General features: G+C 39.5%; 2 protein-coding genes across 2 annotated transcripts; both read right to left on the reverse strand.

Annotated features, from left to right (window-relative positions):
- Positions 1–1,159: 1,159 nt before the first annotated feature.
- stpg4 (sperm-tail PG-rich repeat containing 4) lies at positions 1,160–86,150 on the reverse strand. Its single transcript, XM_028820313.2, has 7 exons — positions 85,986–86,150; positions 57,154–57,210; positions 50,291–50,545; positions 48,994–49,058; positions 48,842–48,896; positions 13,913–14,020; positions 1,160–1,767 (listed from the first exon to the last, which is right to left on the reverse strand). Exons 1-7 carry the CDS (start codon positions 86,031–86,033, stop codon positions 1,651–1,653), a joined length of 705 nt encoding a protein of 234 aa, XP_028676146.1. The 5' UTR covers positions 86,034–86,150; the 3' UTR covers positions 1,160–1,650.
- A 16,220-nt stretch (positions 86,151–102,370) lies between these two features.
- On the reverse strand, positions 102,371–110,048 carry calm2a (calmodulin 2a (phosphorylase kinase, delta)). The gene is made up of 6 exons (XM_028820314.2): positions 109,883–110,048; positions 107,610–107,640; positions 104,172–104,315; positions 103,973–104,079; positions 103,692–103,827; positions 102,371–103,013 (listed from the first exon to the last, which is right to left on the reverse strand). The coding sequence occupies exons 1-6, from the start codon at positions 109,883–109,885 to the stop codon at positions 102,985–102,987; spliced, it is 450 nt and encodes a 149-aa protein (XP_028676147.1). The 5' UTR covers positions 109,886–110,048; the 3' UTR covers positions 102,371–102,984.
- Between the last annotated feature and the right edge of the window lie 34,131 nt (positions 110,049–144,179).

Consider the following 144,179-nt stretch of genomic DNA (forward strand, 5'->3'; position numbering starts at 1 on the left):
TTCAGGGTAGGTGTCAAATTATGTCGACACATAGGGTTGTGGGAGATGTCGACATTATTTAAAATCTGGGGATGGAGGGAGGTAATCAACTGTAGACGTCCACAAAACCCCAATGTTAAGTTGTAGTTTGGCTCTTTTTGCTAGCAGTATGCTACTTGCAGAATGTGTTAGAGTGGTGCCGCTGTTTCAGGCGTCTGTTGCTGTGTACTGTGACCACTGTCACCAGTGGGTGCTCAGCTGCTGCAGGCTGTGCGAAGACAGCTAATCAAAGATGGCTGCCACCGGCTACCCTCACCCCATCTGCCAGCTGCCACAGTGGTCACAGCATGCAGCAATAGATGTCTGAAACAGTGGCACCCGTGTAACAAATATTGCAAGCGGCGTAATGTGGCAATGCACGCCATTGGCTGCTTCTAATGTTACCATACCTTGCAGTACTATGCTGTGTAATAAGGTATGTGAATTCACATAGTGTAGGGGCTCATAAAACATTTGTCATAAATAAATATTTTATGTTAATTTATCTGTGAAACCATTGCTTTGTGTGCTTTTCAGAAAATTGAGTTTCTTGGAAAAAATATTCAGCTTTGGACCAAAATGGAAAAAAATAATTAGCTCTGAAAGAGTTAATATACTTATGCAATGTTTTTTTTACTATTATTAGGAACTTCATAATACTATATTTAGAAATAAATGCATATTGGCAATTGTGTATGTGCATACTGTTGCCAGATCTGTACTTTGAATGTTATTTTCTTCTTTAATGGAATTATGAGCTGTGAGATTGTCAATGGAAAATATACTATATCAAATTAATTTAATTAAACAGCATAATGAAACAAGTACAACATTTAAGTTTATTGTTTTGTTCACAGACTACAGTGAAATTTTGACTTGCATGTTGTAGCCCTCCATTTGCAGGCAGTGTAGACCTGTGGCAAAGGCATAAAAATATAAACAAGGCTACCAATTCAATCCCCAGTACTGACTCAATGTGTGCGACCTCACCTAGCAGTCCTCCCTTTACATAAATACATATACAATTGTGAAATGTGTTTGTGATTTGCTAGGTGTTTTGATTCAAATGATTTGGCCATTTATCATTTGAATTCATTACATCACTGACACAGGAACACATCTTTCAAATACATAGTCTGAGTTAAGAGTCATTTGAATTTTTTTTTTAATAAAACAAATGTTCTTGCTCCATCAACAGCTGACCACAGCAATTCAGAGAGAAACTGAAGGGCAGAAACACTGAGAAATGAAATCTACCTAAAATACTGTAATAGTATTTTGTGCTTGATGTACAATGTTTATATACTGTATGGCTTCTCACTTGCCTTAAGTGATTTTGCAGTTTCTTTGAATAAAGAACATTATTTTACCAAATTGGGTTGTACCATGACAGAAAATATTTCTACCACACACACACACACACACACACACACACACAATCAGACTTCTTTGTCTTCAGTTTGCATAGCCATATTGGCAGAATATGATACGAACTGGTGTAAGGAGAGTAAAGGCTAAGAGCACATATCCCAAAAATCTGTCTGACTACACAATGACTTGGGACAGCATAGCAGGCAGTCAGTAGAATCCTGAGCATGAAAACAATGAGATTGCCTAATTTCTCCTTAAAATTTAAAACTCAAAGGAGTTGCGGAAGAATAATCCATGCAAACGTCCCATAGCAGTTACGGTGATGGGCTGCACTGGCATTTGCTTCATTGGCTCATAGGTCCCAGGACCAGGGGTTTTCTGAAAAACAAAAGACAAAGAAACAAGAAGTTAATCAACTCAGATGACCATACCATCCATACTGTAATCCAATCTAATTTTCCCTCTGTACCTTTTAAGTGTACAAAGGTAAAATAACAAAGATCTTCCAACTGCAAAGAAGTAAACAAAAATATTCATAAATAATCTCTTTATTTTCATTAATAGATGCTAAAAAAACAAAAAAATTGTATGTCTAACACATTAACTAACAAATAGAATAGGATTACTATATAGTATAGCAGGAATTATTTCCAGGGATTTAAGACCTGTTCTTAACTTAACACACATACAGAAATTTTCACATAAAAAACAACAGAAGCAGTTGATCAGTTAGTAAACATGCAATTGGTTCTCTAAATCTATGCACTTTATTCAATCAAATCGGAAATCAAATTGTAAAATTACAGTGGAACCAGTTGTTACGTTTGCATCCTTCTTATTTTCATTAGATTTTCGAACAGCTTTCAGCTACCTTACATCATGTATGGGGTGTTCAGCTGAATGTTCTATGAAAATTGAAGCAAATCTGTGCCTTGGAATGGCAGTTTCCATCTATAGTCTTCAAAGAGAATTACCTGTTACTCTTAACATCTAAACAAAAATAGTAGTTTTGTTGAATTCATCTTTTTGCTAAGTGAATAACGAAAAGTAAAGAATTACTGCTTGTTCGCTGAAGATTCCTTGTGTACATCTTTTAAATTTTAACCTGAAAGATATTTAGACCTGGCTAACCTCAGCAGGCAATGACCACAGAGCGTGATCAAAATTCTGAAAAGTTGTTTAGCTGATTACAAAATACAAAACAAAACCTGTACAATGACAAAACTGTATGTTGTACAAAGCCTTTTTATATTGAACACAATGCTAATACACTTTGGAACATTAGAACATTAGGACAATCTAGACGAGAACAGGCCATTGAGCCCAACAAAGCTCGCCAGTCCTATCCACTTAATTCTTCCAAAAAAACCATCAAGTCGAGTTTTGAAAGTCCCTAAAGTCTTACTGTCTACCACACTACTTGGTAGCTTATTCCAAGTGTCTATCGTTCTTTGTGTAAAGAAAAACTTCCTAATGTTTGTGCAAAATTTACCCTTAACAAGTTTCCAACTGTGTCCCCATGCTCTTGATGAACTCATTTTAAAATAACAGTCTCAATCTACCAGACTAATTCCCTTCATAATTTGAAACACTTCAATCAGGTCTCCTCACAATCTTCTTTTGCTTAAACTGAAAAGATTCAGCTCTTTTAATCTTTCCTCATAATTCAACCCGTGTAGCCCTGGAATGAGCCCATTCGCTTTTCTCCAGACCTTGGTATAGGTAGGTGTTTTGCTCTTTCTGCAATGGAAGCACCGTAAGGTTAAACATCTTGGTCAGTGACAAATAGTGCTTCAGTGGTAAAGCCTTAACTGACATCTTCTTTGGTTAAACAACAACAAAACAAGATGACAAACATGTCATTGTAAATGATCAGAGCTGAAAATAAACAAAAGACCATGCTTCATAAATCAAGCATCCATACAAAACCCAATTGTTTGCAGAATAACACCCAAACATCACCTGAGAAATATGTAACAATACACCATGTTTTCTTGAACAGGATTTACCAAGCAGTGTTCTTTCTGGTATTTACTTGATAATGGACATTTCGTTTTTTTGTGTGCCTGCTGGGTCTCTTTGGCTTGTTTCACTAATCCCTTGTATTAGTGCTGATGCTGCTCTGTTTACACAGAACAAGACATTTATTGTGTCCATGGAGGTCAATGCATACTGAATAAAGAGTCTTGTGATTACATTCTCTATTAAAGAATCTTCAGAGTATGCATGCCAATCAGGCAAGCAAACCAAGAGCACAGTGGGTTCTAAGGGGAAGTGAATAAGAAAATCAAGTAGAGTAAATTACTGGAAAATAATTGTAATGTCTTGAGAGGGAAGTTCAAAAAATATTTTTATTGCACCTCAACAGTCACCCAAGGACTGTGTTTTGAATGGGCATTGCTTTCCAGACACCTTGGTCTGCCACAGACTTATACTCCATTGTTAATAAATTCTATATACTGACTCTCAAATGAAAATGCCATTAACAGACATATGGATATGAACCCAGCAAATACAAGCTTAAAAAGAAGGACACTTAAATAATAAAAAGAGACTTTAAGACCAGCATCCTCTGAACCCCACCTTATCGATCCACCCCCCCTCCTTGCCCCCCCCCCCCCCCCCATTTGCTATATATTGCCTTTGATTCCTGTATGTCTAATCATTTTCCTCTGATGATGACACCTGGTAGGTTGTCAAAAGCTTAGGTATAAAACGATTTTAAGATACGTGACTCCTTTTCTCCCTTTGTGAATTAATAGCTACAAATATGCAAACCGTATCACAGACCTTCACTTCTGCTAATGTCAGTCAGTCATTATCCAACCTGCTATACCCTTACACAGGGTCATGGGGGTCTGCTGGAGCCAATCCCAGGGCACAAGGCAGGAACAAACCCTGGGCAGGGCACCAGCCCACCACAGGGCACACGCACAAGGGACAATTTAGGATTACCAATGCACCTAACCTGCATGTCTTTGGATTGTGGGAGGAAACCCATGAGACAGGGGGAGAACATGCAAACTCCACGCAGGGAGGACCCGGGAAGCGAACCCAGATCTCCTAACTGTGAGGCAGCAGTGCTACCACTGCGCCACCATGCCGACCCTCTGCTAATGTTAGAGTGCATAAGATCTAGGTAAGCAATCCCTGGTATGTTATGTGAAGAGAGGTCAGCTAACTCTGCTCTGGATTATGCAGGCTTAGAAAATGGTATGGTATGGCATAGACACCTGTTTTGCATTAATGTCTCTCCTATTTGTATGCTCCAATACTTAAAATATAGAATGAAAGAATTCAGTGTCACTAGAAGTACAAACAAGTAAGGAACTTTTGTTTAAGAAAACAAAAGGCGTTCAACAGCCGAGAGAGAAACACATTCAAATAAAACGATTAGCAGAAAGTGGCACAACTGGTCCTGCACACACAGGTGGTTGAAGCCCTAGCTAGAATGGAGCAGCTTACCTGTATCCCTGTGTTCACAGCTCTTGTACTCATCTCCCCCTTGTCTCTTTCTTCTTTGCTTACTCTTTGCTCAAAGAGCAGTGTCAGGAGGCAGCCCTCAGGTTTATTTTCAAAGTATTCCTGAAGTCACTACAGGTTCTGTCCTATACTGTCCCAGAGTTCTCTGGCATGCCTAATTTCCCTACAACTCTGCTAGTTTTCTAATTAAAAGCAAAGCACCTACTGTAGAACTGTTGTTAGGCAGCCTATCGTTGTGTTGTCATCGCTGTTTCACTATTGAGAATCATCATTTCCAGTACCTTGCCTTCTGCAACACAGCAAACCACTAATCTTTATTTGGTAAACCACTCTGGCCAGATATTGAAGACCACTCTTCCTTAACTTGACATGCACCATACTAGAGTCTACACCTAAGGAACACTCCTTTTCCTAACACCAATTCTGTTTATTGGCCAGATATTCATTTTTTCTTTGGTGGGCCCTTTACATTTGTTACATCGAAATCACTGTGTGTAAATACTGTATATTACTGACTATCGGATTTAGGTAAGGAATCCTTGCTATCTGATGTAGAGCGATAAGCCAATAAGATATGCGCAAAATGCTCCAAAGTGAGCGCAAACTGTACTAAAGAAGTTTAAAGTATGAAATGAATTGGATGACAGGCCTGGCATTTATAAAAGACACTGTAGTAAAAGATTTGATTATTTGTACTGAGACCACTACACAATACAGAAAACCAGACATGGATCACTCAGGATTATGACTTTAGAATTGTGGTTGATGATGAGACTTCAAGAAGTCTGCGGTGGTATAAAGTACTTAAAGTAAATTATAGGCTTCAGATGTAGCAGAGTAAAAACTGTTAAAATCTTCTTCTTCTTTTGGCTGTTCCCATTATGGGTGGCCACAGCAGATCATACATTTCCATATCTTCCTGCATGTCCTCTCTCACCACATCCATAAACCTTCTCTTAGGTCTTCCGGTTTTCCTCTTACCTGGCAGTTCTATCCCTAGCACCCTTCTCCCAATATACTTAGCATCTCTCCTCTGTCCAAACCAACACAATCTCGCCTGTCTGGCTTTGTCTCCCAACCGTCCAACTTGAGCTAACCCTCTAATGTTCTCAGTTCCTAATCCTGTCCATCCTCGTCACACCCAATGCAAATCTTAGCATCTTTAACTCTGCTACCTCCAGCTCTGTCTCCTGCTTTCTGGTCAGTGCCACCATTTCCAACCCATATAACATAGCTGGTCTCAATACCATCCTGTAGACATTTCCTTTCACTCTTGCTGATACCCGTCTGTCACAAATTACTCCTGTCACTCTTCTCCACCCATTCCACCCTGCCTGCACTCACGTCTCTTCCACAATCCCTGTTACCCTGTACTGTTGATCCCAAGTATTTAAGCTCATCCACCTTCGCCAACTCTACTCCCTGCATCCTCACCATTCCAGTGACCTCCCTCTCATTTACACACATGTATTCTGTCTTGTTCCTACTGACCTTCATTCCTCTCCTCTCTAGAGCATATCTCCACCTCTCCAGGGTCTCCTCAACCTGCTCCCTACTCTCGCTACAGATCACAATGTCATCAGCAAACATCATAGTCCATGGGGACTCCTGTCTAATCTCGTCTGTCAACCTGTTCATCACCAAATAAGGAAATGCTCAGAGCTGATCCCTGATGTAATCCTACCTCAGCCTTAAATGCATCCATCACTCCTACCGCAGACCTCACCACTGTCTCACTTCCCTTGTATATATCCTGTACCCCTTTTACATACTTGTTTGTCTCTGCTGACTTCCTCATACAATACTATAACTCCTCTCCAGGCACCCTGTCATATGAGTTCTCCAAGCCCACAAAGACACAATGCAACTCCTTGTGGCCTTATCTATACTTATGCATCAACACCCTCAGAGATAACATCACATCTGTGGTGTTCTTTCCTGGTAGGCAGTCATACAGCGTCTCGCTAATCATCACCTCACTTTTTAACCTAGCCTTCACTTCTCTTTCCCATAACTTCATGCTATGGCTCATCAATTTTATCCCTCTGTAGTTACTACAGTTCTGCACATCCCCCTTATTCTTAAAAATCTGTACCAGTACATTTCTTCTCCACTCCTCAGGCATCCTCTCACTTTGCAAAAGTGCATTAAACAATCTGGTTAAAAACTCCACTGACATCTCTCAATGAAAATATGCTGCATTTTTTAATCTTGGAGAATACTGTATGTAGTGTGAAGCAATGCCACTAGAAGGCAGTACTCTGAAACAGCAAGTCAAGTTAAGTTGGGGAGCATGCACTGGTACAGTGCGTTGCCGCACCCACTACACAATGAAACAATTCAGGATCCCGATTTGCACCAAAACAGCCTAAACAGCTACAGACGTTTAGCCTGTTTAAACTCTACATTTATGATAAAGAAGCCTTTTTGTCTGGAATAGTGTGGAATGTCTCTGCTTGAATGTCACTAAAGTGAACCAAAAACAACTGAAGGTAATGTATGTGAGATCTGATCCATCCATCGATGATCAAACTGGCTACGTCCAGTTAAGAGATGTGTGTGCTGGAGAATATCCCAGCGGAATTAGATGCAAGGCAAAAATTAACTCTGAATGGGGTTTGTTTAATTGCATCAATTTGTTGAAAAAAGGTACATATTAGAGTATATGGGGATTCTAAACTGGCTCTGAATTGAGGAGAATGTGTGTGCACGAGCCCAGTAAAGAATTCAGATCATGTTCAAGTTTGGCTCCTGTGTTTCTTCTTAATACTAATGAGAGAGTGGGTTCAGAGAGTTTTGAGGAATAGATGTATAATAAAAACACACAGCAGTATTATTTAACAGAATTTACAAGAATAAGGGTAAGTGTTTGACCTTAAGACTATAATGAGAATAGGCAAGTGAAGATAACTACTGCTTTTGCAAACTGTAGGACACTGCCTATACCATGTTAATAAACACTTTGACTATATAGATTTTTAAAAATATTTTTCTAAGGGGTAAACTTCATTTTGATTTATGCTGCTGGTCTGTCAGGGGTCAAGTGCTTGGACATGAATATGTGTTTTCAATAAGAAAAAATAAAGTGGTGGGTTCACGACAGGCAAGGCTTTTGATTCTGTGATATACTACAATAAAATGAAATGGTAATGCACAATAATGCTTTAAATAAATTAAATGTCAGAGTAACATAATCGGTTCAGATGAAGTGCAATTTAATTCATGAGATGCAGGATTCTCCCAGAACGGTATTATTCACCAGGTAGCACTACTCTCTGCTTTCTAGAGATTTCTTTCGCCTAGGAGGTGCTCCAGCATTTTCCCCAGTTTATCCATAGGTTTGTTTAGCAGCGCCTGCACATGAGGCATCAACTTTGCAAAAACTTGTGAGCTCATTATCTTGTGAAACCCTTACAGAAAATAATTTAATGCAATCAATAAATAAGTAATTTGATGTATCAGAAAAATGCTGAAGATACATACTGTAAGTGTTTTCTTCGGCTTTCCATTTTTGTAGTTTATACATCACTACAATAAATGTAGTTTAGGTATTATACTGGCACTTTACTATCATCTACTATTTTTTAGAAATTATTACTATAAAAGCTTTATACAGAACAAGCGTTAATTGACTGATTCAACCTTCACCCAACGAAGTAGAACTGTGAAGTCATGTATGAAGCAGATTTTTACACACTATGGTCAGACTAGTGGAGGAGAAACCTAAGCCTTCATTTTCTCGTAATTGGATAGATCTTCAAGTCAGCCTCTTAGCTGTTCACTCCCAAACCAGAATGACTTGTTCACCAAGTGAAAAACCAAATAGATAACCAGAGTGACCTTTTCTTCAGGTTGAGGGGTCATGTGCTCTACTGAGTAGTTACATTGGAGAATATGTCTTTCATCTTTCATCAGCTAGTTGCCACATACTGCCTTCTGCTGGCCTAAAGGTCTACACACCACTTGTCACACATCTCTGACCTGACCTGTTGGTCACAATGTTTTGCAACCACTTGCTAGACCTTTCTGGTGTTCCTCATTGTTTTCCTGGACCAAAGTTCCTGACTGTTACCCTTTAGGCAACAAATATAGATTCAACCCTTATAACCCACATCCCCTATCTCTCATCCTCAAACCTACCCTACCTCTGAACCACTGTGACACTGCAAGCAAGAAGACCTTTCCTGCCTCCCTTGTAGTTCTCCTCCTCTATCTCTCTATCTACTCTGGAGGTCTCTTGTGGAACTGTCCTACTGCATCCTTGTGGTGCCCCTATCCCTGGCACCTTTTTTTTCAGATTGTCATTTTTATGGGCTTAGCCAACACATTACATCTCCTCTTTACCAAAAAATACTGGGTTTAAAATTGAAGGACTGATTTTCATTTGTTGTGTTAGCTCTATCCTGTACACTAAATATCAGAAACACAAGTATCACATTGTAACAGACTACAATGTGCAGTAGCGGTGCCACTGGGGAATGAAACTTCAACTCCCAGCAGTCCATGCAGTGACTCTGATTGGTCATCTGCTGAGGGTCCAGGGGCTGCTGGGCACAAGGAGGCAGGCGCAACATTTAAAAGGAGCCCAATTCTACAGAGGGGGAGAAGTCTTTTGTGTTTCGTGCCTGGAGTTGCCTGTTTGTTTGCCTTCCCGTTTTGCTACCTGTGGATTCTTGTTTTTGTCCTGGATTGTCTCCTGTTTTGGGTGTATGGACTGTCTGGTGTCTTCTTGCTGCATGAGGACTGTCTGAAGATTTGTTGTCGTCCAGTGAAGAAAGGCGCGCTTCTGATCCCATTCACATGCCATCATCTCATCAGGAAACACCGGTAGGACTATCTTTACATTCATATACAGCGTGCTGATCTCTGGACTATCTACATCCATTATTTCATTTCATCATTTGCCGTTTTCATGGACTTCATTGTGTGTGGTTTGTTATTGTTGAACTTGTGTTCAATTTATATCGCCGTAAGGGGAACTGGGGTGGGATCATTGTACTTTGCATATATTTCATTTATTATTGTTTAATACATTCCTTAATTTCTGTTTTATTACCGGTTGCTTTTTTGTCTCTGTGAGGTAGTGTGTGTGAGTTGGGCCAAGGCTGGGTGCATTGATGGGATCCCCACCGAAAAAATAAATAAATCACCGTCATATCGACTGTGTGAATCTTAGCTGGGTTTTTTCAGCAAAATTTCAGCAAAGAAATCTCTAAAACGTCTGTTTTGTTCTTTTCAGAAATACAGAACCTGTTTCCTTTTTGGCAAAGGGGACTGACAGACTTAAGGGCAAACTGCACATCCAGAATCATTCTGTGATGTAGCTGCTTTGTTATATGGCATGCTGATCATACATCTTGTTAAAACAAGTGTGAAAGAAACCTTCATTAAAACAATTTTCTCTTCCTTGAGAGCACTGGCATGACATCATTTTGAAGTACAAGAAGAGGGGGATATGAATCCACTATTTTTAACGGGATGAACAATTTAACTAAATTTGATCCATTTCAAATCATTAATGATTACTTACTACATAACATTTTTATTTTTTTGTGTATCAGTGCAGAATACAACTAGGATGACAAAGAGTTCAGTATTCCTTAACACACATGGTACAGTCAGTATCTCTGTCATGTTCAATAATTTTTAATACTTTGTTAGAAATTGTGACATACATCACGTAAATTACAATGAAAATAATTTAGAACACTCTAGTCATGAGTCCTTATGAGGATAAAAAAAGTTTATTCCAACACTGAACAGAAAAGCCAAAATGTTGCGTCTCATACCTTCTTTTCTTAAATAATACATTTTATTTATTTAGTGCCTATTTTTCACTATGACAATAACCTTGACCTTTTTTTTTCCTTTGCAGATACTGATGTAGCCCTTCACTGTTCCTATGATGCTTATTGCTTCATTCAGATAAATCGCAAATCATGTATTTGAGGACAAGGGTGAAAATTAAAGGTAACTGCATTTAAGACTGAATCCAGTAAGCACAACTTCACATTAAGGATTATGTGAGTCTGTGATAAACTAGTGGGTCATGAACTTGAAACAAAAACCTTTAAAATATATCTGGAAGTAATACTGGGATAACTTAGCTAACGGTAAACTAAATGAGATGGATTGACTGGATGGTCTTCTTTATCAAACATCTTAAATTCTTGCATATGTTCTTAAAGGAAAAGTTAGGTATTTTTAAAGTCAAAGTTATTTCCTCAAAATCATGGTGCATATTAATTTGACGCATGCAATTGTGTTCTGAAGCACAGTGTTCTTTTTATAAATTTTAAAAATACCTTGCCTGTTTATGTAGCTTACAATAGGAATGGATACACAGGTCCACAGGTGAATGAAAAAGCCTTAAAACTTACCAAATATATCAATTTTCAAGCCAAAAATATTATCAAGTATTAATCCACATCTTGAGATGGTACACATATTGCAAAACAGTGCATCTATGTTGTTTTAAGAAGGGAAAAAAAGCAAAAAGCAAAACTCTGCTGTGAGATTCGGCCATTTTAAAAGCAGACTGTGCGGTTTGCTCAGCCGCTTGTACTCTTGCACAGCACCTTTCAGGGCTGAGGCCATGGATTCATCTAGAGCAGTGCTTCCCAAACTCGGTCCTGGGGACCCACTGTGGTTGCAGTTTTTTGTTCCAACCAGCTTTTGTTTTTTAATTGGACTCCTAGGCTAATTAAGTGAACTGTTACTTCCTGAGTTCTGTGTTTTGGGAACAATATAGAAATTAGAACAAATATATATACAGTATGTCATGATTGTGAAGAAAATACCCACCTTATCATTTAAATTTGGGCTTTGCTTTTTATATATATTTGTCATGCATGAATATCAGAAGCAAAACTATAATCTCATTAAAATACTCATCCTGTACAGTGGCTGAGTTAGAGGTTCCCAGCTTGTAGTTTTGTACCATACCAGGGTTTATCATGGTCAAAAAAAGCATGGTGTGAGAGACGGCAAGCGAGGGGAGCTGGAATTGGTCTTTAGGAGATCAGTTACTACAGGAAATTATTATTACTTAAAATGAGCCTGATAATTCTTAATGACTGCAAAGGCTTCATTCTACAGCAATGGGCTCCCCATAAGCAAAATATTAGGGTTTGTACTATGTAAAGGGACTAATAATTTGTGGACTGCAATTTGAAAATAATAGCTATTAAATTTAAGAAAGTACATGGCCTTACACAATGCAACTGACAATCTCAGCATTAGCAAAGATACACAGAATATCGTTAAAACATCTGTTCTACATTTAACAAAGGCTTGCCAGCTTTGTGCTTTCATTACTTTTTTTTTTGCCCCTTTGCACCATTACAACAGATGAAATCTGAACTAAAGACCCTTCTTTCTTAGAAAGGTACAAAAAGCTGCATATCGTGTACCTCCATAGCTCACAACTGACACAAAGAACCTAACCACAGTTTAGTCACTGCCTCTGTCACTCAAATTCAAGTCACTCTCAGCCATTCTCCTAGGCTAATGCAATCTTTCACGCTATGTACCACTGTAATTATCTGTTTCCTGGGATCATGTTTTCCTTTAGAAGAATCTGAGGAGCCGGTTCTACCAATACTCTGGACAGGACAAGAAGCAATCTTGAATGAAACAGACGTTCATCGCAGGGCACAACCTGACCTTCAGTCAATTTACAGTTGGCATTCAAAATCTCTGGAATGTGGGTGGAATAAGAAATACCCGAAGAAAAAGAAGGAAACCCACATAGACACATGCAGATTGTGAAAAACATGAGCTGACAGTGGATGGGCAGTAGTAAGTCTTTAGAACAGGAATTCAGCATCAGTCTCCACTATGCTACCTACGCCTTTACACACACATCAACTTTAATGACACCCCATTCTTCATACATAGACTTTAATAAGGAGTTGGCCCACTCTTTGCAGCTATAACAGCTTCAACTCTTCTGCAATGGCTTTCCACAAGGTGTAGGAGTGTGTTTATGGGAATTTTGGACCAGGAGAGCATTTGTGAGGTCAGGCACTGATGTTGGATGAGAAGGCCTGGCTCGCTCGCAGTCTCCACTCTAATTCATCCCAAAGGTGTTCTATCGGGTTGAGGTTAGGCCTCTGTGCAGGCCAGTCAAGTTCCAAACTCACTCATCCATTTCTTTATAGACCTTGCTTTGGGCACTAGTGCACAGTCATGTTGCCATCCCCAAACTGTTTCCACAAAGTTGTCCAAAATGGCTTCATATGCTGAAGCATTAAGAGTTCCTTTCACTGGAACTAAGGGGCCAAGTCCAACCCCTGAAAAACAACCCCACACCGTAATCCCCCCTCCACCAAACTTTACATTTGGTACAATGCAGTCAGGTAAGAACCGTTCTCCTGGCAACCGCCAAACCCAGACTTGTTCATCAGATTGCTAGATTTGTCACTCCAGAGGACACGTCTCCACTGCTCTCAAGTCCAGTGGTGGTGGGCTTTACACCACTGCATCCGACGCTTTGCATTGCACTTGGTGATGTAAGGCTTGGATGGAGCTGCTCGGCCATGGAGACCCATTCTATGAAACGTTCTACTCACTGTTCTTGAGCTTTTGGTGGTCTGTAGCTATTGAGTCTGCAGAAAGTTGGCAACTTCTGCACACTGTGTGCCACAGCATGTGCTGTCGACGCTCTGTGATTTTACGTGACCCACCACTTTGTGGCTGAGTTGCTGTTGTTCCCAATTACTTCCACTTTGTTATAATACCAAATATTTAGTAGAGAGGAAATTTCATGAATGGACTTATTGCACAGGTGGCGTCCTATCACGGTGCCATGCTTGAATTTACTGAGCTCCTAAGAGCGGCCCATTCTTTCACACATGTTTGAAGAAGCTGTGTGCATGCCTAGGTGCTTGAGTTTATACACCTGTGGTCATAGAAGTGATTGGAACACCTGAATTCAATGATTTGGAGAGGGGGGGGGGGGGTCCCAGTACTTTTGGCAATATAGTGTACATCATTCATATGTATGTACAAATCCCTAAGAAATGCACAGAATACTTACTGAGCGGGTACTTGGTAGACGGGGCACAGCTGACCGGAAGCAGGAAGTGATGTTGGGATGTGTCTGTTCAACTCTGACTTCATACTGGCCGGGTGCGGGACCTTCTTTCTGTTAGTGTGAAAAAGAAATAAATATTAGCAGAGTAAAATGTCAACATGTGTTGAAAAGCAACCCACCGGCACAGAGGTAAAAGTGATGTGTTAAAAAAATATGCATTTTCAGGTAAATGGTAAAATTCAAAGATATTAAAAAAGCAAGCCAAGAAGCATGCCTTTTTGAACAAGTTTCAATAATGTTCTTGAAACAGATGCTCTATTGTCATTTAGGAAACATTTGGGAGAGATGCTGGGACAACAATGCAATTAGTTACTGAAACAAGACAGATGGACTGAACAGTTGGCTCACATCTGTACACTTACTTATAATTAAATTACCTACAAAGGCAATGAAAAAATAAGCCACTCCTTATTCTGTCATAGAATGTATATATTCACTTTGAAAGAGTAACGTTTCAAAAACCATTTCTTTGTCCTGTGTGTTTATTTGGTAGATTTATTCTGAAACTCCTGCCCCTGTTCTCTCTCTCTGTCTACTACATGCAGGTAACTGGAAGGTCTTAATAGGTTTGTGATTCCATTCTACATATGTGTGCATGTATGTGCCTTTCTATTTGTCAATATAATAGTTTCAAATAAATTCATGGTTGTACAGTATATTTTTGTGTGTTGTAAAGGATGGCCAGCATCCTTACTCAGCTGGGAGACCCTCAGGATGGAAGGATAGGGGGAGACAGCTTATACAGGGCTTTATCTCCTCCAAGACGCTATAGGGCAGTGTGCCCAGGCTCAGATTTCCACATGGGTGACAGGTATTGTCACCTTGGGGGACAACCCTGTTGGGTCCCGTGGGGGCTGCCAGGAGGAGCTGCAGGAATGGGGAGTCCCTACATTATGGGGTTTCCACCTCACCTGGAAGTGCTGAAAGACCACATGTGTGGAAGATCAGGAGCACTTCTAGGGCGGCTAAAATAAAAAGAGCTGCCTGTCTCACATCACAGAGCCTGAGTCGGGAGGAGGAGGAAGATGAAGCTTGCGAGGGGAGTGGAGGAGGCAGTGAGATACAGAGAGAGGAAAAGGCAAAAAGTGTGCTGTATTGTGTCTTGCAGTACTTGTGGTTTAGGTGGTGGGAAACTCTTATAAAAGAAGAATTTTCCCAAAATAAAAGACTCTGTGCCTTTTATCCTGTGTCCGTGCATGTGTGTGTTGGGTTTGGGGAGCTGAAGCGCCCCCTACTGTCCACAGTGTCCTCATGTCCTCTGTCTAGCACCACTTGTTAGCCAGGATACGTTTCCTTGCATCACATGAATGATCATAGTACTATATTGCTAAAAATTGGCAGATTCATATTAGCATCCATCCATCCATTTTCCAACCCGCTGAATCCGAACACAGGGTCACGGGGGTCTGCTGGAGCCAATCCCAGCCAACACAAGGCACAAGGCAGGAACCAATTCCGGGAAGGGTGCCAACCCACCGCAGATGTTAGCATTAATGTTCAAAATGTTAATACTAATGGGGTCAAAAACCGAAAGAAAAAATAGAAATATGGACAGCTTAGGAATTCAAGCAAAGGCAGAAAAACAAGTATCAGTGAAATTGTTTTCAGGTAACCTGCAGGGAATTGCCTCAAGCATTACCTGAATGGTATGTGGCAGTGGGAGGCAGCAGTTCTCAGATCAGGAAAGTGAAGTTAGCAGCTAATGTTTATATTAGACTGTTTTCCATGCAAATGATTTGTACGTATTGCACGGCATTGGCCGTGTACACTCTTAGCCCTGCAAACAGCTCTTAATCAGAACAGAGCACTACAAAACAATAGCAAAGTTCATGGAAAAAACACTGTCTCCATCAACTCTTTCTTCTCAGATGAGAAAAAAATGAAATTAAAAGAAATGGGGTTAAATTGATAAACAAAAGTCAAAGCCTAAGAGGAAAAATGATTTGTACTATAAATACAAATTGAGGGCGTCACAGTGGCTGGGCAGTACATGGCATACAGAATGAGGTTTTTGGTCCCCAACTCCAGTCCTGGATGGCCCCAGTGGCTGCAGGTGTTCATTCTAACCCCTTTCTAAATTAGTGCACTAATCAACTTCTTTTGAATTCATTTTAATTGACTTGTTTTTAAAGATATGTTCCTCTGAATTGCTTCATTTCTTTTTTTAAATGGCATCCAAACAAAAATGAAAGGTGAAGTGAGTGAGCCAACAGAAGATCAAATAAGTCAGGGCCTCAAACTCCAGCCAGTCGCTTAATGAGGCTCTGATTCTTGTCGTTAATTAATCCCTTTTTTAATTTCCATGGCTTGTTGCTCCTCTCACTGTGCAATAGCCGACATTTCTGAAATTGTTGATTTTCTCTTTTCTAAGAGCAGCACTGTTCAAATGTTTTGGGGCCCTGAGCAGATCAACATTCCTGAGACCTTCACCTTTCTTTATTTTCAGATGTTGTGTGAATGACGCAGTGTGCTGGTCCTGTTTTGTCTCATTTTGTATCTCATTATTCTTTGGCTGCTGAGTCTTCAAGAGCAAATCAGTTCAAATGAATTCAAAAGTAAGTTAATTAGCAGCAAAATCAGGTCACTTATTAAGAAAAGGGTTAGAATGAAAACCTGCAACCACTGGGGCCCTCCAGGACTGGAGTTGGGGACCCCTGGTTTAGAGAAAGTAGCTATGTTAAGAAAGAGTTAACAATTGAGCCACTGCCATTGTCAGCTGTATTTTAGGACTGAAAAGTGTGTGCTGTAGTGATTTGCCAGCTGCTGCCATAAACAATGGTACACAGGTTAGTTTGTTAAACAAAGTGATTCTTCATTTTAAAGATGATTATATGACAGCACATACAGCATGAGCTATGAAGATCATTTGTCCTCTATGCAAGCAGACATGGATCATTTGTTCAAATATATCACCAAGCTGTTTTTTTAACTTTGTGAGCAGTGTAAAATTATGTTTGTTTCCCACTCCTTTTAGCCTTCATTTGGGCTCTATTTGGCATTTCCCCCTTGTTGTACAGGTGAATAAAATTTTGCTGAGGTTTCCCGGAATGTCACTCGCAATCAGTGAGACTAAGAGAAGTTGTTCTGCTATGAAGTACTTTCTAATGGAAGTGTCATTTCCATGACCTAATGATGAAGCTTCCTATTAGGTCTCCAAAGAATCAGTGCCAGGGGGAAGTTCCTCCCTCCCCAGTACATTCAGTCATATGTTGCCCTGGAGAAGAAAGAAAGAAAGAAAGAAAGAAAGAAAGAAAGAAAGAAAGAAAGAAAGAAAGAAAGAAAGAAAGAAAGAAAGAAAGAAAGAAAGAAAGAAAGAAAGAAAGAAAGAAAGAAAGACTCCTCTTGAGATGGCTATGAAATTCACAAGTTATAGGCATTGTCTCCTTTGACAGAGTAATGTAACTGCCGTGTCAACAGAAGGCAAAGTTCACTTTCATTTCAGGTAGTGTGATTTATTACCTAAGTTGTTAAACTATAAAGCAGATGGTTGCCAGCTTAATTTTTACTAGTTTCCTTCACACGTAGAACATGTGTGTAACAGCAAATGAGTCTCTAAAATTACTAACACTTAACATAAAAGTATATGGAGGGGTTACCATCCTACAGTAAAGCTTAAAATCAACTCCACGTTGATGATCTGCAGCTTCAGAATGCCTAGTCACCACTTTAACATTTTAATTTGAAAGGACAAATTCATGTTGATTTTTATATTGCAAGTTAACCTTTTCACCGATTAGCTAATCTGAATGATAAGAGCCTCTTAGGCAACACATTAACACTTTCCTAAAACGCACAGTCTGAACTTCTCAGCCTTTCGCATGCACAGTCCAGTTCCTCAGCCTCATTTCTTCTAAGCTGCTTAACAGGAAACTGTTGAGTTTACTTCTAAAGAAATAGGCGATTGACTTTTGATTTAAATAGTAATTAGGGCAACTTAAGAATCTATGATGATTACTGTTTAGCTCAGTTGCATTAAGACTGAACAGGAGAGCTGCAGAAACCACAAAGTACATGTAGTTCTGCCCTACGTGGTGTTAACCTGCATCCAGCCCTGCAAGGAGGTCCTCCAACTTGCAGGGAAAACTTGGGGGTTGCTGGCACTCCAGCCACTGTAAAAAACTTCACACTGTTCTAGTGTGGTACTGAGGTGTCACCCATTGCACGGCTATAGAACCTGACCTACCGGCGTGCTTGTCAGCCTAGAGGCACTCTAGAAACAAGTTTTTACATTTTTCCCAAGTAATGAGGTTTAAGTAATCTGTAGGCCAAAATAGTACTTAAGCCAAGAACTATAAGTCCAGTCAGATAAGAGCTGTACAGAAAAGGTAATCTGACCACTGTTTGGTGTTGGATTACATCCTTAAAATCACTTTTTGTCTAGAAGTATTTTATAACACTCTCTTCATTGATAAAAATAGACAAATAAAAGTATACAAATACTAACAAAACATGCTTACTTGTCTTATCACTTGCAGTCTCTCTATATATAAAATCCAACATCTGTCAGTCTGACTGTATGTCTGTCCGCTTTACACGAGAGAACTACTTAACGGATTTAGATTGGGTTTTTTTTCTAGAATTTGCTTGAACATTCTGGTGATTTTGCGACTTCTCTCATCATGCTAAGTATCACAGTTTGCTTGCGGTACCGATTTATTTGTGCAAATCCGAGAGAGACTGTGAGCTGAGGGGATGGGAGTGATCCCTCTTCTCTCACCCACCAGCCTCGGGGCGTACCTTACTTCTGCTTAGCTAGCAAATGAGAGAACTACTTATGGATTTAGATCAGGTTTTTTCTATAATTTGCTTGAACATTCCGGTTGATTTTGCAACCTCTCTCAGCACACTAAGTATCATAGTTTGCTTGCAAGAGCGATTTATTTGTGCTAATCCAAAAAAGAGGCTGCAGGCCGAGGGGAGCGTAAAGTGTGACATCACGAGTAGGGATCCAGGCAGGGCCCTCCTCACTGTCCTGTTTCACTATGACGTGCACGAAGCAGCGGGGGATTGCTAGTTTAGAAACAAAACCAATTTACCTTAAAGATCGATTAAACAATATTTTGTCTTCCTAAATTCATAAAGTATATCTTTTTAGCACTCACTAGCACTATTATTAAGAATCATTAGTACCATAATGATGCAGTGTTTAATGCTACCACAGTACATCAAGGCTTTAGGTTCAATTCATCCTCTAATCACCAACTAGACCCACTTTCTTCAAATGTAAACATACAGCACCACTGGGCAGATGTGACCACAACTTGATCTATTTCACTACCACATCAAATCCTGTAATTCAAGCCTGTTACCACCAGGATACTGAGAAGGTGGACTCTGGTGATGCCGTTGGAGGACTAAGTCACTGCAATTCAGACTACATTAACTTCTGTGTTGACACTCCTTTACCCTCAAAAGCACTGCATAACTTCCTAAAGAATAAGCCCAGGATTACTAAAAACTTAAAGTTTACTAAAGGAAGATACATTACGTATTTGCTTTAACAATGCTAACTCACACCTGGATAAAGCTGGGAGCGCTGTGAGGATTATGTTTTACCATCTCTCTAGTGACCTCAACACTATTCAGCCCTACTTATAAGCTCAAGGGATATGCAGATGGACGTGTCTATAGTGTCCTGGTTAATAATCAACAGACGCAGTTTGTGAGGCTCAAGGACTGTGTCTCTTATTTGGCTGTGAACAATACTGGAGAAACACAAGAAACGGTCTTTTCCTCTTTTCTGTTCACTCTGTACGCTACAGATATAACACTAAGTCGTGCCACCTTTATATATTTTCAGATGATTTTCCATTAATGGGGTGTCAAGGGAGAAGAGACACAGTATAGAAGTTAGTTTGAAAAGTTTGTTTCTTAGTGCAAGGAGAATTATCTGCAACTCATCCTTAGCAAAACTAAGGAAGCTATTGTTGACTTTTGCCGCTATAGGGAACATCTACATTTGAATTGAAGGCAAGGATGTGGAGGTAGTGCAGTGGAGGAATGATACAGCCCAGAGATGCAAAAATCTAGGATGCCAACCGGGTCGTCCCATTTAATTCTTGTACAATGAGAACAGAAACTGTGCGTGATGGCTCAATCTTAACAGCACATGTTAAATGATAAGAAAACAGCTGCAGCAGCCAAATGTTAGACGTCCTTTGGCATATGTCTAGTTTTGTAGGATGGTCCGTCCTCCAGTCAGCTCAGCCCAACAATAAACCCCTTCATTCTGGGGAGCCTGGTGTCCCACACATGCGAATAGGAGACAGCTAAAGGGCTTGAGTAATTGTAATGCCACATCAGACCAGGGTGCGACAGGGTGTACTGACTGTCTTTCTCAGTTCCTTGCAGACCATTCCCAGGAAATCCCACCAGGTTCCGGCACCTTGGATGACATCACTTCTGGTTCTGGTGCCTTGGATGATGTCACTTCTGGTTTTGGTGGCTTGGATGGTGTCACGTCCGGTTCCGGCCACAAAGACGTCACTTCCTCTCTAGTCCTTTAAAACTGCCATCTTACCTCCAGTCTGGCAGTCCTGTTTTGGACTCTGTCTTGTGAACACCTCTGTTCAATTATTTTCAAACTTTTGCAGCCAGGATATAATATACGGGGGGCTGCCCCAAATCTTTATAATGTCTGGAGAGTATTTCTTGTCACACCGGGTTTTATAACACTATGACCAGTCGATTGTCCTCAAAGGGCATCTTCTCGAAGCTGTTGACAGAAAATGAAATGACCTAGGTATGACATACTTCTGATGAGCCGTGAAATTGCTCCTCTGACGTGCATGTATGACAACTGTTACAGGTACTTAGGGACCCACATCAGTGATATGTTGGACTGTTCCACTAACATGGAGGCATTATTAAAAGAAAGGGCAGAGCAGACATTTTCTTAGGAGACTGTATTCCTTTAATGTGTATAGCAACATCCTTTACATGTTCTTTAACTGTGTGATAGCCAGTGCAGTTTTCTATGCTGTAGTGTACTGGGTGGGTAATATCACCTTAAAAGAAGCCCACTGAATCCACAAGTTGATAAAGAGGGCAAGCTTACTTACGGGGTGCGCTTTGGATCTGCACTTAGGTAGCAGCAGAGGAGACAACGAAGAAAAAAGCTAACGACTAAATAGAAATACTGCTTTTCATCCTTTCTGAGGTCCTTTCTGAGGAACGGTATAAAGGGGTCCTTTCAGTTATCAGATTATACAGCATTAGTGCGTCAGAAAGTACTACTGGGGCTCCTGCATTCCTAAGGTAATACACTTTTATAATGTCTCACTGAAAAAGCTTTCCTTTTCTTGAGCCAGGCCAGAAGTAAAATCAGGGGTGAGAGATTGGAGTTATAATATATTTCTGTAATGCCTAAATAAATTTCCCCTTGGTGAACAATAAAGTATAACCTGCCCTATTGTATGCTGAGTTTGTAGTTCTTCAGCATTTTCTTCAACTGCTCAGGTTTCTTCCCACGTCACCAAAGATGAGAATGCTAGCGTATCCCTGTGATTTCACATTAGTCAGGGATGACTGAATGAATGAGTGTATACAAGTGTGTCAGGCAGCGAAAAGGCATCCAATCCAACACTGGTTTCTGCCTTGAGCCTGATGCTTTAGTGAAAGACTCCATCTCCATGGCAAAGAGAATGGATGAAATATTAAGGGTCCTAAAAAAATGATCTCTTTGATTTTTTAAATATAATTTCTTTATAGGTAACATAGTAACGTCATCCTAAAATTATATTCATGTACATATTTATGAAACGATACTGGAAGGAAGATCTTACCTTTACATTTACAAATAGTCCATGGAAAACCACTCTCTTTGAAGAATGTACCCACTCTCTGCCTGTGCAAGAAAATAATGCAGTATACTCATTGACTATGGACCTACCTGTAGGATTAGGCCTAACTTGTGATGTTAAGACCTCCCTTATCCACATACAGTATTTTGAATCTGCACCTGTCTCAGATTCAGTGGGTCATCTCTTTTAGTTTTGTTCCTAGTGGACCTCATTGTGTCCTGAGACACTTTCTCAATTATTGCCATTTTTGGATTTATTTAGGATGGAATTGTCTCCTTACAGTCACAGCTGCAGTGTGTCTATATAACAGATGGTGCAAATCACATTTTTTACATATTCTTATCTGAAACAAAAAGATGGTGAAGATTAGGACCACACTCAATTCCTCAAAACCTTATGGAACCTATCATTTGAGTTCAGTGAGGTGGCTAAAGTAAGGCTTTGGCTTTGCTTTGTCTTTTGTCTTATGTACAATTAGTTTATTCTGGATTTGGTATTCATGATTTTCTATCTCAGTATAGCAAATTTAGCAGATTCAAAATCATACATAGCCCTGATTCAATGGCACAGTTTAGAGGTGATAATGTTGATGAATAATCCTAACTTTTTAAAAACAGTGTTAGAAAATGATACTTGAGTATTTAAAAAATCGAGGGAAGTGGCTATTAGTAATTAAAAATATTACAAGTGGCTTCTCCTTTTTTGTCATTAATTAGGAAGAGAAGTAGAGACATTGAATTTTCCTGGAAGTCAAGTGGCAGTATCTAAATTAATTGAAAAGAAATGAAATAGAGGACTCCTTCTCAGCTATAAACAAAATGAACAGAAGCTATATTGGAATCTGCAAGAACAGTAAAGTGGAAACAAATAGCAGATGACTACACAATAGCAGATCTTCTACACAAATGAGGAAAAACTGTGGCTACCAGCTCTCATTCCAGATGGTATCTTAATCTGAAGTCAACTGTTGTATTTGTTTTTTTGAAACATTCTTATGTAGACTATAAAACACTCCATTGACGGAGAATCTTTCAGTATATGATTTATTAAAACAATTATTCTGTTTACGAAGAGTAGAAATGACAAAAGTTTTTGGACTGCTCTACATTAGGGAGAGAGGTTGGGAGCATGCACTGGTACCCACCACATGACAAACCACCTCAGGATCCCAATTTAGGATCCAAGTGCAGTTGTGCAACAGCACCACACTAGTAAGAACAAAATGGAACAGAGTGAACAGCACCACCAACCCCTGACGTTTCCCTGCAAGTTGGAGGACCTGCTTGCAAGTTGACATCATACCCAGGACTGAGCAATTGCAGGTTAAGGGCCATGCTCAAGGGCCAAACAGGGTGGAATCACTTCTGGTATTTATGGGATTTGAACCGGCAACCTTCTGATTGTCAGCGCAGAACCCCAGCCTCAGAGCCACCACTAGGCCTACCCGCTCTACACTGACTGATAATAAAAAGACACTAATCTCCTGGGTAGCTAGCTGCGAAGTAGTGTACATTAAAACAGAAGACTTTAGTGTTGGCTTTGAATGAATCTTCAAAAAAGGCAAGTTTAGTTTCTCATATCCACTGGTCTACTATGCTTTACCAGCATGCTATAAGCAATTCGTCCGTTATTCTCTTCTGTTGGTCGGTGGTGCAGGAATCTGCCCTGCACAAAGCTGCACTCATGTCAAACATGCTTTTGAGCACACAGTGGTGTCTTTCTTATGCAGGTAACTCAGACTGCAATTAGGTAAAGCCAGGTAGTTGCCTAATTAGTAGAACCTCACAAAACAGAAGAGAGGAGCATTGTGTAGGAGCGGTAGTCAGATGCTGGGTGTAGAGTAATGTGGACAATGCAGAGCGGATTTGTTGCCTTGTTTTTCCCATTTCCCATTATCTGATTTACTCAATGGCAGCACATACTGTGTTGATTTTGACATGGTAACATACACCGTTTAAAAGCTGTGTGGTATTAAAGCATTTAAATATATCCTCGTATAGTATAAACACACTCACCAGCCACTTTATTAGGTACACCTTGTTAGTACCGGGTTGGACCCCCCTTTGCCTTCAGACCCACCGTAATTTCTTTTTTTGTTGTTGTTGTTTATTAATTTTTATTGTAATCATTCCATACAAATAGATCAATTTATAACCAAACAAAATTGAAGACAAATCAAACCCCACCCCTGAGAAGGAGAGCTTAGCCAAATGAGAATTGCTTAGGGCTTTTTAATAAGGCAACAATAAATAAAATAAAGGGAGAAATAAATATATAGGTAAATAAGAGATGGAGAAGGGAATTAAATGCGGTAATAGTTATTTCTCTTATTCTAAAATAATATTGATTAGATCCTGCCAGGTTTTGAAAAAATTTTGTACAAATCCTCTAACTGAGAATTTGATTTTTTCCAATTTCAAATAATATAAAACATTGGTTTCCCACTGACTTATCAGAGGAGAATTAGGATTCTTCCAATTTAACAAAATAAGTCTGCGTGCCAAAAGTGTAGTGAATGCAATCACCGTTTGCTTGTCCTTCTCCAATTCAAGTCTGTCTGGAAGAACACCGAACACAGCTATTAGTGGGTTAGGAGGGATTGTGACCCCAAGGCTGTCTGAAAGGCACTTAAAAAAGTTTGGTCCAAAATGAAGTTAATTTGGTGCAGACCCAGAACATGTGACCCAGTGAGGCAGGAGCTTGGTTGCAGCGTTCGCAGGTTGGATTTGCCCTGGAAACATTTTGGACAGTTTTAAGACCTACCGTAATTCTTAATGGCATAGATTCAACAAGGTGCTGCAAACATTCCTCAGGGATTGTTGGTCCACATTGACATGATTGCATCACACAGTTGCAGCAGATCATTCGGGTGCACATCCATGATGCGAATCTCCCATTCACCACACCCTGACAGTGCTATATTGCATTGAGATCTGATGATGGATTGAGACAGATTAAGATCTGTACTCTGATGAGTACAGTGAACTCATTGTCATGCTCAAGTAAACAGTCTGAGATGATTTGAGCTTTGAGATATGGCATGTTATCCTGCTGGAAGTAGCCATCAGAAGATATGTACACTGTGGTCATAAATGGATGGACAAGGTTAGCAACAATACTCAGGTAGGCTGTGGTATTGAAACGATTGTCTCTGGTACTAAGCAGCCCAAAGTGTGCCAAGTAAATATCCCCCACACCCTTACACCACCACCACCTCCAGCCTAAATGGTTGATACAAGACAGGATAGATCTACAGTATGCTTTAATGTTGTTGACACCAAATTCTGAGCCTACCATCTGAATGTCAAAGCAGAAATTGAGACTCATCAGACCAGGCAACATTTTTCCAGTCTTCTATTGTCCAATTTTGCTGAGCCTGTGCGAAATGCAGCCTCTGTTTCTTGTTCTTAGCTGACAGGATTGGCACCCGGTGTGGTCTCCTGCTGCTGTAGTCCATCTTCTTTAAGCTTCGATGTGTTCTGCATTCAGAGATGCTCTTCAATGGTTATTTGAGTTACTGTTGGCCTTTCTATGAGCTCCATCCACTCTGGCCTTTCTCCTCTGATCTCTGGCATCAAGAAGGCATTTTCGCCCAGGGAACTGCCACTCACTGGATATTTTCCCTTTTTTGGACCATTCTCTATAAACTCGAAAGATGATTGTGTGTGAAAATCCCAGTGGATGAGCAGTTTCTGAAAAACTCTGACCAGCCCGTCTGGCACCAACAACCAAATGACTTATAAAGTCATATAAAACACCTTCCTTCTCCATCCTGATGCTCATTTTGAACTTCAGCAGGTCATCTTGACAATGTCTACATTCTTAAATGAAATGAGGTGCTGCCAAGGGACTGGCTGATTAGATATTTGCGTTAACGAGCAATTGTACCTAATAAAGTGGCTTGTGAGTGAATGGGTGAGTATAACCCATTTACTATCAATTCTTTTGTTGAAGATTGTTGTCTAATTCTTTTCCACCTTAAACTTAATGCTGCTGGAACAGACTCCACCTCCATGCACTCTAATAATAGAAAAGGCAAGCATAAGAAATGGATGGATGTAAAATTGGAATACTTTGGCAATATTGCGCATTATGCCAATCAACAACCTTTTAATTTCAAAATAAACAGTGCTGCCATATCTCTCTCTTCAGCCCATTTCAATGACTGTTTTACTCAATGTCAGAAAGAAAGGACTGGGTTGAAAACCTGATAATTTCTCTTCTAGAAGTGGTGCCCTCAGCACATATTATGAGAACAGAAAATGAGAAGGAATAGCCAGCATCTGCTTGTCCTTATTCTATATCAGCTTCTTTATCAGGAAAATAGTTACTGCTTTTGCATGTTCTCCTAGTCTGATCCAGTGCTATACTTCTATGTGTTTTAACTTGAAAGAAATTTAGCAAAATGCCTGTCCTCTCATCTTTCCCTCCGAATATAATCTTAAAGCTGTTGTTTGATGATAAGCAGGCCCACAAATGTGCCAGTGACATCAGAAGAGCTGCTGCTTTGGAGAACGGGGAGCATCTCCCTGCCTCTGAAGGTACAGCATTGCCAACACTCCAAGCCAAGCTACTGTACAGTCCCCGCTCTATTGTTTTCCCCATCTCGCTTTTCCATTATGGGACTGCAAGGAGTGAAGTCATTGAGCATAGACAGTTTAACAAACTTAATTTTCTCTTTTTCTTCTTGTATGTATCTCTCCGCTATCCTGTAATTTTGATTTTGCCATCTGTGTATAGAGTGCAATTTATGTTTGGCTCTTCTTGTAAAATAAAATAATATACTTTGTGACAGTACTCACTGTGAACGTGTTGGGATCTTATACATCAAAACTAAGTAGAATTAAAATCAATAGATCTAAGTGTGGAAGGGTTTTTGGCAGGAATTAAAAAAGTGTTATCCAACAATCCAGTCAAAAAACAGTAAAGGAAACATCTAAACATCGATGTCTAAACACAGGTCAGAAGTACGTGAACAGTTCATTCAGAAAATGTACTTTTTTTACAAAGTAGTGAAAGAAGAACCTTAAGTTAAAGTAATAAACGTCAGACAAGGATTTCATGCAGTACTTGTGCTAAAGTAATGGAGCTGCTATAACACATCAATGTGTGTATACACATGCACATACTGAAGGCAACACGCATGTGTTCATAGTAACCCTTGTGGGACCACCCAGGCTGGCACTGCCAGCTTAACCCAACACAGACAAGCGTGGGACACAAGTTCAAGGCACACGCTGATTTTTATTTTCTTTTACCTTGTGGGCAATGCCTTCCCCGTTCCCACAAGCTCAACACAGTCCCAGCACAAGCACAGCACAAACACAATATTCTCTTCCTTCACTCTTTTCCTTTTCCTCCACTCCTCTGATCAAGCTTTGTCCTCCTCCTCCCGACTCTGACTTCCTGAATGGCTCCTTTTATAAGGCCCCCAGAAGTGCTCCAGATGCTTGATGATTCATTTCCGGCAGTACTTCCGGGTGTGGTGGAAGAACTTCCCATAAGGGCTCAGCAGCTCCTGCTGCAGCACCCCCTGGCAGTGCCTGCGGATCCCAACAGGGCTGCACCAAACTCCAACTCCCATGAAGCCCTGTGGGAGTCCGAGGCACCACTGCAACCCAAGGGGGTTGCCATCTAGCGTCCCAGGGAAGGTAACGCTCTGGCCACGCTTGCTCCCCCAGTCCTTCCAGTGTGGAGGCGTCCCAGCTGAATGCTACACCCTGTAGCCCCCAGGTCACATATACCAGACAAATCCAGAATTTTCTTGGTCCTTAGCTTTGACACACAAACCTCGCATCCCTGATAAGAAGTAAAAAGGTGCACTGAAGGTCTGCAACAACTGATGACAGCTTCTTGTTTTTGTCTAAATGAAAGTGCACTGGAAAGAAGCCATGGTTGAATGCTCACTTTGCCAATTTATTTATTTATTTAGGATTTTCTGTACTTAAATCACAAAGGTGACTCCAAGCCATAAACAAAATGTGTAATTGGAAACTGAAAACCTGCATATCAAACACACAAGAATAATGATACCAAGACAAAGGTTACTCCACTTTTACTGTCCCCTGAAAGCTGCACAAAGCTTAGTTTCCATGAAACGAACGCCAAGCTCTACAAACTCAACTACCCCATGATTAAACATTGCTTCACAGACACTTTAGTGTGCAGCTTGCTTTACTTATTTAAACTCATAGCTCCATGCGGACCATAGGTCAACAACGACACCTCTTCAAGACACCTTTGCAAGTTCAGGTTTTGGCTTTCTCTTTCTATCTCTTTCCAGCTTCTGCCATACTCTTTTAGTTCTGCTTCTGTGTCTTGCTTCCAGTTATTTCTTGGCCTGCGTCAATTCCTTTTTCCCTGAGGATTCATGTCAGAGCCTGCTGGGTGTTGTTGAAAACAGGTTTTCTAAGGGTATGTTCAATCCAGGTCTACTTTCTCCTCAGGATTTCCTTGACAACTGGCTCTTGTCCTGCTCTCTGCCACAGGCATTAATTTGGTATTTTGTCAGGCCACCATATGTTGAAGGTCCTTTGCAGACCTTGTTGATGAAAACCTGGATCCTCTGCTTTGCTGTTTGAATTGAAGACTGTCAACTTTGATGCTGTTTGCATTTCTCTAGACAACAAAATATTTTTTGCGATGCAAAAGCCACCCTTGCCTTCCTAAGCCCATGGGTGACATCCCTGTACCTCTTTGTTTAACATCTATGTTTCCCAATTAGTAAAGGAGTTCCCGTCCTCAATGATGTCAGCTTCTACTCTCAATGTGGTTGACAGTTTCAGTGCTGATTCTCATGACTATGGTCTTCCTGTGATGTTCAGTCCTACTGTCTTAGCTGATGTGGCTGCCAGATGTTCTGTCTTGTCCTGTATTTGGCTGTGATTATGTGAGAGAAGGGCTCTGTCATTAGCAAAGATCAGGTAGTCTAGCTGTGTCTGTAGGGTCCACCGTAGCTTGCTGTGCTGGTGGTAAATAGTACCTGTAAGGGAGGTGCATGGCTGTATCTTCTGTAAGTGGGTTTAACATTTTTTTCCATTGACAGAATGGAAAGGAAGTTCACCTATTTTAAAATCTATACAATTTCCAGGTATTTTTCTGAAAGCTAACTGGCGAAAAAAAAATTCAGATATGCAATCAAGGCAGCACGGTGGCGCAGTGGGTAGCACTGCTGCCTCGCAGTTGGGAGACCTGGGGACCTGGGTTCGCTTCCCGGGTCCTCCCTGCGTGGAGTTTGCATGTTCTCCCCGTGTCTGCATGGGTTTCCTCCGGGCACTCCGGTTTCCTCCCACAGTCCAAAGACATGCAGGTTAGGTGGATTGGCGATTCTAAATTGGCCCTAGTGTGTGCTTGGTGTGTGGGTGTGTTTGTGTGTGTCCTGCGGTGGGTTGGCACCCCTGCCCGGGATTGGTTCCTGCCTTGTGCCCTGTGTTGGTTGGGATTTGGCTCCAGCAGACCCCGTGACCCTGTATTTGGATTCAGCGGGTTGGAAAATGGATGGATGGATGGATATGCAATCAAGCAAGACTTTTATTCATCATTACCTATTTCTCTGATTGGTACACTCACATAAATATCACTGTACCATAAATAAGGACACTCTGAATGCTTTATCTCAATTATGGCAACCAGGAAATTTATAAGAATTATACTTTATCTCAACTTGGTATATGGCAGAATCAGCTTTCCTGAGATTCTTCACCCAGTTTTGTTCAGGCATGCTAGGAGTTTTCCTGTAATATTTCTAGGATAAATTGGCTTATGCAAATTGAATTAGTGTGTATATGTTTATTTAAATACAATACTTTGCTTCTCTTTCTAAAATGATTTCTACAGCAGGCTGATGTGGGCATACAGTACACACCTGAGACATTACATTAATGAGGTAACAGTACTGCAACTTCCAAAACAAAGAAATCAGCCTCTTTGTTTAAAAGAAAGAGTAGCTGCAGGAAATTAACATTTTTGGTAAGGACGATAAGCTGTACAAGTTCTTTGCTGACAGATAGATAGATAGATAGATAGATAGATAGATAGATAGATAGATAGATAGATAGATAGATAGATAGATAGATAGATAGATAGATAGATAGATAGATAGATAGATAGATAGATAGATAGATAGATAGATAGATAGATAGATAGATAGATAGATAGATACTTGTCCCAAGAGGGACATTTAGTTTTTTCAAAGCTATGAAAGATCTGTTACTCAATTATCGGAAATGTCTTTTCCAGTCACATATCAGTATGAGGAGCAACAGTCTTAACCATAAGCATTGGGTAAAGCCAAAATCAGACCTATACAGGCCACCAGTCTATCACATGGCAGATACGCACATTCATTCTTAGACAATTTAAGAGTTGCAAATCAGCCTAATTTGCATGTCATTGTGATATGCAAATAAGCCAAAGTAATACTAGAGAAAGACCATGCAGGCATAAGGAGGATGTGCAAACATTACAATAAATGTGACTAGGCCAGGTGCTCAAAGGCTTAAAGCTGTGCTGTAACATAACTTGTTACTGCACCATTGTTATTTTATCATATAAAATTAGGATTAGCTATTGAATGGCTATATGGTTATTTACATTTTTATCAACATATTGATAACTGACGGTACAATAAATAATTTTGACTTACTACTGTAGTCCTTGCAGCCAGAGATGGACTATAAAATACTATACTACAGTTTGAAGAACTAATAATGTGACACACCTACAGTACCTAATTAAAATACCTTTAAGCACAGCACCTGCATTATTCAAGTCTACAAAGCCATTCAAATGGAAAGTCTTACTGCTTAACTTTAGGAGAAAAATGTCTCCATTTCTAGTACTTGCCCTTTCACACAGATAGTACATTTAGGGTTTTCAGGATCTGTCCCATTTTGTGCTAATTTAACAAAAGTAATCTTGGCAGCCGATGACTTAGAAATAAACAAGGCCTGCAGGAGTGTTTCATCTGTCCAGCTGATCAAATAATTTGGCTGATTAAGCAATTGAGAGCTCAGGTGGAACAAGCGCCAGAAGACACTGTGGCCCTCTGGGAGCAGAGGGTGAGCTCCAAATTGCAGCAATTGTGCTAAAGAGATTCTTACTTGTCATCTTAATGTTTTAATGGTAATAATCTATGCCACACCTTCAATAAGAAAAGGCATGCATTTCTGGGAGAAACTACTGTTCTTAAAAAATAAATATTTCAGCAGAAGACAGCCAGTGTCCTACAGGGAAACGTTGGAGTAGTAGAACACGTACTGCAAAAGGGAAGGAAGAATATGCTGTGTGTCAAACCATCTAAAGGTGTGTGTAAAGAGTGCTGGGTAGAGTGTTACCTTGTCTGAGACTTTGCATCGTGGAGTATTGACCTATGTTTAGAGTCTATAGAGTGGACTCCATTCAGAATGCTATATGTACCTTTCATCTCATCACTATTTATAGTCAATATTAAATTGACAATGATACAATAGAAGAAAAAATAAAATAATTAGTTACAGCAAATTAAATTAATGCATTCAAGTAGATCATCTATCCAGACATATGTATAAAGAGCCAAAGAACTTAAAAGATTATCGTCTTCATTACTAATGTTACTCTTTAATGGCTATCTGACAATATTCATTGAGGAAAATAAGTAAAAATGAATGAAAAAGAATTTAAAAAGTGATAGCTGCCCCTTTCTAAGTGATAAAGCAAATTGAGGAGTACATACCTGTATTTGTCTTGAACCCAGGCCATTGTATTATATGTAGTGTAATGTGACTGGATTTATAAAGCTCTTTGTGAAACTGATCACTATAAACCTAATAAATAAGCAAGAAAGTTTGCCTGTCCTGAAGTACATCACAACGCAATCACCAAGTGAGAGATCGAGTAAATATCCAAAAGCTACAGATTTGGTGATTAGTTTTCTTCTTCTCCTGTTAGGGGTCGCCACAGCGGATCATCCTGTTCCATATCTTCCTGCCCTCGTCATCTTGCTCTGTCACACCCATCACCTGCATGTCCTCTCTCATCACATCCAAAAACCTTCTCTTAGGCCTTCCTTTTTTCCTCTTCCCTGGCAACGCTATCCTTAGCATCCTTCTCCCAATATACCCAGCATCTCTCCTCTGCACATGTCCAAACCAACGTAATCGATTAATAAAAAAATTTAAATGCATGAACATGATTCAAAAAAATTAAGGAAAACCCTAAAACAGTAAATTCTAATTTAATTTGGAAAAAAGTATATATCAAAGTTGTGAGAAATGTGGAAACACTGTCACGTCATCCACATGTAATTGAGGCTACTGTTCTAACTGGAACTGGATAGGGAGATGATATTTTTATTCCACGTATACCTATGATTTCCAATAAACTCCCTTTCGAATTCAAGCGACTTCAATTTCCAGTACGTCTTGCAGTTGTGATGTCCAAAAATAAAGTACAAGGACCAGAGGCGGCCTTAGGGGTGTGCGAGGCCTAGGGCTGACCAACCCCACACGGGGCTGGTTACATCAAATGCTGTTACCGGTATGTGTGAACTGTATAAACTTGCGAGCAAATTTAATAAAAATAATATTAACATACACCGGATTTTCTCATTACAGTATTCAGCTAAATTTTTGCAAGATAACACTCAGACTTTATCAAAATATAATTATATAATCTATTAAAAAAGTGCAATTCATAATTCATGACAATACCACAACAGAGCAAAATTCAATGCAGCGTCATGCAGAAATTAGCAGGGCCTCTTCTAGAAAAGTACCCAAGTTGCGAGTATATTCTGAGTCTCGCTATGCAGGATGTCATAGTCATAACTCACATTGATGTCATGTCAGCCGGTTATCATTAGCGATACATGTTTTTGTGCATTAATATTCAGACTATGGGATGTTTTCAAAGACGTACATGTATGGAATTTGACCTTGAAGAGGGATTTTAAAAGGGTTCCTCTTAGAAGCATTTCAAATATATATATACTGGAGAATAAAATTTAACAAATGCGCTCAAACAGGACATGCGGACCTCAAAAGTGGGGGTTGGGGTGGAAGCCCCACTTGCTACCCCCAAACACCACTCTTGGCTAGGACAATCACTTAAAGTCACTAGAGCTTACCTCAAAGAACTGTGGGCTGTTCACATGGCCAATTATACGTTGCCTGTTCCAGAGTAGGATCAGGAAAGAATTTATGTGTTCTTGCTTCTAATGGTGAAATAAAAAATGTTATTTGTCGTAAGGTAGTCTAAATGATTTGTAGCATCTATAATCCGTTAATGGCAGTTTGACTTTTGAAAAATATTTGAAAAATAAATTAATTGCCAAATAATGACTGGAAACTGTTTCTCTTTTTTTCAATCCGAGCGACAGTGGGTCATCCCCGCTAGTACGTCTATACTAATAAAAGGCAAAGCCCTCACTCACTGACTCACTCATCACTAATTATCCAACTTCCCGTGTAGGTAGAAGGCTGAAATTTGGCAGGCTCATTCCTTACAGCTTACTTACAAAAGTTAAGCAGGTTTCATTTCGAAATTCTACACATAACGGTCATAACTGAATCCTACTTACGTACATATAGCCTGCAGCTCGGTCGCCGTGTGAGACGGGGTTGCGTCCTGCGTCCTGCATCCCCCGGCCTCCCACATAGTTGGCTGCCTGCCTATTTTCCACGTTTGGAGAACCGCCAATGCCTCTTAAACATCTTAGATTCACAGGTGACAATTTAAGTAGTGGACACTTTGATGTTTATGAATGTTTCAACTCTCAAAAGCTGGATGCAAAGTTATCGATGAAACCGGTTGTATTCTTACAACGCTTGAGAGATGCTGAATGTCACTTCAACATAACAAGTCCTGCAAATACTAACGTAATTGAAACAAACCATGAAACTCAAACCGATTATGACAGCAGCAATCCAAGCTGTGAGAAAACAGTAAAAAGGAGGCGTTTCAGACGTCGTGGTACATTTTCTGATGCAGCTAGACGGAAACAACTTTGTGACGCTGCAGCCAAAAACTCGCAGAAAAATCCACAAGTTAATAGACACGCTGTCGCTAAATACTCGCAGGCAAATACACACGTTCATAGAGCTTCTGTTTCTAGGTACGATCCCAATAATAAAAAGCGGCTCATACGAAAACAACAGGTCTGGCTCAGAAAAGCCGATTGTGGATTTGCGTACAGCCACTAAAACTTTGTAACGGCATGAGACTTCAGGGGCCCCATGCATAACGCCGTGCGTAGAATTCGCACTATAACATGACGTAAGCACATAAGCCGAAATGTGCTTACGCACAGAAAAATCCAGATGCAGGGATCTGTGCGTTCACCAACTTCTGTGTTCTTCCGCTACATAAATCCCGCTCAGCATGGAAATAAACGCATGTGCACGCGCCTGCTGTCCTGCTCCAACTCCTCCCAGAATTACACCTCTTTGAATATGCAAATCAATATAAATAGCCCTTAAGCCTAGCGTTCTGTGAAAAGGCAATGGCAAAAGTACGAGGAAAAATAGAAGAATTTCAGCGAATACCAAATGGAGGCAAAGAAAAACGTACTATTTGTTGGTTTAAACAGATGTATAAGCAACAAAAGGAAGTTGATCGAGTGACATAGAATGTCGGAGAAACTCGAAAGCTCAAGTTCACAAAGTCGCACAGTGCCCGAAATAAAAAAGAAGTTGTCACATACCAAAGTTGGCGTGAAAAGGTGACTCGTAGCCCACCGTCTGAGTGTCATATGAAAGCTTATTAGGGTACAGTGAAATAAAAGGCACAAAATGTCAACTTCAATCTTGAAATTTCCACTTTAATCACGTAGTTTATTTTGTCATTAAAGTAGAACATCATAAACGTCATCTTAAAATCGTTTAATTTACTAGTTTCTCAAATCCCATCGTAACTAAGTTAGCACGTTAAATGCTTTGTTGTGTACTGTATTTGATCTTATATGTGCTCTATGTGCCTGAATCACTACGTGCTCTTCCTCTGACAGGACACAGAATCCATTACATTCGTAATATTACAGCTCTCTGAATAATTAAAATACTGAGAAGTATACGTGATATCATTTTCATGATGACATGAGTTAAAGTATGTTATTAAACATGGGAACACGGTGGCGCAGTGATTGTTCATGTCTTACAGCAAGATGCTTGCTGCGCCATGTGCGACCTTCAATGAAATACTTTATTGCAGCAGTACTGTCTTTTTCAAACGTACTAACCCCCAATTCCTGTCCTTACTTTTCTTTCTCCAAATACCCAATCGCCACACAATCAGCTCTGTAATAGACGTTAAGCCATCTGTAAGCTTAGAACGCAGATTCTTCAAAACTTTTAAGAAACATCGAAATATCTTCGTAATGTTTAATTATTCTATCCATCTATCCTTCCACTGTCACGCCAGCCACAGTATGAATACAGTGCGAGGCATGAACAAACCGTGAACGAAGCTCAAGCTCGCTAGCGCTGTGGCACCGTGTACTTAAAGTTTTATCTGTATAATATAATAAACATATTTTGCTGCATTTCATCTTAAAAATGATATCGTCATCATATGTAAATACGTGCTTTATAAAGTGGCTCAGGTTGTGCAATATTATAACTGTATCATAAGTACAATTACCTCACGGTAACTTGAAAGTACAAACAGTTCTACAAGGAGCACTTGATGGACTGATTGAGTGCGTTTAGAGTTCTTGGGATGAAACTGTTTGTGAACCGCGAGGTCCGAACAGGAAAGGCTGTAAAGCGTTGGTCAGATGAGAGCAGTTCAAATAGCAAATGGCTGAGGCTGCATACCGATAATTCTCTTTCCGATCGCTGTAGATCTGTGATTCACACTCAGATACAGTGATATAAATACACTGAGTGGTGCAGTGAGAGTAATATGGAAAAAGATGATCCGCTGTGGCAACCCCTAACGGAAGCAGCTGACAGAAGAAGAAAAAGGTGCAGTGAGAGTAACAACGCTAAAGCAGTTATGGTATTTAGAATAGTTTGACCATTCTGTGGACCATTATATTGTTACAGGGTAATTACAATCAGATGCATTAAATTTATGAACGATATGCGGTTAATTTCAGTGTATTTGATAAAGCCACCGTCGTGGATGTGGATCTAAGAAAGGGTAACCACACAGGAACAGTAGCACTGCTTTGAAAACTAAGCGGGGAACTTGCGTACGACAGGGTATGAGGTACCATGGAAAAGTGCGTGGCTTTACGCCAAGTGTAGGTTTTATACATCGTGATTTGAACGTGGAAACGTTCTTACGCAGCATTTCTGTGCGTACGCACCGTTTATACATGAGGCCCCAGGTCACGTGTCTGCAAAAGAACCTAATTGAGGCAACTATTTTTACTGGCAGTGGCTCAGGGGAGAGAGTTTTTATTCCTCGCATCCCTGTTATACCCTCTGATCTCCCATTTCAATTCAAACGCCTCCAATTTCCAGTAAGGCTCTGCTTCGCAATGACAATTAATAAGTCTCAGGGACAAACACTACAAAAGGTTGGCATTGATTTGAGGCAAGATTGCTTTTCACATGGCCAACTATACGTTGCATGCTCAAGAGTAAGCTCAGCGCACAGCTTGGTCATATTACAACTGGAGGGCCGAACTGACAACGTGGTATACAAAGAGATCCTTAACAAATAATTATTTGTATATTTTCCACCAGTTTAAAAATGTTTACTTTTCTTCTTAATAACAATTTTAAGGCAGTATTTCACTGCTGCGAAGCGCGGGTATTTTGTTAGTTACTGTATACAATAAAGCTTGACTGGCTTTGAAGGTCACAGAATCCCAGACACCAAACTTAACACACGTGGATTGTACTTTCTCCCCCCAGTGCTATTCGCACCTTTCCTATTTATGTAACCCATTCTGAGTCTGGGCCAGTCTGACGCTAGAAGGCAGATGATGTATCCCAAAAGAGCCATACAGCACTGGAATAAACCAGAAAACTGGAGTTTTCACTTTGTTTGCTATGAAAACACACCTTCTCTGGTGAGGGGGCTGGCTACAAGACTGTGGGGTAATTGGCGGGCATGTATACTAAAGCCTTAGGCTGCACACACTGCTGCCATCTGCATCTATATTTTCGCATGGCATTGTCAGAGGTTAAAGTGAGTAATAGAGCCAAGTTAGATACAGATGGAGGATGCTAAGTTACATTAGTTTGCTCTAACCTGCACGGCCACACAACTAAGTCTGAAACCAGCTGTGGTGGGGAGAAGCTAAAGTGGGTCAATTACCCCACTGCTTTACTGGTCATTCCAAGCACTGACAGGCAGGTCTTTTGAGTGTTCAATTTCTTAGAATGGCTTTTTTTTCCTAAGCTACAAAAAGAGCTCTTTTGTTTTTAGTGCAACTAAAGCCAGCTGTGCATTTAAAGGCCAAGCCTGTTTAATCTGCTCTGTAGTCGTTTGTTTTTCTCAAACACTCTTTCCGTGTCTCTTAATGTGTTTTAGCTGCTTCTCACTCAAGCAGCTTTACTGAAATAAAAATTCAAATGAAATCATTTATCAACACAATATGACATACAAAACCAAATTATCAGTCATTATAATAAGGCAGGGCCATTTGAAAACTGCTTCGTAAATTCACTGTACTCTGTATAAATAATAATAGTCCTACTACTATTACTACAACTGCTTTTGTGCAGATATTTATAAATTAACTATAATTAAACTATTATAGTTAGGTCCATAAATATTTGGACAGAGACAACTTTTTTCTAATTTTGGTTCTGTACATTACCACAATGAATTTTAAATGAAACAACTCAGATGCAGTTGAAGTGCAGACTTTCAGCTTTAATTCAGTGGGGTGAACAAAACGACTGCATAAAATGTGAGGCAACTAAAGCATTTTTTTAACATAATCCCTTCATTTCAGGGACTCAAAAGTAATTGGACAAATTAAATAACTGGAAATAAAATGTTCATTTCTAATACTTGGTTGAAAACCCTTTGCTGGCAATGACAGTCTGAAGTCTTGAACTCATGGACATCACCGGATGCTGGGTTTCCTCCTTTTTAATGCTCTGTCAGGCCTTTACTGCAGCGGCTTTCAGTTGCTGTTTGTTTGTGGGCCTTTCTGTCTTAAGTTTAGTCTTCAACAAGTGAAATGCATGCTTAATTGGGTTAAGATCAGGTGACTGACTTGGCCATTCAAGAATTTTCCACTTCTTTGCTTTAATAAACTCCTGGGTTGCTTTGGCTGTATGTTTTGGGTCATTGTCCATCTGTATCATGAAACGCCGCCCAATCAATTTGACTGCATTTAGTTGGATTTGAGCAGACAGTATGTCTCTGAACACCTCAGAATTCATTCGGCTGCTTCTGTCCTGTGTCACATCATCAATAAACACTAGTGTCCCAGTGCCACTGGCAGCCATGCATGCCCATGCCATCACACTGTATCAAACCTAACCCTAACCCTAATTTTACAGATGATGTGGTATGCTTTGGATAATGAGCTGTTCCACGCCTTCTCCATACTTTTTTCTTGCCATCATTCTGGTAGAGGATGATTTGGGTATCATCTGTCCAAAGAATGTTTTTCCAGAACTGTGCTGGCTTTTTTAGATGTTCTTTAGCAAAGTTCAATCTATTATGAGTGGCTTGCACCTTGCAGTGCACCCTCTGTATTTACTTTCATGCAGTCTTCTCTTTATGGTAGACTTGGATATCGATACGCCTACCCCTGGAGAGTATTGTTCACTTGGTTGGCTGTTGTGAAGGGGTTTCTCTTCACCGTGGAAATGATTCTGCGATCATCCACCACTGTTGTCTTCCATGGACGTCCAGGTCTTTTTGCGTTGCTGAGTTCACCAGTGCTTGCTTTCTTTCTCAGGATGTACCAAACTGTAAATTTTGCCACTCGTAATATTGTAGAAATTTCTCAGATGGGTTTTTTCTGTTTTTGCAGCTTAAGGATGGCTTCTTTCACCTGCATGGAGAGCTCCTTTGATAGCATGTTGTCTGTTCACAGCAAAATCTTCCACATGCAAGCACCACACCTCAAATCAACTCCAGGCCTTTTATCTGCTTAATTGATAATGACATAACGACGGCCTTGCCCACACCTGCCCATGAAATAGCCTTTGAGTCAATTGTCCAATTACTTTTGAGCCCCTGAAATGAAGGGATTGTGTTCAAAAAATGCTTTAGTTGCCTCACATTTTTATGCAATCGTTTTGTTCACCCCAACGAATTAAAGCTGAAAGTCTGCACTTCAACTGCATCTGAGTTGTTTCATTTAAAATTCATTGTGGTAATGTGCAGAACCAAAATTAGAAAAAAAGTTGTCTCTGTCCAAATATTTATGGACCAAATTGTATTTCATGGTACATATTCAATATTGACAATTCAAAAACTTACACTCTGTGCACGATGGTGGCACAGTGATCAGGTTCATTTCCTCCCAACTAAAGGTACCTTATTCTGGATCCTCATCCAGTGACTCTCTGACTATGCGCTTGGTGCATTTTTCCCAGGTTTGCTGGATTTTACCTGGGAACTCTGATAACTCAGTACTGTAATTGGGTGAGTGAAGATACAGTATGCCATCCTTTTCAGGACAAACACTTGAAGACTATTTAATGGAAACACATCACCAAAAAATACACAGCTGCACTTTCTTATACTCTACATACTAGTGGTAACACTTTAAGACAGCCATCTATACATCTCTCTCCGCAAACTGACCTGGTCAGTTACTTCTCACGTCAGCCATTAAGTCATGGACAGCCATTGGGCAGAGATGCTGAGCATGAGAGATAAGGCATGTAACATGTATATGACTGTGCAATCAATAATATTCAAAAAACAATGACAGCACAACTAGCTTTACTCAGGTATAGTAAAGATAAAAACATTAAAAGTGCAGTTTTTACATTGCTACATGTCATAGCTTTACCAATATGGTGAACACTAAAATTCTTAAATTTCCTTCAGAATCAATAAAGTATCTATCTATCTATCTATCTATCTATCTATCTATCTATCTATCTATCTATCTATCTATCTATCTATCTATCTATCTATCTATCTATCTATCTATCTATCTATCTATCTATCTAACACTATAATCTTAGATTTCTTTGTCAATGCCACTAGTTCCTCATTAATAAACAAACTGAACAACAGCTCAGAAGAATTTCAAATTAATAATAGAAGCTATAAAATAAATAATAAATAAAGACAGTGACATTTTGTTAAGAAATTTGAATTTGCCACTTGCCCCATGATGCTCTCTGGCACTCAGTGTGAAAAGTACTAAGAATACATATTTCAGAAGCCTCAAGGTTAATGTGGTGATGAATTGATTGATTTGATACAAAATGGATCACAAAAATGAAAGCTCCAAAGGGCATTCAGAGAATTTAAACAAGTTAACTTTGCTTGCAGACAGGCCACATATATTTAGTATGAATGAAATGTAACATTTAAGATTTAAAGCTGTTTTCGATTCTCCTTACTGCATAGCATTGATATTATATGTCTGTTTTTTGCAGACTTTTAACTCAAAATGGACATAATTACACATTATGAAAAAGAATACCCTAAATAGCTACTGTACAGCAACAAGATGATGTTTGATTTGTTTACTGATATAAAGTACTGTAAAGCTCTTCTTAACAAGATGCATTATGGGACTGATAAAGGTCTCATTATAAGCACACGTCTGTCAGGAAATTTCCAAAAAACACTGAAACAAAAAAACAACTTTTAGGAGCAAAGTCCGAGACAAATATCTATTGTCAAGTTAGCCAACTGTACATTCCCACTGTCGAACCAAATAACAATAGTATTAGTCTGTTCAAAGTGTGGTGGCTCTGTGGCTGAAGGATCTGGGCTGGTAACTTGAAGGCTGCCAGTTCAAATCCCGGCGATGCCACAAGGAGTGCTACTCCATTGGACCCTTGAGCAAGGCCCTTAAGCTACAATTGCTCCTGTGGCCAGTGCTGTACAAATAGCCAACCCTGTGATCTGCCCCTAAAACTCTGGGTAAGTTGGGCTATGCAAAAAAAAAACAGAGAATTTCCCTTTGGAGAGTAATACAGTATACTAAAGAACACTGAGTTTAGGTTAAATTTTGAATGAAAACTCCCAAATTTCATTAAACCACTTCTAGAAGTATATATTTACTATGTGATATTGAAAGTCTGTGACAGGATGGGGGGATTGGAAGGATAGGTAAAAGGGCACTTTTGTTGAAAATCACAGAGAATAAATTAGCCAACTATCTGCCCAGTCATGGATTGACATCTTTTTTCACAGGCCCTGCAACAGTCTCTCATGACATGTACTGGATTAACTGAAAGGAGATAATGGTGGATTATTCTTTCCTTTTAAGTCTCTTACTGTGTTTTTCAGTGTATTTTCTCTTGTTAAGCAAACAACAAGTCATTGCTTTTATCTGCAGTTTCTAGGCATGTGTTCTGTTGCTCTTCTAAACTTGTTCTTAATATATTGCCTTTCTGGCTGAATGGCCTTCCCCATTAAGATTTTTTTTCCAACTGGATTATTCCAGGTGGAGGCAAATGGAGAGAAAAAATCTATTTTTGTGCTTCAGTGATCTATTCAGGGATGCCCCAGGAAGGCAAAAAACAAAACTATGAATGTCACTCTTTCTTCTTCACAATAAATATCATTGCACTTGTAGTCACAACTGACTAAGGGATCTAAAAGTAATTTATTAGGAATAAGTCACTTCATCCATCCATCCATCCATTATCCAACCCACTATATCCTAACTACAGGGTCACAGGGGTCTGCTGGATCAATCCCACGGCACAAGGCAGGAAACAAACCCCGGGCAGGGCGCCAGCCCACCGCAGGGCACACACACACACCAAGCACACACTAGGGACAATTTAGGATCGGCATTGCACCTAACCTGCATGTCTTTGGACTGTGGGAGGAAACCGGAGCGCCTGGAGGAAACCCACGCAGACACGGGGAGAACATGCAAACTCTACGCAGGGAGGACCCGGAAAGCAAACCCAGGTCTCCTAACTGCAAGGCAGCAGCGCTACCACTGCGCCACTGTGCCGCTCAATAAGTCACTTTAAATTGTTTATTTATTGGTACTATAAAAAATGAATAAATAATGTTGTTTCCCACGAAAAAATAAAAAAAAGTGTGTGCTGAACTTGTGTCCTGCGTCTGGTGGTGTTGAGTTTGGGGAGCTGGTGTGCCTCCTGCAGGTCACAATATCTGCGTTTTGCACTATACTTGATGATGATTTGTAGACTTGATCTTCTGATACTGGCATACATCTTTCCACACTTGCAAAATTCACAATCATGAAATCAACTGAAGTGAGTAAGATAGGGAACAAATGACTGCAATCTAGATAGAAAATATTCCCAAAGATCCCCAAACTCTTGAATCACTTTTGCACACATATCACTGAAATTCTGAGAAGCTACTGTGGTAGGCCCCTACATTTGTACTCTATTCAAAAGGCAGTAGGGAGTTTGCACGTCTGGTCCTACATTAAGAGTCAAACTGCTCAGCAGAACCTCAAATGAATAATGTAATCTACGTAACATCAGATAACAATGGCACTTGCAAAGCAACTAAACTTGACTCATACAGTGCTCTGGCAGTCATTTCGAAATTTACAGAGCTCATGCATCTGAGGAAGCTCATGAGGAAGTTCTAATGCTTCAGCACAGCTAACTTTCTTTACCACCCATTATTTATAATGTTACTCATAATACACTCAACAGCAAATGAATGCTGGAAAAGGAGCATGAAAATCAGTTTCTGCAGCCCTGTGCAAATATAGGAAGGGTTGCTTGATTTTTGGAACAATATGTAAAAATCAAAAATAAATTATGACAAAAAAAGGTGTTGCTTTCACTACAGCCTTTTTCACCCCACTGTGGTTAACGTAATCATTCAAACACAAGACTGTGCTCTGGGATGGAAAAATTAGACATATATAACAACTAACTACGAAGGGCCACAAGTCACTCTATCTTTATTACCTATGGTGCCCTGTCCTAAGAGTACTATTACAAATCATATTACAAATCAAGCAAGTAAATACTGTAATTCTTCATTCAACACAGTCCCTTCATCTGTCATGACTGGATTTTCTTCTCAGAAGACGACACACTAATTAGTGAATATTTACATATTATTTGCAGCACCTTTTCCCATATGAATGACTTTATTAAGTATACCTGCTCTTCTCATGTAACTGACTACTTAATTATTCACAGCATTCTCATACAGACTATAAAGTTAAAAGTGGGTAGCGAGCTGCTAACAGATTGCTTGTGTGAGAGAATTCACAACACAGATTGTCAAGGATAAAGAATTAAGTAGGTGATGAAACACATGTATCAGAATGCAGAACCTAATGTACCTTGTCATCAGTGGGGCTGATGACCAATCACGTTTCACTACTATCAGGAAAAAACAAGAAGGAGTGTTTGCAGTAGGAAAAGAAACATAAATAATAATGGATGCCAAAGGGCAGGAAAAAACATCATCTTGTTTAATGTACTTCTGCTGATCTACATACACTTGTGAGAGGAAGCATGTTTTAAAACACTCTACTTCCCAAAACTCCGTTAGGCCACTTGTCAAACTTGCCAGGTACCATAATATTTAGAATGGTAGTGACATTTGGAGTAATACTTGAATACCATAGGATGAGGAAAAATACCGTTGACGATTAGAGGTATTCATTCTAGGTGACAGTGTACCCCCTTACAAATGGGCTTGCAAACTCCTTGCCACAAAACTATAAAAGTCCAGGAAAATGACAACAAACTCAGCTCACTGCAGAAAATCTTGAATGACAAATCCATAAGACAACATGGAACAAGCCATGGAAAAACTAGGAACTAACTGGAGTGTGAACATCTTCTTCAGATAGCATTCAAGTTCTACTGAGGGAAAAAATTCAGATGTGAGTGTCAGTAGGCTTTGCGCCCTTGGAACCAAGATATTATATAACATTTTAAGTAATTATTTACCGCTCTGATGATGATCTTTCTCATCATAAAATAGGTCATTACAATAGCAATTGACGAGAAAAATTCATAATTAATTGCAGAATTACGGTATTTGAGGGTTTCTTTAGAGTGCATCTTTCTCTTGTATGATTTGGCTCAAAAACTAATCAGCACATCGTCATCTCATAACAGACTTACGTTTCGAGTTTGGTATTTTTATGTCCAGCAGTTTTAGCTCTATACCGTCCTCAAGAAGCTGTGACACACAGATACACGCACACACACACGCACACACATGCACACACACACACACACGCAGACAGACACACACCTATCATTGAGATATCAAGGTTTTCAGTATCAGGGAACCCTAAAACGTCGAGATCCGTTGAAAAAAGCGGATCGAAATTTTTGACTAATCAAAAGCTTTTGCTCCTCCCCCATAGACGATAGGTTATGTTGGGGGAGGGTGCAATGCAAAAATAGGGCAAACTAGCTAAAAGGTATATGTGCCTAATAAAGTAACTAGGTGGTGTAAAAACCTGAACTATCAGCATTGTCAAAATTACAATTATTCATCAAAAATTTATGTTACACAGTGCCATCTGCTATACACAACATCACAAAATAGAGAGGCAAAAACACTTTGAAGACACATCTTTTAATAAATCTAATAATGTATTCTTAAACATATATTAATTTACAAATATCTGGAAATGCTTCAAAATATTTCTAAATGTTGTTTTAAAGTGCCTTGTTATCTGTATTGTCTGGGCTGCTTTAAATGAAGAGAAATTTCTGCCCTTTGTAATGAGGTTTGGTTTTTAATTCTACAATTTAAAAAAAAATGTTGAAAGAATAAAAAGTTCAGTATAATATGAAATAAACACTAATTGATGCTTAAAAGAATTTTGTCTACCATCAAAGGAAGGCAAATGTATAACCTGCTGGTAGCATAAGACTGTGCATATACTCTCATATTTTTTCAAATATAGGCACCCTTTACAAATATATTCTGAATGGTGAAAAACAGGTCTCCAAAATGGTGAACAATCTTCATCAGTATCCAGAAAAATAAAAAATCCATGTGCTGCATTAAATATAAAACTGCATTTATTGAATTTAGAAACCGCAAGTAAAGCTGTGATTACTGCTTTAGAAACAGATCAATACAACTGTATACTGAAGTCACCCAGTTACATGATACATAAGAAATATTTAAAAAGGAGTGCTGTTCAGAAGAATTTGTTTAACACTCTTTTAGGTCAAAATATTCAGTTTAATCAAAAAGGCATATACAAATACACACCACTTGCAAAGTACATGCACAAATACAGACAACACCCGTAGGTACAAATAAGCACCCACTAACCTCAACACACCACACTGTCAGAATCATGAGCATGGGCAGCAATTCATGGGTTTTGGTATAAAAGATTATAGAGGAAGGATAAGAAGGTGACACTGTCAGTAACAGTTGTTCCATTTATCCTTTAAAGGAGGAGGAGGAGGTTGGGCGCATGAGGAGAAATCCCTGGAGGACCAGTGACATCACTTCCACCAAGTCATCACAAGCCCCACCCCTTCTAGAATGAGAACTACCACCTGAAGGCATTCACTCCTGGACCAACTTCACAAGATGTTGATGCTCCATACCTCCAAGACCTTTCCATTTGATCATGGCTGGACACCACTACTTTGTTTTGCATGCTTGTGCTTGTTCTTTTGTGTTTCAGACACCCACATTCAATGGAGCATCCTCCAAAATCCCAGCCCTGATTTTGTTCTCTGCTTTATACTTTTCCAAAACACATACAAAGAGTATGCATACAGTACATACCAGGGGTGGCCAACACCGATCCTGGAAAGCCACACTGGCTACAGGCTTTCATTTGAACTATTTTTTAAAAATTAGTGACAAGTTTTTGCTACTAATTAACTTCTTTTAATTTATTTGCTATTTAAGACTCAAACTTTTTAATAAGCAATGTTGGTCCTGGAGGGCCACAGTGGCTTCAGGTTTTTGTTCCAACACAATCATTCATTGCTGATGAAGTACTTATTGCTCAAGTGACATTTTGCTGCTTCATTTTAGTTGTCCCACTTGTCAAGATTTTGAACCCTTAATTGCTTATTATAGTCTTAAATAGCTGTATTCATTATTTAACTGCTCCTTATTAACAACAAGATGCAAATGACAAAGGAACCAGCAGTTTTACATCTAGCTTCTCTCCATTTCCACCCTTGTGTATTCATCATTCATTATTTGGTTTAATTAAGTACTCAGAAGGAAACTGAAGAGAAAGTGAACTGAAAATTATTCATCTGTTTTGGGCTTCAAATCACTTGAGTCATACATGTATCATTAAAAAGGGTAAAAAAAATCTATGATTTAAGAATGAACTGACATGGTAGAGTTAAAACAATAACAAGCCATGAAATTCAAATAAGGTCTGTTATTGGTGTGGATTGGCTTCTAATTAACCAACTGGGTTGGAACAAAAGCCTGCAGCCACTGCAGGTCTCCAGGGATGGAGTTGGCCAGCTCTGTTATATACATTGACATGAATGAGTGCTTGGGTGCCACATTCAAGACTCTAAAAAGGTAAGCAGTAGTACCCCCAGACCAGAAGGGGGTGAAATCATTTTCTTCATCCCATAGTCCAGAAGCTTCTGGACTGGAAGACCAATGATGTCACTTCCTCTTCTGTCTTCTCCAGAATCCAACGTTTCTCACCTTCCATCATTAAAAGAGCCAAGCCACTGGAAGCCCCCATTCACTTTGGACCTGGAGACCATCCTGAACAAATCCAAATCGTATTATGTGATATCATCTAGTGTTGAATTCTGCTCTGTACTTGTAATATTTTTATTGCACTACTATAATGTATTGATGAACAGTTGTGTTCTGTTCTATGTATTGTATTGTATTTACCCCCTTTTTTGACACCCATTGCACGCCCAGCCTACCTGGAATGGGGTCTCTCTTTGAACTCCCTTTCCCAAGGTTTCTTCCATTTTTTTTCCCTACTAGGGTTTTTTTTTGAGAGTTTTTTCTGGTCTTCTTAGAGAGTCAAGGCTGGGGGGCTGTCAAAAGGCAGGGCCTGTTAAAGCCCATTGCGGCACTTCTTGTGTGATTTTGGGCTATACAAAAATAAACTGTATTGTATAACATTAGGACCTTCCCTCTTTACTTTTGTGTTTATATAAAAGTACACATAGACACACACACATACCAACACACCACACTACATCTTTATGTGATACTTTTTTTCTTAAAATTTTATAAAGTATCCTTCATCATAGTTATTATCACAAAGTGCTTTACAAGTTAAACATCTGGTAATTATGGTATACAGCACCAGCAACATCAGACATTGTCACTAATTACTTTTCACATCAATGAATTAATCAATTCCATTCGAGTAGCACCTCTTATTTCACATGTACTCCTAAGTATTTTATTCATTAACTAGCTGTGTAAACCTGTGCTGTAAAAAGCCTGGGGTGCTAGAAAATATCGAAATTGTCAGAAAAAAAACTGAAATGTAGAGATGTCAAGTAATTGAAAGGGACTACTCTGGGCATCTCTCTCCTAGGAGGTTTCATTTTGCCGACGTGCTCGCCTCGCTTGTGTATTAGTGGCGGGAGGAAAAGTAAAATGGATACCATTTTGCTTATGTGCTCGCCTCTGTTCTGTATTAGCCGCTAAGCGAGTGACTCTTTCTTTGGAGGTTTTGTTTCGCCGATGTGCTCGCCTCGCTTGTATATTAGCAGCGGGAGGAAAAGTAAAAGGGATACCGTTTTGCCGATGTTATTGGCTAAGCGACTTTGTCTTTCTTCCGAGGTTTCGATTTGCTGACGTACTGGCCTCGCTTGTGTTGTTAGCGGATTAGCAAGTTTTCTGTTTCCTCGGAGGTGGAGCCCTTACCCTGATTCCACCTCTCACTTCCGGGACAGACAGACACACACACTTCAATGCGTAGATGTTTATATATAAAGTAAATATATTTGTATATCACAAAAGAACATTCAAACGATGAGTGCTCACAACATGTTCACATATTCACAACCAACATATAAAAAAGCGATTGTCTGTTTGTCTGACGTGTCATTAATGCCCTGAACTTAAGGAATTTAAAAGGAAGGTCCTTTGATAGTTTCACTACCTAGTCAAGTCACATCTCAGACTATAGAACAAAAAATTCTTTTATACAGTAATCACTTTCCTCAAGATCAAACAGAAGCTTTCACACCTCTCTCACTCTTTTCTTGATATGGGGTCTCTACTTCTTGCTAGGTAAAGAAATTAAGTCAAAGTAATGTAGATCCGAAGGGGAACTCTGACAAAACAGAATGAGCTGCAAGAAGGCAGGCAATGTAAAGTATAACAGCACAGAGTCAAGCAGGGCTTAAGTGATTTGCCTAAGCCTCCTTCTGTTAGAAACTTATTTACAACACAATCACATAACAATTACAACCGTTTTGAATCACTGTTTAAAAATCTGACAATATTACTTATTTACTTCATTAATGTTTAACTCTCACCTTTCCATTACTGACACTTCAATGAACATCTTATGCGATCATCTGTGAAGCTATAATAAAACAATTGTTAACAGCTAGCTGAGCTATGCCTCTCATATCTCGAAAAAATTAAAATGTAATTGTATCATCTGCTTAATGGCTCCAGAATATGACCCAACATTGCCATCTCAGACCCCCGAATACTAAACTGATGGCACACTTTATTTGGATTTGTATTAACAGATACCAACTGCCTCAAAACGTTGCTGCCAGAGTCCTAACATCACAAACATTGTGACTTGGTATTTCATTCCTGTCAATATCAGGAAGTCACTTTGCTCCAGAAACACACAAAAAAATCACACAATTATAAAGGAGAGACAAAGAAATTAGGGATTAGAGGAGTCTAAAGAAAGAATCTCATCCCTGTCATCCAGACAGGCACAATTTATAGGTAAGAGTGGCATAATGCAGGGCATACAAGATTCAGGTTGTAAGTGGAACTTGAAGGATGAGTTGAACGATTCAAAGCTATGCATTCAGCAAATAAGAATGATGTTAATACTCACTGGCACAAAGTAAATAGTTGGAAAACGTTGTACTGCAGAGCGAAACATCACATGCCTGAGAAAATCAAATGAATTATGGTTAACATGATGCCACTAGTTTAGCATAATAAGAAATCTTTCAGGGTAAAAATAGTCTTTCCAAGTTTACATACTTGCAAGAAGTCTTGATTACTGGCTTTTCCATTAGATTATACTGGCAAGGGGAAATATTGACGTCCTGCAATAAAACAAAAGGGATTCAGTGACCTGAAAAATGGGGGCTACACTTTCAGTTCCTTTAGTCTACAAGCCTTTTTCATCTAAGACCATATAGGCACGTAATAATAATAAAGTTGGTATGAACAAGCATAAAGTAAACATAATAAAATGACTGCCAAGGCACAAACAGTGGTATAAAAGACCACTTGTAACTGACCAGTGTGCACCTTAATAGTGTCAGGTTCACATTGAGTGATTTGGCCTTAAATGGTAAATTTCTTCTTGTTTTGGGCCTCATTTCAATCACTTTAGCAACACAAGATAATAACTTCTCTGCTTTTAAACATTAAATTGGCATATTTGGTTTTAGATCTCTTTGTTTAATACTCCTGAGTTGATAGAATATTTGTGTGGTATGCACTACTACCTCTTGGACCCCGTGACAGTAAAAATTAACATCTTCAAGATAAAGTGCGACTGATTATGACGTTAGGTGTATCAGATTTAAAGTAGCAAAATAAAATCCACCTGCTCAGTGGACATCTCCATACAGTATCATTTTCCATACAGTGGTCTTTAACCCTTTGTGTTACAGACAAGTTTAAAAGGGAGCCAGGGCACATCCTAGAAGCACAGAGCATAATGAAGGAATGAAGGAACTCATCGCCGTTCATAGCAGAACTCGTACAAACACATGAAAGATAAACTACACGACTCAAAGTGAGAAAACAAGGGCAATAACCTCAAAGTAAAAATATGTTTGGTCTTTCTTTTATCAAAAAAATAAATAAATAAAATGAAAAAATATTCAAATAATTGAAAATACCCCTAACCTGCTGTGTATTTAGCAGGTATCACAGGTTATCCTAACTAGTTAAGTGTCGTACAAATATGAATGGTCTTGCAGTATGGCTTTCTGTAAGCTGAGCAGGTGGTTAAGTCATAACAGGGGTCTCTTTTCAAAATATGTATTGATTCTTTTTGAAAGTTTTATGTTTTTGACAAATCCTACCATAATGCAACTTCCAAGGTAGCTTGGACACAGCTGTGTTTATTTTTCAGTAAATAATAGCAAGTAAAAATGTATACACCAATCTGCAAGAGATTCTCACAAATTTAGACAAAAAGTAACAAAAGCATGAATATGAGAACTCTGTTCATTAATTTGAAAACCATAGCTGTTTTTTTTTTATAAACTTCTTTTGAATACTTTCAAACCCCTCATTTCTTCTTCAGCTGCTATTCTCTTACCTTATCTGTGACGCCTACTATTGGGCACTTTGACCTGGTGCAGCTCCGGAAAGAGTAAGTGACACGCTGTTTTTCAGCATGTTGTAGAAAATCAGCATAAGCATAGGCGCCAGGAAGTAAAAGATCTCCTTTTCGAAGGACGCCAGCATATTTCTTCCTGCCTTCCCCTTTGAAGCCATAGGTTTTCCTCACAGGATTCATAGCTGCATCTTCAATAAAGCTTCGGATATGATAGGTGCCAGGAACAGGAGATTCCTCACAAATAAAAAACAGATCATGAAAGCTGGTATAGGTATCTGGTTATGGGTCTTTGAGGCAAAGTAAAGAGTCTGTCAGTGACTTGCTCTATATTCTAGGGGCAGAAGGTTATATGAAGCAGTCCCCTGGAACACTTTATGACTTCAGGAAGGCACTAATAGCCCCAAAGTTAAAGAACATCACCTAAGATATCCATCTGGTGGCCTGCTTACACTTGACAGACCTACTTCTGGAGAAGTGAATATTTCATGGCAGAATTTTATAGTTCACGACTCTTCTAGTAGGATGTCAACAGTAGTTAGTGTGAACCTAAAAAGTCATGGCTAAATGTTAGTATGCACTTATAAAGTTGAATTTGGTAACACATTTGTTGAGACTGAAGTGAAGAGCGGATTCCTACACAGGCAGGAGGTAGGACAGAGAACCACAAAGGAAGGGATGAGAGTAAATAAAACACACTTTTGGGAAGACCCTCAGTAAACACGGTCTCATAAACACTCCCCATGCTGCCTCTGCGTGCATGTGTGTGTTTGTGTGCATGTGTTTAAATCTCTGTGTCTATGCTATATTTAAGGTGAAAGCAAACAGTCCCAGTCATGTGGGGGTCTCTATTGCATATTACTATTCAGCTTTTACCCATCTGTAGAAATGTTTATCATGGCTGAGTTCAGCTTATTCTTTTCTATTGTGGTTCATTGAAAGATGACTCAGTCACTCTCCACTCTTGATGGAGGGACAGGCCTACACAGAAAGAAAGACATTTTATTTGTGGGAATAAATAAGTAAGAATATAAAACCGTGTCAAACTACCAAATGATTGCTTGAAGTTTTATCTACATATAACAGTGCAAGTGAATGAGTGTTTATTGGTTGAAGAAAGTACTTCAAGTGCTAAAGAAAGTGAAGCTATAGTCTAAGACACAAAAAGACAAAACTGTGAGACTAAACTGATGAGAGAATGAGATGTTGTACAATAAACATAGACATGAAAATAAATTGATTTGTACAAAAAAAAATTTGGGAGTGGTCTCCTCTAGACTTTCTCATACACTCAGATACGGGGATGGATAGTTGAGGAGTAAACCGCAAGACAATGATTATATTTTTATATTATGTACATTAAAGAACCATCAACAACAAATCAAATCAAATTAATAATATGGTGAAGATTATTCTAAAAGTAAAGTTGAATAAATCGACTCTGCAGTTGCATGACTAAAAAAATACCACGTCCTGTTAACAGAAATAGCTCAAAGGTTGATAGAAATCTACGTTTTGTACCTAATACATCTATGCAAAATATGGTTGACCTAAGTGAAAGCGTACTCAAGTTATCGTGTTTTTTCACACACCCACACAGACAGACACACAGACATAATTCCAAAAATGGTCTTTTCGGACTCAGGGAGGTCTAAAACTTTAAGATTCATCAAAATCTCAAAATGGAATTTTTGGAGGATTCCAATACTTTCCCTTTACTTTGTATACGCGAAAGTCAAGGAGGTCTAAAACGTCGAGATTCACCAAAATCTCGACATCGAATCTTTGGATGATTACAATACTTTCCCTGTACTTCGTATATGAAAAAGTAAAAAGCGACAGACAATTTCATACACACACTTTATAAAGCTTAACACAAAACTGGACTATCTGACAACTCACAATGTGACAAATCATACTTGGTCATAGGTGATGCGTATGTGTTTTATTTTAGGAATGATATGAAAAAATCAGTCTTACTAAAGACAGCAAATAAAACCAGGGTACACAATAAAACTGCAATGTTTGAATGTTTACATGAAAATAACAAAAAGTTCATTAGCTTAAAATTTTCAGTATGAATGTTATTTATTTGGCATCAGGAACCATCACTCTCAGAATAAATTAAAAGAGGCTCAAAAACAATCAGGCTTAAAAAATTAGTTGGTCTTAAATATTCATCCATTCATCCATCCATCATTGAAGCCATTTAGTTCAGTTCTAAGCTGGAGCCTTGGAAACAAAACTGGAGCAAATCCAGGACTCTAAAACTGTCCCAGTCGATTACTTCAAACACGTATACTGGGAAAGTGTACAGTCATTGATTATACTAACACACACACCCGAAGAACGTGGAAGAAAATCCAAAGGAAAAAAAAAAATTATGTGTAAGTGTTGGCAGAAAATAAAAAGTCCACACAGACAATGAGCAGTCCAGAATTCAAAACCCGGGACTCTGTGAGGTTGCTCTCTGTAAGAGCAATTCCTGTATAAATTTGTAATTGTTGTTAATCACGCTAACGTATAGACATTAAAACATTCTTAACTGGCTATCATTTTAAAGTCACACATTAAAGGCTCTGTTAATTACTTCATTGAAGAATATTCTGAGGATACTTTTTCCCTTAAAATGTGCAGGAATTAAAAGTCAGTTCTGGTGTAGTGCTAGATCCAACCTGGGATGGGATGCATTAAAAGGCAAATTTACAGTTGCTAAATAACTTAATACAAAAGCCTTTGGCATATGGAGTACACACAGAGAACCCATACAGATCACAAACAGACAGTGGCTGGGTTGGAATTTGAATGAAGGATTTTAGAGCTGTGAAGCGCAGCCATGTGCCACTTTGTCATAACCAGACGAATCAGGATGATAAGCAGATGCACCAAGTAAACTGCATGTCAGACAGATAAGCTAGAAAGTGGCATTTGGATAAACAGACAAGGTTGTCTTGAACACATATATTCAACGGTGATGCATCCTCATGCAGTAGGAATTTGACAATATCATATCAGTATGTCTATTCCTATACACTAATCCTACAAACAACTATCACATAATTAACTGTTGTGATCATAATACATAATTTAGAAAATAAAAATAAAAAAGAATTTTGAGTGTATAATCTAATCACTATATCAGTGCTCCGCAACCTTTTCTCACCTACGACACACCAAAGTTCTTCCTAGAATTCCGCGGCACATCAAAAGCTATAATATATAGCAGTGGCGTCGCTATAGCGGGGGGGAGGGGGGGGGGGGGGGGGGGATTCGGCTCCGCTCCGAGCGCCAGCTATTTAGGGGCGTCCAAACTACCGTACTTTCTTTTTTTTTTTGTTCCTTGAGGAGGCGCAAAAAAAAAAAATTTCTTTCAGCTTTGGGGCGTCAAATTTTTCACCGCCCCGGGCAACATGATCTCCAGCTACGCCACTGATATATAGATATGAATTTAATACACAAATATTACAATAAATTTTCATTTTTTATTATAAGTATACATTTATTATAAGTATACATACATAAAAACTATACTATATTAACTTTTATGCAATCTTAATAATTATTATAACATAATGACTGATTAATGTGATACCTGCGCTTGTTTCAATGAACACAAAAGTTTTATATTCGGCTCAATATTTGACAGCGCAACCCGAAGTTCTTGGTCAAGATCTTTTAAGCATGACCGCTTATCATTTTTAATTAACACAAGAGTTGTTTGTCTTTTTTGGCGTAACTGGGATGGTTTGAATTTAGCTGGCGATTTAGTTTACTGGGTGCCATTGCCTCGTTTGATAGCTGATCGCCGCAAATGATGCATTGTGGCTTTGGAGCCGTTTCGTCACCACACCACGAGAATCCATATCGAATGTAGTCTTCGTTGTACTTCCTTTTCACAATCTTCTTTGGGTTTTTTTTGCAACACTTGTGCTGGGTTCTTCATCATCTGTACGTGAAGACGAATCTTTTCCACGTAAAAATTTATCCATATTTAAAGGGGTATAAAACTAAATATGAATCACACGAAGAACGTTAACCATACACAATTCAGCAACACAACTAATAGTAATGAATGATAACTACTGTCGCAAGACGAGTGAATGCGACGTAGCACGACTAATACGTCAGCTTGAATTGAATCTAGGTGAGGGCACGGAGCGCTCTGCCTATCAAAGTATACTACGGAGTTGTCTGGCGACTACGTAGGGCCTACGTCGTAGGCGACAGGCGATGGGATTTATTATTTCAGAGAAATGACACATAAAATTATGAAACCTTTAAAAGGCTATTTACGCGAATATTTCATTGCACGTATTCTCGTTATTGTGTTTCTAAGGAGGACCGTTGAAATATTATTTAGTTAGAAAATTGTCTTATTTGACCGCGTCACACCTGTATCGGCTCAAGGCACACCAGTGTGCCGCGGCACACCGGTTGCGGAGGACTGCACTATATATACTGAAATAGAGAGACCATAGCATGGGTTTCTGAAAAGGAGGAAGAACAATGCCCATGTCAAGAGGGAATGGTGTCATGCCAGGGAATTGTTTATTCTCATTACTGGACCTTAATGGATTTTGTCCAAGGAACAGTATTTCCATTATGCTCAAGACGTGCCCTGGTGCTGTGGGAACAGTGAGTGCTTAATAATAGAAGGTTCACTGTAGGGTCTTGAAGAAAGTTGACATAACTTCTGCAACTGGCAAATGGGAAAAAGAAATCCTTGACGTTCTGCAGCAAGCAGTGAAGGAGCACCACCTAGACGTGTGGACCTTTAATGCACGTCCTTGCAATACGGGTACTAGGGATCTATAGTGTGCGCCCTTGACCCTCAAAATGATTCCTTTGATGCATTAGAAATGAGCTCCAATGCAAGCTATGAAAAGCTGTTACCTCCAAAGTTACCTTATGCCACTTCTGACCCTTGCAACCTCCTACCATCCATGCCTTTCATGTTCTGTATATCAAGTAAAGTCAAGTTGGGGAGCATGCCCTGGTATAGTGCATTGCTGCACCCACCACACAACGAAACAGCTTGGGATCCCAGTTGGCAAACTCCCAGGCAGACATGAGGTCCAGTTCCACAATCCGGAAAAGACCCTCTATCTGCCGCAGCCAGGTGTTACGTTGGCAACCCCTTGGCCTGGTCCAGGCACTCGGGTCCCCAACAATGAGGATCCTACGAGCTGGATCACCTTCGAGGAAATGTGCCACATGGCCGTAGTGTCGTAACTGACATTCCCTCACAATGCAGGTAATGTGCTTCATTCAGAACTCCATGAGCAACCGCTCATTCCACACAAAGTCAAACCAATGGTACCCAAGGATTTTCCGGAAAGACACAGTACCAAAGGAGTCCAGTCTTTGTCTCAGATCACTGGATAGCGTCCACGTCTTGCAACCATGGAGCAAGACAGGAAGCACCAAGACTCTAAAGACTTGGACCTTCGTCCTTTTGCATATATATCGGGAGCGCCACACACCCCTTTCCAGTGACCTCATGACCCCCACATGCTCTCCCAATCTGTCTTCTGACTTCATAAGAAGAGTCACCAGAGACATGAATGTCACTGCCAAGGTAAGTAAACCTCTCAACAAGGTCAACACTCTCTCCACAAACAGACACACTGCTGATGGCTGTGCCCAAGAGGTCATTAAAGGCCTAGATCTTGGTTTTTGTCCAGGACACTCACAAGCCCAGACACTCAGACTCCTCACTCAGTTTCTCGAGAGCCCTGATCAGAGCCTCCTTTGACTCTGCGAAGATCACAGCAAAGTCAAGATCAGTGAATCTTTGTTCTCCAACAGTTGCCCCACAGCCTTTGTACCCCACAACCTTGCCCAACATCCAGTCCATGCAAGCATTGAACAGAGTAGGAGCAAGAACACACCCCTCACGAACCCCAGAATCAACTGGGAAAAACACAGAGGTCCTGCCTCCACTCTGCACAGCACTCACAGTACCAGTGTACAGGCCGGCCATGAAATCCAGCAACCTCGAAGGGATCCCGCGAATCCTCAGTAGATAAAATATACAGAGCGCAACAGAGCTACCAGTTTGCACTGTGCACAACCATGAACAAATTTGGGCCTAACCACCCAAGTTAACAAATAAAGGAAGGTTAACAAAGGAAGAAGATCCTTATGAAAACAAATAGCTTCTTAGGTCCAATTAGACAGGTGCTAGAACCTCTATGCAACAATGCTTATCCATTTGAACTCAAAACCATTCCATATTCCTCTCCTCTTCCGTTTTCTTCTTCCTCTGTGCTACCTTCCCTACAATGGAGAGCTCTTGCTTTGGTCACTCACATAGCGCCAGTACAGAGCATACTGGTCCCTAATAGCCACTGTATTTCCACACTAGCAATCGTGGACCACTCACCTTCTACCATTCTGCTTTTTCCTCTTGTCTGGTAACTGCATTTCCTTGTGCTATCCCAGTGATGCTCTTGCCCCAGCAAACTTATACAAGCTCATCACTACTACAGTTTTAGTCATATTAGAAAAGGAAAGAGCCTGACCAAGTATAGGTTTCTTTGACCTTAAAGCTGAGCAGTTGAAGGAGACATGGCTTGTAAGAAAAAGGGGTACCTACATCTCTTTAAGAAAAGAAAAGTAGAGGCTGAGAGATGCATATCATTTTAATCTTGATAAAAACATAAAAGAATGAGGAAGCAATACTTTTCATCTTGTACAGAACAGGTGTTTAGACTAAAAAAAGTGACTTTGGCAGTTACATTCTAGTGTTACTCTGGAATGTGGACACACCTCATTCCAAAGAATTTCTCTTGGTATGATAATAAGGTACAAATTGTGAAATAGTAAATAAGAACGATTCTTACTGTTAGTGAGCTTCTCCACCACGTCTCTCGCTCAGAGACTTTTTCTTTGGAATTATTCTGTTAAAACATAAAAGCATGCAGTCAATACCTTGAATGTGCAAAGAGCACCCTGCCAAGCATTCCTAAATACACATTCAGAAAGCCTCAGTGTTGTACATCACGCCTCCTCAACAACAGCAGTGTGGGCTGCTATCAATCTGTAGGTTTAAATGCTTAGCCAGTCAATAAAAAAGCATAACCTTCACAGCTTGACAGAACATAATGCTAAATAAAAACATCAGGGAAACAACATGTTTTCTTCCACCTTTTCTATTTTATTTTATTTTTGGACACTACTGAGCTATGAGTACAGTACCTTAGCCATCATGCAGGCTAACATATTTCCTTCCTTCCACTTACTCAAAAAAACATTTTGGTCAGGTGTGTGGGAAGCTAGAGTCCGTCCTGACGGAAGGGTACTTGACAGAATTTGGCTATAAATGAACGTCGTCTGCTGAGCCGTCTTGTTAAGTGCACATTAGAAGCCTATTAAGATCTCAAGATGCCAGCCTGCTTATGATTCCAAGGATTATTAAGATAGCAGTGGGAGGTTCAGTTTTTAGTTACTGGGCGCAGAAGCAGTGCAATGGTCTGCCTGCTAATAGAAGAGATGTCCCTTCAGTCTCAGCATCTTAAAATCCTGGTTGAAGACTCACTACTTCAGTCTACCATATCCTGCCTGGCACTGATGATTAGCTGTGTACACTACACAGCTCTTTTTCCATTTTCTGTGTATTTTGACAAATCTGTATCTTTATGTGTGCTAGTTTGGTATTTAGTTGTTGTTTTTTTTATCTTTTCTTGCATTTTGCCTTGAGAATTATTGGCTAGGAGTGCATGTCAAGAACAGATTATATTGTACTCTTGTATTTCTGAGGTGGAAATGACAGATAGGCCATCTGAGAAGAGGACCACTTGTATTCGGGTTTCTGCGTTGTTTATATCCTATTTTTTGACACCCATTGCACACCTAACCTACCAAGAAAGGGGGTCACCCTTTGAGCTGCCCTTCCCAAAATTTCTTCCATTTTTTCCTGCAAGGTTTTTATTTCTTATCAAACCTGGGGAGCTGATAATTAAACAGGGCCTGTTAAAGCCCTTCGAGGCATTCATTGTGTGATTTGAGTATCCAAAAATAAACTGTTATTGTTGCTGTTAATTGTAGAATATTTGAAATGAGGGCCAGTAATTGATATAAATTCCTTGTCTGGAAATGAGACACAACAAGGAGCAAAAAGACATCACAGAGAATAGAGCCTGGACGGAGTACTCTAGCATAGTTAATAAAAATAAAAGAATTAGGGATTTATGAGGGGTGTTCAATTATAAACAGGAATTTTCATGCTCTGTTCTTATAAAGAGTACAAGGTAGACATGACTCCTTGGACAAACGCATGCATCTTTGAACTTGTCGTTAGTAGTGCTAGCTGCTCTTTCCCCCCTTCCTGTCAGTTGTAATCAACATGTCGAAGCAGGAGGTACACAGTAGTGTTCCACAGCGAATTATTATTTATTTTTTTGACAAATGAAGGAGTCATTCCATCTCAGATTTATTTGAGACTTAAGAAACAGATTGGAGATGAGTGTCTCTCTCACTCTACAATGTATGATGGGTACAAGTCATTCAGAGAAGGGACTATCATGTCTTCGGTCCACTTAAGGAACTTTTAGGAAGGATTGAAATTCAAGCCGAATGAGGAGGTTACTGATGCTGTGCAAGAATGGGTCAACATGCAGTCAAAAGACTTCTTCTCTTGTGGGATTATGAAGCTTCCTGCATGCTGGAATAAGTGGATTGCAGTGGCAGGAGACTATATGGAAATACAGTGTGTATGTCATTGCATTGTATTCAATAAATAAAGCATAGCTCATAAATTCCTGTTTGTATTTGAACACCCCTCATACTTTTAAAGAATGAATTTAGACAGCAATCCAAAGTGTTGCAAGTTTATATAAAATTTTAACACAGATAAATATTCATGCATTGGCGGTAAGTGCCGGAATGATTAGTACTGCTGCCTCACATCTCCAGAATCCTAGGTTCAGATACCAGGCCTGGCCACTGCCTATGTGGAATATAAAAGTTTTCTAAATGCCCTCATGTTCCTTTGATTTTCCTCAAACATCCTAAAAATATTTACATTACTTGCTCGAAGTGAGAACTATAAATTAGTTGAGTGAGTATCTATGATTTAAAGGTGTCCCATTCAGGGCTGGTTCTTGCCTTGAGCTCCAAATTGCTAGGACTGGCACCAGCCACCCCCTTCAAACCTAAACCTGGGTGGATGGAGGTAAGATGTACAGAAAATAACACATGTGTGTCTTTCCAGCTCCTCTGACGTGTAGGTGTTTCAAGCTTTCAGTTAATCACTTTTAATCTTAGGAGCCAGCCACTTCTCAACCTTCCGAAAACTCTGTTTTCTTAACTTCACTTGTCTAAAAAACAATAAAACATTCATAGCAAAAAAACAAAAACACAAACACAGGTCTTACTATCTTATCATTTCCACCTTTCAAGTAAAATGTGGAAGAGATACCATACCATAAGCAGAACCCACAATCAGTTATGACAGTGTGATAGAAAGGGTGGAATTTTGTTGCTTAAATAATTATGAAAGTATGGAGGATCACCAAACCGGTTCTCTGACATAAAAGTCATTTATCTTCATTATTTTTAAAGGTATGTAGGACATTCCCAGCTCAAATGTAGTGCATAGGTAGGTGGAGCTCTTTATTACATGTGTGAATGTGCAAGTTACTATTATAAATATTGTGAGAAAGGCTGACCTGAAGTTTCAACACTAGAATCACAGTATGACCAATTCAAAGTATTCATCTTTCTGCAAAGCAAGAACCATAACTAGATGATTCACCAGTCCTTCGCAGGACACACTCATACATACATGTGCATCATCTCACTCTTCTCTGATGAGTACAGAATTACCAGTCACCATGACCTCCAAATTATTGGGATATTGAAGGAAAATGAAGAGTAGATAAAACCCAGAGACACTTGGAGAGTGTTCAGTCTCCATACAGACAACTGCTGCTCTTTCAATTGCACGTCTTAATCATCTGGGAAAACATAAAAGCTTGGCGATCATGGTGAACTGTACGGACCCTCTTCTGTTCAGCTTCTCTTCTCAGTACTCTCCTGTGTTCCTCTACTCCTTTGTCAAATGGGCATATCTCAGTTATACTATTAGTGAACTATTAATCGCTAGGATCAATTTGCCTTTAATGTGTTTAACATAAATTTTGTACTTGTGTATGCAAAAGTTTAATTGTTTAATAATGTCATTTTAGTGCATTTTTGCTGCAAATAAGTTTAAGCCTGTACGTCATGAAAAGTCCTATAGGAAAATGAATGGAAGTACTCAGCCACAATTCTGATCTAGGCTATTAGAGCTGTGTGGCAATATTGCTAGTCATTGCACCATCATACCACCCTTTAATTAGAATAATCTTCAAGCATTTTTTAATGCTTAGGAAAGGTGCTATATAAATAAAATGTATTATTATTATTATTATTATTATTATTATTATTATTATTATTATTATTATCCATCCATCCATCCATCCATCCATCCACTTTCCAACCCGCTGAATCCGAACACAGGGTCACGGGGGTCTGCTGGAGCCAATCCCAGCCAACACAGGGCACAAGGCAGGAACCAATCCCGGGCAGGGTGCCAACCCACCGCAGGACACACACAAACACACCCACACACCAAGCACACACTAGGGCCAAATTAGAATCGGCAATCCACCTAACCTGCATGTCTTTGGACTGTGGGAGGAAACCGGAGCGCCCGGAGGAAACCCACGCAGACACGGGGAGAACATTTATTATTATTATTATTATTATTATTATTATTATTATTATTATTCAGTGTTTGTTTCCTCTCGCATGATGTCTTTGCTGTATTACCTGGTAAATCCAGGCTACAACAAGAAGCCAAAGTGATTTACCCTAATACCTTTCTAAGGATGTGTGCAGTGCCCATAAGTGTGATTGTTTGCACTTCACTAGCTGATGGATGGCCTGGGAGCATCTTAAAGTTTTCATCATGATCTTTCTTTAATGTACCTAATGCTCCAACTATTACTAGTTTTACAGTTCCACATCCTGCTAATCTCGATTTCCAAATCCTTGTATTTACTGATCTTCTCAGTTTCTTTTAACATGATGTTCAAGTCGTCTGGGATGGCTATATCGATCAACAGGCAGGTTCCATCTTTCTTATTATGCAGCACAATATCAGAATGATTCACTGGGATTGTTCTATTTGTTGTTATTGGAACATCCCACATGATGGTGATATCGTTGATGTTCATGACCTTTTCTGGCTGGTGTTTGTAATACTTGTCTGGCACTTGTACCCCTACATTCTTGTACATAGTCCAGTGTACATAACTGGCTACTTTATTATGTCTTTATGTATATTTAGTAGGTGCAAGTGTTATACAGCCTGCAACAATATGACTAATATGCTCTTCTGCCTTGTTGCACAGTCAACATTTTCTGTCTACTGGCTGTTTTAAGATGTTCTTCTGGTGGTATTTAGTGTTAAGTGCCTGGTCCTGTGCTGCCATAATTAAGCTTTCTGTCTCTCCTTTTAGACGGGAACTGTGAAGCCATTGCATAGACACCTGCATATTGACAAATGATCTTCCCAAGTCTCGAAAGAATTTTCCATGTAGTGGTTTGCTCTTCAGCAGTTCTATTTTATCTTTACAGATGTTGTTTTTTAGCTGAAGTTCCATATTCTGAGCTTCGGTCTTTTGCCTCAAGTATTTCTCTTTGATTTTTTCAACTTCTTTTTGGAGAGAATATTTACCTTTGCCAGCATCATGATTTTTAACTAGCCTATTAAACTTGTCTTTACCTAGTTTAATGTCACTTAGGCCGACGATGGATGGTTCATAGGCAGATTTTACTTCAATAAGTCCTCCACCACCATCTCATCTCTTCATGTAAAGCCTTTCAAAGTTAGTCTTCAGGTGATGGATACCTCTGATATTATTATTATTATTATTATTATAGATATACATCATTCCTGGTGTTCTTTAAAACATATTTGCTCATAATTGTTCATGTGAAACACTTGCAAAACAGAATACTTGCTTTTTTTGCACTTCTTAAAAATAAAAACACTCTTAGGAGGTCTTTTATAAGTGATTGTTTTCCCCTTCATTATTCTTTTTTTGAGGCTAAAAAAGCAAAGCTTTAAAATATTACCAGTGATGTTGAACTCTAGAGAATTCAGGTCTACATGCAAATTAATTCCATGATAATGAGATACTCTACGGTCATTATTATTAATCGGAAGTGTTTCTTCATGTTAATATTTCACAACATTTTTACAAATTTCTTTGGAACTCTGGGGCATCCTATGTATCTTTGTTATTGTTCCAGCAAAAACACATGATACCAGATTCCTAAAGAATTAGCTGTGCTACTTATCTAAGACAAGTTGAAATTTAAGTAATCGATGTCGACCTCAGCTTTAACCTTTTCAGTGTACCATCTATTGGAATGTATTTTGCAATGCAGGTGGTAATAATTTGTTATTCTAACAGATGGCACATCACAAACATTTGAAGTAATAAAATGTATCCCTCCATATGTTTGTGAGGCACCACCTGATGGAATGACAAATGCAATGTATATGCCTCTGTTATACGCTATTTGGTATGGAATTTTTAAAAGCAGAATTAATTTTTGCAATGCGTCATTTGTTAAAATGACAAATGCAATGTATTTTATTACTACAAATACTTGTGATGCACCATCTTTTGGAATGACAGAGACATAACAACAGGATAGACACACAGATACACAGACACACATACATTTATCCTTTTATTAACATGGATAATAAATATTTTTAAGCTCATTTCTTAAAACAAAAGAAGATATTTTTTATTGTAACTTAACTTTAAGTAAGACATCAGACTGTTGTAGGGCATATTCAGACAACTACATTAAAAGACTAACAGTGGGTTTTTTGAGATTCATCCGTTACTTTATATTTCTGTTTGGCTCTCTGAAGTGAAAGTGATGGAAACTGAAGTACTAGAGAAAGCCAACATGTACATGTAGAGAATGTGCAAACTTTACATTGACAATGGCCAGGCCAGAAACTGAATAAAAGCTATGAAGAAGCAGCAGTAATCACTGTGCCTCTTTGGTACAGTATAATTTTCATAATACAGCTTAAAGGATATTGCTGTGTGAATCTTAATTGACTTAATTGAGTTAAAAAATGATATTTTAAAAATAATTACAAAAAATATTTCTTTTAGGTGGTTATTTTATGTCTTCTGGATTTGTGTGTCAATAGAGTGTATTTTACAGTTCCAAAGATTCCTTTTACAAGAAGATATGTGAAGGTCCTTAAAGAAAGAAATTAGCATAGTAATAGAGCACTATGCAGTATACATACATATAGTCCAGTGCTAGATTAAGCAAATAAAGCAAACAGATGCCAATAATCAATAACATAAAGTATAGGTTGAAACAAAGTGATTAAGTGAAACTTAAAAAGCTGTGTAGAGGGAATAAATTTGGCCACGAGACAACCATATTAAAAAGGTGAGTTTGTGATAGATATAGAGGGTTTGCCAGCAAATTGTACATTATGGCAAAAGTGAGCATAGCAGCAAAGCACAAAGTGGTCACCCTGCATTATTATCAAAGTCTCTCCCAAGCAGACAGTTCACTGCAGTCAGGCGTTTCCAGATATGATGGCCAAAAATCTGCAGAAGTCAAACAAGTGGACGAGGCTGAGGCCTGGAAACACAGGGGTGTGCATTGGCCACTTTAAACGGAGTGCAGAAAACAAGACACACATTAGATTGACTTCCCTTCAAAATTGCAAGTTGTCTGGCAGAGACCACAGCGACTGGGCATATCTGTTTACAGTCCAGAAAAGTCTTAGCGGAAGAATTACAGCTGTAAAGCCATTCCTCTGAGGTTAAAAGTCAAGTAAAATGACACCTTTTATTGGCTAACTAAAAAAGATTACAATATGCAAGCTTTCGTGGCAACTCAGGTCCCTTCTTCAAGTAAGACCTACATAAGGTAACTGGAATTCCCTGTGTTTATATGGACACCAGGACAGCATTGGAACACCTTTAAGTGAGACATCTTAGATGTAAAAGATGAATAGACCTCTTCAGGCTAAGATTCATTAAGTAAGAGAGGAGAACAATGTATGGTCAAGATCTTTGGATAAGATAACTGTCCAACAAACTCTTTCTGATGAGCTTTTCATTACAATGTGGGTCTGTAGACAGGTTGTCCGGGTCAGTCAGAGAGATACAAACAATCCTCTGGCCATAAAACTCTTGTCTCTACTCAAACCATGTTGTAATGTGTTAAATGTTAGCATGAGTTTCACTTCCCATTCTTTTCTCTCTTGCTGTGTTCTGAAGTTGCCCATAAGCACTGTGACTTTAAAGTCCCTCTCACTGAGTCCATGGCTGTTGAAGTGGGCTGCTACAGGAACATCTGTGTTGCCATGCTTGATGTGGAACCTGTGTAAATTCATTCTCTGACGGAGTGTTTGTCCAGTTTCTCCCACATAGAGTGCAGTGTCAGGACATTTCATACAGAGAATGAGGTAGACCAAATTAGATGATCTGCAGGAAAACGATTCCTTTATGCGATGTTCTAGTCGGCAGTGTGGTATAACTACACGATCTGTATTATAAATGTGAGCACACATTTTACATCTTTTCTGTAGGCAGGGAGTTGTGCCATTTTCTGTTGGTTCACTTAGGGAGCTTCGGACAATTAGTTGCTGCAGGTTTGGCGGTTGTCTGTATGCCAGGATGGGAGGTTCTGGAAATACATTGTTCAGCGTTTCGTCATTGTGTAGCATTGGCATCTTATACCTTGAACTGATGAGTTAAAATTTGGCCTTTTTGGCTCTAACAGAAAGCAGTTTGTCCACCAAAGGGCTGGAGAATGCTACATGGAAGAATGTCTGTTGGCAAGAGTGAAGCATGGTTTGGGGCTACATTTCCTCAAACGAAGTTGGTGATTTGTTCAAAATTAATGGCCACCTCACCGCTGGGAAGTACATGCAGATTCTTATCCATCATTCAATACCTTCATGAACATGTCTGATTGGTTCCAACTTCATTCTGCAGCATGAAAAAGACCCCAAACACATGGCCAAAATCATAAAACACTATTGGCAACGAAAAGCAGAACAGGGAATCCTACGACAGATGGAATGGCCTCCACAATGCCCTGACTGCAACACCATTGAGCTAGTCTGGGATTCTTTGCAGAGGCAGAAAGAAGCAAGATGGCCAAAGTCTGAAACAGAACTGTGACAAGTTCTCTAAAAGGCTTGGAGCAAACTACCATGCACATTCACACAGAATCTGCATGCATGAGTACCTAATAGAATTGCTGCTGTTTTTCAGGCAAAAAAGGTGGGCACAAAAAATATTGATTTCTTTTACATTTTGTTTTTTTTTTCTGTTTACTGTATTTTCTAGATTAATAAAAAACTACTGTATTCATGGCACCATTTTGAAAGCATTCCTGCTTTACAACATTTTTTCACAAGTGTCTAAGATAAATATACAGTACATACGAGTATATGTTTCTTTCTTGTGTTGCAGGTTTTTCAAATTAATTATACTTTAATTTGCGTAGCTTTTTTGATGTGGAACCCGACTCGAAAACAATTTACACAAACAATGTGCCTAAATCAGTACAACAGGAAAATCAAGTGTCTTACATGTGGTAGACCGCACTGCCTGTCACAACTTGTTTCTGAAGAATGCTACTAGAGTCCTTTTTGTTAGATTTCCTGTTAAAGCTAACTGTGCACAGAAAACAGGGGTATGACCAGCAGTACACTTTCCATGACAGAAGTATTCAGATCTTGACGTGGGCACCAAAACCCACACCCCATGCACCTGTTCTACGCTCTTCTTTGTTGTTTGCTTCTGGCATTGATTCAGCTGGATCCAACCCCACCGTGGGCCACGGGCCAAGGGGGGCCTTTATTACCTTGTTAGTGTGCACATGGGACTACAGCTAGAGAGAACAAGGGTGCTGCCCAAATTAAGACTATACCACTGGGCATATTACTCCTGGGTTGTGGTGAAATGAGGTCTGACACCAATCCAATTTCTAACTAACTGAGGTCAATGAAAAATTATAACACAGTGGTGCTTTAAAATAAAAGATTGAATCTGTCTCTCTTCAATCACCCAAGTCATTCTCATGAATACAGAATTTGCTGATTATGACTGTTATACAATGGCTACATCCACATCTTAGACTCCCATTAATATTTTTATTATACTGTTATTACTGGCTGGACCAGGCCAAGGGGTCACCCACATAACACCTGGCAGTGGCAGATAGAGGGTCATTTTCGGAGGGAGGGACTGGGGTGTTGCCAACCCGAGTTGTTTCGTCGTGTAGTGGTTGCGGCAACGCACTGTACCAGTGCATGCTCCCCAAATTGACTTGACTTGTTATTACCTGATAATAACCCAATAGCACTATAACTAATCTATTATACCTTACAATTTCTATCCATAATGTTTCTTCGTGAACAATTCTGGCATTTTCATTGGTGTGTTCACTGTATTGTATCACTTTTGGGGAACAGCCCGGACACAGACAGGTAGATGTCATAATTTCACCCAACACACGTTTATTGCACATTAATATTTACAATGGTGAGCACAAACCCAGTGCAGCAGCACCAATCACCCCTCAAGTCCTTGGCCACACTCACAATGCCTTCTCACAGTCTCTGGTCCGCCTCCACTCCTCTCCACCAAGTTTCGTCCACTTCTACCCGACTCTTGTCCCTGACTGGAGGGAGGCGGCCCCTTTTATCCACCCCGGATGGACTCCAGGTGCATCCCAAGGAGCTTCTGTAGCCACACCCCTGTGTGGCAGAAGCTCTGGTAGTGTATCCGAAAGTCCTCCGAGTGTCCCCAATCCTCTTCCCCCCAGCACTTCCGGGTGTGGCGGAAGTGCTGAGGTCCAGGGCTCCCAAGGCATTGGGGCACCCCCTGGCGGTGACCACGGGCTCCTGCAGGGTAGAGCTTCCAAGCTCTGTACCCGTGGCCCCCACAGCAACCAGGGAGGACGTCCCCTCATGTTCTGGAGGAGGCACAAGCCCTCCTCCGGTCCTCCTGGGCATCCCGGCCGGGCATGAACCCCAGCCGGGTACCACACACTGTATTGCAATACTTAAAAATAAATGCATGGGAATACTGTTACCTGTCTGAAAATGTACAATGAGAGCTTTAAAACAGATTGACGCTTCACTAAACCACCCAATGACGTGGTTCAGTAAGACTCATTTCCCTACAAAGTTAACAAGTCTTTAAAAATGTTGACTGAATGGACTTGTCGAATAAAGAAAACAATAAAAATGCATCCTATGGGACATGTCTTAGTATCATCATTCCCAGCTGGAAAGACTTCACATTACAGAAGAACAGGAAACGGCTGCATAATTTGTAAAGAACTTCAAATATATTCTGAGATACCCACTGTATGAAAATTAAAAATGACAACAGTTAAGGGCTACCTGGCTGGCACAGCGTTGCCAGTGGCTGAAGTGCCAGCATGGTGGCACATGAAAAGAAAATAGTCTCTCAGGGGATGGAGAAAAAAATATAAAAAGTCACATTATCAATTAGAGAGAACCTCTACATGACACAGTAGTTAGATAGGACTTGCCAGTGGGCAGAATGTCCTGTCACTGCAGCCACTGCCCGAGAAAGATATGCTACGAAAACATCAGAGAGAGCAAATAAACTAACTGCCTCTTCTTTATATATAGCACTTTTCTACATTGAACCCCACACAAATGTACTGTACATTTTAAATATGTGGTGTAGTGGTTAAGGCTTTGGACTTCAAACCCTGAGGTTGTGGGTTCAAGTCCTTCTAGTAACACTGAGACTCTGAGCAAGTCACTTGACCTGCCTGTGCTCCAACTGGAAAAACAAAAGAAATGGAACCAACTGTATGTCAAATGGTGTAAGTCGTCTTGGATAAAGAAAGGCATCAGCCAAATAAGTATTATTTTTTATATTAATAGTTAATTAATAAATATAAAGCTTCATTAATAATGCTTTACAACTGGATCACATGGAAGTGAATGAGTTTCTTTGGGTCAGAGTTGGATACTGACATGGCAATCTTGAGGATTAAAGCTCATGTCATGAAGTACTGGTGGTCAGCCTGCAGATAACAGAAGATGACTCCTAAATGTGTCTAGAGTAACCCTGTTTTCTAACACTAAGGGTTGGTGGGACAAAATCCAACATGGATCCCAGCCTCAATGAGCAGAAGAGGAGTCAGTGGTGTGGTTCCTTGAGAAGCAACTCTAATTAGTAGGTGTGGAGTTTTATAGGAAGCCCCTAACCCTATAGGAGATTTAAACCTTCCGCTCCACCTACCGATGCCGAGTCCACTTTCATTAGCAGTGAGGAAAAGAGTTCAAAGAAAGATAAACAGAATGTGACTATGGGAGTTTTCGTTGCAGTAGAAATGAGTGAAACTCACTTAGTATTACAGTTAAGCAGCATGGGCTCATTGCTACATCCTAGAATCAGTCAATTAATGAAATACTCCTGAAACATTTACAAGTACTCTATGTTCTGGCCTGGTAACCTACACTCATTAAAATAATCTAGCAACAGCTACTTATTGATATAGTCAAACGATCCTCACTTGAGGGAGTAGGAGTTTTTTATTTTCCTTATCTCCGTGTCTGCTGGTCAAACACTTACATTCAGGAATCTACTTACAACAAATGGGGACTGCAATGGGATGTCGGTTTGCACCTCACTATGCAAATCTTTTTATGGCAAAATTGGAGGAAGATTTCATGTCAATGTGCATCGTAAAACCAATGTTGTATCTCCGTTACATAGATGACATCTTCATAATCTGGACTGCCAGTGAAAAGGACCTCCTCCATTTTCATAATGAATATAATTGTTTTCACCCCAACATAAAGCTGAAGCTGAATTACTCAAAAACAGAAGTCAGCTTCCTTGACACCACCGTTCAACTGAAAGACAACACCCTTGTAACTTCTATTTTTCACAAACCGACAGACAGACAGACCTACCTGAAAAATGATAGCTTCCACCCCAAGCATATAAGGCGCTCCATTATTTTCAGCCAAGCAATACGGTACAATCGTATTTGCTCAGACCCAACAGACCGGGATCAGCAACTGCAGGAGCTCAGACAAGATTTCATCAAACAAGGTTACACCCCGAAAACAACAGACGCTCAAATAAGAAGAGCTACTGCCATACCCAGAGACAACCTTCTGGAATATAAAAACAAAGACAACAAGGATCGCATCCCCCTTGTTGTCACCTACAACCCACATCTTGAAACACTTCGAAAAATTATAAAAGAACTTCAGCCAATACTAAACAATGACCAAACACTGAAAAATGTATTTCCTGAACCTCCCCTCCTGGCATACAGACAACCACCAAACCTTCAACAATTAATTGTCCGAGGCTCCCTAAGTGAACCAACAGAAAATGGCACATCTCCATGCCTACAGAAAAGATGCAAAACATGTGCCCACATCTATGATACAGACCGTATAGTTATACCACACTGCCGACTTGAACATCACATCAAGGGATCATTTTCCTGCAGATCATCTAATGTAGTCTACCTAATTTTCTGCATGAAATGTCCTGACACTGCACTCTATGTGGGAGAAACTGGACAAACACTCCGCCAGAGAATGAATTTACACAGGTTCCACATTAAACATGGCAACACAGATGTTCCTGTGGCGGCCCACTTTAACAGCCATGGACACTGTGAGAAGGACTTTAAGGTCACAGTGCTCATGGGCAACTTCAAAACACAGCAAGAGAGAAAAGAATGGGAAGTTAAACTCATGCTAAAATTTAATACTTTACAACATGGATTGAATAAAGACAAGAGTTTTATGGCCAGATATGAGGAGTGTTTACATCTCTCAGAATGACAGACAACCTGTCTACAGACCCACATTGTTTTGAAAAAACTCATTACAAACTTCAAAAGACTTTGTTGGACAGTTATCTTATCCAGAGATCTTGACAATACATTGTTCTTTTCTCTCTTGTTAAATTAACCCTAGCCTGAATGAATCTATTAATTTTTTACATTCAAAATCTCTCATTTCAATATTTACCAATGTTGTTTCTTGTCCTAGAGTGTGTATATAAACATAGGAAACTTCAGTTTCTTGCCTGAAGAAGGGGCCTGAGTTGCCTCGAAAGCTTGCATTTTGTAATCTTTCTAGTTAGCCAATAAAAGGTGTCATTTTGCTTGGCTTTTCTCTACATTCAGGAATCAAGAACTTCATCTACATTAAAAATCAATGGAAACCGCAAGGGATTGTTTTATTTGTTTTTGCATCTTTTCATTAACATTAATAACATCAAACTGTTTGTACTCAATAGGTTGCCATGTACATACGCCTAGTGTGGTACGGATGGGGGTGGTACCCAGCCGGGACGCCCGAGAAGACCAGAAGAGGGCTTGTGCCTCCTCCAGACCTCGAGGGGGCGACCGCCCTGGGAGCCGTGGATACAGAGCTAGGAAGCTCGACCCTGTAGGGGCCCGTGGTCACCACCAGGGGGACCCCAATACCTGGAGGACCCTGGACCTCAGTACTTCTGCCACACCAGGAAGTGTTGGGGGGAAGAGGAACAGGGACACCCGGAGTGCTTCCGGGGAAACAGCCGGCACTTCCGCCACACTGGGGCATGTCGGTGGACGATTGCCGGGGACACACCTGGAGCACATCCAGGTGCTTATTTAAAGGGGCCGCCTCCCTTCAGAGATGAACTAGTGTCGGGTGGAAGAAGGACAAGGTCTCTGGAGGAGAGAAGGAGGAGGTCTGAAGAAGAGAGAGAGCAGGCATTGTGATAAGGCCTGGACTGTGGGGTATTGGGGTCTGTGAGTGCATTATTGTATAATGGAAAACGTAAATAAACGTGTGTGGGGTAATACGAATGTGTCTGCCTGTCTGTGTCCGGGTCAGGTTCCACAATAGATATATATAAAAAAATAAAAAAATCCAACGTCTGTCTGTCAGTCTGTATGTCTCTCCACTTTCACAAGAGAACTACTTAACGGATTTAGATGGGGTTTTTTTCTATAATTTGCTTGAACATTCCGGTTGATTTTGCAACCTCTCTCATCATGTTAAGTATCATAGCTCGCTTGCAGTACCGATTTATTTGTGTGAATCCAAGAGAGACACAGAGGGCCGAGGGGAGGGGGGCAGGGCCCTCTTCACTCACACGCCAGCCTCTGGACATATCTTACATCTGCTTAGCTAGTGAATGAGGGAACTACTTAATGGATTTAGGTCAGGTTTTTTGTAGAATTTGCTTGAACATTCCAGTTGATTTTGTGACTTCTCTCATCGTGCTAAGAACCATAGTTTGCTTGCAGGATCAATATATTCGGGCTAATCCGAGACAGAGGCTGTGGACTGAGGTGGGGGGGGGGGGGATGCGTGATGTCAGGAGTAGGGAACCGGGTAGGGTCCTCCTCACTATCCTGTTGGACTACAATTAGGGCGGAGCTACAGGGGACGATTAGTATATATATATATATATATATATATAAATCTCATGGCAGGTGGAGTTTACATCCCTTCAAGGATTTTTCCACTAATGTGCACATACTAAGTGTAGATGAATGTTTACATCATACACGTTTCCAGTCAGTTTACTGAGGATGGAGATACAGCCAGAGATGATGTGAAAATGCTAGTGTGGACAGAGATCATTTCCAGAGCAGTGTGAAGTGAATTTAACCTTCGTTTCTACTTTTGCCTGGTTCTGATTATTCTTCTAGTTGTCATCTGCTGCATTCGACCACCATTGTTGACTTTTGATGTTCAAGGAACACCTATTCACTCATTAACACAATTCAGTGATACAGTTTGTGATACTGACTTATTGACACAGATTAGGAAAAACTGTTTATTCATATACAGTAACAAAGTGATACTCACTAAATTCTGCAGACAAATGATATCTGCTGTTTGACCCAATCGAGCAGCACTCCCTGATTAACAAAGTGCATTGCAACAATTGTTAAGTGACGTAGCATTTTAGGTGTCACTCACTGACACAATCCAGTGGAAATATATCATTTGAGTGGTGACAGGAGAGGAGGCCTGTGGAAGCCAAATCAAACAGCCAAGTTTTTCCAAAAATTATGTAATTTGTTTTGGAGAGCTGTATGACTGAGTAAACAGCTGACTGTAAAGAAAACGAAGCAACCAAGTGCAAGAAACAAGTGATCAGTGGCTGCTGCCCAAGAGAGCAGCATTTTCAATGCAGCATTTGCTAAATCTTCCTGCTAGCAGTTTCCATGTATCAAAGAGCAACTACAGACCCTATCATTTCAGGATTGTATTAGCCTGAGTCACAGTGTTTAACAGATAAAGCATTCACCCAAACCACATTACACAGCCCACAAAGTGAAAGCACTACAGACCTGCTGACCTGAAATCAATAGACATCTTACACACTGGCTTCAGAGCATGTGATGGATTTAGCCTTAAATTTAAATTCCACTCTCCATGACTTCCATAAAAAAGTAATTTTCCCTAACTTGAAGGGGTCCATTAGTGTGGTGTGTGTCCTGTAGAACAAAAAAGGTTTGCTTTTCCTGTTCACAATATAGATAGCTTTACTCATCCTAAATATTTGGGTAATTTTAATATGGTGGGAAACATACTAGGTGTGGTCATTTTAAACAAATTTTTATATGTATAAAGGGTTGCAAGTTCCCTGGCCAGTGGAAGGAGGTGAACACAGTTCTAAAAGCACCACAATCCAGTACAAAGCTACACAAGGCTGATTTTCTTTTGCACAGCTACTACACTAATACATAGAGGACTTTATTCAATCATTCACTTACTGTATATACTCACGTATAAGTCAGGTCTTGAAACCCGAAAAATCGATCATAAAATCAGACCCCGACCTATACGCTCGTTCATAATGGATAACTCGGTACAACATCCTAGTACTTCAGACACATTGAATTTTGTTGCAGCAGCACAATTACTGGTTTCTTTCGCTACTTCAATGACTTTTATTTTTAAAACCAGCTTCATATTTTCTTCTGATCAAACGCTCCATCACAGATAAGAGATGCTCTTATGATAAAGGTGTATGAACGTGTGAGATACAAAAAACACAAATCAGTGCAAACGTTGCTTCGGAATAGTTTGGGTATTACCGTGTGGTCACGTAGGCACAATAGAGACAGCGGTTAGGAGCACATGCTGATACAGCGCATTGCCGTACCCACATAGAAAAAAAAGGCAGTGCGCTACGTGGTTACTCTCTCAGGTGGGTGTTAGCATATCATACTCCCTTGTACCAATAGCGTGTGTTTTTCACATTCGACTTATTCGACTGACATTATAAAATACCGGAAATAATATGGTAAAATCAAGTCCCGACTTATCCGTGAGTATATATGGTAATTATTTGCTTAAAGTTTTTTAGGCATACTACAGTTTTATTAAGATAGGGCCAAGATCTTCTTCCTAACAAACGCTGGTTCTAGCTAGAAGGTAACAGAATCTTGGATACCACTGGTTGTCTGCAGGATTCCTTCAGCCAATATCAAGATTTGAATACAGGCAGTCTTCCAGATACCAGAGCAGATCCTTAGCCTCAGAGCCACTACTCCACCCTTAAAGCATGTAATCATTAATGACCATATCCTCAATGTAATAAAAAAATATTATACATATGATTTTCCCAATACTTTGTTGGTATTTGAGAATCATTATGCATCCATTGCTTTAATTATTGTTTGAACTCTGAGTCTTAGCAATGTATCAAAATTTCATCCCTATTTATGGAATGTTCCTTAAATTTTCTCTAGTTCAAATTCTTTCGCTCACGATTCTGCTTGGAAGATTGGGTGTGGTGATACTTCGTTTAAACAGTCAACATTCTGCATGTGCAATGACCTGGCACAAGAATGGATTCTGTTGACACATAACTAATACTTCATACAGCGCTACTCTGTCATCAGTGTTGAAGGCCAGCCAGAACTTGGATCGTTTTTGAGAAACGACCTGTCATGATGAAATTTTGAACCCAGTCCATGACTGTGGCATATGAAAAGGACTGGTCGTGGTAGACATTGACTTGGTGAAAATGAACATGTAACGTGCACACTTTGTTAGTGTTTGGCTCAGTATCAGGGAGTGTGGGTGTATGTTTAAGTGTGTCCTGGGTCTGGCTAACACTGCATCCACAGTTTATCTTGTGCTTAGTGTTCTCATGATAGTCTCCAGACCCAAACGACTCAGAAATTAATAATCAGAGTTTTTCCCCATCTATAGTTATCAATGTGTTGGAGCATGATAAATGCTGCACAATAAAAAAAATTTAAAAAAACTGTCCAAAATATACAGCACATAATTTGACATAAATTTACTTACTCTACCAGGTATCCTGCATTATAAACTTGTAGCACACAAAAAATATAAGCGTTAAACTATAGCCAGTACATCTTAGCATTTTAAAATGTTGTTTGCAAAACATCTTTGAAACAAAGTAGTCTGCTTAATGGAAAAGTCTGAACTCTGTTTAATTTCTAAATGTTGGGTTTGGGACACTGACAATATCCCCTTAGACAAAAGCCCACCTGGTGAATGTCATCTTCTTCTTCTTCTATAAATCATGGCATGATTTTTAATGATAATCTGCTAATCATTTTAAAAATGCAGGAGATTCTGCATCACTTGAGGAGTTCATATTGGGTATTAAAATAGAGCCAAGCACAACTGTGTCATTACATTACAGATCTCTTAGTAAATGAGAGAACTATCTAAGAACTATGATAAAGTAGACTTGGTAATTAGAATATTTCCAATGATGCAGAAAGGAGCAACGTTAACAAATACTGTGCCTCCCTGCTTACCTAATTAGGGTTTAGTAAAATCATAAATATCCAACACAATCTCACTATCAAATGTGAAATCTAATAATTACTTATGATTATAATAGTCAAATAATACAATTTTGTAATGAAGTAATTTCACACTACTACTAAATAACATTCAACCTTCACCTGCCCTTGCCAGAAGGTAAATACACACATCCATAAACCTGCTTGATTTAATGTTGCTGGTTCCAGAGTCTTTCGCAGCAGCACATGGCAGGAGACAATCCTGGGTGGGCAGCATGTCTATAAACAGGCATATGCAGGTGCAAATCCACACTCACGCTTTTTGGGGTCAATTTAGAGTCGTCAGGTTAACAAACTGAAAGTCTTTGTGGATATGGGAGGATACCCAGAGTTCCCAAAGCAAATGCACAGGATAAAAAGCAAAAATGCTACAAACCTAGATGACAGAATGAAATCATTTAAACAATGATAAGCCCTGACTTTATTTTGAAACTAGTAAAGACCAACTGATAGATGGCAACTTGAATCTGAAACAGGTTTTAAATAGAGTAACTTGAGTTAAAAATACATGTATCCAAATAATAATAAATAATAATAATACATTTTATTTATATAGCGCCTTTCCCATGCTCAAGGCACTTACAGAATATAAGAAGAACAGCAGGGTATGCAGTATATAGCATTGTACAAACCAGATAAATAAATAAAGAAGATTACAACAGTGAATTCAGAGAAAAAGCCTAACAGACAACATAATTGATGGTCTCGCACACACACATACAGGTTACATGAGCATTATGACAGAGAAGTAAACTGAGAGAAGGGTGATAAAGTCAAGTAGAGCTAAAAGCCTTCCTGACCAGATGAGTTTTGAGTTGTTTTTTAAAGGAATTCATGGAGTCAGCTGACCTGATTAATAACATAAATAAATAAATAACATAAATAAATAAATAAACTCATTATGTTTTAATGGTTTCATGCACTCTTAAGGAAACTGGTGAAAATTAGAGACAAAATAAGACACAGGTTCAACAAACATCAATGAATGAAATTATTAAAAACAAGTTTTTCATCTGGACTACCTTAAATGCTATTCCAAATAAACACAAATTAAAAAAAAAACCTATACAGTAACATACTGAACAGTGGCTAATTTAATATTCTATTCCCTTGTACCCTTAAACTCATTTTTAATATTGTTAAGAAACCCTTACTAGCATGGAATGTCTCTGAAGCCTTGATATCGGGGCACTGTTAACAGCATATTGAAAAAAAAAAAAATCAGTTTTAACTTAAATATCTCTCTCTATATATAAAATCCAGCATCTGTCTGTCTTTCTGTGCGCTTTTCAGGAGAGAACTACTTAACAGATTTAGATCGGGGTTTTTTTTATAATTTGCTTAGCATTCTGGTTGATTTTGCGACTTCTCTCATTGTGGTAAGGATCATAGTTTGGTTCCGGTAGCAATTTATTCGCATGAATCCGAGACAGAGGCTGTGGGCCGAAGGGAGGGGGAGGCGTGACGTCAGGAAAGGGGAGCCGGGCAGGGCCCTCCTCACTCAAGCGTCAGGCTCTGTTTGAGTCACTCTACCTCCTACCACGTTTTGGAGGGTACCTTGCCTCTGCTTAGCTAGTGATACCTGTTTGTTTATTGTTTTATAAAGTCTGTACTGTTTCACTACTACGTGGGTGGAGCCGCAGGGGACAGCAAGCATTTAATAACCATAAACCAATTTCAACCATATTTTACAAAGCCCTTGAAAAACGGTACCCTCAAAAATATACTCCTTCCTTAAAAACCACAACCTATTTGAATAGGTTCAGGTTTGATATACCACAGTTACTGCACAAAAGCAATCTTAACTTTTCTTTTTAATGCATGATTCAGGAAAAGGTACATTCTCCATGCTATTATACTTAGGCATACTGTCTGACTTTATTAACCACCCCATTCTACTGTATCATACAGGCTTGAGAATTATGCCGGGCACTGTTTCCTATGTAGCCTAATTCATACTTGTTCAATTGCCTCCAATTTGTACATAAATAAGATGTTAGTTCTCTGTAATTCTTGTCTGAAGTTGTATATATGGTCCCTTAGGGTTCTGCACCAGGACCATTACTGCTTTCTACCAAAATGCTATCATTGCTAGAAAAAAAAATCATTTACTTTCACTTGTATGTAGACAACTCTCACTTATATCTACAGTATTTAATGGTGTGTCAAGAGTGTCGATAATTGTTTTGTTCAGTTTGAAAACAAAATCATTGATACAGTCATATGAAAAAGTCTGGGAACCCCTCTCAGCCTGCATAATAATTTACTCTACTTTCAACAAAAAAGATAACAGTGGTATGTCTTTCATTTCCTAGGAACATCTGAGTACTGTGATGTTTTCAGAACAAATATTTTTAGTGAAGCAGTATTTAGTTGTATGAAATTAAATCAAATGTGAAAAACTGGCTGTGCACAAATGTGGGTCCCCTTGTAATTATGCTGATTTGAATGCATGTAACTGCTCAATACTGATTACTTGCAACACCACATTGGTTGAATTAGCTCGTGAAACCTTGAACTTCATAGACAGTTGTGTCCAATCATGAGAAAAGGTATTTAAGGTGGTCAATTGCAAGTTGTGCTTCCCTTTGACTCTCCTCTGAAGTGTGATAGCATGGGATGCTCAAAGCAACTCTCAAAAGATCTGAAAACAAAGATTGTTCAGTATATGGTTTAGGGGAAGGCGACAAAAAGCTATCTCAGAGATTTAAACTCTAGAGTTTCAACTGTAAGGAATGGAATCAGGAAATGGAAGGCCACAGGCACAGTTGCTGTTAAACCCAGGGAAGGCAGGCCAAGAAAAATACAGGAGCGGCATATGCACAGGATTGTGAGAATGGTTACAGACAACCCACAGATCACCTCCAAAGACCTGCAAGAACATCTTGCTGCAGATGGTGTATTTGTACATCATTCTACAATTCAGCACAATTTGCACAAAGAACATCTGTATGGCAGGGTGATGAGAAAGAAGCCCTTTCTGCACTCACACCATAGACAGAGTCGCTTGTTGTATGCAAATGCTCATTTAGACAAGTTAGATTCATTTTGGAACAAAGTGCTTTGGACTGATGAGACAAAAATTGAGTTATTTGGTCATAACAAAAAGCACTATGCATGGCGGAAGAAGAACACCGCATTCCAAGAAAAACACCTGCTACCTACTGTCAAATTTGGTGGAGGTTCCATCATGCTGTGGGGCTGTGTGGCTAGTTCAGGGACTGGGGCCCTTGTTAAAGTCGAGGGTCGGATGAATTCAACCCAGTATCAAGAAATTCTTCAGGATAATGTTCAAGCATCAGTCACAAAGTTGAAGTTACCCAGAAGTTGGATATTCCAACAAGACAATAACCCAAAACACAGTTTGAAATCTACAAAGGCATTCATGCAGAGGGAGAAGTACAATGTTCTGGAATGGCCGTCACAGTCCTGACTTGAATATCATCGAAAATCTATGGGATGATTTGAAGCAGGCTGTCCATGCTCGGCAGCCATCAAATTTAACTGAACTGGAGAGATTTTGTATGGAAGAATGGTCAAAAATACCTCCATCCAGAATCCAGACACTCATCAAAGGCTATAGGAGGCGTCTAGAGGCTGTTATATTAGCAAAAGGAGGCTCAACTAAGTATTGATGTAATATCTGTGTTGGGGTGTCCAAATTTATGCATTTGTCTAATTTTGTTATGATGCATATTGCATATTTTCTCTTAATCCAATAAACTTAATGTCACTGCTGAAATACTACTGTTTCCATAAGGCATGTCATATATTAAAAGGAAGTTACTACTTTGAAAGCTCAGCCAATGATAAACAAAAATCCAAAGAATTAAGAGGGGTTCCCACACTTTTTCATATGACTGTAACTACTATCTTTAAAACATAGAAACAGTAAAGAATCTGCTATTAAGTGGACAACCAACAGACACACACAAAATACTATCAACCTTGAACTCTCGAGGGATTGAAAATTTGTTTTGCAAACATTATTGCATTATCAAAAGTCAAAGATAATATAGTAAAATTCTTCAGTGGTTTTCAACCTGTTTCCAGACAGCAGTTAGTTTGAAGTACAGACATAAGATTCATTATTTGAACTTTAGTGGGAAGCACAAAAGCATTAAACACCTGATCTCAAGAGTCTCTGCAATGGCTTCCAGTAACAATTAGGGCTGATTTTGAATTCTTCCTTTCAACATATAATTTTTAAATTAATATATTCTCTCACACTTAACAGAACATATTAATGCATTGCGAAGGGGTGCACACCTGTTAAAATTCAGGGTTAAGTCCAACATAAGGCCTCCAGAAAGGGCAGAATGAGAGATCTGGCACATGCCAAAGTGGAAGGACAGGAGCTGGTGGAAGGAACAGAATGCTCTGGAAGGGTGTCATGGAAGTCAGCATTAGAATGGGAGAGCGACGTTGATAGCAGGCCCTCTTCTTAAAGACAGTAGGGTGGTGAGAGAAAGGCGGCATTAGCAATAATAAAGGACATGTGGTTCCAGAATTGATTATGTGGGACTACCATGTTCCTCCAGTAGAGTAGGTAGTAGGCAGGGAACAAAGCTGCTAATTAAGATGTTCCTACTGCTATGGCAGGATCTAATCAATAATATTTTAGAATAAGCATCTATATCGGGGAAAAGGTAACTCTTTCTTCTTTGCTGCTTTTAAAGATTCGCTCTGGTTGTTGGCTCTTCTCTCTGTCTCTTGGGTCAGGGTTGAATTTTGGTTCATTAACTTTGACTTGATTGTATGGAATGTTATTTGCTTCAAATAAGAGCAATAAAATAAATATATAAAAATAAGATGTTCCTACAGCAAAACCATTCACTTATTTTCTTTAAATACAGCATTTTAATAGCATTATAATCTGTTATTAATACTGTCCCATTCTCTGTCTCTCCCTGGAAAGCTGCTGAAAGAATTGACCAAGCTGCTTCTCTTGGTCATCGAACAAGACATTGGTGATAGATAATCCTTGGAATCAATTTGGGCAAAACATTATCAGACAATCATATTTTCCAGCATGTTTCAAATAATAGTGTAGATATCTGAAAGGGCAGCCAGGTGGGCTACGTCAGTCACACGTTTGCTGCATTGGCATGCTATTTGAGAGATGCAAAGTTCAAGTTTCCCACCTGAACATTTCATATTAACACCCTTCAAGGTGGTAGTTAACACTTGTAGGAATTTGGAAATAACTTTCAAACCCAACGTTACTAAACTATAAAGTTTTTATCTGAACTCTCAACGTATATGTATACGTACACTATTTACAAAAACAAACCTGAACTTGAAATGGATTTTGCAGCCATAGTGCACTTGAAGTGATGTGATATCCACCTAAGGAGAAACTAACCAAGTCTTGAATTGCTTTTTGCAAGTGCAAGCTTTGACATTGCTTATTTCGAAGAAAACTGGACCTGGAGGTTCGTTTTCTCCAGGAACATTGCTAGCTTTTTTTAATAAGCATCTGTACTTGTACTGCCATAAATTCGATTACATTTACTAGAAGTTTGTTTAAATTCTTGTTCTGTAAGCAATTGAGCCATAGAGAATAGATTTCTTTGTCACTGCCTGTTTAAATATATGCACAGTACAGTAGGTGCCTATAGAAGTGTTCCATTGCTAAGTTCTTTTCTGTTTTCTACAGCATACAGTATGTGACGCAGCGTCTGCTCTCTGTGTCTGTCTTTTACAAAGGGCAATACTTAAGAATAAATTGGATTCAATTAAACTGAATTTACAAAGTCCAACAATGCTCCGTTAGTGGCACAGATCAGCACTATCTATTTTAATGATAAATCTCTATAACAGATATTGACATTGTCTAGTGATAATTGCTTAATAATATAGCCATGCAATGCTTGCCCAGCTGCACACCACTGAAACAGTCATTTTATGATACATCTGTCACACACTCACATTCAACAAAGGAGTCTAAACCTATTCAGACACATTAAATTACTCATCCAAGAGATATTGAATACTTAATTCTTAACCTATACTAATGAGCGAGAGAGAAACAGGGAGCGGTTGAGAGCATGCACTGATATAGCGCACTGCCGCACCCACCACTTACTATTTAATTATTCAGTAACAGAACTGTGGATTTATAAAATGATATTTTTTAAATTATAAGTTTAATTTTTGTTCCTGTTTAATTCAATGATTTATTATAGATATTAAGCTGAAGTGTTTCGAAGCTCTGAACCTATTCAGAATTATTTTAATTGAATTAGAAAGTGCATGCATCCCTTTCTATGTCTGACCAATGTGGCAGATGCATAAATACAACATTTTTCGCCCTCTGAAATACTGATTAGCCTCAATTTTGAGTCAAACATCAACAGACAAATTTTACTTGATGTGGAATCAAACATAATCTCTAATGCTTTACAAATACAGTATGCATTTTTGCACTTTTTCAGATACCACAGTTTATATTTTGTCAAGGATAAAACTGTGCTAGCTAAGAAAACATGAGGATGTAACTTTGTGTTAAATTGCACAGCTTCTAAGAAGGTTAAATTATCAGTCGATCAAAAACCATCCAGTCTTGGCCGTCCCGACAAAGAAAGAAAGAAAGAAAGAAAGAAAGAAAGAAAGAAAGAAAGAAAGAAAGAAAGTTTTATGAGTTTTGAATTGAACTTTATTAATCAATAATCAACAAATCATTTACATTATCGTAAGTAAAATGTACAAAAAAAAACCCAACTCACCCAAAAAAGAAAGCAATATCTAATTCATATCTTGGGAGGGAGACTAGGGAGACGAGACGTGATCTTCTCAGAAGACAATTTGATGTCCCGCGAGACAAGGCAGTGAGACAACATTTAAAACAAGTTCACGGGCATCTAACCAAGCAGTTGTTGGAATGCTTTTGGCAGGCGGACATCATGTGCTCCCAGCTCTTAAAACAACGACAAGCGACAAGCAGAACACGCAGCTCGCCAGCAGCAGCAGCAAGCCAGCAGATGATCCAACCGCTTCTCCTTAGCGTGCGTTCAGCCGCCCCCCCTTCACAATGCAAGCAGGGCTACACGTCCTGCAAGAAAGAGAGTTAACCACACCCAGGGCCGGAAATAAAGGACAAGTATTGTTTCTACAAAAGTTTCAAGGTAAAAGTGAAACTAATGCATACGTAACACTTCCCATGAAACTAACAATCTCTTTAAATTGTACGTATATCTGGTAAACCAAACCTGGGGGTTGGCGAGCGAAGCGAGCAGGGGGCAGAGCCCCCTAGTTTCAAATAAGAAAAATCAACTCATTATCCTCATCTCTACAAATTGCCTTATGAACATGCCATCTGTCCTCAGAAGAATTTACATTTGGCGTCATTTTGTGGAATTTGTATTCGAAGTACCCTCTGGCTTTCACAAGTCCCTGAAATATTCTTATCATGTCACATTGCCTATTTGAATTCACTTTCTTTCTCTTGACTTATAAACAGCCAGGCTTGGTCTGTCCAATGAAGAAATTCTCAATTTGACATTCCTCCTGATTATTCTTATAACCATAAATAAATAGACAATCCTTAAAAGGCAAATTAAAAATACTAAAAATAGAATTAACAACTTTTAAAAGAGGTCTAAATCTACATCAGGAATGTCTTCATTGGACAGTGAGGAAGTCTCCAATAAGAGGTATTACTTCAGCTGGTAGGTTGGTATGGATCTTCTGCAGTAGTTAATTAGCCTGCCTCAGTGAGTGTAATCTCAACACCTCCGCTATCTTCTCAGTTCTGTACCAGCATCACTTTTCCACATCTATTCGATGGTGGACCTGAATTATTCAAGAACTGATTAGTAATGATTGGACTCTTACAGACTGTGTGACTTTGAGGTCCAGGACTAGGTATTCTAGAGCACGAAGGACACTGGCAGAGCTCCAGTCAACATGAGGCTCAAACTGTGGCAGAAAGAGAACCAGAAAGAGGCCTGAAATATCTTGGAGATGAGGTTTTGGAGGAAAAGAACTGGGAAGGAGTGCTGGACAAAGTGAAGAGTCACTTGAAGGGTTGGCAACGGCTTTTATCTCATACAGTTAAAGGGTCTTGATTATTAATAACTTAGTAGCCTCAGCCATGTGGCATAACTTGATGTGTGTTGAAAGAAAGAAAGAAAGAAAGAAAGAAAGAAAGAAAGAAAGAAAGAAAGAAAGAAAGAAAGAAAGAAAGAAAGAAAGAAAGAAAGAAAGAAAGAAAGAAAGAAAGAAAGAAAGAAAGAAAGACTTGGGAGTTGTTTGGTTTGTACTAGGAAAAATGACCAGATGCTTGTTTGGATTGATATCTGGGGTATCTGGAGGCCAAGCCAACAGTGTGAACTGCTTTGCCATGTTCCTGAAACCATCTATCCATCCATTTTCCAACATGCTGAATCCGAACACAGGGTCACGGGAGTATGCTGGAGCCAATCCCAGCCAACACAGGGCACAAGGCAGGAACCAATCCCGGGCAGGGTGCCAACCCACCGCAGGACACACACAAACTAGGGCCAATTTAGAATCATCAATCCACCTAACCTGCATGTCTTTGGGAGGAAACCAGAGTTCCCAGAGGAAACCGGGGAGAACATGCAAACTCCACATAGGGAGGACCAGGGAAGCGAACCCGGGTCTCCTAACTGCGAGGCAGCAGAGCTACCACCGTGCCGTCCTGTTCCTGAAACCATTCTGAACAATTTGTGCAATGTGACAGGGCACATTATACTGCTGAAAGTGGCCACTGCCATTAGGGAATACCGTTGCCATGAAGAGGGGATACATGGTTAGCAACAATCTTTAGGTAGGTGGTACGTGTCAAAGTAAAATCCACATTAATGCCAGGATGCAAGGCTTCCCAGCAGAACATTGCCCAGAGCATCACACTGCCTCAGCTGGCTTGCCTTCTTCCCATAGTGCATCCTGCTTCCATCTCATCCCCGCCTAGACAACACATGTGCACCATCTCACTGTCCACATGATCTAAAAGAAAATGTGATTCGTCAGGCCAGGTAACCTTCTTTCATTGCTCCATGGTGCAGTTTTGATGCTCACAAGCATATCGCAGGCTCTTTCAGCAGTGGACAAGGGTCAGCATGGGCACTATGCCTGGTCAGCAAGCTGTGATGCACTGTGGGCTCTGACCCCTTTCATGGCCAGCATTACATTTTCAGAAGATTGTGCTATGGTAGCTCTTGTGTGGTGATAAGCCTTCTCTTACCATATGCACCAATGAGCCTTGGGCACCCAGAAACCTGTTGACAGTTCACCTGTTGTCCTTCCTTGACCACTTTTAGTAGGCAATAACCACTGTATAGACTGGAGCACCCCACACGACCTGTCATTTTGGAGACCCAGTCATCTAACCATCACAATCTGGCTCTTGTCAAAGTTGTTCAGACCCCAACGCTTGCCTATTTTTCCTGCTTCCAACACACTGACTGTTCACTTGCTTCCCAATATATCCCACCCCTTGACAGGTGCCATTGTAACAAGATAATCAATGTTATTCGCTTCACCTGTTAGGGCTTTTATTGGTGTGACTGATCCAGCAATCAGAAAGGTTGCTGGTTTGAATCCAGTAAACACCAGAAGTGACTCGACTCTGTTTGGCCCTTAACCTGCAATTGCTCTGTCCTGGGTATGACGTTAACCTGCATACAGCCGTGCAAGCAGATCCTCCAACTTGCAGGGAAAACTTGGGGGTTGGTGGCAGGATTAGCACTCCAGCCACTGTAAACAACTTCACACTGTTCCAGTTTGGTGCGGCTGCACTCGGGTCCAAATCCAGGTGGTTCGTTATGTGGTGGGTGCACCAATGCGCATGTTCCCAAACCTCTGATCAGTGTGAAGTGAATGATTAAAACAATAATCCAATAAAAAGTACAGCATACAACTGAAAATGAGAACTTTGGGGAGTTCATTTTTGATTCTTCTTAAAGCAATGTAAAGATGGATTTGTAAGGACCAAACCTTGGCTTCATAACCCCACCCTGAGAGTTAATTAGCTCAAATACCTCTGCAAATTTGAATATTAAAAATTCTGTTAGGTTGTTAATATAAGAAGCACATAGATTCATTTCTGATATAGCAGTTTCACATGTGCAGTTTTCTCATTTTTAAGTGACCTAATCCCAATCAGCTGTTGTAAAATAAGCATAATGGCTGCAGTAGTAAGTGGGTATGTACAGCGTGCCCTATGATGGACTGGCAAGAATGACTGAAAGTTTGAATTTTAACATATCTGTGTAGACTTTTACAGTACCGAGGTGCTTTAGAAAGCAGTCATTAAATATGCTGCAAGACAAAAGTATTATCTCAGAACGTGGAGTTAGAATTTAAGCACTACAAAATACGCATTCCAAGTCGCACAGCGAGCAGCACCAAGCAGAATAACATAACATTTTCAAGCCCTACTAATCCTGTTCAGTCAGGAGCTGCAGCCTATCATGGCAACATCAAACGCGAGGCAGGATTCAGCTCCAGACCAGGTATATATGAGTGCTGGCGATACACATCTTACATAGTCACTACATGATTACATATCTATTGGTAAATGTAAATGTATTTGCTCATCGGCGCATCACTGTGACAGGTGGCGAATGAATGTCTTTACATTAAGGTGGCGTTTACAACATGAAGTAACGCACCCCCTCCTCACGGACAGGCGCGTTGTCGGGCCGGCTCTATTCGCACACAGGCGGCACTCTACGCGTTTATTGCGTTTGTTTGCTTTGAGACGCCAGTTGTTCCTTACCTTCCTCTCAGCCCCATCCGTGGCCTTCGATCTGGGTGCGCCGGCCATGTCTTCTTAGCGCTTCTAACCGCAAGAAGTTGCTAGGCAATTTGAAACATTATAAAAGCGCGGGGCGCACAGTGGCGCGACTTGTGTCACCATAGAAACTGCGCGCCAGAAATGGACTTTATGATTGGACGCGAATATAACGGGAAGAGCGTAACCGATTGTGCCCAGACATTCCTGTCCTCCAATACGATTGTAGGGTTTCCAAGTGAGGAGGAATTCCCCCTCCTAAATTCGTGGGGAAATCAGAACCATTTCAGGGGGATGAGTTTAATGGGGAGAATTATAGGGGGACAAAAATAAAACATGAAAGGATTTTTCAGAATAAGGGGATTTTTTTCAGTTAAATTCCCTTCCTATGGGAATAGGATTTCATACCTTCCACTTTTCCCCCACCACCCAAATGATCGATGAAAGCAAAGTCAGCAATCAGCAGCATACTGAACTTTGCAACCGCATATTTGTCATTGCTCCGCCCACTCATCTCGAGGCTCGTGTATAATTGGCTAGGGTTCAGAGTGGAATGGGATTGATGGCTGTCGGACACTAGCATTCTTGTCCCGCCCCCGTCTGTTCGTCTCTTGTTAATTTTTCTAACTTTATAAAGAATGTTTAGATAGATAGATAGATAGATAGATAGATAGATAGATAGATAGATAGATAGATAGATAGATAGATAGATAGATAGATAGATAGATAGATAGATAGATTTATTATTTATTAATCCCAAATTGAAATAAAGATTTAAATTTAGATTTCCAGCTAAGCACTAAAGCAAATCTAGGACTGGTGTTAGCTTGGAGAGTGCTGTGTAGTTGTCGTCTTAGACTCACAAGATTAGAATCAAATCTTTTTCAGTATATTTCAGTGTAACATTCGCATTGCCAACCCCGAAAGCATCGAGGTACAGGCAGAGACTCAGCATTAAATGGTGTACAGGACAAAAGATTTGTTTAGGCAGAGTAAGTTATTTAAATAATTACATTTAATTTCTAAATTTTTTCGTGATTGCATATTATATTTTGGGGTAAACACTAACTTGAGTTATTCAGTTTTAAAATGAAGCTCTCTGTTCCTATCAGGGCACAGGACACTGCCTTTAGATATTTAGAGTGCTTTCTCCAATTATCTATCCATCATCCTAAACAGCTTATGCAGGGCAGGGTTGCAGGGAAGCTGGAGCCTATCTGAGCAAGCTTTGGTCACAAGGCAGGACCAGTTACTGGACAGGCTGCCAGTCCACTTCAAGGTAAACACACACACACACACACACGCACACACACACACACACTAGGACCAATTTAGCAACACCAATGCACCTAACCCGTATGTCTTTGGACTGCATCCTATGAGTTTCTATGCAGTGAGTTAATTAAATTTAACATCATTAAAGAGTACATGCCTTTATTTTTGCATTAGCATGGATGCTCATCAAGTGAGGTGTTTTAACCTGTTTTGGATCATAAAAGGTGCTCGTTGTTTGTAAAATATTCTCCATGTAGTGTAGAAACATGCCCTTCTTTTGCAGATGGCATAAAATAATGCACATCAAAGTTGGAAATGATTTTAAAGTTTTGTTATTTTAGAACATTTGGGGTGGAGTGGTGGCTCTGAGGCTAAGGATCTGCACTGGTATCCCAAAGGTTGCCGGTTCAAATCCCCGTCACTGCCAAAAGAGATCCTACTCTGCTGGGCCCTTGAGCAAGGCCCTTAACCTGTAATTGCTCCAGGGGCGCTGTACAATGGCTGACCCCAAGGGGTATGCGAAAACTAACAAATTCCTAATACAAGAAATTGTATAAGGTGAAATAAAGAACAAAAAAAAAACATTTGTATCCTGAGCTGGTTAGTTACATAGGTAGGCAACATAACTGAGAAAACCATGCTTTATAATAGATCAGTGTTTTTTTTTAACAACCTGTATTAAGTGTAAATTACTAAACAAGAGGTTTAATTTTCAGAGTAATAATATTGCATTTTATTTTTATAGTGCCTCTCCCATGCTCAAGGAGCTTAATGAGGAGAAAATTTTCAGAATGGGGGAAACTAGTTTGCTGTTGGGGAGTTTTTGACTGAAATACCAGGCAACCCTGAATACGAGTAACAGAGTTTTGTTTTAAGTTTAAAGCTTTTCTTGTTAGTTAATAAACCTGTGAAATTAGCAGACAACACTAATATTGGAGGGTTGGCAGACACCGAGGAGGCAGCAAAAGAATTCAAAGTGACCTGGACAAGCTTCAGAACTGGGTGAAAATGAAGTTTAATGCAGAAAAGTGCAAAGTGCTACGAGTGGGCAAAAGGAACCTCAATTATAAATACAAGATGGGAGACACTGAGCTATAGGAAGCAACCTCTGAAAAGGATTTAGGGTTATACGAGGGCAATCCCAAAAGTAAGGCCTCCAAAGCGGTGGGGACGTAGAGAAACTGCTCGTATGGTTGTTGGCCACACTGTTGTGATTGGTGCTTCCTCCACTCCCAAACAAGCATGTGCGGCTTCGCTGGGATGCTCAGTCTTGGCTTGGCAGCCCTTGAAAATGGAGCTCCCATTGAACGCTACCGCCAAGTGCGAAGACCGTCAATTTCTGACGAGACAGTCGCGAAGGTTGAGGAAAGCATGTGTAAAGATCGGCGGTTGGAACTTCATCACCCACCCACCCTATAGTCTGGACTTGGCACCCAGTGACTACCACCTGTTCCCTAAGTTGAAAGAACATTTGTCCGGAAGGTGATTCTGCTCCGATGAAGAGGTGAAAGATGAGGTTCAACGCTTCCTGAAGGACATGGCGGCGAGCTGGTATGACATGGGCATTCTAAAACTACCACAGCGTCTACAAAAATGCATCAACCGAAATGGCAATTATGTAGAAAAATAAATAAGTCTTTAACCTTTAAAATGATGTAAACATTATAGAAAATAAACAGTTGTTTGTATTTCTAAAAAAATAGGAGACCTTACTTTTGGGATTGCCCTCGTATGTTAACACAGCATTCTCAATCTACTAAGCAGTTCACAGAAGCTGTTAAAAAAGGCCAATAAAATGTTAGGTTATATCATAAAAAATTGTTGAATTTAAGTCAAGGGACGGGATGCTCAAACTATATAATGCACTAAAGAGATTGCGTCTGGGGGTATTGTGTGCTGTTTTGGTTAACATGGTACAAGGCAGACATAGCAGCACTTGAAGCTATGCAGAGGAGAGCAACCAAATGCATCCCAGGACTTAAGGGCATCCCTACTATGACAGACTCAGATAATTAAACCTGTTCAGTCTCAAGCAGAGGAGACTGTGGGGACCTAATGCAGGTTTTTAAAATCCTCAAAGACATTGATATCAGAGAAAACTGCGTGGGGACCTAATGCAGGTATTTCAAATCCCGAGAGACATTGATAAAGTAGATCCAGAAAAATTCTTTCAAATTCATGGTGAATCACATACTCGAGGACAAGGGAAATAAAGAGGAAGTGCATTTAAAACTGAAGTCAGGGAGCACATCTCTACGCAAAGAGTTGTGGGACTCAGGAACAAACTACCGAGACATGAAGTTGAAGCAGAAACCCCGATAACCTTTAAGAAGTATCTAGATGAGATATCGGGCCATCTGAACTATTAGCTAAACAAGCGAGTCTGATAGACTGAATGATCTTCTCTCATTTGTCAAATTTCTTATATTTCTTATTAATGGCCTTTACATCTCTTAAGAGTTGGGAATGTATACGGTTAGTGCTTTGTCCTGAAGAAGATGCCCCCTGGGAGAGGCTCCAGCACTCCCTGACCAGGACTAGGCTGGTTTATAAGGTGGAAGGATGGGTGGCTGACTGGATGGATAATTAATTGCTTACATCGCTAACATTTAAAGTGCTTGCACTGCCCAATGGCCTCATGATTGTCAGAAAGTGACAATGACAAATCCAACATATTGTTTGCTTTAGTTATTCTATTAATTTCAAAAAATCTATACGCATGATTATTCGGTTTCCAAACTCAACCCCAGCTCAACAAGAAAATAATTACAATTGCAGATATTTTAATTTTTTAAAAGTTTGTAAATAAGAAACATCTATTTAGAGATAAATGTGTGTGTCATAGACGTTTAATAATAACTTGGGATTTTAGATAATAATTGATGGCATAGTGATGTTACCAGAATGTGGCATTTATCTTTGGACTGAGTGGTGGAAATTAAAATGTTTAAAATGTTATGTAAATGAACCTAAATAGTTGCTCTAATCGGTCTTTCTGTTCACGGCTCCACTTGGCAGGAGTAACAAATGGACACCCTTCTTGGTTTAATCTGTAACAATGGCGTAAGACTATTCTCTGTTTACAGAATATTTTCTCTGACAGTTCCCAGTTTGAAGTACATTCACATAATTCACATACTACACTGCCTTTAAAATCTATAAACACAAAACTAATTAAAGCACAGAATATGAGATCTGTACTTGCTGGTCAATGTCACGTAGTAAGCTTTCATCCTCAAAGACACAGGACTGGTAAGAAGATGGAGAGTTGACAAGTTTCTGGTTCCCCTTCAGTTGGGGGTTAAGTTCCTTATTTTTAAAGCTTGTCAGGGTTGTATCTGAGGCAGTAGATGGCCATGACTATAACATTTACAAATTGTTGTGGTTTTAAACCACTTTGTGAGGATTTGAGAATCTTCCATTTCCATTCAGTCATTTTAAGAATTAGGAAAGATTCGAAATTATCACATACATATTTTATAACATTTAACAATTATTATACAGAGAATCATTCCAAGGTGATAGAGCACAAAAAACAGCTGTCTCATTCACTGGCTTTTTTTCCCATTTCCCAGTTGATGGGCTGCCTCATCAACATCTATATATAAAATTCACTAAGCCGACAGGGCAAGCAACAACAACCATGGGATACGCAAGCAAGACAACCATGGGATACGCACGACATAGCCACGTCCGCAAAATCACAGAGACCCGCCGACCAACTCTAAAACCATGGGATACGACGACAACTTACAGAGCCACGCCCACCAACTCTAAGAGCATGGGACGAGAACGCCTATAGCCTGACTGTTACCAGCATTCACCGCAATGTACTGGAGTGTAAAACCATCGCAGCTTTTAACTCACCAAACACCGCCACCCTGTCTCTCAAGGTATTCACACTGCCGGAAGACAACCATGGGATACACAAGAAATAACCACGTCCGTCAACTTACAAAGCCTCGCCCACCAACTCTAACACAGCATCAGACGCTTTCTATATCTAAGAAGATATATAGATACTCATTATTCCCCGGCACACGTCCACCCACTCTCTCAAGGCATTCAAAGTGCCTGCTCATGTGCCCGGACGCAACAACTCACCACACACAAATTTCGCTTAATTTGACTCAACACGGGAAACCTCACCTGGCCCGGACACGGAGAGGATTGACAGATTGATAGCTCTTTCTCGATTCTGTGGGTGGTGTTGCATGGCCGTTCTTAGTTGGTGGAGCAATTTGTCTGGTTAATTCTGAAAACGAACGAGACTCCCTACTGCTAAATAGTTAGTCCAACTTCTTAGAGGGACAAGTGGCTTTCAGCCACGTGAGATTGAGCATTAACAGGTCTGTGATGCCCGTGGATGTCCGGTACTGCACACGTGCTACACTGAATGGATCAATGTGTGTCTACCCGGCGCCGACAGGCGTGGGTAAGCCGTTGAACCCCACTCGTGATGGAATTGTTCCACACAAACGAGAAATTCCCAGTAAGTGCGGGTCATACGCTCGCACTGATTACGTCCCTGCCCTTTGTACACCCGACCCCCCCCCACTACTACTATGGTCGGGTGACTTGGTGGATTATATATAGAAAAGCAGCCGGAACCACAAAGAACAATGAATGGTGGGGGGGGGCCGGGACGGAGGGGGCGGAATGGGCGTTCTTCCCCTCTCCCCCTGTTCCGCCCTCCGCGCCCGAACGCCGTCCAGCCCCGTCCCTCGCTCTGGGAGGTGGAGGCGTGACGGCGGTCCTCCAGGTTTCAGTCACGGACAATTGTATGTTGGTTCGTAGAGTGCATTGTTGCAATGTTACTTTTCTTGGTGGTTTATTAAATTACGGATTTTTCGAATGTTCATTTTTTTCCCTGTGCTTAAAACTCATTAAAAGAGCGGCGTGATTATGCGGCATATGCTACGCCGCGGGTTGGCTAGTGTTTTATAATATGTTAAAGGTTTATCACACACGCATGTAAACAAAGTGCAATCTGTTGAAACATCACTGCGTTAATAAAGTCATTCTGAATTAGCATTACGTGACCAACACTCCTTTGTTTAACCATGTATCCATTTTTTTAAACCATCGTTTTCTTTTCACATTAACCTTTATTATTATTTCATTTGTTTACTTTCTGAATCCCCTTCAGGGTTCGACTCAGTTGATCGAGCAGCCCTGTGGAACATCCTGAGACTTTGTGGGATCCCCCTCAAGTTGCTTGATGCCATAGCTGGCCTGTACACTGGTACTGTGAGTAATATGAGAAAACTCTGCGTTTTTTCCCAGTTGATTCTGGGGTTCGTCAGGGGTGTGTTCTGTTCCTACTCTCTTCAATGCTTGCATGGACTGGGTGTTGGGCAGGGATTTGGGGTCCAGTGGTTGTGGGGCATCTGTTGGTGAAGAAAGAGTCACAGATCTTGACTTTGCTGAGGATGCTGTGTTCTTCGCGGAGTCAATGGGGGCTCTGATCAGGGCTCTTGAGAGACTGTGAAGAGTCTTGAGTGTCTGGGCTTGTGAGTGTCCTGAATAAAAACCAAGATCCAGGCCTTTAATGACCGCTTGGGCACAGCCATCAGCAGTGTGTCTGTCTGTAGAGAGAGTGTCGACCTTGTTGAGAGGTTTACTTACCTCGGCAGTGACATTCATATCTCTGGTGACTCTTCCTATGAAGTCAGTAGACGGATTGGGAGGGCATGGGGGGTCATGAGGTCGCTGGAAAGGGTTGTGTGGTGCTCCTGATATCTATGCAAAAGGACAAAGGTCCAAGTCTTTAGAGTCCTGGTGCTTCCTGTTTGCTATATGGCTGCGAGACATGGGTGCTATTCAGTGACCTGAGGCGAAGACTGGACTCCTTTGGTACTGTGTCTCTCCGGAAAATCCTTGGGTATTGTTGGTTTGACTTTGTGTCGAATGAGATGTGGCTAATAGAGTCCTGAATGAGGCACGTGAGAGAGCGTCAGTTACGGGACTACGGACATGTGGCGTGATTCCACAAAGGTGATGTGGATCGCAAGATCCTTATTACTGAGGACCCTGAGCAGCTGGACCAGGCCAAGGGGACGCCCACATAACACTTGGCTGCAGCAGATAGATGTTCATTTCCAGAGGGTGGGACTGGACCGCGTGTCTGCTTGGAAGGTTCCCTGGGTGCTGCAATGCGCTTTACCAGTACATGCTCCCCAACCTGACCTGACCCCTTCATGTAGAAAAGGGTCGTGGGGATCTGGGGCTTAATTTCACCATCAAGGAAGGAACCAACCCCGGACATGTCGGGAGTACATCTGGTTTCCACAGTTAAGTATGTAGGTACCCAACTCAGCAGCTCAGTTTAACCATCAATGGATCTCCAAATGAAACCCATGTCAATATTATTATTACTGTCACTTGTTTTTAGAGCATTTTATGGACAGAGAACTTTGCTTATACAGAGCATGTTTCTCCAGACAACATATTGCCCTCACACTTCCCATGAAAAGCCCATGGAACACCAAAGCCTATTTTACATACCTGACTTCTTTGCTCCTTCCCATGGCTGCAGCGGGCATCACAATTATTTCAGTAATTCCTATTTCTGTTATGTTTACAGCTGTTTATATTCTGAAATACCCAACTTGGGCTTATTACCTGTGGAACAAACCACTTCTGTTAGACAGACAGCATGCTAGCTATTTCTTGCCTCCTGTCATGAAGACCAAAAATAAAAGACCCTGCTTTGTACCACCTTCTAAGAAGCCCATGAAAGAAGAGAGAGACATTTAAGAACAATTTTTGGAAATGTAATGTCATCATTTAATTCATTGTTTAAAGCAAGATAAGTCAAAGAGATGTATGCTACATTATGGATGTCACTTCAAAAATGTTTGCTGTGGAAGAAAAATGCAAAAGTTTCAGAATCCCCCAAGCACTGATAATGGGGTATCACCACAGGCCCAAACTGGGGCAATAATGGGCCCAGGCAGTGAAATTCTCCTTTGCTGCTTTCGATTCTAAAACCTAACGTTTAACCGCCTTTGGGTCTCTCCTGAGAAATCGAATTTCACATCAGTTTTTAATTAATGACATTTTTATACTTTCCATCTCCTTGGAGTTTGGTTGTCAAACAGGGAAACAGAAACAGAAAACAGGATGGTGGGCAGTAGGAAGGAAAACTGCCCACTATCCTGTTTCTGCTTCATGACAATGCCATTGTTCACACTGCATGGCTTTAAGAGGACATTCTGTAAAACTGGGGATTCAGAGAGATGCACATCACAGCCTATTCTATGGACCTATCCATATAACTGCCACTTGTTCTCCAGTCTGAAGGGCTAATTCTTTGGGATGTACCTTTCCAAAGTGAAAAATGACAACAAGTCACGGTTTTTAAGAAGAGTTCTCTACCAGCTTCATTCACCAACTCTGATAGTTAAAGCAGGAGAGGAAGTTGAATTTCCCAGTAAGTCTCTTCCTGTGTAATTTGGCCTACACTTTCAATGGCTTTTTCAACACCAAAAAATAGATAGATAGATAGATAGATAGATAGATAGATAGATAGATAGATAGATAGATAGATAGATAGATAGATAGATACTTTATTAATCCCAAGGGGAAATTTACATACTTCAGCAGCAGACTGATAAAGACAATATTAAATTAAAGAGTGATAACAATGCAGGTATACAGACAGTCAATAACTTTGAATAATGTTAACGTTTACCCCCCCAGGTGGAATTGAAGATTTGCATAGTGTGGGGGAGGAACGATCTCCTCAGTCTGTCAGTGGAGCAGGACGGTGACAGCAGTCTGTTGCTGAAGCTGCTCCTCTGTCTGGAGATGATACTGTTTAGTGGATACAGTGGATTCTCCATGATTGACAGGAGCCTGCTGAGCGCCCGTTGCTCTGCCACAGATGTCAAACTGTCCAGCTCCATGCCTACAATAGAGCCTGCCTTCCTCACCAGTTTGTCCAGGCATGAGGCGTCTCTCTTCTTTTTGCTGCCTCCCCAGCACACCACCGCGTAGAAGAGGGTGCTCGCCACAACCATCTGATAGAACATCTGCAGTGTCTTATTGCAGATGTTGAAGGATGCCAGCCTTCTAAGGAAGTATAACCGGCTCTGTCCTTTCTTACACAGAGCATCAGTATTGGCAGTCCAGTCTAATTTATCATCCAGCTGCACTCCCAGGAATTTATAGATCTGCACCCTCTGTGCACAGTCACCTCTGATGATCACGGGGTCCATGAGGGGCCTGGGCCTCCTAAAAGCCACCACCAGCTCCTTGGTTTATATATAGGATTATAGGATATAGAATTATACAGTATTTGTACACTTGCATGCTCAACTGTATACATTATTATAAATGCAGTCAATTAGCACAGAACTTTCACCAAACTGATGTTTTTAGAATCCAAAACTGTACCACATAAATCAAACACGTGAAGTCACTGTTATTGAAAATAATACATCTATTTTTTATTATGTCTTACAATTTAAGATCTGTTCATGATAATAAATTATGTTTCATACACTGCATACTCTTTGTTCGAAGTCGTCTGCAACATCCTGTTCTCCTGCTACTTACATTTTGGATAGAAAGCCCCAGGCCTTTTCAGTTCTGCTATTCAAACTTGCCCGTTATGCTATGCCAAGTGCGTGCCATGAATTTTGTAGAAACAATGTTGTTCATTGATTTGCCTGGGGAATCACATGATAGGATTGCCATCTACTATTCAGACAGCTAATGTCCTTCAATGTCATTTAAGCTTACCAGCTATGGTATTACGTAAATATTGTTCGAAGAAAATTTCACAATGATGCACTGCAGTAACCCCTCAAGAAAAAATGACACAAGTTCTTGGTTTCAAGAATTAGGCGGCCTCTAAAACACCAGCATCACTAGTGGTAAAGACTCCGTATGAATTGAGCCACGATTGGCGCACTTTTTAGGGCAACGATATTCAGGGGCTAAGCACTGAATACCAGGTGGAATGCAAGTGGCAGGGCTGACCCTGCCAGTTAAATTGAATGGAACTACGGAAGGTGCAAGGCCATGGGGTGGAATCAATCTGCTGCATTATGTACACTAAGCCCACCCCAAGTCATCACAACCGATGGTCCGCCATTTCAGAGCAAATGGGCAGTAGCTGTGCACAGTTATACGGGGCTAAGGTACTGGCAGCGCTGCTTAAAGATGGAAATAAACTGCAGACAAGATGTGGGGACATACTGTAATTTGAGGGTGTAACTAATACTGCACCTCAGCAAATAATAGAAATTATTACTAAACCTAAAACATTTTTAACATGAACTAAATTTTGACTTTGTAAACAGCTGTGCTTTGTTAAAACAATTTTGTTTGGTTGCATTCCATAAAAATGCTCAACTCTTATTCATTAATTGTTGATAGATAGAACTTTATTTGTCCCCAGGGAAAAATTTGGCTTTTTACAGAAGCACTTTCAAGAAATAAATGCATAAACATATTCATACACACACACACCAGCATAACTAAAAGGCAAGAAAATTAAACAAAAAGAAAACTTCTAATTTGAATGTCACATTCACAGTGAGGCATCATACAGTAACACTGCCTTTGGTATAAAGAGCCCCCGCAATGTTTCTTGACACACTCCTGCTTTATAATGTGTTGGCTGAAACTCCTCAGTGTTAGTGTGTGTGTCAGAGAGAGGATGTGCAGCTTTGTTCATAATGGCACTCAGTATTGTTTTCATTCTCTCCTTTGCTATGACCTCCAGGGGGGCCAGAGTGTGTCCCAGAACCAAGCTTGCCTTTTGCTTAGCTTGTTGATTTAGTGGGCCTCTCTCCTAGCCTAGAGCGTCACAGAATAATAACGATGTGAAGGATGGCATTACATCAAAGGAATGCAGTCTCCGAAGTAAAAAAAAACTAGCCTGCTCTGCCGTTTCTTATATAGTTCTTTTGCGTTTGGCGACCAGTCCAACCCGTCATTAGTACTTGGAGTGGACCACCTCTACATGAGCTCCTTTAGGAGGGATCGGACACATCAGCTCTTTGTTGTGGTGAAAGTCAGCTTCCAGTTCCATAGTTTTGCTAATGTTAAGTTGCAGACAATACTTTTGCACCAAGAAACAAATTTCTCCATCTGGCACCTACACAGTCTCATCCCCCTTATGAAAACACCCCACAAGTGCAGTGTCATCTGAGACAGTGACGTGACATGCTATAGTTCTAGCATGAAATGTATACAGAGTGAAGACAGGACTGTTCCTTGTGGTGCTCCAGGGCTGCTCACAAACAAATAAAAAAAAACAGTCCTCGCGTCTGCCAAACTGTGGTCTGCACAACAGACAACCCAGAACATCATAGGCTCATCTACCTACCCATCTCCGTGTTTACTCCTTAGCAGGGATGGCTGGATGGTATCAAGCAGAGTCTTGGATTGATTGGACTGTGTTACCAAGAATGTCACCCCTTTCTGTCACGGGAGCATGCCGTCACTGCCTTCGACTCAGATTAGTTAAATGAAGTCTACGCTTTAGAATTACTGAAAAAGTCATGTAATGCGATAGGAACACCAACTCACCCCAATAAAACCAAGCAAGTTTGTTTTTTGTCTTAAGTCATAATAGGCAGACTGTGTATGTGCGCAACAGCTGAAAACCAATGAGTACAGTGTGTACAATAAAGCTACCAATTATTACAGAATGTGTACTTTAAAATAAGTAACATCCTTGCTTTAAAACAAAAGGTGCCAACTTAATGAAATTAAGTCAACTTTAAAAAGGTCACTTCGTCTTTTTTTTTTGGTGAGGAAATAAAACAAACATGCTCGGCTACACTGACCAGGCCACCACTATTTTTCCAGTAACTTTTTCCATCTCCTCTGGGAATTCCCAAATAGGCTCAGGGTAGCTGTGAGATAAGCCCTGCAGCGTGTGCTAGGCCTTTACCGGGCACTGTCAACAGAAGAACTCCCTTGTCAGAGCACACAAACTACACTAGCACACCACCTCAAATGGCTTCTCTTGAACAAAAATACTCTTGAGGTCTTGCTGTTTTGAAGGGATTCTTATCCTTCCAAGACAAAGTATTATTGTCATCTCTAAATTGCTAATCGACTTAAAGTTATCTAACACTTTCTGCCCACGTGTAAAGGTAACTGTCCCATTAGTTTCTCACCCTAATAGTTGAAAAACATTAATCATATCATTAGCCTAGGTTGACTAACACAGCCAGACCTGTTTTGAATCTAGAATTCATCATATCATTGGCCCATCATCTACAAATGAGGAACATCTGGAACTGTGAAGAACCTTCCCAACCTGCTAAAAAATGACCAAGGAGCCAGCAACAACTTACTCAAGAAATGTGAAGGATCCCCGTAGAACAACCAATGAACAACAGGATCCTCTGCCATCACCTACCCTCAGCACTAATTACTCAATGAAAAGTATAAATAGAATTCATGGGAGATTAGCAAGGCCAAAACCTCCGCTATCCAAAATTAACACCAATGTAAAAGCCTGAATGATCCCCAAGCCTTCTGGAAGAATGTTTTATACAATAGATAAATGTGTAACTCTTTGGAGGACATCCATGTCTGGTGCAAAGCTAACATTAAAGGCATTATACTTGCAATAAAACGTGGGTGGAACTGTGATGGTGTGAAGATCTTGGATGCCTTCTAACCTGGAAAAGGTGCCATTATTGAAACAACCATGAATTCCACACTTAACCAGAACATTAAGAATATCTAGTTGCATGACTTGCACTTCAGGTTACAGACATCATAACAATGACCTAAAAAGCAAGTCTATAATGAACGTTAAGTTTGAGTCACCTAAACAAAGTGCCTGCTTGAACTCAGGCAGTTCATATTTGAAACCAACCAATGATCTGAATTAAAGCAGGAATGCAAAGAGTGGGCTAAAGTCACTTGATCGTGATGTGAAAGACCTATCAAATTACAGGATGACAATGCTGCGAAAAACTACTGAAACAGGGGTGTTGGAGCACTGTTCCTTAAATAACTAAGGATTTAAAAGTTGACAGTCTCACATAAGGGCCACTGAGGTGTCAACTGAAATGGCACATCTTTAGGGATGTAGAAGAAAACTGGAATACCCATAGCAGAGGACAATATTAAATCAATTCAGACACAGGATAGGAATCAAGGATGCTGGATCCGAGTTAGCGGTGTTGCGACACCCTTCAGGTCATAAAATGTTACAGTGACACAATTCTATCACTGGAGAAAACACCAAGTGCAGTAACAATGCAATATGTGTTAGGACACCGACTGACATATTTCAGACTGTCATTTCAGCATATGCTCAAAGTAGTTTTGAGACTGAAAGACCAAACAGAACACAGAACTGAAGCATTCAGAAACCGCACCCATATGGTGCTTAGGCCATTTCCACCTCAACTCTGCCAAAGTGGTTTTTTGTTCATAAAAACACCCTACTACACTCTTAGCCAAAATATGAAAAGAACGACCTCTAGGACTGTCAAGGTGTCTTGCAGAAAGTAATGGCTGGGCTGAAGCAGAAATCATGATGGGTTCTAATTTTAGTCTACAAACAAAGGTCAAGGAAATGCACATGTGGCAGCTTTGCACTACTTGCCGGTCGTCCTCTAGCATTAGATCATCACAGTAAACATCCCCTATCTGAAGGATGAAGGGCAGTAATCATCAGTTAACATCTTCGATGAACTCAAAATTCAACATACAAAATTAGGATGCCCACTCTTCCATCACTTCAGGTAGACACATGCTTTAGAATCCCTACTCTGGTCTAAACAGATTGCCAAAACAACCTACTATAGAAACTAAGCGGGTTTGAGCTACCTGATTATCACCTGCAATTGCACTTTATTTAAAACCAGTATTTCATAAGAGTCAAGTCGTGTCTGCATAAGCCACCATCTTTCATCATGCCATACTTCTCCTTGACCAACTATATGAATAATGGTCATGAAATGACAAAGTATAGTTACAGAAAGCCTCTATTTGGAGGATACTGCAAAAGCACAAATAGTTAAATGTACTTAAATTAGAGACAGGATATTAAAGTAAAAATTCCTTGTGCAGAATATACAAATACTTCTGGGAGGAGAAAAAAAAAAAAACCCAATGTCAGTTTAATGCAAATGTCAAAACCCCACTTTGAACCTTGCTTTAAAAAAAAAAAAAGTTTGGCTTCATAAATTGAGTTGGAGAATTCTAACGGAATCAGTCAACAGTTAACTCAAAAGATCTGCAGTCCTACCCATCCTGCGATTGCTCAATGAATATGGCCTGTACTCAAAAGGTAACCGGCTACCCACCACATGCTTTTACCAACTAAACACACAACATGCATTCCCAAGGACTTGCACGAGACTTGATAAGGCCTTCTCAAAAGCCAAAGGAAAAGTAAAGTAAATGAAGACTGGGGTTGGGAGGAGTTACAGGCAGATGCTAGTTAAAAAAGACTAGCAAGAATGCCAAGAAGTGTTATACATTCATCTGGAAAATAAGCACAAACACTGAATGGAAGACTATGCAATCCTAGGCAGTGCTGAATGACCTAATCAATGGCTAGGCTAAACTCTAGAAGAAAAACTGAGAGGAACACTTAAAAAGCTGCACTTCTGCTGGGTAGTTATTTAACAATGCATGACCTTTACTGGAAGAGTATCGTTCTCTACTAAGTACACAGTTATGCAGTGTAAAGATTTACAGAAGACATTAACTTTGAACATTAACAATTGCTGAACTGTTCAATTTGTATCTAAGTCGTTTTGCATAGGTCAGTAAATCCTTATCTTCTAAACTGTATTCAATGGTAGCAAATTAACATTTGTTTTCAAACAAATCCCAAACCAGTTGAGGGACAGTAAAAAACTAGCAAGCCTCCAAAAACAAAACTTAGAAAGTTAATCCATTTGTAATTTGAGTAACTACAAAGCTATAGCAGCCACTGGACTTTAACCTCTTCCCCCAGATGTAGACAAGTTGCTGTAACAGCCATGTGGTTACCGAATGCGACACTGTCAAAAGGGTGCAGTTAGCAATGCATGAACTCCAATTATAAGATGCAGATAGATTACCACCTCTGCTGCTTCCTGCAGTCCTGACTTGTACAAAAACTGGTGCAATGAACAAGACAAATGGTTTAAAAGTGGAGTAAAAAGTAAAGGTTTGTTACACCACCGAGCACAAATTCCCTCATGATTTGCGACATGACATGGTACACAACCTATTCTATTTAAATGATAGCAGGCAAGTGATGTCGACAATAGTTACTCCAAAAAGTGTACTCAATTATATGCAACAATACAAAAAAAATGAATGCTCTAGGATTTACTACCAACACTAGTGCACAAAGGAAAATTCTCTTTGGTGGAAACATCAATTTATGGGTTGTATGTATACTGGGCATTCTTGGACAAAGACAATGCCAGAAAACTTATGTCAGAAGCCACAAAAATTTACTGTAGCTATACATTTAAAAGTAAAAAGCTGGACACAAACTGCAACTTTTATAGGAAGTTCAGGAATCATCTTATGCAATTATAAAATTTTGAACATGCACACAAGTAGCTTTTATAATGCAAAAGATTCCAAACAGATTAAAAACGGTCCTACCACCAACCTTAATTTGAAGTTCTACTTTAAAAATGTGTAGAACTCCAAACTACTTGCTCATCTGGAAAGCTTTAAGAATCCATCTTCAGAAAGGAGACCCCATTTTGAACAGAAATGTTAATGCCTTGAATTTATCACCCATCTGCCCAACTCAAATGTGGGCTACCACTCAATACCACCCAACAATTAAATTTACAATAAACTGCTAAATTACTCAATTTTGTGCTTAACATGTTAGTTTATTAAAAGTTTTGGATACCTGGAAATTTTATCCATTAAGCACATTTACCACTGCATGTCAGATCACATTTAAAAGCACTGGTCCAGCCCAATCCTGATAAAGCTGGTCAACTCTTGCTGATGGAATGTACTGGGTTATTTGTACATTAAAAAAATATGGGAAGTTACATCTCTTTACAAGACAAGGTCAATGACTGAATTTGTGCACAGCAAAAACTTGTCACAGACCCAGTTTAAACTAAATGCAACAAAAAGCAGGGCAAGTTTTCAGTTTTATTGGAAAACAAAAATATACAACTTGGAATGGATTATTTGAGGCATGTTTATGCCACAACAGTTTAAGAAGGAAAACAAGTGGCTAAACAAGTTTTAAAAGCAGAGTCAAAACTGAACAAGGAGTTATCAAACAGGACAGCAAATACAAAAAGTAAGTGTACGAGTACCTGGATGATACACCCGTTTTTGCAATAGTGCAATGCGGAGAAATTTTATATATACTTTGTCCATTGTCCATGCAGAGTTATTACTCCACATTAGGTGTTTACATGCCAACATTGTTGCCAAGTGACATCCAGCTATGACAGATATGGGGAGATGTTTCACTTGAAGTTTGTGGCAAGGTTGCTGGGCAGAGCGATTAGTCAGTTGCACTTCTAGACCAAGCCACATACAACTGCTGACTTGATCTGAACAAGCCTGGACTTGATACGCTGGCAGCAGGGCGGGGTGGGGCAAGAGATGAGGACTTCAACCCTAGAAATACTGTACATGCATTCCTTTGGACAGCAGGGGAATAAACATTTTACAGATAAATTACAAACAAAGAAAAAGGCAAATAAACAAATTTATACAAGTTTATATACACACAATGCCTTCACTTCGCCGTCATCATCTGTACAAATTCTATGGAGAGAGAGGAGAAAGAAAGAAGTCCGTCAATCTTAATGTCTTAATTATTGGTTAAATGAAAGCATCTGTTCAATTAAGAAAGTGTAATGTCAATGTATTACTTTGAACATACATACATTCTGAACTTTAATACCATATAGGCACAACCACAACAGAACTTAATTGACCCACAATTGGTATTGTGCAAGATCACACACACATTTCCTACTTTGAAATTCCCTCCCCATTTTACACTATTTAATTTCAAGATCACAGGCAATCCCTCCTGCCAGCTGCACAGAGGTTATTGGGTTTTTTGGAGAGAAGAGACCCCAAACCATCTTGAACAAAACCCAGTAAGTCAGAGGCAGGTCACATCTATTTGTACAATGTAAACTTTTACTTCCCATTTTATATACACGTGGATATAGGAACAAACATCTGCAGATACAAAGAAAATGCTTACACTGTCATAGCCACACAACTATGTCAGAACCCAAGTATAACCAATCAGATTTGCCTAGAAATATTGCATGCAGGAAAATAGTAACTTAATCTAATGCCTTGTATACAATTAGATCATGTTATAGGATTATACATTCTTAAACATGAAATTGCCAAGTCAACATTTAATGCAGAATTGCAGGCAACTAGAACCAGTAAAGCACAATACCGAAACCAGTTTCTTTATACCTTCATAGTTGACTTGTCCATCACCGTCAATGTCTGCTTCCCTGATCATTTCATCCACTTCTTCATCCGTTAACTTTTCACCCAGATTTGTCATTACATGGCGAAGCTCAGCAGCACTGATGTAGCCATTACCATCCTTCCAAAAAAAGGAGGGTGTTAAAAGAACTAAGATTAGTAACCAACATTGAATTATACAAGACATGGTCTAAAACGTGACAATTACCTTTTTATCCATTATAACCACAAGAAACTGTTTTGACAGATACTAATAAATCACTCACCTTGTCAAATACACGGAATGCTTCTCTTATTTCCTCTTCACTGTCTGTATCCTTCATTTTTCGTGCCATCATTGTCAAAAACTCTGGGAAGTCAATCGTACCATTTCCTTGACACAAAAAAAAGAAAAAAAAAAAAAAAAACCCTGAGTAAATATATCCTTAAAACAGTGGATTCCTACTCAAAATATAAAAACCTCACCATCAGCATCAACTTCATTGATCATGTCCTGCAGTTCTGCTTCTGTAGGGTTTTGTCCCAGCGACCTCATTACTGTTCCCAACTCCTTGGTAGTGATGGTTCCATCACCATCCTTGTCAAATAGTGAGAAGGCCTCTTTAAATTCTGAAAGAAAACAGCCCAAGGTTACACCCTAAATACACAATATCAGCTACATGCAAATATTCTAGGTGCTGACAACAACTTCTGTCACTAATGTTAAAATGTGTTTCGACAAAGCTTTCAGTGCTTATCTGCAAAGGATTTGCATTTTGCTTTAGAAGCAAAAGAAACTAGAACTTTAAAACTGGCTTGGAAGGAGCAAAAGCCTTTCTGATTGTAAACTGCAAAAGAAAGATGATACTTGATTTACAAAGTTATAGGTTATGAGCTTTGATTTGATCAACCAGTTGATCAAACAGAACAGTCTTTGCTCAACTTACTCAGGAGAATCTAAAGTTATATTTCACTGACTACCTTTGCTTGCCCTAAAGGTAAACCTACAAGTTTAATAGAAGCAACACTTGAACTTGTCATATTAGTTGTAATAAGCAAAAACTACAAAATCTTTTAACAGGATGCAACCACACTAATCACATCTAAAAAAGTAATCCAAGACATATGCAGGTCCTCATACTAGAGCTGGCCAATTGTTAAATCTGATGTTACATGAATGGTTCACATTTATATCAGACACTTTAAAACTTGCAAACTTAAGGAGTGGGGCAAAGCAACAACCCTCCACAACTAACCTAGTAACATTAAATTAAAAGTTAACTGCATTAAATCCAGTCTGCCCACTCCTAAATGCTACTTGAATTTCATTCACAACACACTTATTGACATTGCTGTCATGTCTAAAAGCACAAGGCAAGAACAAGCACTTCTACAAATCTTCCTCCCTCCTTTGTTTATTTCCTGCTTTTCAGGGCCTCCTTGTCACTTGCTAACTTGCTCAACCACTATGATACAAATCAGTAATCAGCTACTACATTAAGTTAAACTAAAAGGAATACCCCTACACAAGGCCTTACTAGGGCCGGAACTTCCTAGTCTGAAGTTTAAAATGTTCATCCTTGTATGTATTAAATCTTTGAGCTTCGGTAAAAAGCCCAAAATGTTTTAATGAGGAAAAAGCACCACATCTAAAAATGTAAAACCGACTTATGAAATGAGTCTATGTACAAGCAATTTACCATTGTATCTTTGGGTAAACTGGTTTTGAATGGTACTTAGAATTTGGTGCTTTGCAAGTGATTTCCCCAATTGCTTTCTGAAACTACAGGAAGCCCACATTTTCTGTCAGGCAGCACACACCAATCTACCATTAAGTTTAAAACTCAAGTATAGCATCCACAAATGTACCTTTCAAAGCAGCAGCAACTTTAGTGGAAACCATGTGCAAATATGAATCTCAAAAGAAAAAAAATAGTCTCTAGTAAACTATTGCAATGAAGTAATCAAATACTTGAAATACACAAGTACTTTGGTACAAATGCTAAATGAAGGTAAGCTATACAGCTCAAGACTCTAAAATGTACCAAGTTCAATAAACCTGGCAAAAGGAAGAGGGGAAAAAAAAAAAAAAAAAAACTTACAAAAAAACACACAACATGGCTCAAAAACATTACCCTTATCAAAATTTTGCTAACCCCTCAAAGGACATTGTGCTGCAAGATTCAGAAAATGTTCTATGGATTACTAGAGACTCGAGTACAACAGCACTTCTTTGATGGTAAAAGCACATGGTTAAACCTGCATGGGGATGATATATAATTGACCAGTAAAATGTGAAAAGTTGAACGTTTAGCCTTTGATTGGGGGAAAAATGCAAACATATTACATGGTCATTTACCATTTTTCTGCCTCAAATCGATTACAATATAAACTTTATTTTTAAGGCAATGACTACAAAGTACGAAAACCTTGTTGTGTGTGGATGGGAGTACATTCCTGTATGCCTGTACAGAATGTCGAAAAAAAATTTATATTTCTAATGTTAGGATTTTGTGCTAAACACTGTTTTCTTCTATTACTTCACTGTGGGTTTGTCAGAAAAAACACCCTGAAAAGTTCACTCAGGTCAACAGGTCATCTACTGTATATCCATGTACGTCAGGACATTCACTTCAATTAAAAAGTGTGCAAATCCCATTTCCAATATGGTTTTTGAACAGAATATTGTTTTGCTATTCATCTCCAATGTTTTAATTCGACAAAACATGAAAGAAGGAGAACCAAAAATGGCCAACTATTGCTGGCAAAAGGAAACTATTTTACCAAAATTAATCCAGAGGGAGAAACAGTACAAAAGGAAATGCAAAAGCCACATGCCAGGCATGTTGTCCAAAAACAAGATTCCCGTTGGGATGCCTTCAGTATGGTGTACAGATATTCAGCATTTACACCATTTCTTCCAAGTTGCCTTCAGTCTAAACAGGTGCAGGATTAGCAACTGGAGAATGTTCCTTTGTAAGCCAACTTCTGACTCATGACCACTGAATCAAGGGTTCCTCTTTACCCTTTGATTAAGGTCTAGTTTAAAAAGTTCTGCACACAGCAGCTACAGTCTAAACCTAACACTTCTAAAAACAGGATTTTTATTTTTTTTTAACAGCAGCATCATACCATGTTAGAACTAGAACAGATAGCTCAGCATGGAAATGAGCCAACCCACCCACAGACCAGCAGCAAAAAAATCATCTAAACTCAAAACCCACACACAAAATTATATACGCCGACAAGGGCACTCTTTTTGCCCCATTTGCCTACATCTTAAGATTGTGTAAAATAGTTGATCAGAACAGGCATCTTAACACCATCCATTACTGCAAGTTTAAATTTCAGAGAGATTACTCAATTCATTCCTTCCATACACATTTGAGGCAAAATGCTTAATGGCCTTGTGATTGGACTAAAGCAGCAATAAAACATATGCACTCCTAAAAAAAAAAAAGGTACAAAATTTTCAATTTAGTTTGGAAAGTGAATGACTGACTAACACAGAAGAGAATAATCTCTAGAAGGCGGTGGGGTGGCTAAGGCACTGACTGCTTTAACCCCAGCACATCGTGCTCAACCCTCAACCTGACTTGAGTGACCCTGAATAATTCAATTAAACAGCTTCTGCAACTAGCCAAGAATACAAAGTAGTGGCAACTCTTGGCAATTGTTTTGCATTATACTACAGAAAGGTAGTATTAAACTAAATCCCTCCTCAATTTGCCATCTGTCAACTGGCATTGTACAATTAACTGCATAGACTTGCGCATAAACCATCTGTGTATTTTTAAGTAGGCTAACAGAATCTAAAGTGAACGGTCACTAGATGTTCATACTTCAGTAATTCAATTTTAACTATTTAAAAATTCCTGTATGGAACACACAAAAGGGCAAATATACATTTAAAATGCTACTCACCAGCAATCTGTTCCTCTGTTAGTTGATCAGCCTGCCAAAACAAAATAAAACGCGTTACTGGCAATACACGAAGCGCAACATTCAGTACTGCCGTTCCCAAATATTTAAGACACAAAACCAAAGTAGTATTTTAGAAAGTCACATTTGTAAGCCAAATAGTTCCAAAAAACACCCTAAAGAAGCTCTCTCCAAGTACATTCAGCAGTCAAAGTCTACAGAGAAATCTAGGTGAAAGGTAAACAAAGAATATTAAGTCACAACACTATCAAGAGAAAGACTTCCTTTATTTAAAGCAACGCTCCTCCTTTGCTGGTCGTCTCAAAAGCACCACGCCTTATTGCAGCAACTTGTGCATACAAAGATTCCTTTAATATCTAGGATGCCCACGGATTTACAGAACATTTACATTGCTGTAGGCAAGATAAGCCATCTAGTAAGATATACGTGAAACTCTAGCGTTATTTAATAATGGGGTGAAGAGAATTTCAACTGCAAACCAGGAATAATACGGCCTGAACAAAGTGTTGGGAACATCTTTTCAAAATGCGCTATAGTAGGCTGGGCCAAAGCACCTGGAAACACATGGAACGAATAACTTTCGGGGGCAAAGAAATGATGCGCCGAAAGTGTAAGCTGAAGCATACGCAGAACGAAAACCTATCAATTTAGCCATTACAGATAAAACCGCCTTACTTCCTGTTCACACCTTCAGAAACAAACGTCTGCTTTAGTCCAACGTATTAAAAATGCCGCAGCTAAATAAGAAAATGACATACAAGATTAACCCAAACATGTTTGAAGTAAGCTTCAATCGTTGACGTTAAAAAGCACGTTAATGTTGAAAATATGAGTATTTGCTTCGATAGTGATCTTTTAGGGTGGAGGGATACTTTAAAACATTACACCGATGACGGCCGAAAGATGCTTGTGTTACTTTTCTTCAAATAAACGATTACTACCGCAAGTTAATATAAATCACTAAGTGAAGCTGAGAAATAAGACTTCGATCAATGTACCGCGGGCATTCCACACCAAAAACGTTTCCAGATCATACCCCTATATTCCTATAAGTGAAGGGTGCATTAAAATTAAGTAAATAGCGTTAAACTGGAGAGATTTAATTTAACACGAGATATCGTAAAGTCCACAGCAAACGAGAGGAGCGCAAGTCATCCGAAAACCTTAAGAAACGCCGCAACTTCAGACCCGACTTGAACCCCATCCCCCTTATAAGGTTATTACTTGAGATAGGACTACCTTCTACTCAGGAAACAAGAGTCGGCCCAACCCTTTATTTCGAGAATGCAAAAATTACAACTATGAGGCTACACACGAACCGCAAGTGCATTTTTGGAGGAATTGACACGTTCCAACAGCTAAAACTCAGAAGACGGAACCCGCACACACAAATAAAGCCCATTGCGGCACTTCCTGTGTGATTTTGGGCTATACAAAAATAAACTGTATTGTATTGTATTGTAAATACAGGCTAATCGGAATCGCAACAGCAGTTGGGCATGTCGTTAGGAGCAAAAGCATGAAAGGCCTTGCAGTTGGTTGAAACGTTAAAGCAACACTTGTACGGATTTGTGTCTTTTAGCGTAGAAAACTCAATATATGCAAGTTTGCCGTCTCCACACTTGTAGGAGAATACGTCAAGCATTTTACAGCTAGTTGATTTTTTTTTAAAGAAAGCTTGAAACAAGAACCACTAACAAAACTCAAATATGCACCCTGAAGCACGAGCGAACAGAGCTCACTGACAGCGCTGCACATCAATGAGGAAGGTCTTTCTTTACACATGCACTATTGCGCGCACGTGAACTTCACCCGGGGGCCAGAAAGACAGTGTTTGACAACCAAATCTAAAATGAAGCCTAAGAACATATAAAATTATATTCTGACGAGGGTGTGAAAGCCAACCACACCAGCAGATAAAAAGAACAAAGAAACGAGCAAAAAAAAAAAAATCACACACCCGCATCGTGTCCGAATCACCTAGCGATCATCAAAAAATCCCATCAGACGTTTTCCTTAAGTTTCCAACCGTCCACCTGTATACGACCACCATCAAAAATAGAAACGACTTCCTTTTACTACTGCATCGCTAAACACGTATTTTGCCGAGATGAACTCGCTGGACACTTCCCGCCAAGAGTTACAGTAGATAGAATCGAGACAATCCTGCTAGATTACACAAAACCTGGCTCCCATCGTACCAGACGTCTCAAAGAAATTAGTAGAGGGGAGAGAAAGATAGGCATAGCACGTACCATCTTGCAACGCTGGTCTTACTCCGAGCGCGACACAAACCACAAACGCCAAGATCTCACACTTCCCGAGTGGAATGAAAACTGCCGGCGACCCGCCGTTTAACTCTCGCTCATAAACACCTCCCTCCACCCAAAATACATCCGCCAGATGGGCAGTGCTCCGAATCACAACTCTGTCCCGATCAGAGTAAAGCTGACATTTGCAGTTCGGTTGACAGATGGGGGGAGGGTGCAAATACAATCGTTGACGAAGGAAGAAAGGTGAAAGGGTGGACCCACTGCAGCACAGACCCAAAAAGAGGAACTATTTGAAACGGCGGAGGCGGACGGGTCGTGGCGCGCCATTGTCCGAACTCAGTTCGCTGATGCGCGGGAGGGGAGGGAGGAAATGGGCGAAGGAAGGGGGGCGACGGGGCACGTCGCACTCTGATTGGCGGCTTCCTACCTGCAATGCGTCACTCCCTTTGCACATGCACTCTGGCGACCGGAGCCTTCGTTTGAGCGGGTATGCGAGTGAGCGAGCGAGGTGCACTCTGCACACATTGTACAGTCGTTAGCAGCAACAAAATGCGCGTTTGCTGTTTGCAGAGTTTTGTTTGAATTTGTTGGGAGATAGCATGATTCGTCTGCGACAATGACATCTTAAGGCATTCACAACTCGTTATCATATTTTTTGTGCCCTGGAAAAATGCGAATAACAACGGATTCTTCCAGGTCTAACCTAACTAATTTTAATGCGTTTTAATATAGGGAGACAATCTGCCCGTGTACCCCAGAATTAGAATACTTTTTCCTGAAATCGCGTTAACTACTCTCTTCACCCATTCCTAACTAAAATTAAAATCCCTAGTGAAATTTAGTTTTTGTGATATTTTAATAGTCATTTGCAAGCAAAGCGCGAGGGTTCAAGTAGTTGGATGGCAGAATAATAGTATATTGGTAGTTGTTACTCATTGGCCTTATCAGTTCTCTTTGTGAACCCCATTTTTTGGCCTTACCGTTTTATCCAGCACTATAATGGTGGTACACTTAACGCTAGCGTTTATTAATAAACCTTCCCCATAATCCATTATAATCATCTGTACATAGAAAGAATATTAAGTTTTGCAGAACTCCTTTGGCAAGTCATCTTATGGGAAAGCCTTGCCGGTTCTGGATATGCAGGTCTTTCACAAGCTTCTGGAGACACCGGTATTAATAGTTTATTTGTATTACACAATTCCAAAAAATGCCATGGACATGAACGCTCAGTGACATCAGTTTCCTGCCATGCCCCGCTTTTCCTTGCAAAACCCTTTAAACAAAGCTGACAGTATACTTGTGCTACTTCTTTTGTGTGAACTGAAAATGCAAAGCTAGCCTCCTTACTACTTCTTTAAGGCTGCCATTGTTTAATTCAGTTTCGATGTTACCAGTTTTCTGTATTTCTAATCATACTGCTAGCAGCAGCTTTTAGACTAGATGTTCAGTTGTGGACTGAGACTCCACCTCTCTTCTTCTACATTCTGAAGCTGTCTTTGGTACTATTCAGTTGGTGTGGCAAAGTAATTAGAGGGCCTGCCTCTTAGCTCTGTAATTACCGGTTTAAATTTTGCCCTGGGGTTTGTCTGCACTCAGTTTGCATGTTCTAGTGTCTACTTGGGTTTACTTTTAACATTCTTACTAGGTTAGCTGGCAGCTGTAAATTAGCTAAGGCTCCAGTGCCATCTTACCAGCATCATAGACACCTGGCAAAGTAGTGTGCTGGGGCCCCTGTTTTGATAACAAAACAGAAACATACATAGGCATCAGAAACGTTGTGGGCCCCTGTGCTCCTGGGGACTACTGCCAGTGCCCTTTGTGCCCATATATTAAGACAGCCGTGAGCCAAGCATGAGTAAATGTGAGTGTCCGTGTGCCTGTGTGAGTATACTCAAGACATTCTCTCCAAGGTTGGTTCCCACCCTGCATCCATTGTTACTAGGTTCTCTGTGACTGTGAACAGCATAAGTGGGATTGATAATGAAATAGGAACTGCTTTCTTTTTATCACTGTCTTTGTGATCAGATCATTACAGTCCACAGAATTAAAGTAAAAACTTGGATTAGCCAAGGAAAAACCAACCTTCAGCTTTGAATGCAAATCCATTATGGGACATATTCCCCTAACAGCCACATTTACTTTAACCTGACCACAGTAAAGTTTTCAGCTGGCGTGACATTCAATCCTTTGGAATATGAAAAACAAAAGAGCAATGAAGGAAAAGCAATGGCTCCAGCAGACCCCCGTGACCCTGTGTTCGGATTCAGCGGGTTGGAAAATGGATGGATGGATGGATGGAAAAGCAATGAGGATGCAAGGAGCATGTGCTTACTCTGCATAGATAGTGTTGTAAAAGAAACGACGCAAAAACTTGGAACTTTTAGACAGCAATTATTATCACAGTGCCATCCCATGGGATGTACAGCTAGTGTTAATTACAGTAATCCCTCCTCCATCGCGGGGGTTGCATTCCAGAGCCACCCGCGAAATAAGAAAATCCGCGAAGTAGAAACCATATGTTTATATGGTTATTTTTATATTGTCATGCTTGGGTCACAGATTTGCGCAGAAACACAGGAGGCTGTAGAGAGACAGGAACGTTATTCAAACACTGCAAACAAACATTTGTCTCTTTTTCAAAAGTTTAAACTGTGCTCCATGACAAGACAGAGATGACAGTTCCGTCTCACAATTAAAAGAATGCAAACATATCTTCCTCTTCAAAGGAGTGCGCATCAGGAGCAGATCATGTCAGAGAGATAGAGAAAAGCAAACAAATCAATAGGGCTGTTTGGCTTGTAAGTATGCGAAGCACCGCGGCACAAAGCTGTTGAAGGCGGCAGCTCACACCCCCTCCGTCAGGAGCACAGAGAGAGAGATAAAAAAAATCAATACGTGCCCTTTGAGCTTTTAAGTATGCAAAGCACCGTGCAGCATACTTAAAAGCTGCACACAGAAGGTAGCAACGTGAAGATAATCTTTCAGCATTTTTAGACAAGCGTCCGTATCGTCTAGGTGTGCGAACAGCCCCCCTGCTCACACCCCGTACGTCAGGATCACAGATAGTCAGCGCAAGAGAGAGAGAAAGAAAAGTAAGTTGGGTAGCTTCTCAGCCATCTGCCAATAGCGTCCCTTGTATGAAATCAACTGGGCAAACCAACTGAGGAAGCATGTACCAGAAATTAAAAGACCCATTGTCCTCAGAAACCCGCGAAGCAGCGAAAAATCCGCGATATATATTTAAATATGCTTACATATAAAATCCGCGATGGAGTGAAGCCGCGAAAGGCGAAGCGCGATATAGCGAGGGATTACTGTACTCCCTTTCTTGTCACTTCTCTTAAGACCCTAACTTTTTAACAGATTTCTGCACCACTGAAAGTCACTCTTAAGTTGTTAAGTAGCAGAGCTTTTAGAAATGGTGTGTATATTGCATGTCAGTATTTTGCTGAAATTATATCTTAGCAACTGGAGGACCTCTGTTTGCATCCTGGTTCTTCTAGTGCTAAAGTGTCTTGATGGCCAGGCTGTAGTCACTGAAGTGACTTTTTTAAGTTATAATCTTGGACTGCTTTCTTTCTTGATGCAGTGATGTTCTTTTGTCTTTCATATTATCGAGCAGCTTTCTAGTCTTGCTTTGACATTTCACACCCTTTGTTTTTACTGGTAAAATCATGGGTTTATTATTTGGCATATTCTATGACATTGTGATGGCCAGTATGATTTGCTATGCTGTGGTGCTCTGAGCCGGTAACATCACTTCAAGTGAGACCCACCAAATTAAAAAGCTAATTAATAGGGCAGGCATAGTTGCAGGATGCACTCTAGACCTCCTGAAGGTAGTAGTAAAGGAGAGGATTAAAACAAAACTGAGTGCCATTACAAACAATGCTGCACACAATTCTCTGACACACTAACACTGAGTACTTTAAGCTAAGAAATTAATCAGCAGAAGTGTGTCAAGAAACGTGACTGGGGCTCCTTCATACTAACAGCAATATGCCTGTATGATGCTTCAATGTAACTATAACTGTCAAGTCCAAAGTTTAAGTTATGTTTATATATGTGGATATTTATATATTTAACAAACTTCTGCAAAAAGCCAAACTTCCAGGTAAATTTCTCTTTTTCAAAGGGTGAATTTACCTAGACACAGATTTGGTAAACTTCCTACATTATTACAAACAAAGGTGTCAGAGTGGAACTTCAGACTGATGCCATATGGGAGCCATTTTTGGTTGCCTAAAGAACCATCTACATGAAGGTTCCAGAAAGATTCTTTGTTCATTTAGATCCATGATTGGCTCCATAAATATCCATGAATAGATGATAACGGATTTATAAAATGCAAGTGGGTTCTTGAGTTTAAATGGACTGTTGCTGCATATAATCAAACAGGGTAAGTTCAGGTTTTCTTGATTTGTTATGTCCTGTTAGGTAGTCTACTATACAATATAGATTTCTGTTTTATCCAGAATGAAATGGGTCTTTGTTAGGTAATGGTTCTATAAGGAGCCACGCAGCCAAGTAAAGTGGCATTACAGAAATAATATTCTAAGAGTGTATAGATTATGGTTGGCATTGTAAGGCAGCCCAAGTCCATCCTACATGCTTTGCTGCATACATTTGCACTGGTTTATGCAGTTCCTGTACTTCATTCACATAAACTACAGTGAAATGGGTGACAGGAGAAAATACTGAGCAAGATTTTTATTGGCACATTCAATTTATTGAGCCTCCGCTGACGGCATAGAAAGCTCAGCAGGCTTTGTGTTTCTCTCTGTCGCTCTCTTTTATTCTCCATGTATACTCTGAAAGTTTGTGACAACCGAGAGAAAGTTGTGCCTGAGGTCAAAATGGAGAATGTGCTGTGCTCAGTGTTGCTTTGCATGTGGGTCACTGAATCTGAGGCCTTCCCTCAGTACTTGTTTGATTTGTTTAAGCATTTATTTGTTTGATTATATTTCGTTAAAGTTTTCTGCAGTGTGTTCTGGTGGGAAGCTGTTGATTTCTTTTAATTAATTACACCTTGCTTATTCAGTAGGTATCTGGAAATAATGTGGAATTAATGATAGTTCAAGATACAGGCATATCCTTTCAGCAATTCTGTGGTTCTGTTTAAACAACAGTTTTTGTGTCACAGTTAAGTTTATTTTTTGTTCACAAAAAATTAAAGATTGAACAGTTGATTGCCTTATTGATTATACCATGGATTAAAACTATCAAATAAAAAAAAAATCTTTTTGATTTATAACTTTTGAGTGAATGATTGCCCCCTATAATTACAGAACCAGATTACATGTCTGATGTATTTCTTACCAGTAGAGACACATTGAAACTTAAAGATGAAAAGACAGGCTTTACTCAAATCCCAGAAGAAAGGGTTTGATGAACAAGGTCCCTTTGCAGAGGCTCTTAATAATGAACTTTGATTACATTATGAACTTTAAGAAATTGTTCTTTTTAAAACAATATTTATTACTTATCCCATGACATAGGCGCAGATTAAAAATGCCAGTTATTTGTGCATTATAGTTTGGTATATAATGTACAAAGGATGCTTACAAGATGAGAATACAGTGCAGTTGTTTATACAAATTTGTATTCAATTGGAGCTTAAGCAGGTTAGTTGCGTACTGTAGGTCTCATGGTAAGATTGAGATGGGACTACAGAACACTTCTCTTTAAGTATGTCATCTTGCTTCTGTTGATCTTCAAATGAAATCATCAATGGTTCCTAATAACTTTAATTACTGTTTTAGTTTAGTCTGCTCTCTAAAACCAATCGATATATTTGCAAAGTGCAATCTTTCAAGCTTTCATCATATTATGGTCACTGAGCATAAAACTCATACAGATTAATTATACTATATTTGCTAGGTGAGGGAGCACCATTTGGAATGTTGTCATTTTGTAGCCAAGAATGAGCACATTAAGCCTATGCCACATTAGATGACTTTTCCAGCGATTTTCAGTCCTAGCCTTCATTGACATAACCTTAGCTTGTCGGAGGCAGTTGGCGGTGTGCTCCCGAGAAGCCAATCATCTTGTCTAATGAATGAGACCTACTAATCTGTGACTGGATAGGATTAAGTAAAAACATGTTTTCTCATTAAACGGAGGGGTGGGCTGTGTAAGCAGGAGAGTTGACAACTAAATTAACTAAGAAATGCTCATCCAGAAGTAAAATGCATAGAATGTAGTGACGAGGAATAATAATGTGTGTTTTGAACCTCACAAGCAGAAGAGGAGCTCTTCTGTCTGAGGTCTCATATTTTACATACCATAATAAAATGGAAAAATTAATTAAAATAAAAAGCAAAAATTGTGAATTAAAAATAATAGATAAAAGAGAGTTAAGCATTTAAAGATGTGACCAACATATAAAATTCTGAATTTTTTCTATATGTAAATACCTGACTATGCACAGCTTTCTGAATGTAAAATAAGTGAAGAAAAATGGCTAGCTATTTAAACAATTTATAGTAAAACTGACCCACTGACTTGTAAAACTGGTTGGAATGACAACTTGTAGCCACAGTGATACCTTAGGACTGAACTTGAGAACCTTGGTATAGAGCTTAGAATAATGAAATGCTATTTTAGTTATATACCTTAAAGGAAACCGAGTATGCAGTAGAAATATAATGCAGCATGCTTAAACCATTTCCAAAACACAGGCCTAGATACAACTTCCCCATCAAAGCCAGGTGTAATCTTCCCTTAGCCAAGCAAATTTAAAGCCATATTTTGCATACCATATCCTAGCAGAAGCAACATTTAAGCAGTGGTGAACTGTCTACAGCTTCTAGGTCTTTGGTAAGATTTTTAGAAAGTCATGAAAAGGTTTTATGAAATATGACATCCTACATTTTTTTGATTGTTGACTTTATTAAAGAGATCAGACAAGTTTTTACAGTAAGTTCAAATCTAGATATTGGCACTGTTTCTAAAAGGTCATTGTTTATTAAAAGTGAGAGGAAAAAATATACCATCAGAATTTGATTGTTTTTTGGGAGAACCATTTTTCACTAACTGCAACCGACTTTAACTAGGCATTCAGTTAATGGATTAATACAGTAATCCCTCCTCCATCGCGGGGGTTGCGTTCCAGAGCCACCCGCGAAATAAGAAAATCCGCGAAGTAGAAACCATATGTTTATATGGTTATTTTATATTGTCATGCTTGGGTCACAGATTTGCGCAGAAACACAGGAGGTTGTAGAGAGACAGGAACTTTATTCAAACACTGCAAACAAACATTTGTCTCTTTTTCAAAAGTTTAATCTGTGCTCCATGACAAGACAGAGATGACAGTTCTGTCTCACAATTGAAAGAATGTAAACATATCTTCCTCTTCAAAGGAGTGAGTGTCAGGAGCACAGAATGTCACATAGATAGAGAAAACAATCTCTAGCAAACAAATCAATAGGGCTGTTTGGCTTTTAAGTATGCGAAGCACCGCGGCACAAAGCTGTTGAAGGCGGCAGCTTACACCCCCTCCGTCAGGAGCAGGGAGAGAGATAGAGAGATAGAGAGAGACAGAGTTTGTTTTTCAGTCAAAAATCAATACGTGCCCTTCGAGCTTTTAAGTATGCGAAGCACTGTGCAGCATGTCGTTTCAGGAAGCAGCTGCACAAAAGATAGCAACGTGAAGATAATCTTTCAGCATTTTTAGACGAGCGTCCGTATCATCTAGGTGTGCGAACAGCCCCCCTGCTCAATCCCCATAAGTCAGGATCACAGAAAGTCAGCACAAGAGAGAGAGAAAAGTAAGCAATCTAGCTTCTCAGCCATCTGCCAATAGCGTCCCTTGTATGAAATCAACTGGGCAAACCAACTGAGGAAGCATGTACCAGAAATTAAAAGACCCATTGTCCGCAGAAATCCGCGAACCAGCAAAAAATCCGCGATATATATTTAAATATGCTTACATATAAAATCTGCGATGGAGTGAAGCCGCGAAAGGCGAAGTGCGATATAGCGAGGGATCACTGTATACAGCAGTTTGAGGGCTTATTTATATTAGTTGGATTTACCCATCAAATTTTGATTTATAACAGGTGAGACATCATTCATAAAGACTTTCTATCATTGCTTTGTTATGCCGTTAAAAACTAGAGGTGACGTATCCTTCAGTGCAGTAATGACCATTGCTAATGCTACTAAAGAAAGTAGAAATTTATGAATGCTGTTCAAGTGAAAATTTCACTTTTTTGAAAATACAGTGTACAATACTTTCTATGTAATTCAGAATAATGCATCTGAATGTTATATTTTTTACATGCTTTAGCATAGTATTTGTATTATGGTGGCTGATGAATCAATATTTATTTTATTTTTGAATTTTGCTCTAGGTTAAGGTTTCTGCAGTCTTTTTATATATGTTATTCCTTTGTTTGGTTTTCTTTGTGATTCATGTTAGGAGATTAGTTTATTTGCTCAGTTTGAGTGAGTCTAGTGCAGGGGTCCCAGACACCAGTCATGGAGGGCCCCAGTGGCTGCAGGTTTTAATTTTAACCCTTTTCTTAATTAGTGACCTGTTTTTGCTGCTAATTAACTTCTTTTGAATTAATTTTATTTGACTTGCTGTTGAAGACTCGGACCCCTTAATTGTTTTTTTTTCCTTAATTAGCAGCTAAACAGTAATGAGATACAAAACCAGCAAACTGTGTCGATTATACAATATATGAAAATAAAGAAAGATGAAGGTCTCAGGAATGCTGATCTGCTCAGGTCCCCAAAACATTTTAGCAGTGCTCTTAGAAAAGAGAAAATTGTCAATTTCGGAAATGTCTACTATTGCACAGTGAGAGCAGCAACAAGCCATGGAATTAAAGAACGAGTTTAATTAACAACAAGATTCTGAGCCTAATTAAGCAACTGGTTAGACTGAAATTGGTTTGAGTTTCAGGCCCTGACTTTGTTGGTCTTCTTTTGGCTCACTCACTTCACCTTTCATTTTTGTTTGGGTGCCATTTAAGGAAAGAAATGAAGCAATTCAGAGGAACAATGAAGAAATTCAGGGGAGCAAATCTTGAAAAACAAGTCAATTAAAATAATTGAAAAGAAGTTAATTAGCAGCAAAAACAATGCACTAATTAAGAAAAGGGTTAGAATGAAAACCTGCAGCCACTGGGGCCCTCTGGGACCAGAGTTGGGGACCCCTGGTTAATGAGTCAATGTGCTTTGTGATGGACTGGTACATGTTTTAAGTGTATTCTGTTCTGCCAGAATAAGCGTTGTAATGCATTGTGCTCATAACATTTGATAATGGGGGTTTGACACATTGATTAGATGAGATAATTTGAAAGAAAATGAAAGAAGAATCTCATAAAGAAAAACCTTTCTCTCTGTTTGTAATGTTCAGAGAGTACTGTTAAAAATACTATCTGACCGTGTTAAGTGATTTCTGCACCAAAAACAATAATATAGCATTTTCAATTTAGGGGCACAGGGTGCTAGACCATCACAGCAAACACCCTCATTCATACAAGCCCAGTTTATAATTTGTAAACCAGGTCTTTAGGAAGTTTGTCTGCATCCAGCGTTAAGCCTGCATGAACAGCAAACCCTAGGTTAAGAACCACTGTTATTACTTGTATCTACTGGGCCATAAAATACATTTTAATTTCTGATTATCTGATCTGTTATTTGGTCAGATTGTTCTATGGATTGCAGTAAAACACAGAGGAGACTCTGAAAGAGAAAAAAGATTGCCAACATTTGGTATGCCTTTCATTTATTTGTTGTACAAAACAATTGAACATGTAAACACTACAGTGAACTCATCCCAGTTAAATATATATTAAAGGAATACTCGACCCATAAATGGTATTTTTTTAATCTGTTTTTTAGCTGTTACAGCTTGTTATCTGAATTGGCTGCCATACTAAAATATTCTTTTCTTTAGTATGAAAGTCCACTGAACCATTGTGGAGAATGCTGGTGATTTGCTAACAAAGTGGCGAACTCTGCTGTTTTACAGCTTTGGGGAGCCAGGTTTTATTAATGGAGTTTGCACATTCTCCTGATGTCTGTGTGACTTTTTCTGGGTACATAAGCATTCTCCAGAATTCTAAAGTGTGCATATTAGATTAATTGATGACTCTAGATTGTCCCAGTTTGAGTGGTTATGGGTATGTGCATGAAATGTGTTCTTGCAGCAGAAAGGTTTGCTGAGATCCTTATGACCCTATCCATCCATCCATCCATTTTCCAACCCGCTGAATCCAAACACAGGGTCACGGGGGTCTGCTGGAGCCAATCCCAGCAAACACAGGGCACAAGGCAGGAACCAATCCCGGGCAGGGTGCCAACCCACCACAGGACACACACAAACACACCCACACACCAAGGCCAATTTAGAATCACCAATCCACCTAACCTGCGCGTCTTTGGACTGTGGAAGGAAACCCACGCAGACAGAACATGCAAACTCTACGCAGGGGAGCGAACCCGGGTCTCCTAACTGCGAGGCAGCAGCGCTACCACTGCACCACCGTGCTGCCCTTATGACCCTATAAAACTGAAATTATATAGAGAAAATAAATTGAAATGCTCACATTCTACACAAAAGGTCAGAGAGGAAGTCAAATGCCATTTAGATTTAGAAAACCTATGAAAGGAAAGAAGCAATAATTATAATTAAAAGATTGTGAGGAAGGACAAAAGTTATTTTGCATATGCAGTTAGATTTAATTCTGATCAAATATTATTACTGCATTCATTTTTAGAAAATTAGAAAAGTTATGTTTACACTGTAACCTGATCAATAGTTACAGAATTGTCATAGTTTGATATGCTGTTTCATGACTTAAAGCAGCAGTTAAAATTAAAACAAAAAAAAATGTTTAGAACTAAAGCCAATCTGCATAAACTGGTTGTAGTCATTGCAGCTAAAGGTTGCAGAACTAAGTGTAAAAGGGTGATTACTTTTTCACACAATTCCAGTTGGTATTAGATAACTTTGTTCATTAGACAAATGAAATAGGTCAAAAATTTTGTTCACTGTGGTGCCCCTTAATACAAGAAGGTACACATAATTGTTAACAGCATCATGAATAAATTAATAAACTTACTTCTACATCAGGCCTTCTGTTTAAACGTGTATGTGTAATTGGGTACAGTTTGTTTGCCATCCAAGCATAAGTCTTGCTCCCTAACCAGGTATAGTGTACTTGGACACTTCACTTACAATGCCTTCACTGTAACAAGCTCTCAGGAAGCACAAGCACAAAATGGAACTAGGCATTATTTTAACCTGCATAATATGTAAGTAATCAGCTGCAACAGATGTGGAAGTGAACAAATCATTTGTTTTGGAAAAAAAAGTCCAATTTCGAAAGTATGTAACATGGGGCAGTTCTTAATAAAAGTGGTGTCTTTGTACATTCATTAGCCAGTCTTGATTATACTTATTATACTTTTGCATAATGGAGCTATCTACCCATCCTTCCATTTATACAGTTCAGTCTTCTAAAAAGTCAGTGACTATCATTGGATCTTTAGGCACAAAGCTGAGGCCAACCCTGAACAGGATGCCAGTCCATCTGAGGAAACATTTAAACACACCCTCTCACACTTCCTTGCAAATGGTGCATATGTATATCAAAATCTTACACCTCCCAGGAAAATCTGTGTTTGCATTATGTTTGGGGTTGTTATCCTACTGAAAGATTAAGTCTTTGCCAACAAGGTGCAGCATGATGAATCAAAATCTGTTTATATTTCTTAGCAGTCATCACTCCCTCAGTTGTAAATTGGTTCCTTCCCTGATGGCTAAAATGCACTGCCAGACCATAACAGAACTGCCTCCGTGTTTTACAGAGTGCTACAGATATTCATCAATGTACTTCTCCCCAGCCCTTTATTTCACCTACTCACATTCTGTCCCTTAAAGAGCTGACCTTTAAGTGCTGTTCATCAGTATCCAATTTTTGGGTCTTAGGAAGGCTTAAATACCACATCTTGAAAATTTTGGTGTGCTATTGCTTACTGACTTTAGCCTTGTTGATACAAGACTATGGTTTTATGTCTGTCATGGGATTTTAGCTTAGTCATTTCCAAACCAATTTAAGTATTTGTGGTCACCATCCAATCCACCCATTTATTTGTCAAATTCCACCACTAGCATACCTGGTTTAGCTAAGCACTGCCACATTCATTTAAATCAGATGTGCTGTTGATGGCATTTAACAAATCAATGGAGTGGGTAAAGTCATTTGAGGAGAAGCTTGGTAACCAAACCTGTGTTCTAGCCATCTTGCAATGTACCACTAAGTATTTGGACAACACAAGACTTTCTTGCTTTGTTTTATTGTATTAACATTTGCTAGTATTTGTCTGGATAATTAGTTTTAAACATAATTTACTTGGGTGAACTAAGACCTTTTAGACATAGACTTTACTGTGTATATTTCTTTTCAGGATGAAGGAAAACATGAGATCTCTGGGAGTATGCAGGAAATGCTGGAACATACTGTAACTTGCTCTAATATGTACACTGTCATCAGAGATGGAATAGATGATACTGAAACAGACATATTTGGATCTATTCTACTTCATGGGAAGAAATATCCAGCCTGCACACTAAGGCCATATATAGTGGACCACCAGGGGCACACCAGCCACCTTAACCGACACAGACAGACGCAAGACACAAATTCTTTCTAGCACGCAAGTTTATTCCAGTGGTGGAGCTCTTTCTCTTTGCTCCCCACTGCACAGCAAAGTACACTCTTCTTCTCTTTCTCAGTCTGCCGCCTTGCCTCCACTCCTCCCCCAGCAAGCTTCGTCTTCCTCCTCCTCACTCTGGCTCCTGGAGTAGTGGCTGCTGGCTCCATTTATAAGGCACCCAGAAGTGCTCCATTTGCTTGATGACTCGTTTCCGGCAGCACTTCCGGGTGTGGCGGAAGAGCTGAAAATAAGGGCTCAGCAGCAGCTGCAGCACCCCCTGGCGGTGCCCACAGAACCCAACAGGGTTGCATCAAACTGCAGCTCCTATGGAGCCCTGAGGGAGTCTGAGGCACCACTGCAACCCAGGGGGGCTGCCACCTACTACTCTGGAGAAGGTAATGCTCTGGATACACACCCTCCCCCGGGCCTTCCAGCATGGAGGCATCCCGGGCATATGCCACAATATGCTTAAAGTGCCATTGGTAACATTTAATTTTTTATCTAATTTTATAGTGTAAATGCATATATTTTTTGGGATTTTGATAGAGTAATTTGGAAAGAAATAACAAAAGTATAGAAATAAATATGGGGAATAAAGAGGTAGATGGTACTTTCCTAAGTTATACTAAAGAAGGTAGCTTTTGTTAAAACAGTTGAAGGAGAATTAGAACATGGAAATAACTGGATGTTTACTTTGGCCATTATTCTTCTTGCTGTACTGGATGTCAAAATAATGATGACTAAAGCAATGGAAACTGCTGAGTGAGAAAACACAGCAGCAGATAAGTTATTGAGGAATGTGGATTAGAGGAATAATGATGAAAATTGTGAAGTATGGCATGGAGATCAATACCAAGAAGGCAAATTTGGGAGAGGGGGTTAAAGAGAAGGTGGAAATATGTTACTCATTACTACATTTGGAGAGAACATAATGAGGTAGGATTGCTTAGGTTCTCTCATTTCAGAAAAACAGAGGGTGTGGAAAGGAGATTAAGGTGAGAATTGCAATTGACAAAGGTAGGGTTATTAAGAGAAGAGAGTGCACGAACAAGGAGCTCAAGAGAGAAGCATGAGTGTATCGTAGCATTATAGGGTTCAAAGAATTCAGCTTTGTGAAAGATGAAAGAAACAGTTTAGAATTCTGTGAAGTAGGGACTCAAGTAGCTAGTCCACAAGCTGAGGACTGGCAAAGACTAAAAGCTTTTGAAGAGTGTTGTGGTGAGAAAGAAAAAAATGACAGATACATTCTAGCTTAGAGGGAAAATGGTAAAATGACAACCATAAACGATGTTTAATAAGACGTAAATAAGAAAGGGTGGGACCATCGTGAGTCCGAGGTGAGAACTGAACTGGCAGCCTTGTGGTTTAATGTCTAATGAATACCCATATCTAAAATAGTTCACTTTTTGGAAGGAATAGGCACATTGATCAAGGGACTGTATCACTTCGCAGTTTATTCATTTTGGTCTCCTGTCCAAGGATATTCCTGCCTTGCACAATATGCAAGGCTCCTTGTGAGCCTGAATTGGATTAATTCGGTGTGAGGATGTACTGTACTATATGCATATTTAAGATGAATGGTTTATGTTATCCTGCAATGGGTGGCATCCACTCTAAATCAGGTTTCTGTCCTGTGTGTAAAGCTGCTGCGTATTGGATTTGTCTTTTTACAATTGTGAAACAGAAGAAATATCCAAAGAAAATGCATGATTGGATGGATAGATGGTAAAAACTGTTAGCTTGCATCCTGGCAGATTGGAATTCTCTCAACTGGGTTATTTTATGAGACTATCTTTAAAGTATTACTTTCATCTTTAAAACAAAATGAAATCTTTTATTATGATAGTTGTCTTTGAAGTTACTGGTAAATGCCTTTTTTTGTTTTCCCACAGAGAGGAGAAAAAGTTCCCTTTTTGTTTCATGTAAAGACTCAATTTTAGCTTTAAGAGCTCCTTAAAGAATTAATCAACATTAATATTTATGTGATTTAAAGTACAGTTGTACAAAGACACATCTTTTTACTTTAGTACCAATGAGGGTCAGGATTAAGTGTGTGGAGCTGGTATGATTGCGCTAAATGGAGGCTTTATATTAGTGCCGCAGCCTTTCTCCTCAATGCTGCCGAGGACGCTTTCATGTGAGGGCAGAGCGGTGTGTTCTGATGTACAGCTTTACTAGTCCTTGGAGTTTTTATTCTTTGCCTGCTACAAGCATCTTTGTTCTGGAATGTTTGGCGTGAGCTCCGGAGAGAATCCCACCCCCCTCCCATGTTGTGAAATCCGCACCACTGTTAAGAGTTACTGTAGTTGCTGTGAATTGCTGATTAACATGGAATAAAACCGGTGTTCTTTTGATCCACTTTGCACTGACAGCATTAAATGCCTGTGGACTATCACAACCAAGATGTGCTTGGTGTTGACCTAATGCTCTAAAAGCAAAAGCTATGTCACTTTAGCCACAGTTGTGTATGTACAGTACAGTATGCATGCAGTTTTTACCATTAATTTTTAATAGGTTGTTAAAGTCTTTCTGCTTTTTGGTAAAAATCTGACTTTTAATTTGGGATTTTGTACAGTACATCAACTTTTTCATTAAACTCTAATTGTGGCCTGTAAGAGGGCACTCTCAAGATAACCCTGAGACAAGATAATGATCAGAAAAAGACTAGAGATAAATACATAGGGCAGTTTAAATACAAAAATAGTTACACAGAGGGGATAAACAAATAAGAGAAAATAAACATAAAAAAGGAAAAATAAATATTGTACCAGTTGTACTAGCCCTTTGGTTTTGATCAGAAAGGCCTTTTAACCCCCATTCTGATGAAGTTCTAATTCAGGGCCTTGTCTCTGTTTGAACTAGAGACAGCAGGATAGATATTTGTCTAGTCGTTCCTGTTGTCTCTGTAATCCCAGGCCTGAAGGCCCAGAAAACCATGACATCCCGTGGCTGGACAACCCTTTTACAAAATATAGCAATAGCTAGAGCTATCCTGCGGAGGCACAATGATGGAGCACCTAGCTCTACTGACTCAAAGCTACTGAGTGTAGAGCTAGAATCCAAAATAGTTACTGTCTGTGTTGATTGTTCATGTCCTGTCTATGTTGTGGTGAATTTTCCCTGACATCAACTTTGTTTTTTCTCCGTCTTGCATTGACTCTAAAACTACCCTGGTATAAATAAGTGTATGTGCCTGTTTCTTGAAAAGGATTAATACTCTTTTGTTTTGGTCCTGCCATTGAAACAATCCATTCAGGATAAGTACTGGCTCTCCATGAATATTATAAACTAGATGCATAGATAGATCTGTTTATTTGACCAACCTGCTCTCCATGTACTACATGAATTTTACAACTCATGATTTCCAGGTACAACTAAAATCCTCTCATCCTCAGTGCAGCTGATTTGTTGTGTGGCTGAAACTGCTTTTCAGTGACACTGGATGTCTATTCTGTGAGTGTGCACCTCCTAAAGGTAAATTCTACATTTTTTTTGGCATAACAATATAGATTTCCCCCACTCACAAACTAGCCCCCTGCGGTGGGTTGGCACCCTGCCCGGGATTGGTTCCTGCCTTGTGCCCTGTGTTGGCTGGGATAGGACTCATGAAAATTATCAACCAAGATGTGAGATTGGTGCCATCTGTACATGCCTGAGTCTTTCTCCATTTTCAGATGTGCCTTACTAGGAAGGAGCAATTCCTTTTAGGACATGACTGGAGGTCTTTCCATCATCCACTGAGTGTAGATGCCTCCTTAACATTGCCTGCTTCCCATAGGCTTTTCTGATGGTAACAATATTATTTTGCAGTTGTTTCTATACATATAGCAGGGCACCAAACCTGTGTTATCCTCTAACACTCTGACAGGCACTCGGACATGGGCAGTGACACCTACTTCTCCTCCAAATGATTGCTCAACATTAGTGGGTCGTAAATGGCTCTGACTCTTAACTAAGACCCCACTACCTTCCTAGGTATCCATGTTTTCTCCTAAAGATAAGGATATCTGAGGGAGAACTCTTATCCTGACAATGCATTTAGATGCTGCACCAGGCTAAGGGCATGTATTAATGTCCGCAAGACATTTTAAAGGTTCCATTGTCAGTAAGGAATGAGCTAGATCCCCAGCATGTTTGAATTACTGGTCTTCATGTGAATCTCATATAATCCAGTTTGTACACAGGGGATGACACTTTTCCTCTTGCAGTCAAGCTAAACCAGATAAAGAAGATTAGGAGCTCGTACCCATAGCTTCCCAAATTGAATTCTACTTAAAATGTTTTGCATTTACAATGCTATAGAACATTTTTAAGTTTTAACTTGTAAGGGTTCACCATTCCAATTTGTTGAGTTCATGTGAATTTCTGGTTGGCGTCTTGGCAGGAAGCATGTGGTTGCAGTTGACTTGCTACATGTTGTTATATTTCAGCCAGGGTTCCTCCCCTGGCTGGGGTACAAATGTCTCTTGTATGTCTATTTTGTTCATTGTTTATGTTAACATTGTTGATTATTTAATTTTGTTATGTCTAAGCATCTTTTACTATGTGTTTTCTGGGTGGTCCCATAAGAGGTGGGGCCACCTGTCCATCACCATCAAGGGGACTGCAAAAGCTGAGGAAAACCTACAGTCTCTTGCGGTCCATTGTGAATGTGCTCATGGTGTGTTGAGTTCTCTTGAGTATATCTTGTTCTTTTTGATAATTCTGAGTATTATTTGGGTATTGGTTGGACATTGTCTGTATTTTGTCTGTTTTGGATGCTTTGTCTTCTGTGCCTTTGTGCTCCTCTGAGCTTATTTTTGTTAAACAGAGCTTTTCTTAAAACAAACTTTTTCATTCATAAAGATTCTTCATTGCCCTTTGTGTGACTAGCGGGGCTTTGACAGTAATTCCCTCTCAAGTGGGAATTTTGGGTATTTTTTGTAACATACCTGCTTGGAAGCTCTCTAGTTCATAACACTTGCTTGTTCAAGAAACAGTTTAAGATGAACCCTGAATTTTTTTGAATAAAAATTACAACATTAAATGTTTTCAGCATGTACTGTATCACTCCAAATACAGTTTGAACACAAAAATATAACTTGTAGTTGACCCGGTCATTGTTTGTTATTTTATATTATTGAATGAAATGAGAAGTCAATGTTTCGCAACAATTAGGCTAATCTGGATAACATTGTTTTCTATAAATTGTCCCACTGAGAATATCCATATTGATGGGTGTTCACATGACATGGTCAACAGGAAAGTTGTATATCCCGTTTGTTCCATAGCACATTATATGATAGTACTGAGAAAAGCGCTATATAAATGTAATGAATTATTATTATTATTATTATTATTATTATTATTATTATTATTATTATAGTTGAAATGGAGACACCCACCCTATAGGAGCTTTGAATGCCCCTTGGAACAGGTCAGGTGCCAAAGCTGACCACCAGGGCATCTATTCATTCACTGAAACTTCTTTTTCTGAAATTTGGTGTTGCAAGAAGGCAGAGCTCATCTCAGAAAGGTTAGGAACAAGCCCCAGATGAAGAGCCAAAAGTGTCTCCAGTATTAGGTATTGTTTGAAAGTGCACTCTGTCCTGGCACATATGTCTGACATGGGATTAAATCCTGGGTGCAGCCTTAAAATAAACTCCATTCAGGGGATGTGAATGAGGCTTTTTCAGGTGGAGGGAGTGACTTTACTGCACCTGCTCAAGTGGCACAGTGATACTGTTATGTTACCAGTCCTACTTCTGACTAAAGATTTTTTAATTAGCCCTGTGGGAAAACTTGAAGAGGGGAGCTGAGCACATTACAGAGTTCTCAATATGATCAAATGCTGAGTAACATTAAGGAGATGGCACCTTGGTTAGAATTTTACGATTTTCATTAACTGAACAGCATTCCAAGGTGGAGGTACTGTAGGCTGTATTCACAACCTAAACAGGTGAGCAAAGATAGCCTGGACAATGAAAACCATTGTGCACATTCAAATAAAATTTTTCTCTCTCACAATAACATTTTTTTCAGTCTTCACAATTATTATTCTGTTTTATCTTTAGAATTTGAATACTGTAGAGCAGTGTTTGTTAACTTGGGCTGTGAGACACTATTTCTGTCAGTGCAAGAAATGTTTAAATATTTAAAAAACAAATAGCAGCGGAAATAAAATTATATACTTCCATTCCTTAAATGACTTACTAATTAATATTTTAATTATGTCAGAAGCTGAGGATGATAGGAGGCCGACTTGTTATCTCTTCCCTGTAAAGGGGTTTTGATCTGGCAGAACTTCCTAGAGATGAGGGTACAGCTGCTTCACTGTTCATGCCAGCCCAGAGGCCTTGTAGTTTGACTTCTCTAGTTTTCTACATGCTCTGCTTCTCTCTTTTTTTATTCTCAGTGGTGCCAGCTCATTTTTCAGTTGTCACGATTTTGTAGTGGCCCGATTGATCTGAGTTGCACAGATACATTATTATTATTATTATTTTTTGAGGTGAGCAATTGCCTATTTGTATACAGTTGAGTGACAAATATAAGTCAAGGTTAGATTTTGAGGTGTCCAAAATTAAAACCATAATTTTTCAATTGGATGTGAGGGCTGGTTGTGAAAAAGCTTAAGAACCATTTCTGTATTGTATAGTAAGTATATTATGAAGTGCTATATAAAGTCATATTTTTTTATCATCACAAATTTTCAAAATAGATTTACACACATCTGCCAAAGAAAGGTGCATGGTTGAGTGCCACTTGACTCACATGCCAGGCCAGAGGTGGTGCTTTTGTGTTCCTTTGCCTTACGGCTGGGAATGCTGCTGGGATTTCTTCCCTTGCTGCTTCATTATTAAAATGTTTTTGGAAGCCCCACTGGAAGCTGAACATTACTTGTTTTTCTTTTCCATTCCGTTTAGCTTGGAGTTTATTTGTGATCACCAATGGAACAAAAGCAGCTGATGGGATCCATCATCACCCATGTGTCATGTTTTATAATCTCATCAGGTTGGCTCTTCTCTCTGTTCATTGTCAGAATGAATGGTAAGTTAAGGAAATATTACAGAATCAAAAGGCCCAATACTTATATTTTAGACTTCCTCCAAATCAGTGACCAGGGGCCTCATGTATAAACGGTACGTACGCACAGAAATGTTGCGTAAGAACATTTCCATGTTCCAGCGTCAAAGCAGTGCTACTGTTTCTGTGTGGTTACCCTTTCTTAGATCCACATCCACGATGGCGGCTTTATCAAATACAATGAAATGAACCGCATATTGTTTATTAGTGTAATGCATCTGATTGTAATTAACCTGTAACAATATAATGGTCCACAGAATGGTCAAACTATTCTAAATACCATAACTGCTTTAGCGTTGTTACTCTCACTGCACCTTCTTCTTCTTCTTCTGTCAGCAGCTCCCGTTAGGGGTTGCCACAGCGAATCATCTTTTTCCATATTACTCTCACTGCACCACTCAGAGTATTTATATCACTGTATCTGAGTGTGAATCACAGATCTACAGCGATTGGAAAGAGAAAAATCGGTATACAGCATCAAGCACTGGCTGCCTCAGCCATTCGCTATTTGAACTGCTCTCATCTGACCAATGCTTCACAGCCTTTCCTGTTCGGACCTCGCAGTTCACAAACAGTTTCATCCCAAGAACTATACACGCACTCAATCAGTCCATCAAGTGCTCCTTGTAGAACTGTTTGTACTTGCAAGTTACCGTGAGGTAATTGTACTTATGATACAGTTATAATATTGCACAACCTGAGCCACTTTATAAAGCACGTATTTACATATGATGACTATATCATTTTTAAGATGAAATGCAGCAAAATATGTTTATTATATTATACAGATAAAACTTTAAGTACACGGTGCCGCAGCGCTAGTGAGCTTGAGCTTCGTTCACGGTATGTTCCTGCCTCACGCTGTATTCATGCCGTGGCTGGCGCGACACTGGAAGGATAGATGGATAGAATAATTAAACATTACGAAGATATTTCGGTGTTCCTTAAAAGTTTTGAAGAATCGGCGTTCTAAGCTTACAGATGGCTTAACGTCTATTACAGAGCTGATTGTGTGGCGATTGGGTATTTGGAGAAAGAAAAGTAAGGACAGGAATTGGGGGTAAGTACGTTTGAAAAAGACAGTACTTCTGTAATAAAGCATTTCATTGAAGGTCGCGCATGGCGCAGCAAGCATCTTGCATAAAACATGAACAATCACTGCGCCACCATGTTCCCATGTTTAATAACATGCTTTACCTCATATCATCATGAAAATGATATCACGTATACTTCTCAGTATTTTAATTACTCAAAGAACTGTAATATTACGAACGTAATGGATTCTGTGTCCTGTCAGAGGAAGAGCACATAGTGATTCAGGCACATAAAGCACATATAAGATCAAATACACAACAAAGCATTTAATGTGCTACTTATGTTACAATGGGATTTCAGAAACTAGTAAGTTAAACGATTTTAAGATGAAGTTTATGATGTTCTACTTTAATGACAAATTTAACTACGTGATTAAAGTGGAAATTTCGAGATTAAAGTGGACATTTCATGCTTTTTTCACACTGTGTCCCTTTTTTTGCACTCTACCCTAATAAGCTTTTATATGACACTCAGACAGTGGGCTACAAGTCGCTTTTTCACGCCGACTTTGATATGTGACAACTTTTTTATTTCGGGCACTGTGTGACTTTGTGAACTTGAGCTTTCGAGTTTCTCCGACACGCTATGTCACTCGATCAACTTCCTTTTGTTGCTTATATAACTGTTTAAACCAACAAATATTAAGTTTTTCTTTGCCTCCATTTGGTATTCGCTGAAATTCTTCTAATTTTCCTCGTACTTTTGCCATTGCCTTTTCACAGAACGCTAGGCTTAAGGGCTATTTATATTGATTTGCATATTCAAAGAGGCGTAATTCTGGGAGGAGTTGGGGCGGGACAGCAGGCGCGTGCACGTGTGTTTATTTCCACGATGAGCGGGATTTATGTAGCGGAAGAACGCGGAAGTTGGCGAACACACAGATTCCTACATCTGGATTTTTCTGTGCGCAAGCACATTTCGGCTTTTGTGCTTACGTCATGTTATAGTGCGAATTCTACGCACGGCGTTATGCATGAGGCCCCAGGTATGCAACTAAACTTGTGTCCTTGGAACTATAACTAACCAGCAGTAATCATTGCACTGTTAATAACTGTATCTTCTAAGTTATCACAAAAAACTAATAAGCTATTGAGGTGATCAAAGAGTTGTGAGCCAGAGACAGAAAGTGGTACCATACAGTACTGATGTTGTAAATGGCCAGTGTCAGGGCACTGTCCAATAAAATATGTGAATTAGTAGTCTTTAGCATTTGTGATATTTTTCCAGTTTCAGAACATCAAGTCATCACAGATGCCAAAAACTGTGAAATGAGCCATCATGCTGTTGTTGAATTTCTAATGTTACAGTACAATACACCTTTGAAGATTTACTCTTGATGAAGGCCATGTCACATTTGATGACTTTTCCAGTGATTTCAGTCGTAACCTTTATGTTTATAATCTTAGTGTGCTGGAGGCAGTCATCAGCGTGCTCTCATGAAGGCCGTCGCGTAATTTGACATGCCCAGTGACTCACTCCAACAAATTCAAACAGGTTTGATTTCATCTTATGTCACGGGGCAGGCTTGTGTGCATGTGAGCTGATAGCCAGTACATAATGAGAGTTCATGTGGAAGTACAATGTGTTTTAGACCTCACACATAGAAGAGAAGCTCATCTGTCTGGTGTCTCGTGTTTTACTTACCACAATACCACAACAGAGATGGACTTGAGAACCCCACTGAGACAGGACATCTCTCAAAAATGTCCCAAGGTCTGGTTGTCCCTTCAGTATCAATGACAAAAGCAAATAGTGCAACCATGGAGTGAATCCTAACAAAGAACTGAAGAAAAATAGTGTGTGAGTTAGCAGACAATATGGGGAGTAGTTATTGGTCAGCTGAATCCATTTGTCAGGATAATAATAATACATTTTATTTATATAGCACCTTTCCCATGATCAACTAAACATGAGCAAGGTCTGTGAATGTTGGGTGCCCACAAGGTTGAATCCTGAAATTAAACATCTCAACATCCAGGGTTTCATGAAGAATCTTCAACTAATGAATTCAGACTATGAAATTTGGATACGATAGTAGGCTAAACAACAATCAATAACATGAAGATTCTTCAGCACAAAAGCAATCCATGTTATAAGCTATTGTCAGCAAGATCATATGCACAATTTTTTTATGATGAGGGTGTAGTCCATAGTACTACATGCCTCTACTGACTGTATTATACTGACTTGCTTTGGCATTTGCACTGAAAGAAAAGTGATGGTGAAAGCTGTTGACCATCCCCCTTTCTGCTTGATGACACTGGCCACTCCACAGGTTGCACATGTGCCTACCTGATACTGAAGATTCAAAGTGATGCCACACCCATACTGTTCTCCAGATCTGGCTCCATAAGACTGCCACTTTTTCCTGATTCTGAAGAGGTAATCTGTGAGCCATGCAGTGACAACATGGAAGATGTCAGGTGCTTGCACAAGCTAGACAAAAATTTTATTTCAGTGATATAGAAAAACCTAATATGCATTATAACAAGTGTATTGGTGTTTATTAAAATAATATGAGGGAATAATTGTTTTAACTTATGTTTCTCCTTGTTTGTCAGGCTTAATACTTTTTGATGATGCCTTATATCTTTTTTTAAGAGGAAAAATAATTAGATGATTGAGTTTATAGAACGTTTAAAGTAGACATACATTGCAGACATTGTGGGCTGCAATTGCCCATCCCTATTTAATGGCTAAAGAAACCAAAGGTCTCACCATAAAATGGTGAACTAATCTCTGCACAAGGAAACATCCGGACATGAAGTCAGTCACTTAAAAGCTTTTGAACAAAGGCATTCAAAGTGCATTTGAAACCATGCAAATGTGTGGCTCTCTGTGTAAAGTGACACTAAGCGTTGAAAAGGCAGGCGAGGAGCTAAGAATACTATTTGTTTAATTGCAGATAAGTGCTTTCCAGTGTGAGCAGAGGGAGAGCATTATGGGAGATCAGTGGATCAAGTTTTGTACGGGAGGTGTCCATTCTAGATATTTATTAGATCTGAAAGTGAAATATGTTTGTTTGTTTTTTTTTAGCTTTCTGGAAAAAAAGAAAAGAATGCAGGGTGGCACAGCATTTAGAGCTGCAACTACACAGCTTCAGAATTCCAAAGTGAATTCAAAAGTGATGCCACACCCATACTGTTTTCCAGCTTCAGGATTCAGGCAGGCACTATAGTTGTCCATCAGCATACTAAAGACAAACATCTTAGGCTAACTGGTAACTTTTAATTTTTTACCATTACTGGTTCCTGTTTTTTGCCCAATGGGTTTCTGGATAAGTGAGTTAGAAAGTAGATAGATACAGTATATGGAAAAAGATGCAGCTGTACAACCTATGCCCACCAAACTGTGGAATATGTTTGTAACTGAAAGGGCACATGTGAATAAGGATTCTGTTCTGGTTCTATGGCATACTACAAATAAAACTGAACTAAAACTAAAGGAGCTGAAGGAAGTGGTCATTTGGGGCTGGTGAATGGGCTGAGGCAAAGGGGTGATCGACTCAGGTGGCACTTTGATCAGGGCAGCATTTTCATGCAAAAGTATTTTTTAACATTACAAAACAATAATACAAAAAATTAGTTAAGTATAAACCATAAATGTTACATACACATCAAAAGTCTAGTTTATATACTTCCTTTAAATTATAGGAGATATTTCCATTTTAAAAATTTCATAAATCTAAGATCTTCAGTTGCACCACTTCATTACATGGTGAGCTTCCAAGCATCAAAACAGTGCAGGTACATTTCAAAGCTTCATGTCAGTAAATGATATTGGCGTTCATTTGTCTGATTTTCACATAGGGTCTTGTATGTATTGTGTGAAATACAGCAAGGGTGGACAGGCATCCCAGCCAGGATGAACCCCATTGAATGTCTCAGCCAGGAGGCTGGCATAGCATGCCACCATGGATAGACTGGCAATCCTGAAAACCCCTAAGCAGCTTGAAGGCCAGTATAAAGGAAGGACCCGGGGGACAGCCTTCCAAGACTATATGATCCACTGATATGCTAGGTAGCACTAGCATATCCTAGCAGTGTACCCATGTGCACACCGACATGGCATACTGGGAGCTGTAGTCCTATTGGGTAGGCCTGCTGGATTTCATGGATGCTGCCAGGTGCAGTTACAGGGAAGGACAGTCCCTAATTTGCGAGGCCTCTGCCTGACCTGGAAGAACTTCATTTGGACCATGTCTTGGCATCAAAGGTACTTCTGGATCCAACAAAAAAAGAGCTTCCTTATCTCACTCAGAGGTCGGGAGGAAAAGCACAACATTGGCTGGAGCGGAGTGGAGTAAGAATTTGGATCAAAATTGGGATTGCAATTGTAGAAGTGGACCTGTGAAGGTATTGTGCATAATAAAAGATATATATATTTGAACCCAAAACTGGAGATGATTGTGTTTGAGATTTGGAGATCTGTGACTCGCCCTAGTAGCTGCAAGTGATTGTTAGTTTGTATAATTTAGTTTGAAATGGTATTAAGTCAGTCACAGTTATGATGTTTGTTAAATGTCTCCTTGCGTATTTAGTTAGAAAGGATAGACAGGCTCCTTTTACCTGACAGTTTGAAAGTGACAGGGTATTTAGAGGAGCATGTGGGATGAGTGTAATGGACAAGTTTCATTTTTCATTCAATTACACAGTCACAAGACTTAATAAAAATATATGTTTGGATCAAACAGAAGCAGTAAAGAATATATATTTTTGTTTTGTTTTAAATTCCTACTATGAGTGTTTTATTGATATTACGCTTACATTATTTCCTCATTTTACTAAAAATAACATTACTGATTATTATTCCAAGAATGTACTGTATCATGGACATTTTTGTATTGTAAAGCTTATGTTGCAATTTTCATCAACTTATGCCTATTTTGGATATATGGGGGGGAGTGTTGGGAACTACAAAAATGTGCCTTGCCTCAAGTGGCACTATTTAACCTGCCGGCCCAGTAGCCATTGTACTTATAACATCTCCTCTTCAAAAGAGATGTAAAAGGACTGGGAGAGAAATGGTCTTTATATGCTTCTTTGGCTTATATGCTAGGCTTTTCATCTATCCATCCATTTTTGGAGCCTACTTATCCATTATAGTGCAATGAGGCCAATACCAGAAGCAATACAAGGCCTGCCTATCCTCACTTACAAGTTTATAGCAATTTAAGGTTCCTATTCACCTGAAAACATGTCTCTGATACGTTTGAGATAGCCCAGTTTTCACAAAAAGCCTCACAGAAACATGGGGAACAATACCAACTCAGAGAGAACATCTTTTAGACAGGTGTCAAAGTAGATCTGGGCACTATGGGTGCTTTGGTGGCAGCACTCTAACTGGTGGTGCAGTAAGGTGACAGAGTGTTTAGTGCCTATGCCTCATGGATCCCATGTCCTGGTTACCGTCCTGTGCCCTTTGCATGTTGTTCATATATAGGTATGGGTTTTTCATCCCCAAAAAACTGGCTTATTAGGTTAATACCCAGCTGCATTACTGTCCCCAGTGTGAACGATACGAGTGAGTGACTGTGGATGTGTGTCCTGTAACGGAGCAGCACCATCTAAGGGGATGGTTTCTGCCATGCATGCGCTCAGGGCAGCCAGAACAGGCTCCAGCCCCATGACATCCTGAAGTGGATTGAGATATGAGAATATATTTATGTACTGTATGAAAGAACAAAAGATAAATAAATAAATAAAAGTAAGGAAATTCTTATAATGTCGAGGTCTGTGGAGGGCATTTCAGTTTTTTACTTAACAGCACTCCATTGTGTAGAAAACAAAAGAGAAACTTTAATTTATGTAAAATGTTACATAAGCAGATCTGCAAAATTAGATGTACAATTGTAGTCTTTGATGTCTGACCTGAAATAATTGCGATTAAACAGAAACAGTGCCTCTATTAAAATATGCTCCTTGTGTAATGTAGGCCAGTTGGGTTGCCTTGGTGACAGGTAGTGTGATGTAATGCGTATTTGTTGTGATTTTTTTTTTTAAGAGTCTCACTGGGGTGGAGTACCAATAAAATCCCAACTCGGTTGTGTGTACGGAAATGATGAGTCACAGAAGATAGCTGTTGAACCACAGGCTTTGAAGGACAGTGTACACAAGGGGCGATTAGTTATGACTGACTTAATCCCTCATCGAAGCTTCAGCTAGTACTGTTACTATTAGCCCAACCTGTTTAACAGTCTCTATGCCTGGAATTAACACACCTCTCGACAGTACACCTCTAAGCAAGTGGCGTTTAGGTTTCCATAACATTTGCAGTTCCACCCTGTAATTAAAATTGATTTGTAAGTGGAGAATGCCTGTTGGCGTTAATGTTGTTGCTATAAACTGTAACACTGGCAAGCTTACAATCTTGTTCTAATGAGGGCCCAGCTAATTTGAATCCATCAAAGGCTGTACTGCAAACCTTTGTCTGAGCTTCCAGTCTAGAATGTTTAAATTAACAAGAGGAGTCAAAGGACTTCCCTGCCGCTCAGACCAGAAGTTTAAGACACACGTCAGCCTGAAAATGAAAGCCTGTGTATTTTTATGAATCCACTTTGTCTGATTATGGGGATTTAGTATCTATTCAAGAAACAAGTGCTAAGCAGGAACCCACCTTACACCAGGCAGTAGACCATTATAGGGCACACTCACACATACACACACACACAAAATAAACCAATTTAAATTTAACAATACATGTACACATCTCAATTAGAAAGTGATAAATACACCTATTGAAAATCTACATGAACCTGGGGAGAAACCTCCACCTATGAACAATTCTGCCACCTACAAGAAGACTGTTGACCCCAGGGGTCTGTAGGGACCCATTTGAACTTTTCTGTGATGCAATCAAAGTGGCAGAACAGTAGATGTCTTTGATTTCGAACACTACATTTCATTGTAATAACCACTTTAATCTTGCTATTATAGACAGATGAAATACAGCCAATTCCTAATGGTTATAAGTTAAAAATTGTGGAGGAACAGGAGATAGGGGGTTGAAGGGGCTAAATGAGAAAGTACCGTATATACTCGCAGATAAGTTTTCCTGCAGGTAAGTCGGGACTTAATTTTACAGTATAATTTCTGGTATTTTATAATGTCGGTCGTATAAGTTGAATGCGGAAAACTCACGCAACTGGTCCAAGAGATTATGATATGCTAATGCCCACCTGAGAGAGTAACCATGGAGCACACCGCCTTTTTTTTTTCTCTATGTATTGTGCCTATGTGACCACATGGTAATACCTGAACTATTACGAAGCAACGTTTGCACTGTTTTGTGTTTTTTGTATCTCACATCCTCATACACCTTTATCGTAAGAGCATCCCTTATCTATGATGGAGCATTAGATCAGAAGAAAATATGTAATTGAATTGTAGTTGAAGTAGCGAAAGAAATTGGTAACTGCACTGCTGCAACAAAATTTGATGTGTCTGAGAAACTGATGTGAGATTGGAGGAGGCAAGAAGATGTAAAAAAAAAGTGTGTCACATTTTTGAACGGGCGTATAAGTCGGGGTCTGATTTTAAGATCGATTTTTCGGGTTTCAAGACCGAACTTATACGTGAGTATATACAGTAGTCATTAAACAAAGTGTGACTAACCTGCTTTGCAGATGACTCACAGCTTTATTTATCCATAGCCTGATTACCTTGAGGCTGTAAGCCCTCTGATCCAGTGTCTTACTAGCATTGCAGAGTGGATCTAGGTATTATTATGAAATCAGTTTGACACTTCAAAGTACATATCAACCGTATTACTAAAATGTGCTGTTTTATTTATTAAATATTGTGAGAGCTGGGCCACTTAATATCTCAAGATGCTGAAAACGCACACATTTGTTTTTTGCCAACTAGAATACTGTAGCACACTTCTAACACAAGTACCTAAGAAAGAAAGAAATCATCTGCAGCTTATTCAAAATGCAGCCACAACAATCCTAATAAATAAATAAATAAGAGCACATTTCATGTCCTACTATGACAACACTTAGAAATGGCTCATTCATTTAGGCCCTCTTCTCCGCTACACCAGCACAAATAAGTTGCTCAGCTATTGAATTCAGTTAACAGCATCCTCCTTACCACATTTCTTTATTTGATGTACTGTTTTGTTTTTACTTATGTTTTTTATTTTTTTTGTTGTTGTTGTTTTCTGGGTTAGCAGAAGATGACAACAAAAAGAGTGTTACAGTGTCAATGGAACAAAAACTGAAGACACTTTTTCATATTGATAAGTGCAAATGTTTGAAAAGGATCACTCTCGAATATCGTGGTGTTTCTGTTTGAAGAAGAAAAAAAAATTAAAGCAATTGAAAACTTTGAATGAAAAATGGCGCAATAAAGATAGCTTCTGGTTTTTCAGACTTTCACTAATCTGGACTGAGTGCAGTCCCTTCAAGTCCAGATTTTGTGTTGATTTTAATAGGTACTGCAATATCACATACTGAAAAGATTTGCTCCAGAAGCCACTAACTACTACTTTTCTCTGTTTGCATTTGTGATTTTCTATGGTGGCATTTTACACCACTGCCTCATGGCCAAAGTATTCTGTAGCTGCCTTTGATGTTGGAAAGAATATGGCTGTTGCTACTATTGACTAGTCTCACCGCATCTAATCTAGGATGTTGTAACATAACCATAATTAATTATTTTATCACATTTACGTATTGTAGTGTACAACTGGGGCTGGGTTTTCTTTTGGGCTTTGAATCTCTAGAGCGGGGCTCTTCAAAGTTGGTCCTGGAGGGCCATAGTGGCTACAAGTTTTTGTTTCAACCCAATTTCTTAATGAGAAGTCAGTTTTTGGTGTTGAAGCAACGTTTTTATGCTCGTTAAGTTGTCTTGCTGGTTAAGAATCACGACCCTGAACTGTTTTAATATTAAACAGCTGTGTTTTCAGTTTTGATTGCTCCTTATTAGCACTAAGATGACCAGCAATCTAACTTGTTTCCATTTACACTTTTGTGTATCCAACATGAACTATCTGGTTCAATAAAATATTTGGAAGGAAAATGAAGTCAAAATCAAAGTTAAAGTACACTTTATTGTCATCTCAACCATATACAAGTATACAGATAGACAAAATTGCGAAGCTCAGGGTCCACAGTGTAACAACATGACGTGCAAATAATAAATTAAAAATAGAATTAAAATTTAAATTTAAAATTAAAATACAAACAAGACAAGACATTGTGCAAAGACAAGACAAAGAAGTAGCAGCAATATTGACGTGTAGTTAGCAATATGAACATTGATGCAATGTATGATATTTGCAATCTAGATACATAAATATAGTCAATAGATATGTAATATAATAAATAAATAATAAATAATAGATATAGATAATAAAGAAATGATCAGTGTATGATAATAGTTGTTTAAGACATGTGTAAACAATGAAAGGTCAGAATGTTTCACAGCAGAAGGATATCAAGAGTGTCAAATACTTAAAGGTCAATATGAGCTTTTCAGTTCTTTTCTACATGCACACTCATCTTTGCAGGACAGTGGCTCGCATGTATAAAAGTTCTGTTTTTAGAGGTGGTTGAGGACATGTGGAAGATCCCAGGGGGCAGCCTGGTATTAAGGAGTCTAACAGCTCGGGGGTAAAAACTCTCCTGCAGCCTGGCAGATCTGGCTCTGATGCTGCAGTATCTTCTCTTGGATGGCAGAAGTGTGAAAAGTCCATGTGAGGGGTGTAAGGGGTCCTGCATAATGCTGCAGGCCTTGCGGACACTGCGTTTGTAAAATATGCCCTTTAGTGAAGGGAGAGGCACCCCAATAATGTTCTCTACTGTCTCGACTATCCTTTCTCATCTCTTCAGGCTACAAATCATCATATCCTTAGAAAGGGCAAAATTTGATGATATAAGATACAAGAATGATCTGAAATGACAGAATGAAAACACAAGTCATAAAACTAATAGGATCTGTTATTGGCAAGGATTGGTTTCTAATTATGCAATCACGTTGAAACAAAATCCTGCAGTCCAGAAGGCCAACTTTGAAGAACCTTGCCCTTGAGGTTTATTTTCTCCAGCATCCTGTTGGCTTAAATTTTTGTTTTGCTCTCTCCTCCCTGACCATAGCATCACACTCTGTCATCCTGACACATCTTGCAATGCAAACCTGGACAAATCTTCAGTGATGTTTCTGGAGTCATCAGGAGTTTTGGGTCTTCCAACATCAGACTCCCTTGACGAGATGACCCAATGGGGTTGATGAAGCCCAAATTTGTGTTCTGGTTGTGCTCTGCCTCATGGCTTTCCTCTTTTATACTACAGCCATCTGAATGCCACTTCGGCACCCTCTGTGGTTGTCTTTGCAGTCCTTCTTTGGTTGGCCCCACCAAACCCTAGGCAGCCTGTATCAAGAAGCTTGCACCTGTTCTACCACCCTTTCTTTCTGCTCTGCTCCTCCAGCTGTCTTCCTTTCATTGGCCTCTTAGATCCAAATCTCCCATGGAAGAGTAAGCTCTATAAGTCCAACCTGCTTGGAGGATCTGATCTTTAGAGGCTTAAAAACTGTGCTTAGCTAAACGTTTTTAAAACTCTGCATCTTAATCTTTCCTTTTGTTTTGCTTATTTGTTTGGGGGCTGAGTAGTCTTGTGGCCTCGGAACCCTTGCAGATTTTGTTTTTTTTTTCTCCAGCCCTTGCAGATTTTGTGTTTTTTGTTTTTTCTCTCCTCCTGGCCATTAGACCTTACTTTATTCCTTGTTATTTAGGATTGCCTAATCTTATTTTTCTATTTTTATTTTTTTTTATAAACTTTTCTTTCTTCATCTTGTAAAGCACTTTGAGCTACATCATTTGTATGTAAAATATGCTATATAAATAAATGTTGTTATTTGTAGTGTTTTGTACATATGTTTTTGTTTACTTATTTTGTAATTAGTCAGTCAGTCTCCAACCCGCTATATATCCTAACACAGGGTCACGAGGGTCTTCTGGAGCCAATCCCAGCCAGCACAGGGCACAAGGCAGGAACAAATCCCAGGGAAGGCACCAACCCACCGCAGGACACACACACCAGGGACAATTTAGGATCGCCAATACACCTAACCTGCATGTCTTTGGATTGTGGGAGGAAACCCATGCAGACACGGGGAGAACATGCAAACTGCATGCAGGGAGGACCCGGGAAGCGAATCCGGGTCTCCTTACTGCGAGGCAGCAGCGCTACCTCTGCGCCACCATGCCGCTCTATTTTGTAATTATCTGTTTTTTAAATGAAATTCTTTCTTTAACTCCTTGTATTTGCTTTGTAATTTTAAAGTTTTGTTTTTCTTCCTGTATTCACTTAGAGCTACACATTTTGTAACTGTAAATTTATTGTTGAAAAATCAAGAGAAACAAACAGAAAGTCCCAGTGATGCAGTAAGTTTCAAATGAAATAGTAATTGAAAGGTCTTAACTGAAAGTAACATTACTCTGTTCTAATTTATGCTACAGCAGTTTTTATGTGCTTGGTATTTTATTCTTAAAGCTTTGACATTGTTTGCTTGTTATCATCATCATAAAGGAAGGCAAACAATGAACCCCATGAGGCTTTAGATTTCTTGTTTATGATGTGTGCTGAAAATTCCAGAAGTAATTATTTAACAACTAGCTGTGTAAGCCCGTGCTGTAAAAAGCCCGGGGTCCTAGAAACTATTGAAATCGTCAGAAAAAAAATTGAAATGTAGAGATGTCAGGTAATTGAAAGGAACTCCTAGGAGGTTTCGTGTTGCCAATGTGCTCGCATCATTTGTGCATTAGCAGCTAAGCGACTGCCTTTCTTAGGAGGTTTCATTTGCCAACGTGCTCTCCTCGCTTGTGTATTAGAGGCGGGAGGAAAAGTAAAAGGGATACCGTTTTGCTGATGCGCTCGCCACGCTTCTCTAATAGTGGATAAGTGTGTGACTCTCTCTTCAGATGTTTCGTTTTGCCGTCGTGTTGGCTTCACTTGCGTATCCTCAGAGGTGGAGCCCTTAGCCCGACTCCACCTCTCACTTCTGGGCCGGACAGACACAGACACAATTCTATGCATAGACTTTTATATATAAGATAGTATATATATATATATATATATATATATATATATATATATATATATATATATATATATATATATTCACGGCATTCGTAGTCTGTGTCACAATCTGATTGTATGGGTGGTTACCTACCAGGTAACGCTTGTGGTTGGCCAGCAATCTGCTAACATCCGCCACGGTGCCCTCAGTTTGTCAGGAGCAGATCATAGAATGGTTGAAATAGTTTACTGTCAAATAAATGCAAAGAGTACGCGACACGTGTTTCGCCCTCATTCTGGGCTCATCAGGCGTACACACTCCACTGCACTCCCTCTCGGGAATCGATATATATATATATATAAAATATATGATAGCAAAAAAAGGCAGCTGTTTTGCACAACTGCACAACTGACATGTGGTTTATGCAACACAAGTAACATGAGATTTTTTTTATTCTTTCCATGGATGTTTTTCACATTGTTCAGTGTTCTACAGAATTGGTCACTGTTGGCTTCCATTATATCATAAACTTTTTTCCTTCCATTCTGGTATGAAAACATGAAAAGATTTTTCATGGCCACCACTCCAAACTACATCAGGTAAGTAACATACAAAAAATATGTTTTTGGCTTGAATATTCCTTTAAATAGCTCATGGCTAATGATATTTTTTCCATCTTAAAAATGTTGTAAAATTAAGATAGTTAATTAATTAATGCAATTATTTCTAGTAGAATTAACTATTTCAATGCATTATTTACTGTCTTTTCAAATTGCTCTTTATGCAGCTTTCAGTTAATTCAAAATGCTACTGCAAAAATTATAACACAGACTAGGAATTATGACCACACAACTCCTGTTCTTCACTGGCTCTATGACTCTTACTTAAGCTAAGGGCAGATTATAAAATCATTCTGTTAACATAATGAGCCTAAAATGGCCAAGGCCCTTCTTACTTATCTGAATGTATCATTACTTACAAACCGGGGTGCACATTAAGATCTCAAAAGGCCACACTGCTTGTGATTCCAAGGATTAATAAAATAACAATGGGAGTTTTTAGTTACACAGCCAGAAGTTGTGGAATGACCTGCTTGCTTATATAGGAGATGCCTCTTCAGTCTCAGCTTTTGAAGACTGAAGACTCACTACATTAATCTAGCATTCCCTGACTAGAGCTGCTGGTTAGCTGTACATGTGGTATCACTGTTTGCTAGTCATTTGTACAAAAATATCCTACAATATTTATAACCTGTTAGTAGCCCACCTCAGTTCTGTTTCTCTTCCCAATATTTTGATATGGCACTACTGCCAAGCTGCTCTCATGCCTTTGACAAAGTCATCTCAGATTAAGGAGCCTTGGAATCATCAGATGGAAAGATTCTCTCATCAGACCAGAGAGCCCTGCACAGACTGTAC

This window comes from Erpetoichthys calabaricus, chromosome 15 (genome assembly GCF_900747795.2).
Source record: "Erpetoichthys calabaricus chromosome 15, fErpCal1.3, whole genome shotgun sequence".
Lineage (NCBI taxonomy): Eukaryota > Metazoa > Chordata > Cladistia > Polypteriformes > Polypteridae > Erpetoichthys > Erpetoichthys calabaricus.

Excerpts from the sequence above, each read along its gene's own strand:
- stpg4 (XM_028820313.2), bottom strand. The coding sequence starts at position 86,033 with ATGGCCGGCGCACCCAGATCGAAGGCCACGGATGGGGCTGAGAGGAAG. Across the intron at positions 48,897-48,993 it reads GTAATCAAGACTTCTTGCAA|GCATGTGATGTTTCGCTCTG; the intron begins GTATGTAAACTT and ends TGATTTTCTCAG. Across the intron at positions 14,021-48,841 it reads CAACTATTTACTTTGTGCCA|AAAGAAGGTCCCGCACCCGG; the intron begins GTGAGTATTAAC and ends TCACACTAACAG.
- calm2a (XM_028820314.2), bottom strand. Across the intron at positions 104,316-107,609 it reads AACAGAGGAACAGATTGCTG|AATTTAAAGAGGCCTTCTCA; the intron begins GTGAGTAGCATT and ends GTTTTCTTTCAG. Across the intron at positions 103,014-103,691 it reads TGGACAAGTCAACTATGAAG|AATTTGTACAGATGATGACG; the intron begins GTATAAAGAAAC and ends CTCTCTCCATAG.